Source organism: Carassius auratus, chromosome 23 (genome assembly GCF_003368295.1).
Source record: "Carassius auratus strain Wakin chromosome 23, ASM336829v1, whole genome shotgun sequence".
In the NCBI taxonomy this organism is placed as follows: Eukaryota; Metazoa; Chordata; class Actinopteri; order Cypriniformes; family Cyprinidae; genus Carassius; species Carassius auratus.
The window spans coordinates 7862994-8007172 of NC_039265.1; the positions used below are offsets into that span (position 1 = coordinate 7862994).

At 37.8% G+C, this 144179-nt stretch overlaps 6 protein-coding genes and 1 long non-coding RNA gene across 15 annotated transcripts in view; 4 read left to right on the top strand and 3 right to left on the bottom strand.

Annotated features, from left to right (window-relative positions):
• Positions 1-218: 218 nt before the first annotated feature.
• LOC113041162 (nucleolar protein 4-like) lies at positions 219-98899 on the top strand. 2 transcript variants are annotated; one of them, XM_026199538.1, is made up of 11 exons: positions 219-1313; positions 19526-19681; positions 22225-22336; positions 25350-25459; positions 47423-47570; positions 91093-91451; positions 92201-92380; positions 92542-92730; positions 93174-93296; positions 93399-93603; positions 93916-98899. In XM_026199538.1, exons 1-11 carry the CDS (start codon positions 978-980, stop codon positions 94131-94133), a joined length of 2136 nt encoding a protein of 711 aa, XP_026055323.1. In that variant the 5' UTR covers positions 219-977; the 3' UTR covers positions 94134-98899. The 2 variants fall into 2 exon arrangements, with proteins under 2 accessions (XP_026055323.1, XP_026055324.1); XM_026199539.1 differs by having other exon boundaries at positions 220-1313; positions 93177-93296.
• A 1506-nt stretch (positions 98900-100405) lies between these two features.
• Positions 100406-110568, top strand: LOC113041165 (tyrosine-protein kinase SRK3-like). The gene is made up of 8 exons (XM_026199541.1): positions 100406-101368; positions 103815-103936; positions 104609-104775; positions 105728-105875; positions 106801-106959; positions 108557-108738; positions 108824-108980; positions 109671-110568. Exons 1-8 carry the CDS (start codon positions 101022-101024, stop codon positions 109868-109870), a joined length of 1482 nt encoding a protein of 493 aa, XP_026055326.1. The 5' UTR covers positions 100406-101021; the 3' UTR covers positions 109871-110568.
• A 95-nt stretch (positions 110569-110663) lies between these two features.
• Positions 110664-118446, top strand: LOC113041163 (protein-tyrosine kinase 6-like). The gene is made up of 8 exons (XM_026199540.1): positions 110664-111227; positions 114757-114878; positions 115016-115176; positions 115470-115632; positions 116756-116914; positions 117046-117227; positions 117593-117746; positions 117917-118446. Exons 1-8 carry the CDS (start codon positions 110836-110838, stop codon positions 118093-118095), a joined length of 1512 nt encoding a protein of 503 aa, XP_026055325.1. The 5' UTR covers positions 110664-110835; the 3' UTR covers positions 118096-118446.
• Positions 118447-124910: 6464 nt separating this feature from the next.
• On the top strand, positions 124911-127075 carry LOC113041167 (uncharacterized). Its single transcript, XR_003275347.1, has 3 exons — positions 124911-125032; positions 125497-125604; positions 125698-127075. It is a non-coding gene; the product is annotated as an uncharacterized LOC113041167 (long non-coding RNA).
• A 618-nt stretch (positions 127076-127693) lies between these two features.
• Positions 127694-129716, bottom strand: LOC113041166 (pancreatic progenitor cell differentiation and proliferation factor B). Its single transcript, XM_026199542.1, has 5 exons — positions 129545-129716; positions 128925-129017; positions 128760-128837; positions 128296-128395; positions 127694-128117 (listed from the first exon to the last, which is right to left on the bottom strand). Exons 2-5 carry the CDS (start codon positions 128977-128979, stop codon positions 127994-127996), a joined length of 357 nt encoding a protein of 118 aa, XP_026055327.1. The 5' UTR covers positions 128980-129017; positions 129545-129716; the 3' UTR covers positions 127694-127993.
• A 1938-nt stretch (positions 129717-131654) lies between these two features.
• Positions 131655-141288, bottom strand: LOC113041168 (tumor protein D54-like). 8 transcript variants are annotated; one of them, XM_026199545.1, is made up of 9 exons: positions 141056-141288; positions 140141-140292; positions 139837-139985; positions 136224-136271; positions 135335-135436; positions 134121-134147; positions 133774-133815; positions 133422-133470; positions 131655-133199 (listed from the first exon to the last, which is right to left on the bottom strand). In XM_026199545.1, the coding sequence occupies exons 1-9, from the start codon at positions 141072-141074 to the stop codon at positions 133113-133115; spliced, it is 675 nt and encodes a 224-aa protein (XP_026055330.1). In that variant the 5' UTR covers positions 141075-141288; the 3' UTR covers positions 131655-133112. The 8 variants fall into 8 exon arrangements, with proteins under 8 accessions (XP_026055330.1, XP_026055329.1, XP_026055332.1 ...); XM_026199544.1 differs by having other exon boundaries at positions 133774-133818; XM_026199547.1 differs by lacking the exon at positions 136224-136271 and having other exon boundaries at positions 133774-133818.
• Positions 141289-142001: 713 nt separating this feature from the next.
• Positions 142002-144179, bottom strand: part of trim101 (tripartite motif containing 101) — a 4844-nt gene continuing 2666 nt past the window's right edge. Inside the window, exons 4-10 of the mRNA XM_026199552.1 lie at positions 144073-144168; positions 143752-143985; positions 143633-143655; positions 143422-143546; positions 143119-143342; positions 142833-142943; positions 142002-142714 (exon numbers count right to left, since the gene is read on the bottom strand). Of these exons, the coding sequence (XP_026055337.1) occupies positions 142857-142943; positions 143119-143342; positions 143422-143546; positions 143633-143655; positions 143752-143985; positions 144073-144168 (789 nt within the window). The 3' untranslated portion in view covers positions 142002-142714; positions 142833-142856. The remainder of the gene's footprint in view (positions 142715-142832; positions 142944-143118; positions 143343-143421; positions 143547-143632; positions 143656-143751; positions 143986-144072; positions 144169-144179) is intronic.

Consider the following 144179-nt stretch of genomic DNA (forward strand, 5'->3'; position numbering starts at 1 on the left):
TCAGATTGAAAATGATGTCCATCAAACATAGCACCGGATTAGACATAAACTGTATATATTTTCCATATTTATTCAAACGCTTATGATTTATATTTTAATTTGTGTATTTTATAATGTCATTTTTCATTCACCTTTTCACGTTTCTACTGTATATTCATTATTTAAAAATAAATCAGAATTCATTTCAACAAATGTACATGCACCTTAAATTTTGTTTAGCCCGGATACACTTAATAAATGACAGAAAACAAATACAAATGAATTAACTAAAAATGAAATGAATAAATAGCACGTTAACAAACAGTAACCTCCTGGTCTAAAACTGGTTTCTGTGGGACACGCATCTGCTTTGTGTTGATTTTGGCTATCTTAACGCAAGCACTTCCTGGATTTGGACTGTCCCACCGCGCATGGGACGCCGCTCAAAACCACCCATCCATCCTACCGCCTCGTGGGTCAGTTATATACCTCCTATCTCACGTTACACGCACGATCCCGTTGTCGTGGACAGGCGCGCGGAGCGTCGCGGCTCGAGCTCATTCTAACAGGTGGCGAGCGACTCCAGGTGCAGCAGCAGTTCATCACTGAGCGACGAACGCTCCTCGTTATGAGACATTCTTGGGCTCCTAGGAGTATTAACACTGCCTAATCATTGTATTTAGGGTATTTAGTCGTGGGACAGATTGGTTTAATTAGCCTCCATCTTACAGGTGGGCGAAAACCGTTTGTAGGACGGCCCCTCTTTCAGTTCCCCAACAGGAGACGCGGGACTGTCATTTGTTTGCCATCCTGTGGGACAGAAGAAACGGCTCCGTTAACAGGTGCGAGGATAGACGAATACACACACCGGGTTTCAGTCGCGTGTTTGTGCAGAACGCGAATATTTCAATTTGCGTGCGCGGTAAATTAGGAACTGTGTCTAGAAATCTAGCGTATCTTCAAAGCCTCTTTCGTGCCGGAGGAGGACCGACAAAGCCATGTCAACCAAAAAACGGGTGGATCTAACGAGAAGGAGCCGAAGCCCCGCGGTGTCCGAGGCGGAGATGTTGGGTGATTTTCAGGAGTGGTGCCTCCGCACTTATGGGGACTCCGGTAAAACAAAGACCGTCACCCGGCGAAAATACAACAAAATTCTGCAGACCCTCTTACACAGCGACGACTCGGAAGGCGTCTATATCGAGAACAACCACATCAACGCCAAATTTAAGTTCTGGGTCAAATCCAAAGGTTTCCAGGTGGGCAACACTGACGGCAAGCCGAACGAGAACGGGGCAGCTGACAGACCGGTCCTGTACGTCCCCATCAAGGCAACGGTTAGTACGGGTGCTCTTTTTTCCCTTCTGCTAATCAAACGCGTAATATTTGCCTATGCAAATTCTAAGCCACGCGCACAATGGCGCACAGGTCTACGCGTCTCGCGACTGGTCAATCTTGTTTTATCTGTATTTGAGCTCATGTCTCCCTCGGGTCTCCGGTAACCACTTGTTCGTGTGTCACTCCGCCCGGTATCCACGGGAACCGATTGTCCGGAAGCTCTTTTTGTTATCACTATCAGTCACTGACAATGAACGCTAGTTTCTGGATATTAGTGAAATGTAGCGCTAAGGAATCGAATGTATTTTGAAATGTGCATTTAAGGTAGTAGGCTATACTAGTTAATATATTAAATTGATTTCTATACAGGCAATAATTTGAATAGACCTTTTTTATAATGATGTTTTAATTTTTAAATGCTTTTCAATTAATGAAAGGTATATTTTGTGGGGCTTAAAGGAAAAACAAAAACAAATTCAGTCAGTAAAAAAAAAATATTTGAAAAACTCTGGCATAAATAGTTTGCCATAATATTTATTATATTGTCTTAATCTTTTTATTTTTAGTGTTAGTAGTGATAGTAGGAGTAGTAGTAGTAGTATCATTAGTATATATATATATATATATATATATATATATATATATATATATATATATATATATATATATATATAAATATAAATAGGGTTTTAAAAAGTCGGTGTACCAGTATGCAGGAAGACATTTTTGTTGTCATGTGACAAGAAAACCATACTGAGAGGCCACCTTTATCTTTAAAGACACTCATTAAGGGTCAAAACTTAATGAGTGTCTTTAAAAATATAACCTATATTCTAAGAGATGTATGTAGAAGTACATTCTGTTTGGGTCAAAGGGAGTTAACCGGAGTAAAAAATGTGTGTGTGTGTGTGTATATGTGTATATGTGTATATGTGTGTGTGTATATATATATATATATATATATATGTATATGTATATGTGTGTGTGTGTACATATGTACATATGTACATATATATTATTTTTACCTTGACCTTTGAACATTTCTATGAACTTGTCACATGTATTTAAAACTACATTTTTAAAATGCCTCCCTTATTGTAATTTCGGACATCCTTAGGTTTCAGTGATCCACATGTGTTTATTTGGGGTTAGTAGTACGGTCTCATAGCAGTTTGTAACTATTGGCAAATTGGTGGAAATCCCTAAAAATGTATACAATTCAAAAATTTTCGTCAAATCTGTGTATGCTGCCTCCATTTGTGCATTTCTCTCTCTTTTCCATTTCACCATTAGGAAAAGCGTCTAGTCAAGTAAAATGATATTTGCTTCAAACTTTGCTTTTCTACATTTATGTATCAAGACCAGGTTTACAGAAAGGATGCATGTCTTTTTTAAGAATGACTCATATAAATTATGCTTTCGTTATCTTTCTCAAATGATTAATTTTCATAATGTCTTTTTCTGTGCTGGAAAGTTCAGGTTTCCAAGCCGTTGACTTTAATATAATAATTGACTAAACCCAAACACACCTGCTGATTTAGTTCACCTGGGTAGCTTAGTGAGACAATATGGTATTATTGGTGAAAAAGTGAGTAGAAATGCGTGTTTGTATGAGAGCAATAGGGAGAGATAGAGAGGCAGAGACGAGGTGAGCAGGTCAGCTCTCAACAGAACAAATGGAATAATGAGGAGCCCAGATGAAGATTCATCTTCTGGCGGTTTCACTGATAAAGGAAAGGAAACTGGTATGATGATGGAAAAGTTAAGATGGATGCACCCTCTGTGCTCTGTGTACCCTCATAATGAAGAGGCTGCCCCAGATTTTTCCTATTCAAATACTATTTTCGCTCATGCTATGGGTATGTGTGTGTGTTCTGCTTTCTTTGAGACAAGCCTCCCATTCAGTTCACTCAGGGGGGCTAATTGACGGGAATAGGAAAAACGGAGAGAAAGTGATTCCCTCACCATTCGATTAGCGCAGGGTGCAGGGACTGTGTTGCAATGTACACAGGTAACACAAGATCTTGATTAGAATCTTTAACTTGTAATACAAATTCCAACCTAATAGAAATCATGTCAAAGGGTCAAGTGAATTCTATTGATTAAATTTTAAAGGACAACATTTAACTCAAAATGAAAATTCAGACATTTACTCCCACTCCCATGTTGTTCCATACCCATTTGCTGTTATTTTTTCACTCTCTGAAGTAATGTTATGGAGCTATTTTCCATTTTCCTTCCACAGCTTGCAATGACCAAGAAAAAAAAAACACCATTAAAAGTAGTCCATTTAAAAATCTTCTAAATCCTTATGGTTTCAACATAAATTCAGAAAATTAATGCATATTATCAGTGAATGTTGACTGCAATTAAATTTTTCTACTACTGTAGAAAAGTACAGTATATGGAAGAGGAAAATCTGAAACCTAGTATTCATGGACCAGTAAAACTATTAATCATTTTTAGTAAATGAAATAAATCTAATGTGATATGTAAATACTAGACATGAAACTTACTTTAAAAACTTAATTTAAAAATGTCACCTTGTTAATTAACTGAAATATGTTTAAGTACTTAAAGGCGCAATATGTAATTTTTCTGCTTTAAAAAAAGCAGAAATCACTATATCTATGTTATATATATTTTTTAGTTGTGTACTTACATCATCCCGACAGTTTCCACAAACTTTCAAATCCGGAGAAAATTATAGTTTAATTAGAAGACACGGCACGTTTCTTTATTTCCGTTTTGTCGCCTGTCTATGGCGTCATATAAACTTTGACCCCTCTAGTTTATCTAACTTCCTGCGGAACCGCCAAATACAAAGGTGAACAGAAACAAAGACGAGACGAAGAAGAAAAAGTTGTGGCCTTGATAAAGAGCCTTTATATTGTTTATATTCGTATTTAAACCTCGTTCTGTGAAGCACAAACGTACGGGTGAAATAAATGACCCGAGATGGTTTTGGGACAAGAGAAGCAACAAAACACGGGTAAATATTGGAGTTGCATTTCCAAGATAGAGAGAGCTTCGTGACAAGCTGAAACTACAGAGAGATGCCGAACTCCCTTGCATTCTGATAAACAGGTATGCATCCCATTCAGCTAACTTTATCTATCCGTATATTTTGTGAAACGATGATGTCTTGTGTAAAACGCAGACGGACTAGCTCTCATGTAAATCTACATTTGTTCTATATCTAGCTGAATAAAGTAGCTTCAAATGCAGTTCTCTAATTTGTTCGATATCATAGTATAACGTAATTGTAATTATTAACGAAAGGCGACCGTGTTTTTTAACATATATTACTACTAGCTAGATGGAATATTGATTTGATAGGGGTCTCATAATTCATATATCTCTCCGTTCGAAAAGACGTGATTGTCTTGTGAAAGTTAGAATGGGTGAGGAATGTGGGAAGCCACAGAGCACGTGTTCCAATGAACAACAACTCCCATGAGCCTTACGCTCTTTCCCAACGTCATCAAAGTACGTCTTATGTTATTATTTTGAATTAGTGACCCCTGGTGGCCAAAAATTCCATATTGTACGTTTAAATTGGCTAAAAACTTAAATAAATAAATAAAGCTAAACAGCTGTATTACAAAAAACAATAACAAAACTAATAATAATGTCAAATGCCCACAACAAAATGACTAAAAATGAAAATGAAAGATATAAAAAGACAAGCAAATTTAAAATATGAATGGATACTATAATATATCAATAATAGCGCTGGCATGGACTACTTTCACAATGCTTTTATGATTATTTTTGGTGTTTTTCTATGGTGCTTTTTTGTCCTTCTTGGTGCTTCACAGCCTCTAGCAATTGTAAATGTCTGAGATGAGGAAGAGCAGCTTCAAAAGTTCCTATGAAAGTTCCACCTTTGTGTTCCCTAGAGAAAAAAACCCCAAAAGCCCAGAGGTTTGAAACAATGTGAGGGTGAGTAAATAATGACACAATGTTACATTTTGGTTAAACTATCCCTTTAACATTCGTTTGTTCACATTACTGTATGTAAAATGTCCAATTTTAAGTGAAAACTATGTTTACCTCTCATTGATGTGCTTGTGTGTAATAGCAGTTTTGACACTAGAGTGGATTGATCCGCAGCTCAGTATGAAGATAATGATCAGTCTGTTGTTATGACTGGCAAACTGTTTTCTCTCAGACGCTTACTGTATTACTCATCAAAACACACAGCTTAAAATAGTGTGAATACAGCAATCACACATGTAAAGGGGTCACCTGACTCACCTCAAATGACCCGTAGCACTACTTTATAATCTATGAAAAGTGAAGGAGAGGATGACGTTCATGGGGATGAAGGCGAGAAGAACAAAAGATGGAGGGATTTTTTTTTTTTATACCAATGCAAGACAGAAACATGACAATGAGATGGAGCAAGGGAAAGCAGGAGGGGATTTCAAGAGAGGGAGAAATAAGAAATGATATTGAGAGAGGGAGAAAGAGGTGGCTGGAGGAAACAGTCACACAGCCATCACATGCAGTTGACACCAGCGTCTCTGGACACTATTAATAGCCCCTAACGTTCCTCTCTTTCCTCCCCTTTTTTTCTCTCTTTCTCTCTGAGCAACTGTTGCAGAAGAATACAGCTCTGTCTTTAGCCTATTTTGTCCGAAAGCTTCTATTTTGTGGGGTGGGGTAGAACAAGGAAGTGAGAATCTCAAGAGCACGATAAAACCGCCAAATACATTTGCCTTATTTCTAAATATTTGGACAGTTACACACAATGTTACATTTTTTAATCGAGTTTGAATCGATTGAATAGAGTTTGAATAGATTAAAAAAAAAACATTTTTTTGTAAATTAAACAGATTTTTTTTTTAAATGATTCAAATTCGATGTTCACATTGTTACATTGTATTTGATTCACTAAAAAACAGGCTCATAAAGGGCCGGTTCACTTTAAGTTTTGTTCTCTGCCACCTTAAATACTCAAGCTCTTTAAAGTCCAGTGGATTCCGATTGGCTGTTAGTGTTTATACTGTTCATCAGCTGGAAAATATTCTTCTGAAAGTGATTCCTCTGTGTCATTATTAACATCTTTGGTGTGAACAGTCCTTAAGGGTCTTTCATTTAGGGAACTAGGTTATTCACTTGTTATTCTGTATGATTCACTGAAAAGAACCAGCTCACACATATCGTAACAATATTAGTTGTGCTAGATATATGTGTATATGTTGCAGAAGAAACCGCTCAGTCACTTTCCACTAGGAATCTGGATACACTTGTTAGTTTGTATATTTTTGATTAACTAAAAATAACTGTCTCATAAGAGTCATTTGTTCATGAATCATGCTACACTTTTCATGAATGTTTTTTGTTTTTTTTATTAAATTTATTTAGAAATCATTGGTCTGAAGGCTGTATGGTTTTGATTCACTAAAAAGAATGAGCTCAGAACGAATCAGACTAGAGTTTATGCATGTACCTGTGAGGACTCAACAGAAATATATTTATTTTATTTGTATTTTTTTGCGGTTCACTGCAGTTTATTGCATCGGGTTCAGTAAAGACTGCAAACTCCCTAACTCAAATATGTGTAATATAGCTCACTCTGTCCTCAGTCGTATGAGTGTAGTCTCTGTGTGTAGGCCTAAGGGAACATTTCAACTGGGACGGCCTGTTTTATCAGTCCATTCATCTCAGTGCCCTAAAGGAGCACCAAACGCTGAGCTAAATTATCTGTATAACTGAAAGCCCCTCCCTTGGCACACACTGGGAGGAAGTGTTTGATGGTTGTTTGTGTTTGTGGTCAGCCATGTGCAGGTGTAGAGAAGTGAACATGTCGGGCCATACCCCTGCAGTTACAGTGTTTGCATGGACGGTCAGTGAGCTGTGACATGTTTGTCATTTCTGATTAGGGATGGGCTTTTTGGGTCTTTTAATTAAAAATTAATTTTAATAGTATTAATTTTAGTTAACAATAAAAACCCTGAGCACTCAACAAGCCTTAATTGTATTCCTTAGGATATGCATACTGTTCATTCATACTATATGTTATAATTTTGAGATGCCTAAATTCACTTGTAACATCTGCCATTACTGATTTTAGTTTTATTTTGAATTTATTTGTAGAAAATGATAACTTATCAGCCATACTGTAAAAATATTTATCGGCTTATCTCATTGGCCAAAATTTACATAAGAATTGAAGTCTGCTAGTTTGACAACCTTGAGTGTCTTTGTCAAAAATAAAGCAAACTGCATTGAAAAAGAAAAATGAAGCTCATTCTCTTTCATGTGGACACCAAAGATCTACCTTGCAACGCCCCCGACCCCCCAGTCGCTGTTACCTGGGGCTCAAATATCTCTTACACTTTCACACATACACACGGAAAAAGCAGGTGTAGGGGAGCAGCTGGTAAGATTAGTGGCTGTTTGTGTGTGTGTTGGTTGGTTTAGGTGTTGCATAAAGCCATTGATCTGAGTGGTTAATCATTCAGAGCAAGTAAAGAGCAAGAGTTTGTCACATCCACTGACTTCTCATCAAGGGCCTCTGTTATTCGGCTTCACAACAACGAGAGAAAACCTCTCCCTCTCGCCGTCCTCTCCTCTTATACTTCATATTACCCCTGGCACACACACACGGCGAGCAGCTGTAGATGTAGCTCCAGCGGTAATTGTGGCAGTGAGTGTTCAGGCTAACAGGAGCAGAGGAACAGGGAGGGGGATGAGAGGAGAGGGCAGAAGCTGATAAAAAGACGAATGCATTGAAACAGAGTGTTGTGCTGCTGCAGAGGGGGCCATACGGATATGTGCAGGGAAGCTAGTGGTTAGTGTGTTTTCAAGTGTACACACACTATGTCCTCTTCTCTGCGGGACTTCATTAAGCACTCCTACAGGTAACAGGATGTCACACAATTCAGCAAACTTGATTTGAAGAAAATGCCAGTGGTGTTTGCTCATGTGAAACTAAGACGCTAGGGCAGTGGTATAGCATTGCTATGCTGATTCTGAAGTGTTTAGGATGTCGATAGGGTAGTAAGGTAAATGGTAGCCTACAAATTCAAAAGGTATATCTTTGTATCCTATTTACCCCTAAAAGGTGCATATTAGTACCTTAAAGGGATAGTTTACCCCAAAATAAAAATTCTGTCATTAATTACACACCCTCATGTTGTTCCAACCCCATAACACCGTGTCCAAACTACACACAACGCAAAACGATTCCAGTGTCTAGCAGTTTGGGTGTCCACACCAGATGCAAAGCAACAGAATCAATCAAATATCACAGCCAATCAAAAGCATGTGTGGGCGGGTGCTTTCTTCGGAAGTGCACTGCATTTGTAGCGAAATGGATAGGTTTATAATCTAATTCATAAATAGTTAACCTTTTTAACATCTTTAAATTTACTTTGTGTCTGATTCCATCTTCGTTATGGAATGTGCTCGTTTGTTCGCATTGAGTTCAGAGTTTTAACATACTTGATTGTTTATTTTTAATATCTGAGGTAAACTATTTGTCGTTGCCTTCAGAATGGCTATAAGGTCACACAAAATGATATTATTACCCACATTAGACACATTTCACTTTGAATAAAGCACATAATCATCTGAGAATATCTACTGTCATATAGTTTGTGTGTTGTTGTTCCATCCGCGATGTCGTAGAAATAGAAACTGTTTCTAAAATAGAAATTTCATGTGTCGCCGTCATGGCTGGTTTTCCATGTTAACCTCTGATTAACATGGAAAAGATACCTTTTATTATATTTTGCGGTGTTGCGTGTAGTAAGGACACAGTGTAAGACCTTCGTTCATCATTGGAACACAAATTAAGGTATTTTTGATGAAATCCGGGAGCTTTTTGACCCTGCATAGAATGTAAGGATACTACCACATTCAAGATCCAGAAATGGCGTAAGGACATCATTAAAATAATACATGTAACATCAGTGGTTCAAATGTAATTCTGTGAAGAAAAATCAAATTTACAAAGAAAACAAAAATAACAATTTTATTCAACAGTTTCTAGAATAAAGAGAAGTAATTGCTGAATAAGTTATTATTTGTAGCCTGCCAAGCTGGTATTCAACTGGATTTAGCTGCTGATCTCCCAGTCTGACCAGATAAAGAAGTGCTCAAAACCAGCAATAACCAGGCTGGAAGATCACCAGCAGCTTCATCATGCACCGCTAATAAACCAATCTCATGACTTTGACACTAAGGCTGTGTGTGGAATGAGAGATTAGAAGAGAGCACTGCGTCACACTCTCTCATAGTGGAACTAATTGATTTTAATAAAGTTGGTGTGAAGCTTTTGATACCTGCAAACAGAGTGACTCGTCCTGAATATTCATGGGGTATTCACAATGTTCATGTCTTCACACAAAAGGAGGGCGGTCTATAATTTGGTATCCCCAGGAGGCCAGCCATAACTGTGTCTGTAGATTCAGCTGTGTAGCTGTGAGGACCGATATGAGACCGAGAGAGTGATTATTTATGAATTAAAGAAAAGAGGAAGTGTCGTTCCACCACCCTGGAAGTTCAACAGAAACACACACACACAGATACACACACAGCTGGAGGGAGCTAATGACAGGCCAAAATGATTAGTTTCATTTATCATCCGTGAACAGAGAAATGAAATAAGTCTAATTTTCCAGTTAACTAGAAGGAGATTAATATTATGTGGCTGAAACTACTGGAGGTACCAAGTTCAGAAATAACTGATGCAGTGATAATGTAGAGAACAGCGTGCACTTTTGTACGCTTATAGTAACTGATTTTCAGTGGCCAAACATTCGATTTCTTCAATGCTGATGTTTCAGATGTTTACAAAGTGCAGGATGATAAAAATGAAGCTGATTAAGCTGAAGGGTGTGCAGTTGATTTAGACATAAAATAATAACCAATTTCCACCTCAGAAAAAAGGTAATTGTTGTGTGAAATTTTAAAATAAAAAAAGAATACCACACTGTGATGTCACAGCATCAGTAAATAAATGAGAAATTTTATATCTCACAATGTGACAAAAAGTGGCATTATTTATTATATAGGAAGATATAGTCACATTTGTGAAGTCATATGTTTGTCTGTTTAGTGCAACGATGACATACTTAACATTTAAATATTTTTTTTATGTTGTTTCCCCAAAATTTTACAAATCTGAATCAAGTTATTTTCTTTGGCATCTCAAAGAGTCTAAAGGTAGTGGTAGTACTGTTTTTTTTTATTATTATTATTACTGTCATAATCTTTCATCTTATTCTTATCTTTTGGCTTTATTATTTTGGATTTTGCCTTTTATTGTTGTAGAACACCCTTTCTACAATTTATTGCATTAAATGTTTTAGTTTTTTTTTTTTTAATCATCCTTGTTTTTAAATTGCAGTTTTTCTTTTTGGAATTTACAGTGTGAACATGCTACTCACACTATTTCAGTTGAATAGTGCAAAAATACTCAATTTTATATGCATTTAATACACTGACATGGCTTTTTATAGTTTTTTTTTTTATGTTAATCAACAATAATAATCTACAACAGCTCAAAAGCTAGCTGCTTATCTGGCCTGGTTTCTGATTCACAGCCGCATCACTGCTGAGAATACAAGAGTAAATAGAATACAAGCTGTCACTCATCTTCATTTCCACCGTCAGCATCTCACTGCGTCTGCACACTGTAGTGACTGCAGGACAGTCTGTGAGGTGAGTGGATGCGTGTTCTGCCCTCCCTGCATTCCTGCGGTTGCCATGGTGAAGAGTCTCGCTGCTCTGGAGCAGGATGAATTAACAATGTTTTAATTGGCTCCGGGCTCTGAGTTACAGTGTGCCTTATCGCTACACTGTCATTTGCAGTGCATTATCATTCACTCTGCATATGCATTCACTCAGGTGTGTGCGTTTGAGGCCCCTAGAAGTCCTAATGGAGCAGTGTAACCCCAAGTGTGCATCCAATCTTATTCAACACACACACACACACACACACACACAGCTCATGCCCCGAGAGTTAATACGGCCAAAACATAAAACGTCAATGCACTTCACCAACAGAATACACAGCACTCCATAGAGCAAAATAATCATGCACTTTACCTGGTAGAAAGACAACATACTGTAGGCATAAGGATAGGAGAGAAAGGAGAGACAGAAAGCGGAACAAGGGAAAGAAAGTTGAGGGTATATAGGTGAAAAGCCTTATGGGACTGACAGAGGACAAATCAAGAGATAGTAGGTCTAAAGGCTAGAGGGATACCCCAGTGTCTATGGCCTACATATGCAGCTGTCTTCTAAAGGTCACATTTATCCATGGTTTGCCGAAATTTCATAAGAGAAATCCTGGCATTCCAAGGAGGATCCAAAAATTGGGGATTTTGGCATGAGGCTGAAAAAGTTCCCCATGCAGAAAGCTATTTGGTTTGAAATTTACTTCTGTGTTTGCTTTGATTTGTAGCTACAATTTTGACAATAGACAATGGACACTTTTGCTAATACAAACACACTTTAAGACAGCATCTGACAACTGATATTTGAACCTCACAAGTGGCACAAATAGCCACATAAATAGCACTCCTTATGAAAGGCTAGGAAAGGTGTATATCTGTTGATTTGTTTAAATTTAAAAAAAAATGTCTATATATAAAAAAAACTCATACACTTCTGTTAAAAACTTATTTATTCCTGTGATGACAAAGCTGACTTTTCAGCAGTCTCTGGTGTCACATGATCTTTCAGAAGTCATTCGAAGGGGGACTCCACATTTGCCTTTGTATGGTGAAATACTGCGGGCAAAATGCTGTTATCGCAATAGAAATCCAGCAGTTTGAAACATCTCGTGAGGAACACGAGGCGAAACATTCCCCAATGCAGATTCAAGTTTGTTGCACTTTGAATACAAAAATGTACAGTATCGACCTATGTGAAGCTGCAAACTCTGCAAACTCTTACTATCACTTTTGATCAATATAATGCATCTTTGATGAATAAAAGTTTGAATTTCTTAAAAAGAAAAATCTTATTGACCTTACACTTTTTTTTAATGGTAGTTTGGCATTAGTATATTACTAGGCAAATGGTGTAATGCTTTAATATCTATAACAAAGCAGCACACAAACATTGGGTAAACTGTTACTTTTTTTTCATTAGATTTATTTATTTTATTGGTACTTATATATTTCAATAAAATATATTTTATTTAAATCAACAAATATTTGGACTTTGCTGCAATACATTGCTTTCTCAGTAAAGGATACATGCTTCCTTAATATTCGGCTAAACGAAAGTATCTCAGGAGGCTGCATAATTAAGTTTGCTACTTTTTGGAACGGTCTTCATGTCAGGAGCTTGCCAACGATGCCTTAAAAAGTGCTGCCTCTCTGGGATGCTCACAAGGTTTTGGAACGAGCGAATACATGTGCGATCTTCCCCTCTTGCTCTCTTGTTAGTCTCGTGAGCACACACAGACTCCATCATTTAGCCATCAGTTTGTTTATCTAGGCGGCCGTTTGCCAAGATTAGCCCATAAACTGTGACCGCCTGTCACAATTAGCACTAACCCAGTCAAACTCATTTCACTCCCACTCGATTCTGTCCATCTCTCTGCGCAAGACAAAACCCTCTTCACAACCCTCATATCACACATTCCCTCTCTTTTCCGTAGTATTTATTTATATATTTTGTTAAAAATTCTCTGGCAAAAACATTGAAACATCGTTAAAACTATAGATTTACTTGAGAAGCAGTTCTGCCCTCTGGATGTGTGCAAAACATAAAGCACTCGTCCTGGAGAGGGTACAGACCCGTTATTGAAAATTAGGACAGACAGGTCCATCCAGCACCCCCCCCCCCCCATCTGCCATATTTCAGTACCTTAAATGTTTATGTCGCTATCAGCAGGTTTTCCGCCCTGAATTCGCCCTGCCGAGCTATGCATGTTGTGCAGGTGTGCAAGCTCTTTGTGAATTTTTGCAGTTTTTGTCTTTTATTGTTTGTTTGGATGTCTGTATGTCGGTGGGGGGTCGGTGTCTGTCTCTTCCTTTTGGCTGAGCACACATGTCTGAAGGGTTTCTCCCCTCCACTGAACTCTTCCACCATCCCTCCATCGCTCGTTTTCAGAGAGGCGGAGACGTGGGGGAGCTGCCGTCGCCACCGCTCCTGCTCCGACCCGGCTTGTCTCCTAGCAACAGGGCTGTTTGGTCCGGGACCTGGGAGTGGAAGCAAGAGAGAAACAGAGTAGCAGAAAGGAGAGAGTGTTGAGGGAGAGATTAAAAGCGAAAGAGGGAAAGCTGTAATTATCTGGTGCTGCTGGAAGCAACGAGGGGCCTGGAAGAGCAGAGGAGAGATGGAGTGAGGGAGACAGACAGTGAGGTTCTAGGTTAGAGGCGTTCAGAGAGGGGGTATGTGGGGGAGGTAGAAAAGTGTGAGGGTTTAAAAAAGGCACAAGCATCCTCTTATAGAGGTGGAGGTGGAGTAAAGGAATGATTCCCCTTGCTCATTTTGTTAATCTGCTCTTTTCGGGCAGTGTTGGAAATGGTGGCTCCTGCCTGGTCTGTTATTGGAAACGGAGTAATGTTCTAGCAACAAAAAGTGCACAAAAACAGCACAAAAATCATGGAAACATTAAAACTGCCTAATAGTATAAAAATTATGCTTTGCGGGGTAATATTTTTTTTATATAAATATATATTTTACAGTTTTGGTTGAACTGAAAATTCACCCTAAATTCACCTTTCTTTTTTTTAAATGCATGTCACTGATCTCATCATGAATGATTAATTTATGCATATCTTTTTATTTGTTTATTTGTTTTTGGACCTTGTAATTATACATTGAAATACCCACATGGAGATGATGCTCATAGAGTGCGGGAGTACTGAACGGATTTATTTTTGCCACTTTATAGGCCTTAAATGGTTAAATACAAACACTTATATTTGTCCAAATGCCCATCTTTGCAAGTGAAAGCAAACAGCTGAAAAAGAACAGTACATTAGATCTGGGCAGCTCTTAAAGTGACAGCAGTCTAATATTCCTGATGTCTGTCATTCATGTTAATCAAACAACAAAAGACAAAAATAAATTAATAATAATAATTCTCTCACTGCTCTTAATTAAATCTCTTTTGTAATTCACAAATTGAAGAATATACAGTGTTTTTATTCATTTGATTACTTTAAACAATGTATGTAGCAATCCCAATTTATTTGTTCTACTGTAGTTTTTGTCCTATTGATTATAAGTAGCTTCTCATTATTTAATCGCTGACTGTTCACTTGTCTTCAGGTGGACTTTAGTATCGTTTTGTTTATTTTTATGTTTTACGTTTTGTTTATATATATATATATATATATATATATATATATATAGATACTGGTGACAAATTATGAAATCAAAACTTTTATATCATAAAGCAAAAATAACTGTATTGTTATATCGTTACCGTGAAATAATGAAAATGATAATCATGAAATAATACTCGTATCATTATTCAAGACTTTGGTCATATCGCCTAACCCTACCATAAACTCGCATTCATATCCATCCTGTTGAATCAGTTCCCCTACTTATTATTATTATTATTATTATTATTATTATTATTATTATTATTATTATTATTATTATTATTATGATTATTATTATTATTTTGATATTTCGTTTCACTTGGATGTGTGTCACGATACTTGAAGAAATTTTCTGCAGCTACTTTCATTTCTTTTTACCAGTGTGGTCACATTAGTGAAATTTAAGCAGAATAAAAAATTACATTGCAGGCAAAACAAGTCTGTTGTCAATAGTGTAGAATATGTAGAAGATGTAAAGCATTTTTAAACCAAGCAGCTTTCTGTTGGTCACCAACAACAACTGAGTGAAATATGTGGGGGGAAAATTCATCTATACTCAAAACTCCCAATCAACCAGATTCCCATTGAAATGACTGGGCTTCACCCATGAAATTTGGTGGTGATAAATGGGACGCGACCTTATATTAAAGGGGTCATATGATGCTGCTAAAAAGAACAGTATTTGGTGTAATGCAATGTGTTTATGCGGTTTAAGGTTAAAAAAACTCCATATATTATTGTCCATATAATGCACATTATTATTTCTCCTCTAAGCCCCGCCTTCTGAAATGTGCCGATTTTTATAAAGCTCATTGTTCTGAAAAAGCGCGGTGTGCTCTGATTGGACATCAAAAAAAATGCACATCTTTAAACTAATTTACTATTTTCAACAATTCCATCAGATGCCATTTTTGTTCTTGCCACCAAACACTGCACATGATTGTGGGATATCAAAGACACAGTGAAGGATGCATTTATGCTGCCTTCAAAAAATCCACCAGATGAAGGCATCTCAGTACACAGAAACCAGAATTTGTACTAGGTATAATGTACTGCTCACTTAGATTTTGGGCAGCCATTATGTCTAAATTTTTGATGCAATAAAATTGCACTTGATTTTTATCAATACATGTAATGCCATGTTGCAGGGACACAAAGAAAATGCTAATATCGGGCTGTGAGCTTGTTGTGCAGGACAGCCTGCTTTTACCCTCTCAGGGTTCTGTGACTTTGACCCCTCTCAGGCGGTGGGGGAAGGGGGATCTTTCTCTGTCCTATACTCAATGCCTTGGGTGCACCCCGTGAGTTAGTAGAGGCATGCGCGAGTGTCCTGTCTGCTGCGCCTGAAGGTGCTGCGCTGACCCCCTCCCTCCCGTGTCCCACATTGGCGCGTGTGGTTGGGCAGCTGCTGTCACACGCACTATCGTCCCAGGCCGCTGATGTGCCCCGCAACGCTGGGAAAAGGGGGGTTGAAGGCCGGGCGGCATCATGCTACAGCAGCATGAATCTCTAACACACACACACACACACATTGTCAGAGCCTTGCACACGTGTCCTATCTCCTGAAGTTAATGTAGTGAAGTGGAATCCAGCAGTAAACATGTGTGAGCCCATGTCACATTACTGCAGAGGCTCGCCATCTGTCAGAGTTTCATGTTATACCATAATGTGATGATTTGAGGTTGGAATACAAGTTATGATTAACAGTAAAATGATGGGAGTCTTTTGAGATGTTTTTTTGCCGATACACCCTTGCTGCTATGGTAACCTCGTGGCCCTGTACTGGGTGGTGGAGGAGACTGAGAGGGGGATGTGGTGGAGGCGAAGAGCACCACTGCATGTGACACGGGCGATGAGAGGAATAGAAGATGCAGATGGTGATTTGAGTTAGCTAGTCCAACTTTGACTGGGAGGTTCTGTGTGTGTCACATGACCCCGCTGCCCCACACACCTACCCAAGAGGCCAGGAGCAGTTACCCTGGTAACGAGGCTGGCCCTCCAATGGGAACTGGATCCCCAAACTACCATTTACTGCTCCAAACCTGATGCTGTGCAAAACAAGCAGAATGTGTGAAATATATGTTATGTATAGAGAGAGAGAGAGAGATAGTCATACATAATACACAGAAGATATATGTCAATGATATGACCATAAATATAAAAGAACCTAATCATTACCATTAAAGTAAAATTACTGAACCTACACACCTTTCCCATCTGATACTGAGCTATGATGCTGTTTGATGATTACTGATTTGATATAAATTAATAATATATGTGTATATATATATATATATATATATATATATATATATATATATATATATATATATATATATATATATATATATATATATATATCTCACATAACATCATTGTTACTGTTTATCCATGAAAAACTCAGATGTTTGTTTTGTGGTTATTTTGAGTGTATGGTGTCTGTCAGACTCTATACTCTTGAGGAAAATATCTCGACTCTCCTTCACTGCTCCTCATAGGCTCCTTATTGGTCCAGAATTCCTCTTTCAGCACTCTTAAAAGTCCCTCTGAGAACCAGAGCTTGTGTAGTTTCTCTGTACTGCAGAATTGTTTTTAGCTAGCCTTTTTAATGGATTAGTTCGCTCCAGAATTAAAAAAATCCTGATAATTTACTAACTCCATCCAAGAGTTTGAATCCAAGATGTTCATGTCTTTTTATCGTAAGTCAAAAAGAAATGAAGGTTTCTGAGAAAAACATTTTCAGGATTTTTTTCAGTATAATGGAGTTCTGGGGACCAATGGGTTGAAGGTAAACATTTCAAAATTGTTTCAATGCTGCTTCAAAGACAAACATTTGTGGTTCAAACGTTTGTTTTTATTTTTTCATTTTTTTAAATTGCATATTATTTCGCTAGATAAGACTCTTCAGCTGGGATCATGTAGAGCCTTTTGAAGCTGCATTGAATCTGTAGTTTGGACCTTCAACCTGTTGGTCCCCATTGAAGTCCACTATATGGAGAAAAATCCTGGAATCTTAAAGCTGCAGTGCATACATTTTTTGCGTTTGTTAAAAATTATCCAAAATAAATTTGAGCAGGTACATAACCAGCCAAGAGACCCGGCTAGTAGGCTATATTGCATGTGATGATGATGCAGGTGGCAAATCATTAATAGTCTTTTCTCAAAGCAGCTGGAATAATTACATTTATCATTATCATACCGGATTGTGATCTAGAAAGGTCCATATGACAATCATAAGTTACAACTGGAGATTCAGCCATAAAAAGAGATTCAGAACAAAAGTGGCAGACAAGTTTTCTGGTGAATTTTTTTATTTGGGGCATACTTCCAAGACATTGAATCTGTGATTCCAAAGTATAGTATCCGCATCGGTGCAGTGACTGACAGCACTTACTTCTCATCATGCTGCACAAGCCACGTAAAGAAAATAATTCCGCAAATAACTGCAAATTGCAGGTTTCAGACAGAAATGTTGACAGAAGTAAAACGTAAGAACTGCAGCTTTAATTTCTTTAATTATATGTTAATAATTGGCATTGAAACTAATTAATAGTTAATAGTGATAAATAGCCCTTATACTAAAGTGTTACCAAAAATTTTGATTTCATTTTGGCTCATTTTGTAAAAACAACAACAACAAAAAAACAAAAAACAAATGTAACTACATGCAGCTATAAAAAAAGATGCAAATTATATTTTTGCCTCTAGCCCGTATAAGTTGACAGTAGTGTAGGGCTGGTTTCATAGAGTAGGTGATCTTTTGTGCTTCAATGATTATTAAATTCCACTTTGCAAATGTCCCATCCAAACTGAATTCATAAATAAATTAGCCATTAAGATCTTTCTATTATTTACTGCTAAACGAGTCTGGTATTGAACACACACACCTGTTCTGGCCCTGTAATTTCAACCAGTCAACACTGAACAGTATGAAAATGTCAACTTCTGTCATAAAACACTAGATGGTGCAGACTGATGGGTCCTTAATGCAAACTGATGATATTCACAGCGTTAAACTGCTTGGCACTGATTGGTGATTGGTTCATGTTACATATGCAGCCAATAAGCTTACTGCTTTGCATTTAAATGACTGGTCAGCATTCACTAGAGCAGTTCACAGCTGGCTTTCAGAGTTCCTCTGAAACCCTCCACCTCCCCTAGCTCCACCTGTATAGATCTGCTACAGTTTATGATATATGCTATTTGTGCAGTAGAAGTATGTCTCAAAGGGATAGTTCACCCAAAAATGAAAATTATGTCATTAATAACCCGTAAGACCTCCGTTCATCTTCGGAACACAGTTTAAGATATTTTAGATTTAGTCTGAGAGCTCTCAGTCCCTCCATTGAAACTGTGTGAACGGGATACGATCCATGTCCAGAAAGGTAAGAAAAACGTCATCAAAGTAGTCCATGTGACATCAGAGGGGCAGTTCGAATTTTCTGAAGCATCGAAAATACATTTTGGTCCAAAAATAGCAAAACCTACGGCTTTATTCAGCATTGTCTTCTCTTCCATGTCCAGCAATAACAAACAGCAGCAGCGTAGCAGATCTATTCCACCAAATACCAAATACTTTAACCTTGTCATATCCATTGCCATATTAAAATGTTCCAAGAGTTGTCATGTTGGAACTACTTTAACAAAGTAAAAATCATTTTTACAAAGGAAATATATTTCAAAAGATAAAATAGGCATCCCTAATCATATTACCAAATCACTGTTGTTTTACAGCACAGAATTATGTGCTGTGATAATCTCTGATCTATTTGACTTGAGAACGTGTCTGTCAGTCCTTTATGATGATACAATGGTGTAGTATAATAAAGTATAACATAATTTTTGCTTGTGTGACGTTAGTTAAGTCTATGAGATGAATGAACTTCTTTGTGTGATTTCAGTGTGTGGACGGGGGCTCTGGGCCGGAGAACTCCTTTCTCAAGAGGGTCGCTGTGGTGGAGGACTTCTATGACATCATCTATGCCATGCACGTGGAGATCAGCTCCGACCCGGCCAAAGCACCCAAACACGCCGGACAGAAGAAAACGTATAAAGCGGTGAGGAAAGCATGGAACTTCTTTCTCATAGTCTCTGATTAGACATGGAAGTGTTTATGGACTTCTATAGTTTAGATTTAATACCCCACCTGGCCCTTTTTTGACCGGCTGTATCTGTCTGTCACTTAAAGTGTCCCTTACTCTGTCAGTTTGATTTATTTCCTCTGTGATTCTCATAAACAGAAGCGAGCGGTCCCTGCTGTGTGTTGTCCTGGTGTGATTTGTAGCAGAGAATTGCTGGCCTCTGTGAATTTTGGGTGAATCAGTCAGAATATGCCAACATTACCTAGTAATTGAAAGCTACTGACTATGTAGAACTTATTTTCTTTTTTCCTCTCTTTTCTTTTCTTTCTCTCTGCATAGTTTTTCTAGTCTTTTGCATTTTTTTCTGAATTTAGTTTTTCTTTATTTCTTTGCTTTTTATATTGTTTCTGAATTTCATTTTATGTTTCTGTATTTTTTTCTTTCTACTTTAAAAAAGTCATTTTCATTCATTTTTATTTTGTCTTTCTAGCTTAGTTTTTTCTGCTTACACTATCTTTCTGTCTTTCTTACATTCTGCATTTCTTTCATTCTCTGCATTGTTGTAGGCAGAGATGAGGATCAGTTCATATTAAGAAGATATATTTAGGTCTGCGCTGAACATCTTTAGAACTCTGTATCTCACATGTGCTGTCATGGAAACATGGGAAGTGAGAGTGACATGGGCTGCTCTCACCTGGTCTGGTGGATGTGCTGAGGTCCACAGGTCCAGTGCTGCTGCCCTCTCTTGGACAGTTACAAATGTGCATGTTTGCTCTCACGTGCATTTACAGTCAGTATCTTTTACATGCAAGGTATTACCAATAAAAGCATAAATAAGTTTGTTTTTGGTTTTGTTATATTAATAATTTAAGTGATATGATTTATACGTGCACAGATATTGTACCCTCTGTTCCTTGTTCCTATCGTGCTTGACACGCTTTTGGCCTGAGGGGAGGGCAGGGCCTTGAGCATCAGAATTTGTGTGCCTGCTCCTCTTAGGATCTCCGGGAGGGATCAGGGTGCTGGAAAGGGGAAAGCTCAGGTTTTCAGGCTGTTTTATCACTGCAGCAGTGGGGTTTGTGTGTTTAGTTCAGCTTCTGTCTTCGTAATGCACACGCGTACATCCTATACCCTCCAGCTGTGGTTCCATGGCCGTCCATGCTTGTTAGTTAGAGCCTCATGGGAGATTAGAGAGGCATAAGGGACTTTCTATGTGGGGGTGTACTTTCTCTTTTTCTTTGTCCTGTTTAATGGCAGAAAGGTTTAGGAGGGATAAACTAAAAAGATGCAAAGAAAGCAGGTTAACGTAGAAAAATGATACATATATGAAATGTACAATTGAGGAAAAAAATGAATTTCAGATGGAAACAGCACTCTAGCTACATACGTTTGTGTACATGACATGATTTGAATCTCACTGTGTGTGTGTGTGTGGGACAGAGAAATGTTTTGACAAGGACAATTATAAGCACTCTCACACAGTTCATTATTTTATCCTTCATATTATAGGCATAGAGTAGAAAGTGAGAGGGAGGTGTGTGTGTGTGTGTGTGTGTTTAAATGTAAAGATACCAGTATGATAGTCTCCCAGGGATTAGGCTGGACTTGATGACAGTATTATAATAAATCATCTAAGCATTCACACCCTGTCTGCAAACTAATCGTCTTTTCTGTTTGCTGTTACTCTGCCTCACTTGCTCTCTGATAAGAATGGGAATAAATCACCTCTGATAGATATAAGGTGTCTCTCATAAGCAAAATGTGGGGGAAATGTTGATCATTTCACCTAAACAAGTAGGCTAATTAATAATGATGCATGTTAAAAGGACCAGTATGACACTTACATGGAGTTTAATGTTTGTTTTACTCTCTAACATTGCATCACCAGTAATTGTTTCACAACTTTTAACATGTCAAGTAATAGCAGCTGCACAAGATTATTCAAAGATTAAATAAAGGTCCCACTTTATATTAGGTGGCCTTAACTACTATGTACATACATAAAACAATGCACTTGTTGTGTTCATATTGTATTGCAAAACACTTTTGCTGCTACTGAGGTGGGATATGAGTAAGGTTAGGGACAGGTTTGGTGGTATGGGCAGGTTTAGGGAAAGAAATTAATTACAGCTGCAATTGCATGCAGGTATTGTTAAAAATGTAAGACAATGTAAAAACCCGTACTGTATGTTAGCTACACAATGAGTGCATTGTATCAAATGATAAACTTAAATGTATGTACATAACAGTTAAAGCCACTTAATTTAAAGTGGGACTGAAATAAATAAATAGTCCAATAATCCAAATTTAAGGGGTTTCTTTTTGCTTTCTTTCATAATCTTCCCTTTTTTTAATTTATGCTATAATTTCTTATCTGATTTTTTGTATTATTATTTATATAGTGCACAAAGGCATTTCTGAGCATGAACTCTATAACACTCAGAGTTTGGACTTGAATAATCAGTGAGTCTCAAAAAATGCTAAAGTGAAGTTTAATATGGTGTGTGTTCGTGTGTCAGATAGCGGAGACATATGCGTTCCTGCCCAGAGAGGCGGTGACCCGTTTCCTGATGAGCTGTGGAGAATGTCAGAAGAGGATGCACATCAGCCCCAGCGGAGCAGAGTTCAAAGGTATCACACACACACACACACACACACACACACACACACACACACAAACCAACCTGGATCACTTCAGATGAGTACGTTTTATTTACAGGGAGCTTTATGGTTTTATGTATAAATTCCAAGGGAACTCATTGACTCTAATCCAAAAAAAAAAAACAGCAAGCTAGAAACTATTCATTTCCATATATTAGTACATATTCAAACCCATAATGCTTCATTGGAAAACTTATTGTCTTTGTTGCGAGATCCCCCTCTCGTCCCTTTTGTCCCCTGCCCACCCTGTAATGATCTCCCCCCGTCGTGCCAGCCCGAAGCTAATGAACCCCCCCGACACACACATCTCAACACCCTCTGATTAGGCTGCAGTCACTGGAGTGTCCTGCTAGCCTCCCTACACACTGCAATTAGCCCAATTACAGGCCTTTTAACAAAGCAAATGCCTCTGAAACCAGATTATTTCTACAGAGAGAGAGAGAGAGGGATTGTGGGTGGAATCCATTGGGGGAGGGTTTTTGATTGGGACATTTTCACTAGTATGAAAAATATTATTATTTTTTGTCATTTTGGAGAAACTGCAATCCCAGTTAGTCCGACCCCAGCTGTGCGGGATGCCAATCAGAAGCACTGCCCTCATATATCCCGCTCGCTGCGATAAACAGAGGCAACACCTCCCAGGACTGAGCTGTCAAAGCACTGTGTCAATGCTGGGCTTAGGTTGGGTGTTGCTCATAAAGAGAACAACTAATTGGCTTCTTGCCCACTGGGGTGCACAGCCCTCCCCCCTCCAGCCAGCCGTACGAAAGTTCAGTGCTGAATTATTTAGAGTAATTAATTACTGTACACTCGCTTGTCTTTAATTGACACTCCGGCTGTGGTTGATATTGGCTCTTTTATCCACATATCTGCTGTTGCTGCCTTGCGGCTTCATGAGTAATTTATATATAGATACAGAAGAAGTGATATTAGTATAGCACATGCTGAGGATGTGGTGAAATCATGTCAACACACCTTTTTCCTAACTCTTTCTTCAGCTGACAGATGCACAGTATGATGGCTAAATATAAACTAATTATTGTTTTTTGTTTAGCTCAACATATACTTGCTTTGTACTTTGATTAATGTTAACATACTAAGGCATATTTAAAGTACTTATCATTTTTAACTGTAGTGTGTTATTTGAGATTTAATTTAAAGATAAAATATTGTAATACATTTTACGTTTTTAAATAAATCTTTACTAAATAGTTGATATACAATAAATACATGATATACAAGTTTCAATTACATTAATGCCATGTTTCAAAGACAGTGGATATAAGACTTCCTACATCTTTATATGTAATTTTATAAGTGAGTTATAAGTGAGTTAAAATTCTGCATTTTATATAAATTTAAACTAATACATTTTTGTTTAACTGTAAATAACATGCAGTTAAGTGTTTGAAAACATTACATTCAGTTCACACTATTACACACTATTACATACTTAAATACATTATTTCCATAGTAAGCATTCTTTTTAAAAGAATGCTTAAGTTCTTTTTCACAATGGGTGGCACTAACTATTAGCTTCAGTAATTCACGCGCTGACTTCATCAGCGTAATACACCTGTCTTTTTAGCAGCCTGACAAGACTGTAAATCATCTGAAAATAATTTTTGTCTTTAACCATTATTACCATTGTTGGTTTTAGCTGTGATTTTAAGATCCTGAATGTTTTTTGTAGTTTGTTGTGGTAAATCCATATGAAATGACAAATGAGAAAATGAAGTTGATCAATACAGCGCAAACCGCTCATCCATTACTCTGTGTGTATGTGTGCGTGAGATTATCAGGAGGTAATGACTTGCTTCATGGCTCTTTTAACTCAAAGCCGATAAAATCCATAAATGAGAAGGCTGTTTTATGACCAAAGAAGGCTCCACATTTATGAAATCTAAAGGAAATTGTTGGGCATTCCTTATGTTTTAAACCTTCTTCAGGAAACCGAGGAGCACCATATTGTCAGTGCACTTCTGTATGTGAGTGCACTTAAAGGGTTAGTTCACCCAAAAATGAAAATTCAGTCAGTAATTACTTACCTTAAGCTTTCTCATCCTCCATAAACAGCAACAGCTACCACAATCATGGCCAAGAAAGGTATTAAGAACATCATTAGAATAGTTCAACCATAATATTATGAACCTACAAGAATACTTTTTGTGTGCAAAGAACTTTAACATGGTGACTTTGATCCGCTGTTTCATCTCTGTTGTAAAGATCTCCTTATTACCTTTCTGGGACTTGAATGTCACGTTGCATTGCTGTCTTTACGGGGTCAGAAAGCTCTCAGATTTCCTCTAAATATCTTAATTTGTGTTCCAGAGATGAACAAATGACTTATGAGTTTGGAATGACATGAGGGTGAGTAATTAATGGCAGAATTTTTGGGTGAACTATCCCTTTAAAATTGTGTGTGTGTGTGTGTGTGTGTGCGCGCATAAACCCAAACAACACACACTAAACAAATCAGAAATGATTACTGTCAAAGTCAGAAGCATTATCATCATGATCTTTACACAAATATTCACAGTGGTTTTTCACACAAATCACAGGACATCATTACAGTGGCTTTGGATGAAAATATAAAAGCTGTAGGTGGAGGATGGATTTAAATATCTACACATTTTTCAATGAATATTAATGTAATTTTTATAATTAGGCTTTTGTTTGACACTGTAAATCTGAGGCAGAAGTGTGCCTGCAGGAATTACTGGGGCATATACTGACCTCTAGTGACAGTTTAGAGAAATAGCATTTACTGTTTTCACACACTGCCTGCTCCCTTCCCAAATTCTATGTGATATTAGCTATTTATTTTCAATACTATTTAAGTCAGCTAGACTGGATAGATTGCACATCGGGATGCAGAGTCTTTATATGATTCTGCCCTATAACAACAGAATTATTAACTTTTCCTGTTGTTATAATTATATTAGTATGGTCTAACCATTGCAAATCTCTCATGCTTTCTCAGAAAACAACCAACCAACTTCTCTGGCGGCCGAGCTCATAGACTTCAACATGCCCCTCACAACAACATACTTGAAACAGAAGAAACTACAGTGCATGAACAACAACGAGCAGGTACAGCAGTCTTCGATACACGTTTATTGGCCAAATGTTTACAGCATGTAAACAGCCAAGTCTCATCTCAGTCCATCCAGATGGCACAGAAATCATTGGGGCATTGTGCGGAGGTGTTTTAATTCAGTTTGCATTTATTTATTTTTATTAGAAGGTAAAAAAATGTCACTGTTCATTATTTTGAAGCCCTAACAGGTATTTCTGGCACTGTCAGAATGTGCTGCTTATAATATGCAGAAAGATGAACTCATTGGCCACCTGTGTGGGGAGGGTGGATGTGAGTTTGCGTGGTAGTATTTAGAAGGAATGGCAGTTAGTTCTCTTCTAATTAACAAGTGTTCTGAGCAGCTGGCTAATTAGCTGAGGTGTGAGAAAACCGGTGAAGTGCCAATCTAACGAAGAAAGGTAAACCCTTCTTACAGTCACGTACAGTACTCCTTAGTTTGTACACACACTGAAATGTGTTCATCTTAAAGTTTGCTCAGTAGAAACTTCGATCAGCATTGTTAGTCCAAAGTCCCATTCACACCAAGGACCATAGTTATAAAGATAAAGTTTTAAAAACCACTCTAATTCGATGAGAATAGTAATGCTCAGACCACAACTATAACAATAACGACACCGAGGAATGATTACATTGCAATCACAGACTTTATTTTTTGATAAGTGATAAAAACGTTGACCACAAACACAATAGAAAAACTTGAACAATTACATAACTGTGGCTAAAAGGAAACGCTCTCTCTTTGATTAACATTCTGGCAAAGTTATGAACGCACATTCTTCCAGTAAGGTTAATACAAAGTTAATTCATCTGGTCTTAAAAAAGGTTAGCACAAAAACTTTATTGTACACCGTTCATGGATGGTTTTATTTATGAAACATTTTGTTCTTTAAATTTCCCAAGAGATCATTCATAAGTAATGTTTCCTTACCTTTTTTTTTTTTTTTTTTTTTAGAAAATGATAAACTGAATGTTCCTTTAACATTTGCATAATGTGACAAATGGATGTTTTTAAAATAAAATAAAAAAATTGACATTTTGAACATTCAGGAAATACTCAGAAAAAATGTTTTCAGAACATTCTTAAAACATATTTTTGTTAGCTGGCCAGTCACATGCTTATAATAACCAGATCATTAACAGCAGCTGGTGAGGAGGACTATATTATAATATTTATATAGTTAATGTTTTTGGTGCAAATGGGTCTTAAAGGGATACCCCCCAACCCAAAATGAAAATTTCGTCATTAATCACTTACCTTCATGTTGTTCCAAACCCGTAAAAGCTTCATTCATCTTCGGAACACAATTTAAGATATTTTGGATGAAAACTGGGAGGCTTGTGACTGTCCCATAGACTGCCAAGTAAATTACACTACACTGTCAAGGTCCAGAAAAATATGAAAAGCATTTCAGAATACTCCATCATGGTTTCATCCAAAACGTTATAAAGTGACGAGAATACTTTTTGTATGCGAATGAAACAAAAATAATGACTTTATTCAACAATTTGGATACATTTTTTCTACATGTATTTACGCTGTGATTTGAAAGAAAACAGTGCATCCTTGTGGTGTGGCTGACACAGAAGAGCATAAGCTGCCTATGTTCAGCTCATATTCACCAAAATGACCCTACACTAATTTGGAAAGACACATATATTCGCGTACAAAAAGGACTTAAAATACTTCAGTATGTGGGAATTGAATTGACTTAATACACGAGTTTCACAATTTGAGTTGTATTACTGAAATGATTTTTTTCATGACATTCTGATTTATTGAGATTCACCTGTATTATGGAGACACTACACCAGGTTCCTGACCCATTTAACTGACTTAATTAGTCAACCAGCTTCTCCAAAATAACCAAGGTTGACTAGCTCTGACCATGGCTATGCTGTTCCTTTAACTAGTCCAGCACCCAACCTATACAGCACTAACCACTATAAACCAGTCTGGACCAGATTTCATACTGGTGTAGGCAGGTCTTTTCGATTTTAGTACACAGAAATATCTCTAACTCCAAATTATGTTTCCATTTTACTGTTTTTGTGTACCGAATGCCAGACAAGACGTGCCGCAGTGTGATTTCATTATTGTTATAGAATCTGCCTTTGCACTGCAGCTGTTTGCTTTCTATGCTGTGAAATTCTTCCGAGATTCTCTTATATAAAATCTCCTAATATAAAAGCTCACGATGCTCCGGAATCTGTGTATTGAATCCATACCTTGTTTTCAAGGATCACTGTATTCACTCTTTTTGTTAGTGCAGGGAGCAGACAGGAAGTGTTTGTGAAATGTCCTACTGCAGTTTTGGTCTCTGTGGGTGGGGCATGACAGGAGAAGTGGGCAGATGAAAGCACTAGAGGCACTATCAATAAATATAGGGTACAGTTCTATATGACAAATAACATTAACATAGAGAGCATGAGGCTAGCTTTAACCATATAAAAATTGTGATGATTTGTTTTAAGAAAAATATATATCCTGAATTAAAGGGAAATGCTGTATAAATTTATAAATGACTACAGTATATGTGACAACTACAGTAACTAAAAAAAAACCACATTAGTTCCGAGTTAACTTTAAAGATTCATTTAGGTTAAATTTACATTTTAGTTTTATTTCATTTTGATATTCATTTACCATTCATAGCTTAAAAAATTTTTTTTTATTAACATCACAAATCAGGTTTTTAAACATTTAGAAATGTTTAGGCAAAATATTAATAACAGGGTTGTAAAAATGGAAAACTTCATTCAAAATGAATGTACATTAAAGTTTCTTATGCTCACCAAGGCTGCATTTATTTGATCAAAAATACAGCAAATATAATAATATAGCGAAATATTTCTACAGTTTAAAATAATGCTTTTCTATTGTAATATATTTTGAAATGTAATTTATTCCTGTGATTTGTAAATTGATAAAAATGAGGAATATTCGAATCAGCATATTAGACCAGAGTCATTTCTGCTGAAAATTCAATGTTGAAAACAGTTGTGCTGCTTAATATTTCTGCGGAAACTATGATACAACCCCCCACCCCCCTCAATATTCTGACAAATAAAAGTTCAACAGAAAAGCATTTGCTTGAAATGTAAATCGTTGTTTCACCTTTGATCAGTTTAATGTGTTTACTGAATAAAAAGTCATAAAAAAAAAAAAAAAACATAATTCCAATAGTTAGTAGTGTAAAATTTAAAAAAACAGTATAATAAAGATTGAAAGCCTTAAGCCGGCGATGATGCTTTGAAGGTTAAGCTCCACCTTTTATTCTTAAAGGTCTTTATTTTGTACCCTATTTGCAGAAAGTATAAAGGCAGATGAAAAAAGGCCAAGTAAGATATTGGAGACTAAGTGCTGAGATACCGAAATGGCAAAAGAAAAGAGAGAGAAACCCAGAGAATTGCACAAATAGGCAGAATAATTAACAAAGAGGCCCTCGGATGAGCATCGGAGTGAGAGCAGAGGAGGCTGGTCGGCCCTGCAGGACGCATGTGTGTCCAGCTCAATTCAATAAAGAAGGAAATTAGCAGCATCCTTCCTGCAGGCTGCAGACTCCCGGCTCTCAGAGGGGGGATGGAGGAGATTACGGAGAGGGGGAATGTTCATTATCGTTTATGGACGCTTTTTTTCCCCATTTGCTGTATCTCCTCTTCAGGAAACTAATTTCATTCTCTCTCCTCCTTTAGCTCTCTTTCTCCCTCCCACTTTCTCTCCCTGGGGAAAGGTGTGAGATTCTCAAATATTCTAGCAAATTAGGCCTACTGTAGTCACATAGAAATCAGATGATAGATTTGATTCCATCTACATTCCTACATGCATCAAATGGATAATTCAGTGTTTTCTTTGTGATAGTCAGCTTTGCTGAAAAACAGCTGCTGTAATTTTAAGTCTTACATTTAGTTTGTAAAATTTGTCACACTGAAAAATTGGCAGTGTCACTACTAAATTGAATATTGCAGAGATGTCTAGCGGTGTATGTGAATGTGTCATATGTTCTTATAAAAGCTGTATTGTGCCATTTTGTCTGTAGGTGGCAGATTCACCAAGCAATTCATTCTACTAACTAACAATCCAACTAGCTGAACAAAGTTGCTTTGTAATCTGTTGGTGGTTTTAGTTCAGATACACTACAGTAGTCAATGGAAACCGGTGAAAAAAACTCAAAAATATTTTATTTTATTTTGTGCTGTTTTTGGTTTCTTAGAATTACATTTTAATGGCTATTTAACGGCAATGATTATTAAGTGTGCATTTGGGTCTTCTAAAAAAAAACAATACAGTAGCAGTTCACAACCACCTTAAAAGATAATGACTCACGTTGCTGTCCTGCATCGCTGTTGTTAATCTATTTGTTAAAGTCAGTCTTAATATAACACTGACTTCTGCTTCAAAACACTGGTATGTACAGTTTGCATTATGAGCCAGAATTGTATTTTCCAGTTCCTTTTGAATGTATGTGCTTCTCCTGAGGGCTCCATTAGTGACTCATAAATCAAAGTGTGTGTATGTGTATGTTCATGCACTTAGATGTTCACTGGGTAATTGAGGAATGTATCAGGATGGAGAGTTTACTGTATTGATGTATTGGAATATAAAAAACTAGGCTGATTCTTAGCCGTGTTCCTAGGTTTTTCTTATTTCTACCGTATAAGCCTTCAGTATTCTGAGACAGTGGGCATATGGAATAAATCTACAATTATTTTGGTTCTTTTTCAAATAAAAAGGCGATGTTGTCTTGGTTTATATGAATATGGATTTCTATAACAAATGTTGCATTTACAGTAGGGGAAGATGGAGGCAGCGAGAGAGAGGGGAGGGGACGTGAAGAAGTGCTCTAAAGTGGTTTTGGTGACTCTGTACCTCACTGTACTCCTAGCAGGGGCGTGACGTCAGCGCCCCGGCCCCGCCCCCGTCTTCAGGGCTGGAGAGGCTCTCGCGACCGCAGCGATATTGTTGCAATATTAAACGGATAGAGAGTGCAGAGGAGAGGGGCACTGCAACGAGGGGGATCTTAGAAGAATATTAAAAACAAATTGCGTCCACCAGTGAAGGTAAGGATTCAATTAGGCTGCCATGAATTCATTATCTTAAATAGCAGGTTATTATAGATTTCCCCTCAGCAGAATACGGCGTTTTTTTAACGAGTGCTGCAAAGAGCGAATGGGAAGGTCGTTATGTTTATTTATTATACCAGTTAGGAGTTATGTCATGTGGACGTTTAAAGTTGGACGTTTAAAACGACATTGCCGTTGTTTACCGTGGTATTTAACCTGTACAAACACGAGAGGCGTCTGCCGGTGAAGTTTAACACTATTGATATCGGAATGAAGTCGTGTTATTTGAACGTATTTGGTGAGTAGCAATCGCGAAACCTTGGCAACAGGATAGCGTCCATTTAGATTGTTATCATCATTCAGCATTTCTTTCTGAAGTATTTCATTCGTGACTGTCATATGCTGATAAATATGTGCTTTACACGCTTGATGTATTGTTGATAATGCATGCATGCTGACAGCAGTGTTATTACTTTTTGTTTAGTTTGTTTGTTCGTTAATTAGCACCGTGAGTATAAACACATCATAGCAGAAATATGTGTATGACTGTCAAATGGGTTTATTTAATAAATTATCATGCATGTAAGATCTGCATAAAGAAAAAAAGTAACTTACGTACAAATAACATCAGAAATAAAAAAATAGAAACGTGTAGCTTAGGTGTGTACGAGACCTATATGTTGAGGTTTCGAGGCACTTGATTAATCAGTGTGACCCTCAATCTGTGTGTGAACTTGTTTATAGATCATGACATTATTCTAGCTTTATGAAAATATAAATTATAGAGTTATGAATTGATGTAGTATGACAGTGGGTGTTGCAGGGCATCTGAGTCTCTACGTATGTTAGATGAAAGGATTTGGGCATTTAAGGAATCCGTTGATGGAATTTTGGAAGCTTGTGTGGAGAAATGCATGACTAAAGTACACCAAGAATAGTCAGTATAGTACAAGAATAGTAAGGACGTTTTTTTGCAATATGTGCTTATATACTGTCATTGCTAGATATTGTTAAATGATGAAATAATTTGTATTTAATGAATAACTATATATATATATTTTTTTAAATGTCCAGCATGTGCCTTTTTTTTTTTTTTCCAGATCTGGCAAAGCTGGTTCTGCAGGCTTTTATCGTTACTGTACGTTGCAGGAAGGCCTGAAATCAGAGAATGGCTTACTAACTTACAAATCCTACAAAGTGCTTTTTGTATCATTAAGATAAATAAGTTTCAGAGATTGCTGCCTTTGCTTTTGTAGTGCTTAGGGTTTTGATTGTTTGCACTGCCTCTTGTTCTTGGCCCACTGCCGTTGACACTTAGCTTCCAATGAGCATAAAAGTCCAAATAAAAGGTATTTATTTCTTTAATAAACATTCACACCCTATTATGCACAATTCACATGCGTAATGTGTAATGCGTAAAACATTATCGCAAGGAAGAAAGTTCAGCTTGCTCTGTAATTTTGTGTGAATTATGTTTTGTGCAATTAATAGACCGCTCAGCAGTTATTCCAGTGTTGTTTCTGTCTGTTCTGTTCTTCTGTGCCTCCGGCAGGTAGTTTTGTAGACTGATGTGGGCGTCTAAGAACTGAAGCAATGTGACACTGAGTCAAATGGCAAAATTCACATTTTTAACTTTTGAACATTTTCTAATCCTAATCCTGTCACTCTTTGCTCTGCATCTTTTTCCATATCACTCCATTTTTAGGAATGACACACTACCCCGTTTTTTCTATATATACCGAGTCATACATTTCATAGGGCTATTTAAACGTCTCTTTCTGGTTTTAAGTTTAATGGCTATGCAAATTAAAAGCAGGGATGAATGGCGAAGGGTTAAAGGCTTTAAAACCTCCTTTATCATCCTCTGCCTTCTGCCAGAGCTTCACAAGGATAAAGCCTATCAAAATAAAATCACTTTTTCTGACCCCCACGTCAGCCTGTCCAGCAGAAGGGAAGCTCCATGAGCCATAATCCCTCCCTAAAGCCAAGCTGTTCGGGCCGAGGATCTCCCTCGCTCCTTCTCTCCCTCCCCCCCCCGTGCACTAGCCATCTAAATAGTCGAACTCATCCTCTCCCATCCCTTTTTTTCACTCCCTTCCACTTGTGCTCCCTGTTTCTCTCCCCCTCTGTGTTTTCTCAGTTCTGGTTCTCTGAATCTATTGTTCTTTGTATTGTCCCTGTGGTATTCCTATGACTGTTTCTTTGCTCCGTCGTTTTCTGAGAGGGTCTGTACCATCCTCTGCTCTTCTCCAGCCATTAGAAGACACATCAAAATTCCCATCTGGAGTCTTGAGATGTGTCTCTCTCAGCACCACTGTTTCAGTGTCCCATGGGTCTGTACGGCCACTTGTTCTCACATCACTGCAGATGGGACGTGCCGTATCTTAAAGTCAACATGAAATTAAAATTGACACTATTATTAGCAAATGTTTGTCTTTTTAATTGCTAAACCACCATGTCACCAAGCCCATGTTTAAAAAACAGTGCTGTTCAAACATTTGGAGTCCGTATTTATTTATTTATTTATTTTAAATGATTTTTTTTTTTTTTTCAGAAAGAATGCATCAAGTTGTTTAAAAGTGAAAGTAAATATGTTTATAATGTTAAAAACTATTTTTATTTCAAACAAATGCTATTCTTTTGAAATGTCTATACATAAAAAAACCCTGAAAAAAAACATACTTACTCAATGTTTAGCAGCAAAAACTGCTTTCAACATTGATAATAAAAATAAATGTTTTTTGCTCACAAGATCAGCATATTAGAAGGATTTCTGAAAGGTCATGTTTATAATAGTTTTAATTGTAGTAATATTTATAAAAATAAATTCTTAGAATTACAGTTTTTTTTTTTTCATCAAATAAATGCAATCGTTGGTGAGGGACTCCTAAAACTTTTGAACATGGTATATGAAGAGACAATTTTTCACTCTCCAATAAATTCCTGGAGGATAAATCCATCCTGTCCAAAGTTTATTAGTATTATTTTCTTGGAAATCTTGTTTCACAAATATTTCAGGAATAAAATGGGTTGCACGTTGACATGTTACGTGTCAAATTAAAAGTTATTTTCTTTAGGCTGTTTTTAATTTGTCTCCGCATTACGATAGCCCAAGTAGCCGCAGCTGGTTTTAGCTTAATTATTTCTGAGCATCTCTGTGCATCTGTGCCACTGAGCAATCTATTGTTATTACATCCAAGTGCCTAAGCACAGTATGTTTTTGTTTAGAATGTTATTGTTGTTCTTTTACAGCCCATGTGAGCATGATGCTAACCAATGAGATGCTCTCCTGATGATGAGTCCCCCTCCGTGTAATTTCCTGTCTTTTCACGCCTCACATGTGCTTAGACCTAAGGGGGGACTTTAGGATGTGACATACAGGCTCCCCTGTGTCCTCTCTGCTGTTCTCTGTATGTAAGACTCATCCAGCAGAACGTCAGGCCTCCCTGCAGAGCTGTCTGTGCTTTACTGTTACTTACCTGAAGCTTAAAAGGGTGACTTTCCTGCTGAAGAGAATGCTTTCAGATTTGGCTGATTGACATCTGCATTCTAGCAATCATGTACAGTAGAGATGGATCAGGTAATATTTACCTGTGCTCTGCAAAATTCCACATTTGAAAATCCAGTCATTTGAAATGAAAATCAAAAATTTCCCCTCATATATTTCACAACAGTTTCAAGTTGGTTACACAAATGTTCTGTTTTGACCATCAGAAAGTGGCTTGGTTTTAAAGTGACTTCTGTGTGAGCTGTGCTTCATGTGTTCCTACACTATTGACAATAGACCATTTTTTTTGTAGGTGAAATTTCTCTGAGATTTCCCAATCTGGCTGCACATTCACTCTGACAGTGTTTCCTGCACTACCGAATCTACAGCACCACAGCTCTAGAAATGATGCTTTAGTTGAGTTTTAAGCTTGCAGTCTGAATAGAATGTGATGAGAATGCAATTTCTCTATACTATTACTACAATAAAAAAAAGTTTGCAGTGTTTGCGCAGTGTGCATGCTGCAAAAAGTATATATGATGTGACCAGTGTAGTCCAGTTTTTAATGAATTGGTCAAGCTGATTCGCAGGACCTGAGTCACAGACTAACTCATCAGTCTAAAATTGCTTAATCACTTGGTGAATCAGTCTGAAGAGTTACCAGATTAACATCTGACTCACTCACTGAAACAAAGTCATTTTTCTTGATCAAATCTAGCTTAATGTTATGTTGGAGCTATTTGGAATTTGTGAGAGTTCTTTAAATTAATGCAGTGTTATATTAGTATTATGTGTATACTATAATTGCATTTATATTTTTATGTTTTAATTTAATACTTTATGTGCTTTGTCATTTTTGTTAAAAACAATTCTATTTAACTGTAATTTATTTTATTACGTTTTTAGTAATTATTGTAATCGCCAAGGCAACGTTTTACACTTAAGTTTTTAGTTAGCATTATTGTCTAATATTTATATTTTATTTTAGCTCAGTTAACCAAAATACTTTAAAAACTTTTAGTTCAAGTTAAGTATAACAACGTTGAATTAATGACTCGTATAACAATGTGTAGGTATAGATACATATATAGGAGAAGTTTGGTAAAAGTGTGTTGTTGTGATTAGTGGTACTTTAAATGGTTTCTATTTAGTATTTTTGTTGAAAATAAATATTTCTATTAAAAAAAGCTACAGTTGTGTATAAGTTATGGTCATGTATTTGGTAATTCCTCAGGAGTACTAATAAATATTAATGAAATCGTTTAATAGTGTTAGAATTGTAATCAAAAATGTTAAATTCCTTTTTATTCCCATTTCTTACCAGCAATGCTGGTCTTTTCAGCAAGGTTTCTGGGATTTTAATCTGTCCTTTATTTGTGGGATTGTTTGTGGAGCAGGGAAAGGGGTTAATCGTGGAGCTAGATTTGTGACTGACTGGATTAGAGGAGAATAGCTGTAGTGGGGACCTACAGTAGTCCATGTGTCTGTTTAGTGCTGGGTTTGACCTCATGAGGCTTTGTGTGTCATCTGCTCTTGAATTCTGTTGGGTTGCTGCGTGCTTCCTACAAATCATCATGTGAAATGGGAAATCTTGATCATTGTCCCTTTTCTTTTCTTTCAGTTCTTCCACTAATGCTTAATCTGAATGTGTTGGTCTTCCTACAGCAGTCTTCATCCACAAACAAACTACACATGCTGAGCCTTGTTTATATGACAGACTAAACTGATCATGCCCCTTTTGTTCAAGCTTCCAGAAGGGATAGGACACTGCAGACAGAGATGACGGGATCAGTAGCAGAGGTCGTTTAGAGACAATAGCAGTCGGCTGCAGAAGCCGCATTGGAAGACATCTATTGGCCAGTGCATGCAGAAAGAGAGGGCTGAGATAGGTCACAAACTGCACAGCTATGCCAGTCGTCTCTGCTGACCTGGATAAAGCCATTGCTTCACGGTGTATCTTACAGGAAGTGAGGTCATCTCAGATATCAGCGTTCTTCGAATGGCATTTTTATGCAGCGTAATCTGGTTTATATATACTCCACCATTTCTTTACAGTCCTGATGGTCAGTTTAACAGTGCCAGAGAACATCAGGGTATCTTAGTATGTTTTTATTTCACTTCACAAGAACTGGCTTGTGATTCTGTGTGCTGGTCCTTGACAGATATTTTCCACCCATAGAAGATGATAAAACAAGCCTTTAATATCAACATGTGTCAAGAAATGACTCCCTTTAAATTTCCAGCAGGGCTGCATGTCTCAAAGAGTGAAACACTACTATGTCAAAGGAAAAAAGAAAAGAGTATGTTTTTGTTTTATCTCTGCAGGAGCAAGTATCAAAGGCTTATGCTTCACAGGAACATGAGACTTCATCGAATAGATAAAATGCCAGAATGTTTATTTAAAGGGCACCTATTATGCCCTTTTTTACAAGATGTTATATTGGTCCTGGGTCTCCCCAGATTGTGTCTTTGAACTTTCAGCCCAAAATACCAAACAGATCATTTATTATAACAGCTGGAAAATGTCATTTTTGGGGTGTGTCTTAAAAAATGAGCTGTTTTGGAGTGTATTGCTTTAAATGCAAATGAGCTGCATATTCCTGCCCCATCTATAGAAGAGGGCGTCACGTATTCGTCTCTCTGCATTGCATATCAGTGTTGCCAGACGTATGATAATTATTGTATTTGTACAATCATTTTGACTTCTGTACGATGTACGATCAATAATAATAAAAATCTTATGTAAGATGATGTCTAAATTTTATGACAATTAAAATGAAATGATGGTAGTTGTAGTCATAAGGCTTCTGTACTGATACACGAAATCAGCTCATTACAGACACTCTAAATGTGCTTGTGCGCACCTCCGAGTATGCTAAGAATGCAGGAGGGTCCCCTGGTTTAAATCCAGCGAGCACTATAGAGCACCTAAACATCTGACAACACGCAGACTTCCGATGACAGCAGCTCAGATGTGGAGTTAACACCGTTGCTCCACGCCGCAACAGCTAAAGTCTGTTTACACTGGACGCTACAAAGCGAGTGTTAAAAATAATTTTAATATGTCATAAATGGAGCAAGGCATCAGTTTACTGTCAGGGATGCCGTGTTGCGATGTGACGCATCCAGTGCAAACAGAGTCACTGATTATAATGGGTTCTATAGTATTTTGTTACGCCACTCGTGTCAAGTGTAGACACGGTTGTTGGGTACACCAAGTTATTTGTCTATTGTGGCAATTTGCAGTTTGTGTCAAAAAGTTGTTGGTTTAGATAAATAGCTGTATTCTGTACGTTTGAGTCGGGTGTGATAATTTTCTTTCAAATACGATAACTTCGAGCTTCCGGTATGATACTTGGACATTTCCAGTCTCGTAACACTGTTGCATATCTACAGCAATGAACAGCCTGTAGAAGCAACATGACTGATAGCCAGAGAAACATATGGGAAGCCAAATACAAGTGGAATGAAACAGCCCGGTGTTACAGAGCTTGCAACACACTGACCTGTCATTGGCGCAGATCACTGAACCAAGCTGTGCAACAGCGCTACCGAACGAATCAAACTAATCTGACAAGCGCGGCGCTGATCAGTTATAAATTACTTATCGTACACAAACACAAACATGGTTAAAATGCTAAGCACTATAACAACATGACCTTCATAAATGAGTCTGGAGTGATGCATGTTTTTAGGTAGATTTTGAGGTGCATTATCTTGAGAAATGAAAGTAATCCACAGCATCCTCAGCAGCTCAGATGTTGGGAGAAAATGAAGGCTCTTATGTTCAGTCTTCCATCCAAACACCGAGCATCAGGATTGTTTGCGAGACATTGTTGATGTTACATCTGCTCGAGCGCAGAGAAAATGGAGGACAGTGAACAACCGCTTAGGGCGGAAACTATAGCAATGCAAGCCTGTCAATCAACCCCCGTGGCCCCGCCCTATACAATGTGATGTCACACTGCATGAGAATCAAAAGGCAGGCCTTGTGAGACTGACAGGTGCCCTTTAATGGCTCTACTGATGTTCGGTTTTTAAAAAACCACTGACTGACATAAAAAAAAAAAAGGACTCAAAATCTGCCCAGAAATTGCTCTAGTAGAATATCCGTCAATCTGTACAAAAGCTGATTTTTTTTTTTTTTTACCTCAAAAACAATTTAGCATTGTGAAGAAAGACAAAAATGTCTCATGTGTTTCATTTAGCAATGCTGCAGGGAGCAATCATGCCTCCTGCAGAGAGGGGGAAGAGATCACGTGTTTGATTCAGGAAGCAGAGCAGGTATAGTAACCCCCATAAGATATTGATTTAAAGCTGTGGTTTTATCATAGATACAATGGACCACTCTGGGCATTTGGTTTTTGCCTCCAGAAGTAGTGAACTATGGCTAATTTAACCTGCCTGGGAAGCATTTGGATGTAATGTCATGTCATAGGTTTAAAAAAACACATATATTTTAATGGCTTTAATTAGCATGCTATGCTATTGAGACAGAAATCAGGAAACTTAAAGAGACGAGACGCCTGCATTTTGTTACATTCCACCGAGCTCCATCTGTTTGAAATACTTGAGCGTATCTAATGTAAAGCTCCCCGAAGACATCTAATCGAGGTTGGGTGAACCTAATACTAGTCTAATTTTACAAGAGTTCACTAAAGCCAATTAGTTGACTAGTCATTCAGGCAACACACCGAATAGTGGATTTTGAAAACTGATTTTGTTTTGTATGTAGCATGAGTCGCTTGTAACTTTAATTTAAGGTAGGTTAATATTGTAGGGAATGAATGTTGTGGATTGTACATATTCTGAAGCAAGAAAAAAATTATATTTTATATAATATAATATATAAAATTAATATAATATATATATATATATATATATATATATAATGTACTTTTATTTAGCGTAAGATGCATTAGATTGATTAAAAGTGACAGTATAGTCATTTCGAATGTTAGAAAAGTTCTCTATTTGATTAATACTATTCTTTTGTAACATCTCCTAAACTTTTGAATACATTCTGCATGTTAAATTACATGTATAGTGCATAATTAAACATAGAGCAAGCTATAATCTAGGAGAGAGAAAATAGATTTTTGTACAATTGTATGCAAACTTACAAGGGTGACAGTTGACTGAGAAACTACAGGATACAGATTTGATGAGCATCTTCAAGTGGTAATTGTGAATGCAGGTGCCATTACATTCATGCTGGTCACTGCTGGAACAACAATACTGTATTTCTACTCAAACAAACACAAAAGCTTGTGTGTTGTCCTCAAAAAAGTGGCCTTCATCTAGAAACCAGGTTCAGTTTTATACACACATCAGCTTGCAGTCTGGTACTTATGGTGAAAAACGTTATATTCCTTTCATGATGGCCATAATACTGTTCAGTTCATGGAGATTCAGGTCCGGCCAGTTATATTGATTTGTTAAGAAACGTGAATTTTAACAGAAGGTCTTGCAGTTGAAAGGTTTTGTGTGGAGATAAAGTGGACCTTTTGATGAAAGTTCCTTTTATGTTGTTTTATAGCATAAAGATTTTTTTCCCCCTGGAATTTTTAGTTGTTATTGTTTATAAGAAACTTTTCTTAAGGTATATTAGATATTTCAGGTTGACTTGATGTCATGGTTGTCATGTTTGTAACCAGATGGGTGTGATCAGCTGGAGAGGCACAGCTATAGTTGGAAGATATGTGAATTTAATGTAATTTCTAGAGTTTTTCATAATCCCAGTGATTTTGTACTGATGTCTATGCTTGTGCTCAGAGTGAACTAATCTGGAACGCCTACTGACAAATGTTCACATCGTTCAGTGGAATAGTGTTTGCTTCTTGTGATTTACTGTGAGTGGGAATAAACTTGTTACATTTTTACAACATTTTAAATGGTTAACATGTATGTATATGGAAAATGAAAATCTTCAATAAAATTACAAGGGAGAAATTTGCTCTAATGTTAAATATGTCGAAAAAAAAATCAATTTAACAGAAGCATCAATGCAAGTATTGCTATGTGTGGTGCTTGCTTTTATTCATAGTACTAGTTAATAAGATGGCATTGAACAAATACGTAAAATATACCAGCATCTTGATGTAGTTTCTACACTAATTTGGAGATTAGATGTGATAATATATTGATTTATTTTATTTACAGAAAAATTAGTGATTTATTAATTATTTAAATTTTTGACATTTTATCATTTTAATGTTAAATTATAAATAAAATAGAAGTATTTGTTTTAAATTAATTAAATATAATTTATTTGATTAAAGAAATGTAACAGTGCCCAAGTCATGAGGTATCCTTGTGTCTTTTTAAGCTTGACAGTCTGAGCCCTCATTCACTTTCTTTGTATTGAAATAAGTGTCCAGATATTCTTTTTGTGTTCCACAGAACAAAGGCAGTGATTTTACTAAACAACATGATTTAAACATCGAAGAAATGACACGCTTCACCTTTAAAGCTTTTGCGGACTGATAGATGAGTGACGCCTCAGAGAGACGGTCTTGTCTTTCCTCTTTTTGGCTTTTGTTTGGGGCCGTGTTTAGAATACTGGGCAGGGGAGGGAACCGAGCGTGCAGATTTGGCTTCACTGCTCTTCAGAGAGGGAAAGGGGGCATCAGCATTCAGAAATAGCTCCCCTCCCCTCGCCTCTGGATCAATGAAGGTCCAGTCAGAATCATTGATCATAGCCCGTCTTCATGTAACAGAATGCTTTATGTTTTTTTAGCCTGTGGCTGACTCTGGGGTGTAATATCACAAACAGACACTGATATCAAACTGTCTGTTTGTCCTTCCAGTGATTCGATCACATCCGCACACACACTTTTTTTTTTTTAATCTAGTCTTTCCTTTATAGCGTGCTTCCGATGTGTGCTCACCAAGTGTGTTTTTGCACAACTATGTATGAATACCTTTTAGGACTGCATGATAAATCGCATGCTATATTGAATGCGCATCTTGCAGTAAAGCTGGTTTTGTAATCAGCAGTAAATCTCCATTACCTGCACACTTTTACATGGAGCAGTATTTACTACACTGAGCCTTTTCACTGACAAGCTGCGCAAAACATGTGCAAAATATGATCGTAGTTTTGTGCAGCTTGTCAGTGAACAATGGCTCCGTGTAGTAAATACTGCTCCATGTGAAAGTGACAAGGCTTTACTGACAAGATGTGCATTAAATATCATATGAGATTTATCATGCAGCCTTAATACCTTGTGTGTCAGTGCTAGTATTTTCCCTTTTCATGGACTGTTTTCCCATTCGATCAATTTTCTGCAGTGGAAGCTCACAGTCATAAGATTGTAATCCTCATTGGACCTCACAAGGTGTGTTTTTGTGTGTGTTTGAGGGCAAATGGATCTCTGTATAAGCGTGCAGGCTTGCATGCCTTAGTAGAGTAACGGCACTCTTATCAATACACTCACCTTTCTGTGTTGAAATGATACAGTGTGCTTCCTTAGGAAGCTATTGATTGCAGCGGACGGAGAGAAGGCATGCAGTCAAAGACAGAAAGCTCATGTAACGTGCTCAGACATATGTTAGACGTGAGAAATACGGGCTTTGATGTGACGGACAGCTGGGCCCAGATAGTTCCTCTGAACTTGTGTGTGTGGTTGGTGTGTGAGAATTGGGCTCCTCAACTGAGTGTGCTATGATCTGAGAGAATGCTTCCTGTTGGTACCAGTATGTTAAATAGCATTTGAAAAAAAAAAATTATTGCTGTAATATGATATATTTCAGAGTAAAAAATTATATTCAATTAGAAAACGTCAGATGGGAGTCGAAATGATGGTAATTTGAAGGTGGAAAGTGGTATTTTTTTTTTTTTTTTTGACTGTAATGGCATGCACTGAAATGGCATGCACAATTGAATCTTTCAAGACAGAGATTTGTATAAAGAATTAAAAAGGATAAATGTTCAAAGTGAAACTGAATTATTGTTATTATTGTAAGACAAGAAAATTGTGTCTAGACTACAGTATTATGTTTTTTAGATAAGTTGTCATTTTATTATTATTATTATTATTATTATTATTATTTTAGAAGACACATAAATCCAGAAAGAAAAAATATGCTCTATGCTTTAAAAGAGAGAAATGTTTAGTCTTTTTAGAGCCAGTGTTCATTTCTCTCCAGACCAAAAATGTATATCTGCTTCCCTCTCTCTCTCTCTCTAAATCAGTATTAGTATTGCAGATCTTGATCAGTTTCCATGGCAGCATATTTTATATATATATATATCATATATGCTTTGCATTCATCCTTTTATTTATTTATTTATTTATTAAGTCTTCAAATTGATTTCTTTTTGCATTTGGAGCCATGTCGCTGTCCTGTCCTTGCTAAATATGGGAAGAAGGAGAAGTAAGATGAAAAAAAGAGGGGAACTAATTGCGGAATAGAATAAGATGAGACATAGAAAGCGATCACTCGTTCCAGCCGTACATGCGAAACAATCACATAGTCACATAATCAATCATTTATGCTCAAGAAAAACCAGGATCGTCTCACTTTTTTGTTTATGCTGCATTGACTTTTTCCCTTTGCTGAATGATTCTGTGTAGAAAAAGCACTGTGAAACATCCAAACCCAGCTACATTAATATTTAAGGCATTTTGCGTTTCATTGATTTTTTTTTTTTTTTTTAAGTTTCTACAATGCAAAAGCTGTTTATCAGGTTAATTATTTTGGACCTGCCAACATAAACCCAAGGGTTACATTTCCAAAGCATTCTTCTTACAAGGGCTTTCCGATATGAGAAGGAAAGGTTGAAGACTCGGTCAGGAAGGGTTGGCTTGCTAACTGGATTAGCTTTAAATGGCTCTGGTACCAAAAAACAGTGCAGGCAGCAGGGGCCAACCTCAGAAGCCTTACAGAAGCCTTTTTACAATGTTGCCCCAGCATTCTCATGCATGCTTTAAACTGTCTCAGAGAAAGACATTCATTTGTATTCATTTTTTAGTGCCTCAGTGCTTGACAAAACAACACGGCGTGCCTCTGAAGGTGGGCATCAATCATTGAAGGTACATTAGGCATGTGCGCTTGTGTATTTATGTGAGGAGCCCATATATTAATATTGCTATCTGTTTTTTTTTCTTCTTCCAAGACAATTCTGTGAACTTCAGACCTGAGTGCAGAAGAACGCCCAGCTAGTCCGATTCTTCTCGGCATGCCATTTAAAAATAGACTCGCATAGAGTTAATTATTTTTTTAAAGACTTTTCGTCCATGTCTCAATTTAGATAATTTACAGCTAGGTATACAGCGGGGCAGCTAACAGGCTAACCTCAGTAATAAAGTCACTCTACAAATGTCCTCTCTCCTGGCTCGGAAGTTCAAGTCGTGCGAACATAAATCAGTTAAAGCGATAAAAGGCTCCTTTCATTCTCACCCACCCAAAAGCGTATTATTATTAAAGCAAAGTTAATCAACTAAAGGTAACGCCCAGCTCTGGCTGAGAAGAGACCTCTCGTCCAAGGACGTCTGCTCTTTGTGTTTTGTGAAAGCACACACCGCTCTCAGACAAAAGAAACCCTGAAACACACATGCACAGCCCCCAGAGCCACTCAGACCCTCCGCAAATGAAAGAAACCAGGTGATTGGACTCATTTCTATCTGTTATTCTCCTTAAAGACACGGAGGAGCCAGGATGTTTCATGAAGGGGGAAAATGCCAGGCTGTCCCTGCTCTCTTTATCTGCACAGGCAGCAATTTGTCAGAGAGAGAGAGAGGGTGAGAGAGAGAGGGTGAGAGAGAGTTGAATGTCACCTGCATGCAGATGAGAGGAAGACCGTAAGCCTGATCATTAATAAACAATAAAAACGAATAAAAGACCATCAGAATTGAGCCGTAGGGGTGCTGCGAGATGGAGTCGGCGAGATTCGGCCGCTGATGACCTGCATTGTTCTAAATTGGATTAGCTGTGCGCCGCTGATCGTGGGTCTGAAGCGGTTAAATGTGATTTTATAAGATTATAATTGAAAAGGAGTTAAATGTCAGATTAATAGAGGCTCCTGTTTGATGTCCTATTGGACGATGATTAAGGAGGTACTTGATTGTCAGTTCTGAGACTTCTGCATGGGAATGAAAATGCGGCAGAATACATTACACAGGGTTTGGGGGGGTGGGACGGGTGTGTGGCCGCTTTAAGTGCGATCCTTTTTTGTCTAACTGATGGTTTGAGCTACAGTGCGTTTCCTTGTGACCTTTAAAGGGTGTATTTGACACCTCCCTCTGCTCTGTTCCTGTCAGTTGACCCTCCTGACTTCTGCTGACCCCTGGGCATGGTTCTTGATCTCTGGGGGCTTATTTATGAACAAACATGTATCCGATTGCTGTATTTGTAGGATGTATAATACAAAGGTTGATTATTAAAGTTAGTGTAGGGCTCGACAGTGAGGATGACCTGTTGGCTCGGAGTCAGTGTGAGAGAGTTTCAGGCAAGTCAACAACACTAACAACAACCACTTGAAAAAGAACAATCACTTGCCCTTTCAGCCAAGTGCTGCACTGACATTGAAAATCATATGTTGATCTTTCACATCCATTTTATGCCTTAACAGTTTAAAATGAGCTTTTCTGTGATGCAAATTCTGCTGATTTGTCAAAGATACTAGTATATAGATAGATAACTTGTAAAAGTCTTGAAAGCAGCAATAAAAATGCATTGAAAATGACCAATCAGTAAAATTTTGCATCTCATGTTACCATTTACCAAATGTGCGATTTATGAAGCTATGTCTATATCTTGTTGCAAATGTATATTAATGTAAAGTAAACACAGTAAATACAGTAACATTTTGTAAAGTAAACACAGTAACATTTTGAAATTATTGTTAGAATTTAAAATAACAGTTTTCTGTTTTAATAGCTATATTAAAATGTAATTTATTAATGATTTTTTATTAGCTATTACTTAAGTAATCTCAAGATCCTTCAAAAATCATTTTAACATGCTAATTTGAAAACCATGATAATTTTGTTTTCAGGATTCTTTTTGAATAGAAAGTAAAAAAAAAAACTAAAAACTATTTTTTTATTGAAATTGTAACACAATAATTGTTTTTAGTGTCACTTTTGATCATATCACTGAATAAATTTATTATATGTAATAAATTCTGATGACTTCAAACTTTTTGCCCCAGTACTATACAGTACCAGACAGTGTGGTCCCAAACTCACCTTTGCACATTAAACATGCACAGAAGAACAGCTAAAACTCCTTTAAGAGAGCAGCAGGGCGGAAGACTTTGTCCCATCAATAATCCACTGTCAAATTTGCATGTAAAGTGCCTTAACCAATCAGAGCTGGCGCTGGGCTGGTGGTGGGAGGTACTGTGTGATTGGCAGCTCTGGGGGGGGATGCGTCTGTTTAAATGGAGGTCGTGCCGTGCGGCAGTGTGGCAGGGTTTCCCTTCAACAACAGGCATGAGCAGATGGGTCCTCACCCGCTGTCCCTGGGGCGGCTTCTACTTTCGCCTGTCTAATAAATCATCCTCTTTTGTCCAGCACATTATGCCCAGGTATTTCATAGCTTTACTAACACAGCACAGCATGTACAGCCGATCGAGCCAGTTTGAGACGCTCATGTTGATAATGAACACATGTTCCAGACTGTAACTACTGAACAGAACCTCTTGAGCTCTTGAGATTGTTTAGAGACATTCCTTTGTGGATTTAGGTTGTTATGTGATTAAAATGGGATGATGGCTGTCCTCCAGAGGTGGAAGGGTTCGGCATGATGCTGTAAAACTGAACAAGTTTCTCAAATTGAGGAGCAATTTATTAAGTCAAGGGAACAAATTAGGTTTAATAGCCATCATTACATAGTCATTACTTTTACAATAATACATTTGTGTCCTTTAAGGTAATTTCTTTTCCTTTTTGGAAATGAAATTCTGAATAGGACAAGTTTAGCCTTGTTCTCTCTGAGAGATTCTTTGACAGTTTTTTATGAATTATCCATGCCATTAACATTACAAATATACTTGAAGTGTCATCCAAACTTGAGGAAATGATGCTATCAAATGTGGTGAAAAACAGAAAGCTGTGATTTATTTGATTCACATCCACTGACTGTGGTGAGTTTCATTTATTGAATGGAGAAAATGGATTTATTCAAGAAAACAATCATTCATTTGAAGAGACTTGTTATGAAACGGAACAAATTGCTTTTTTAGATGGAACAAAGTGTTGATTTTCAGAAAAAGATAAATTGAACAGGTAGACAATTAATTATGATTTTATACATAAACAGTTTTGAAAGGGTTGAAAGTCTTTTACATTAACCAAGGCTGCATTTATTTGATCAGAATCTTGTGGGATATTTTTACATTTGAAAAATAAGTGTTTTCTATTTTAATATGTTTAAATGTGTTTCTGTGATGCAAAGCTGAATTTTCAGCATCATTACTCCAGTCTTCAGTGTCACACCATCTTTCAGAAATCATTAATATGTTGATTTCCCTCTCAAAAAAAAAAAACCTAATTCCTATTATTATCATCAATGTTGAAATCTGTTGCACTGATTAATAGTTTTGTTGAAACTGTGATACAGGATTATTATTATTATTTATTTTTTGATGAATTGGGATTCCACCATTTATTTAAAATATAACGTTGTCCAACAATGTAAAATGTCTTTACGGTCACTTTTGATACATTTAATTGTAGCCTTGCTGAATAAAAGTAATTTTTTAAAGACCCCAAAAATGTTCTTAATTTGAACAACCTTTCATAACCTTGCTTTTTACTTTTAATTCATGTCCATGATAGGAATACTGTGAATACTGTTCATGACTGTAGTTCAACGTCTGCTTATAGAATATCATTTCATTTGAGATGCATTCCTTCGTTTGCGTGAAACATTTCAATGCATGTTTATCAGCAGGTAAATCATGTATTTATGTAACCTTATATACAGCAGTGCAAACCATTATTCACGCACGCAAAATGATTCATGTTCATTGATTGATTTTCATAGCACAAAAGCAAAACACTGTAATGCCTTAATTGAATCAGGTTTTAGGGAAGTCAGATTGTGCATTTTTCAATAATAAATATATTTTATTACACGTTTATACCTTCAGTAGAATAGATATACTGAAGCTGTATACTATAGTTTCTTCATCAACACTTCTGTACTGTGCTTCGGGGCCCAGTCGTAATTTTGGTGGTCTCGGTGGGCCGCTGTGTGTGTGAGTGATGCTGTCACTCAGCAGGGGGTGACTGCTCTCTCTGGCAGCCCTCCTCATGGGCCTGTTTGCCTGCCAACATCACGGCACAATCTGACTTTCACATCTATTCTAGTTTGCGCACACGCACAGACGTAGCGCCGATATGAGCAATCCTGCCTCAGCTGTCGGACTGACATCTCTCTGGCTCTCTCTCCACAGGATGACTGTTCAGTGAGTAGTGAGGAGTTTGATATGAGTGACCCCACATGGATATCAGCTGAACGTCACACCGCACTGCCTGACCTGAAGCACCCCTCCAGAGCAGATAGGATGCACAGCCCGCAAAACACTCACAAGGAAGAGGACGGTAAGAGACACTGTATGCTCATCTGTGTCTTAATAGAGGGTTTGAACTCTCTTATTACTCTAGAGTCTCAAATGAAATGCGTGTGCGCATGTTTTCAGCACAAGAAGTCATTTCCTTAATCAGTAGTTTTCTCATTTTCCAGTAATCAAATCTAAACATCCTTATGCAATTTTCCTTCACCACTAAATGCAAGGAAAATTCATAAATAAAAGGAATATTTGTCATTTATAAAATCTTAAATCTTGTTATAATTTTGTGGTGTTTTTATGTGTATATATAGAGCAATAAGAAAGATACAGTGACAACATAAAAAATAAAAAATGATATCTATATAGCTTTATACACTACTGTTCAAAGGTTTGGGCTCAGTATTTTTTTTACGTTGTCTTATGCTCACCAAGACTGTGTTTATTTTATTAATAATACTGTAAAACAGTAATATTGTATATTGCAGTTTAAAATAACTGTTTTCTATTTGAATATATTTTAAAGTGTAATTTATTCCTGTAATGGCAAAGCTGAAATTTCTGCCTCATTTCTTCAGTCTTCAGTGTCACATGATCCTTCAGAAATCCTTATAAAATGAAACCTTTCTTTTTATAATCAATGTTAAAAACAGTTGAGCTGCTAAATATTTTTACACTTTCTTCATGATCCTTTGAACAGACCTAAAAAAGAACTGAAATACAAATCCGTTGTAACAATATTAATGTCTTTTACTGTTACTTTCGATCAAATGTAATGCATTCCTTCTAAAAAAAATCATACTGATCCCAATTTTTTGAAATAATTTTTTAAAATGAAAAATAATAACATATTTTATATAGAAAATATATTTTAATAGAGGTAAGAAAGAAAATAAGGAAAACTATGATAATGATAAGTTAATGGCAGTGATGTTGAGAGAGGGAGAGAGAGCGAGAGAGAGAGTGTGTGTTTGTGTGTGTGTGTGTGTGCGTGCAAACAAGTACCTGAACCATGTTCTTTTACACACACGGTTTTTTGAGAGCGGTGGAATTGCCAGAATGAGGCGAGGAGAGATGTAGGTATCGATTGTGATCGAGTGGCCTCCTCCCTGCTGCTTTCAAGGAAAGAGAAGGATCTGGACAAAGAGAAAAATGTATAGACAGATGAAGATGAGATAAGGAGGAAAAGAGCGAAGGAAAGCGCTCTAAAGATACAGAGTGGTGTGGATGTTTTTTTTTTTTAGATGGTTGAAGGAAATAATTGATTCCAAATAAATAATTTTAGCTAAATAAATCATTATTTAGCTGAAATTTTTTTTATTCTTCATCATTTCTCTCATTCATATTGTTATTCTCTTCCATGAAAAACAAAAGAGGTATTCTGGAGACTGTACTGGTCTTTATTTTTCCATGCAGTTACAGTGAATGGGGACAGACTTTATTATTATTATTCAACGATGCAATTGAGCCTGTATAAATGAAGAATTAACATTTCTGGTTGAGCTGCAGGGAGGTCAGAGCAAGCTTCTCCGGGACTGTGTTCTCCAGCAGCTTCTCTGTCTGTGGGTGACATTAGCAACCCAGAGAGCTCTGCATTTAGATAATGATGAGAAAGCGGAGAGTGTTTTTTCCCTTCCTCCCTCTCTCTTCATCTATGGTAGAAGTATAGCTGTAATCTTTCTGCATTGAAGGGAATCTGAAATCTTCACAGAAAGCTTCTTTTGAAAAACATGCATGCAGTTTTCTTTTCAGATGCTTTTAATAAATATATGAAGGCGTCTGTGAAAACCCAGCTAAAGTCTTTTTTTTTTTTTTTTTTTTTTTTGTGATTTACTATTTTACATAAAATCATCCTTCATAATGTAAAGAACATTCTGTGAATCTTTAATATTGACTGAGTAAGGCCATGTCAAAGATTGGAATCATAGTGAAATTAACGGTTAAAATCAAACTTTGATTTGATTTTGAGACTTTGGCCTGGATTTCACAGACAGCTCCAGAAATGCAGGACTCACTTTTTTCTGTGGAACGCAAAAAGAAAATTTGTTGAAGAATGTTTGACTTTCATTTTTCAAAATATCGTCTTTTGTGTTTTGCAGAAGAAAGAAGGTCATGCAGGTTTGGAATGGCAAGGCAGCAGTGTCATTTTTTAATGAACTATAATAGATAAAGAATGCAATAATTATAAATGCATAAATGTGCAGTTTTTTTTCTGTACTATATTTTATATGAGCCCGAGTTTATTTGTATAACTTTAAATAAATTAGTTTAGGCTTGGTATTTATAATAAATGTTGATTATAATAAATGCCAGTGTAATTGTTTATTAATTCTGTTCTGCATACCATAATATTTAAAGGTATTGGAGTGAGGAGAAATAATAAAAACAAAAAATTATAGAGTTTATAATGTTTTAAAATATATAAATTTAAAAATAAGTAAAAAAATTTGAGACCGTAGAATACTGTAAAGCATCTTGCAACAGCATCTCCATGATTTTAAACTACACCTTGATGTAGCTCATTTAATCATGAAATGTATAACTTGAATGCAATGAAAGCTGCTTTGGATAAATGAGTATGCAAAAGGCATGAATGTAAAACTTTAGGCCAGGCGTAGGCACAGCACTTTCTGAGGGTCATCAGCTGAGAAAGCCCCCCTCAACCCCTTTATCAGCAGGACTCAGTATAGAGATGATGATGATGATGATGATGGAGGAGGGGAGATGGAAAAAGAGATAAAAAGAGAAAAAAGAGGTCAGGTAATCAAGACAGCTCTCTCTCTGACTGATTAGAGTCGCTCTTGAAAGTGAAATGTTCGGCCACAGAGAACAACCTTCGTCACCTCAAAGTGATTTCAGATTGCCTGAACATTAGGAGACACGGTCAAATGTGATCTCATGTATTTGCAGAAAGTTTCTTCTCGGAGGTGGCCGTGTATGAGGTGTAGCCGTCTCTCTCTTTTTTATTCGTACCCATTTGACCTCTTGTAAAAGTTAATCAGTGTCTAAATGTTACTCTCGCTGCTAATCTCAACCCATCTTGGCATATATGGGCCTAGTTCGTGAACTGTAAGTTTCCCATTTACATTTTAGATGTTAGTCTAGTGGCTAAAAGAAGACTTTACTCTGTATGTTCATACAGAAAATATCATAACCTGGTTTGTGTGTGATCAGGGATATGAGGTGTCAGTCGTGACACTGTGGCCATGACCTTGGTGCCACAGGACAAAGAGAGGAAGAGAAGACAGTCGGGGGGATGCTTGAGGTGTACATTAGGAACTGCAGGATGGAGAGAATTTACTTAACACCTCAGTATGAGGGAAAAACACACATGTAGTGCTAAACATGCTGCTCGAGATTATGGAGCTCAGAGTAATGGAGCCATGTTCTCCGAAGAGATGCTGTCAAGGTCACGGTCTGCCCCAAAGCACCGCGCTCCCCCTGTACATCACTGCACCCCGTGATTGGCCTGGAAAGGTTCATCAGATCCCTGCTGTGGTGCATAATAAAGCTGAGCCACTGCATTAGACCTGTACTTTACTACTGCATTAAAGCCCTGCAGTGTTGAATCATGTGCCTTTACTAGTATTTAATGAATGTGAACAAGTGATTCATATCCTTACCTAGCTAGTGTGCAATTGAAAGGCATTATTAGTCAGAGCCATTGCTTCTTGTTTAGTGTAAATGCAGCAGACATGGTCATGTGGGAAATGCAAGTTTAATTTATCATGCATTTTGTCTTGATAAAAAAAAAAGAAAAAAGGTCCAGGTCATTTTTCACCTCAAATTTTAAGTACTTTTTTTTTTTTTTTTTTTTACTTATTTGTTTTAGTTTAAAAAGTAGTAAAAATAAGAATTATTTTAAATGTATTGACTTATTATTTTCAGGACAGTTCAGACTCCCCCAAGTTTCCCCCTTGACATTGTAATTATTCCAAATAAAGATTTTTTGTTTTTATTGCACAAAAAAAAAAAAAAAAAAAAAAAAAAATCAGTGAAATGGCCATAATGCAATATTTGTATACTTTTTAAAGTCAGGCAGGATGTAACACCCAACCCCCCATAAAAAAATGAATTCTCAATGTATTTGGAAAGAGAGCTTTAATATAATAGGAATTGAACTCAATGGGAAAAGTGCTTAGTTGTCATGAAAATTTAATCTAATTTCTTGCTCCCTTTAAAATTGGGGAAACGTGACCTTAATAAGCTTTGGTTAATTCATGCATTTACTGTATCATTTACTAAAATGTGTCAGAAATGAAAAATCTGTACATTAATTTTTTGTGTATTTGAATGCATAACCAGGTGATAGTGCATCTTTGCGTGTAGTGACAGGTTTCTTGGATGTCATCAGAGGATGTGGTCATAAGCTGAAGCTCAGGAGAGCTAAAGCTCGAGTGATTCAGACCTGCTATTAGAGCTCCGATGGATTTGAATGACCTTTGTCATTACATGGGTGGATTTGTTTCAGCCCTAGTGGCAAAGTAACCCAAAGAACAAATGCAACTGCAGCCCAGAGCCTGTGCCGAGTGTGTAGTAGTAGGTAAAGTAGGCCATGTGAAAATGACAGTGTGACTTTCCCTCTGGAGGATAGTGATTGAAGTCAAGTGTAAAAATAAATAATTAGATAAGCGTGTGAAGCACCTACTTTTATTTAATGTTCAGCAAAGGTGTGATTATCCTGGGGGCTTTAGACATAGATATAACAATATTGCACCTGTAGCCAACACTTAACAAGTGCTCAGTATTCCATCCTGTTGCTGTCAGCTTCACTCTACTGTTTTCATGATTTGCCCAGTTGTCAACGTGTGAACATTGCTGTTCAAACATTTGAGGTTGGTATGAAACTGTCACCCATGCTGCATTTATTTAATCAAAATTAGTCAAAAACAGTAATATTGTGCAATATAATAATAATAATAATATAATAATAATAATTTTACCATTTATTTTAAAATAGTTTATTTGTGATGGCAAAACCAAATTTTCAGCAGGCACTACTCCTGTCTTTAGTGTTACAAGATCCTTCAGAAATCAGTCTAATATATTGATTTTCAGCTTAAGAGATATAATTTTATATTATTCCCAATGTTAAAAACAAACTTAATATTTGTATAAAAATCATGATACATTTTTTTTCAGACTTCTTTTTACACATTTTATTTGAAATAGAAATATTGAAAATGTATTTACTGCAAACTCTGATCAATTTAATGCATCCTTGCAGAATAAAAGTCTTAATTTGTTTGCATGGTTGTAAATATCTAAATAAAAATATATACAAAAATACATTATTACGGATGGTAAAAATGGTTAGTTTGTAGTATTTAGAATTAGCTTCATTTAAAAACAATAAAAGTCTACAGAAGAAGTCTTAAGTTCCCATTTTGGTAGCTGTGTGTGTGTGTGTGTGTGTTTGTGTGTACATGTGATAATTCCTCTGGCTGCACTGGAATGCGTGTCAACAGGAGATGTAGAACATCAGACACATGCTCTCACACATACAATAAACACACCTCGGCAGATCTGTCAGAGTTAAACACTGCATCACCCCTCTCTTTACCTTTTTGTTCTTACACTAACCTCCCTTCATCATCACAGCTCCTGTCACCTCTTCTCCGCTCCTCATCTCTCTTCTTTTCACACCAGTGCTCTCTGTGTTCACAGTATCTCTCTCCCCGTCCTTCAGACAGCAGACGTCTCTGATCTGCTCTGAACTGTCTCAGTGTTTACAGACAGACAGTTCAAAGATGCCCAACAACAACATCATCAGTAGCAAGTATGGTCATCAAAAGCAGAACAAGTAGTTGATCCATGTTTTCCAGCTGGAAACCCTCTTACTGATGCTTGAATGGGAAATCTGAAGCCCTCCATCAGAGTTGAGTTCTTTGTGTTCAGTTGGTTCTGCAGGTTTAGACCCAAAAGAACAATCTGAAAAGAGACTAGCTGGATGAGGGGGTGGATTTTGCTCTTAGGTTTGGACTAGTCGAGTGTTAAAACAGCCTTACCGCGCACTGTGTGTGACTCAGACAAGCAGCAGGCTGAAACATGACAGTGGACGCTTCACAAAAATAAGTGTTATGGTCGTCTAGTTGCTTTGTGAGAGAAGACGGTGATTATGTGTGTGTGTGGTACTGAATTTCAAAAGAGCTCTTTTTCTGAAGAGCCTAACAGTGACAGCCCACTTTCAGAGGCCTTGGTTCTGGAAGGATTTTTTGCCATTCAGTAGAAGTTTAAAAAGTACTTTAATAAGGTTCTTCAATGAAGAATTGAGCCCAACAAACCTGCTGTGGCATGAACAGTCATTGTAGTTTCAAATGATGTTATTTTAGTATTATCTACATACTATTATAGTATTAATGTTTTGAATCATCATTTATTTTTATATTTTCAGCTTTAGTTTTATTTTGTTTGTAATTCTGTTATGCTTTTGCCTTTTTTTGTAAAAATGTTTTATACAGTTTTAAGATTATTATTATTTTTTTTGTCTTTTTTGCCTCATTTTAGTACTTACATTTTTTTAGAACTTCTTTATTACAATTAGTTACCTTGGCAGCATTTATGATTTAATTTATGAAATCTTTCTATAAAATATTTATATTTAATTTTCTCCCTAGTGAAATATAAATTATATTTGCATGTATTTGAAATGCATTTATTTAATGCCAAGTAAACTACAATTACATTTGCATATTTATTAATATACTTAAAATACTGTGCAATTACACTTTTAGTATACTAAACTGGTATACTTAAAGCGGTTTAATGACATCTCTCTGTAACTGAAACACAGAGTGACAATTACATTAGATGTTCATTCATGATTATTTTGCAATAAAACTAGTAGTAAAGAGGAAGGGATGATCACACTCCACAATGCTGTTAGAACTGAGGCTTCTATACAGTGATCTGTCACACCCCATCAAAGAGCAACAAAACCGCATTTATGCTCTGAGTTTCCTGAAACAATTGAATAATTTGTTCCTTACACGTGTACCGAACTGAAAGACCCATACCAAACATTTTAGGTGCGAATGCATGTACCGTTACACCCCTATATATATATATATATATATATATATATAGAGCTCATGGCGGGTCTACTGTAGGTGGAAAGCTTTAGGCCTATGTTATCATTTTTTCCAGAACCTTTGCTTCTTTTTATAAATAACTTGACCTGATGTTCTCCTCACTTTTACTGTCAACATGGTTATCACACAGTAACATTCACACAATCCTGAAACCATAATAAAGCAGCGCTGTGTCTGTCAGCCGAGTTGACGGCAGTATGCAGCTGTGTTTGAATGACAGGCAGGAGAGGAGAAGGTTCATTAATGCTGTCAGGTCATTCTCTCTGGTTTCAGCAGGTCGCCGATTCTTATCTGATTCAACCATCCAACCGGGCAGCTATGGACAGATATCCCACCCATACTGAAGAGTGCAGCTATTCCCATTAAACCAGCCTGTCAGTCTTACGACATACCATATATATAGATAGGTAGACATGAAGTCATTTGAAACAGACACTCGTCCTCGTCTGCGTCCGAGGATTGAAAAGATGACTGTGTCTCCCCAACACGAGCCTACAAGGCAATAAAGAGACTGTGTGGGAGAGACCAAGGGCGATAATCACATGATCACCTAATGGAAATGTTATTAAAAATGCAAGGCCATTAACATATGACATTTCCCAGTGTGTGTTCTATTTGATTATGTGTATGTTTGCCAAGTTAATCTGGAGGACCCGGAGCGAGATAGCGAGGCATGGAGGGGAGAAATTGTGAAGGAGCCGGCCGATAAAATCTGAAGGCCTCTTCAGATGAATCATACAAAAGAAAGTGAGCATGAAGAACGGACCAGTGTTCTCCCCCCAACCCCCTTGAACACACATGATCAGGCATCCCCCTCTCCCATAATGACTGCACGAGTGCAGCCGACTGATAAAGATGCATTTGAAGATAAAAAAGATGAAGGGAATGTGAAGATTTTCTTAATATTGCTCCCTTTCCCTGTCAAGATGAATGTATACTCTTTTAAGAGTATAAATGTCCCCCTGGGATGGGTGTCATGTTTAGGTTGCATGCTACCATTCTACTCATACCATTTCAGCATTACGTAATATGTATACTGTATGGAGTATGTGCATTTTTTGTAAATGTAAAATACTAGATTGATTTACTATTATACATTTGATTAAAATATGCATTGTAGGCTATGCACATCATACAGTTTAGATACTTGAAAAAACATTTTATGTAAGGTGATAATTGGACTCGCTAATGAAATCATAGGACCAAAATCTAGCATACTGCTTTACAGTAGTATGTACTATGCACTTTAAAATATACATCTACCTTTTTTAACTTGAATGTGCGAGGCTTTCTGTGTCTTATGCTTCTAGTTATTTTACAGTCTGTTATGCTGTTTTTTTTATTGGAAACCGTTATTTTTCATATTATTTTAATTTATTATCATCATAAACACAATGGTTTGTAAATGGTAAATGTATTGCACTCCTTCTAGTTATTTACCTCTACCGGCTAATGAATCTAAAGAACAAAACAGCTTACTTTACTTCCACATTGCACAATAAGGTGAATACAGATTATACTCAGGTGTTTACAGTAGACAGTATGCTAGGATTTCAGTCTTGGCCTGTGTGTGTGTGTGTGTGTGTGTGTGTTGGGGTGCTCTACTGAAAGTCTCATTTGCTGTGAGAGAGGACGCTTTCCACTGAGCCAAGGCCAGAGGTTGCTTAATTATTAACTGCCACCCCTCAACGCTACCCTCAAATAACAAGGGTTTGAATTAATAATTACACTTATAGGTTTGTGCCAGTGACCGATGGCTAACACTGTGTTTTGTTTGTAGGAATGACAGCCTGCTGTGATTTTAGCACATGTGCATGTTCATTATCTCTGGGCAATTAAAGCGTAGACTCCTGATCATAAGGTTGCTTTACTTTTAATGAGTTGTCTGTGTGTGTGTGCTGTGGCCTCTTGGATACAATCAGAGATGATGAGGTGGCGCACTTCACCACGCAGAAAACACACACCGCCTGTTCCAGCATGCCCAATGTTTGTGTAATATCCTCTCGCAGGGGCCGTACACCTCTCCTTGATTGTTTTATGAGGAGTGGGTAGGGTGCATTTCAGAGAAGATGTGTAAAGGTTGCTCTATAAATCTCCAAAACGCCCCTGAAATTTGGACCTGGTGCTATCAGCTCCTTCTGCTTTTACTGGAGGGTGAATAAAACACCCTATTGGAGGAAGGAGATAAGATAAACTATTGTAAAAGGGGCACGCCGCCGTGCCTGTTTGCTCTTCTAAATTTAAAGCAGGTGTGTTCATGGCACCCAGTGACCTTGGTTCGATTTGCAGTCTGCAGAGAAAGGGAGACAAACATGGGTGTGACCTCGAGAGACTGAGTAATGTTACCCTTGCCTTAAAGGAACCGTTCACCCACAACTGAACATTTACTCCCCCGCCATGTAGTTCCAAACATGTTTGACTTTCTTTTTTTTTTTCAATAGAACACAAAAGAAGAAAAAATGCAGAATGTTCAGACTGTAGTGCTGTTTTAAATCATGTGTGGTGTTACTTTTAAGGGAAAAAAGGGAGCATTTCGCTGTCAAGTGGTCATGATTTAATTTGGCAATTTCTGTATTGCATTAGTTTTGATTATTTATCATGGACATTTAATAATTGTTGACTTTTCAGTGTGAGTTAAATCTCATTTTGTCAATAATTCTAGGGTCAATTATCCGTTACTTTTTTTGCTGTCAGAAATACTGTAAATGTCATAGATGACCAGAAGAAAAGATCATGCACTTGACACATTCAAACTTAGCAATGTCAAATAAAACTGTATTCTATTATTTAAAAGCTTAAAAATGTTTTATATGGTGTTTCCGGTCTATGTGAATTCTTTGTCATGACTGAAAGGTCATGGGACATGTATGTCAGCATATTTTGAGAATGAAAAATGACAGCCCCAGTCACCTTTATGGAAAAGAGCCTGCTGGAAATTCTTCGATAAATCATATTTTGTGTTCCATGAGAGAAAAAAACAAATTTTGGGTGAACTATAGCTTTAATATATGGTGTGCCACCAGCAGCAAGTGCTTTTGGAAAAAAAAAATGCTGGCCGTATTAAAAGTAGAATAAGCTAGAAAATGGAACTGAGAGTCGACCTTTGGCACATTTTCTGTGTTACCGTTGGTGTAATGTAGCTCTTGAGAGGGATCCATTAGAAAGAGTCGTAAAAGGCACAGATGTGAGATTGAGGAATAGAGGAGATGCAGGATAACATGGGATCACCCGGTGACCCATCTGTTGGTCACAAACAGATGTGAGTCGTGCACAGATTTATTTGAAGTAAGGCCCATCACACCCACCAACTATCCCATCCTAACCAGGCCAGAGGATCAGCCGTATGGGTCTGTACATTATACTCTCCCTCTCTGTATCTCTCCTCCACTGCTACTGAAAACCCTCTTATTAATGTTAATGAAGCCTGCGCCCAGGCTCTTACACTTTTTAACCCTCATCCGGTTCAATCAGTAATCTCATGGACGCTTAGCAAGGGTGAGAGGTTTTTTTTTCCTGCACAAGCAAGACTGATCTCTTATATTGAACGGTTTGTATTAGTTGATATACACACTGAAAAAACTAACATGTAGAATTTACTTAATAAAATCCTCGTAACAATTTGCACTAACACTTTTTAAGTAAAATTTACTGCTTCAATTTTAAGTAAAATACACTTACCAAAATCAAGTAAAATCTATGTATTAATTGACTTGACATTTGTTAAAATATTAAGTAAATATTACTAAATTATATTTAATGTAGGATTTATATTTATTATAAGCATTTAGATAAAGTCTATATATTTTTTTTTAATACAAACACACAGATGAGCTTAAAATATTAAGTAAATTTTATTTACTGTTATAAGGTAGGTTTTATTTAATATTTCAATTAATTTATTAAATGTATGTAATTAAATATTACTAAAAAATATAGTAATTTTGTCTGCATTTTAATAAACCACACAGCATAGATGCAATAAACATTTATTTTGTTCCAACATTAAACAATGACTCAGTCAAAATGTAACCTTTTGAAGTTACATAAAGCAAAAACTAAGTTTTAAATAACAACTGTTTCCTTAGGGATTTGAGTCCTGAAAACAATTTAATTTGTCAAGATCATAAAGTGTTTTAACCCCAAGAGGTATACAAAACATGGGATGAGGTTTAAACCTCATGGATATAATGCATGGATACAACATTACTATTTCAATAAAAGTAACAATCCTCTCAAACAGTGCAGTTTCAACATTCAACATAGCACTCTGTACTTACGCTCTAAACATTACAGCATTAAATGCATACAAACATTTTGTTTAACAGTTAAAGATGTCAATATTTCTATATAAAACAATTTTGCTAAATAATGTCAAAAATAATTTCTTAAAAGAGACTGCATCCTACTGATAATGAGTAGTGCTTTTACGAATTCTGTTAAATTTTAAAAAAGTGAATCAAGGTTGAGGGCATAAATGAGTCCCATAAGCAGGGCACAAGCTTTAGCAGTATTTTGGCATCCCGGCAATATCTCCTTGCCTTCAAGAATAATGGATACATCCACTGGATCCTTTCCATCAGCTCCATGTACAACCAGAATCTTGAGGGTGTGTTGCGCTGTGTCACTGTGGTTGTCCTCCTGCACAATTTAGACAAACTAAATAAACTGAATTTTACTGAAAAAGCTACACTAAAGTAATACAGTATATATTACGCTAAACTGAGTCAAGCCTATTTTACAGCGAGCCAGGTTTAGTAAAACATTAGTCAAACATAACATAAGAGCCACTACAGCCAAATAATGTTACCCTGAGCCATAAATTTACTACTGGACTGTGGCTCTTTTGGTCTTAAAGGGCAACACTCCTGCAGAGTTTGTCTCCAACCCAAATCAAACACGCCTAATTCTGCTCATTAATATTCTACTAGACGGACTAGAAACTTTTAGGCAAGTGCGTTGAGGCCAGTTAGAGCTAAATTCTGCACAACAGTGACCCCCCAGAACAGAATTTGGACACCTCTGCTTTAAGATTAACCTGTACATAAGGGGTGTGAACCCTGGTCCTGGAGTCAATGTCCTGCAGAGTTTAGCCCCAACCAGCTCCAACAAACATACTTTGAAGTCTCTAGTAGACCTGGATTTCCTGGATCAGTTGTATTTGATTAAAGAAACACTCCACATTTTTTGGAAATAGGCTCATTCTCCAACTCCCCCAGAGTTAAAAAGTTGAGTCTTATCGTTTTTGAATCCAATCAGCCGACCTCTGGGTCTGTTGATAGCACTTTTTAGCATAGCTTAATATAGATCATTGAATCCGATTAGACCAGAAGCATCTCGCTCAATTTAAAACGTGACTCTTCTGTAGTTACATCGTGTACTAAGACCGGCGGAAAATGAAAAGTTCAGATCTTCTAGGCCAAAATGACTAGGATCTATACTCTCATTCCGGCGTAATAATCAAGGAACTGTTCAGCTGTAACATGAACGCAGCAGGTACAGTGATATCATGCAGCACCTGAAACCAGCCAGACCCTCTTCCTTGCACAGGGAGCATGTCTTGCTAGCTGGGAACTATTTCCACAGTTGCTTTCATTTATCAATGCGCCTGCTATGTTCACGTTACAGCTGAACAGTTCCTTGATTATTACGCCGGAATGAGAGTATAGTTCCTAATCATATCGGTCTAGAAAATCACAGCTTTTCATTTTCCGCTGGTCTTAGTAAACTATATAACTACAGAAGAGTCAAGTTTTAAATTGGAAAAATATCAAAACTCTTTGGTCATTTCTGAGCAAGATGTTTCTGGTTTAATCAGATTTAATGATCTATGCTAAGCTATGCTAAAAGTGCTAGCGCCAGACCTAAATGGATTTGAAAATGGGAAAACTCAACTGTTTAACTCTGGGGGAGTTGGAGAATGAGAATGTTCCTTCAAGGTTGGATCTAATCTCAGCAGGACACAGGCTGTCCAGGAGCATATCCCACCCCTGGTGTACGTTACGGTAATACAATTGTAACATTTTTAACATGACATTGAACAAAAAATGCTTTACCTGGCAATCTTCAAACAGTTCCTCTTCTTTCTCGCCAATGTACAGTATGAGGCTCCGGATAACAGCTTCACGCCTCATCTCAATGTTTTGGTTCTGTGAATAGATAATTATTTTCAACACATAACCAATATCCATAGAAAACAAACTACCAAGTGATAATACAATGGCATACACATGCAAAGAGCAGTGATTTGACAGAAGACTACAAGAGAAAAGCCTGGAAAGATGGAGTCTGTCTGGTGGTTGCTTTTGTAGTCTGTTAAGCTTTTTTTCAAAATATTAACTTTGTTGCCATTCTTTGTCGTTTAAACTGCTAAATATATCTACACTACATATATTACAGGTCGCCGGGATTTTGCCAAGTAAGACATGTTCCTGGATCAACATCTTTTGTTGATCCTGGATCAACATTATGTCCAAAAATATAGACTTAACCCTATCTCTACCCCTAAACCTACCCATAATTTATTCCTAAAATCAGTGGGAAATGATACCTGATTTACAAGGATGTAGAAGTATCTAACCCTGATCATAAGGCTAAAACAAATATTTCCTGAAAAGTTATATCTCAATTCTGATTGGTTGATTGGAATATTGTGGTTGATTAAAATGTTGTTCCAGGATCAACAAGGATGTTGATTCAGGAACATGTTGTACTTGGTGAAATCACACTCACCTATATTACACATTATGTAGCAATTAAGATATGTCTGGATATTTCACATCACTAGGTTTAAATCTTAGACTTAAACAGTGTTTTCAGTGTTTACACATCTAAAGGTAATTGGTGCCAACATTTAAAGTTGCCTTTAACTGTTTCGCTCTCTTATCTTTAGGTTTAACCCAAGGTTTCTGATCTAGTCAGTCTGATCAAGTCTGGATCTAGGCCCAATTTTTGACTGCTGATGATATTTTGCAGACAGCCTTTAGAAGACCTAATAAATGACCTCTACAATCATTTACCACCTCATCTGTGCTGTGTAAAGTACTATATAAATAAAAGTGGTTAAAACTGACTATTGAGTGAGGACTGATACTGTATGAGTGTGTAGTGTGTGAGAAACAGATCACATTCCTCAAAAGAGTGAACAAGCACAATTTTTAACAAACACACCTGACTCAGTATGTCCATGTACGGCCTCAGCTTGGTGCCCACAACACCTCCCTTGAGCTTCATTAGGGTAATCATTTTTGGCGTGTAGGCGTCAAGCCTGTTCATGAAGCTCTGTTCCAAGGAAATTGTAGTTAGTCTCCAAAATTCTTCTTGTATCTGAAATGACAAGAGATCGATATCTAAATAATACTTTTAAATTGTTTCTGGCCAAACAAGAGGGCTTAATAAAGGGAATACATTTACATACCTCAGCTTCACAAAATAAGGCAGGCCATCTCTCCTTGAAGTCTTCAGCAGCTGGACTACCACTCACAACCTCCAGCCTTCGATAGGAGAATGTTTTTGCCATTTTTTCTTTTATCACTTTATGGTTGTTCTTTCTTTTTTTTTACCTCTTCGAGAAGCTCCTGCCTCTCCATTTCAAGGCTATCAACATTTTCTCCATTTGGATGTGGAGGTAGGAAGTTGACTTCCGCTCTCTTTGAAACATAAGATAAAAATTTACTGTTTATCCTTGATGACACACCAGGGTTGAAAACCATGCGTCTGAGAGATTTCCTAAATGCAGTCAAGCTGTAAATGAACAAACACAATTATATTAAAACAACAGAATTAATGAAAATACATTATATTTAAGGTAGAATATTACATGAGAACTAATCAATAAACAGAAGCTGAAATACAAGTTGTATTCTGACGTGATGCTGGTTAATAATCATAATGTCTAGGTAACAATTAAATAAGTTCATTTAAACACATAAGTCAATGTCAGAGCTTTTCAGACACTTTCTGGACTGAAAAAAATTATCACCCTATTGCAATAGTTCATGATAGAGTACAAAAAAAGTTTAATCTCCAGTTTCTAAATCTTAGATGGCTTATTATGGGTAAAATGATGCTGCTAAATTTCTAAATATTTGTTCTACACTATTAGTATTTGTAATGATATAACCAATATTTTTTAACATTGTTTAACCAAATCTTTTGTCTTTTTTATTCTCAGTTTTGTAATGTATCTGAGAAGAAACGCTTGTGTAATCCACAAAGATTAATGTAAACGGTAGAAGGTATGAACGTTATTGTGCTTTTCATCCAGAAATAAAACGCAGCTCCTTGTAAAATTATGCCTTCAGGGCAATTTTGGTTGGTCCAATAATTTCAAGGCAAATCTTGCTGTAGTCACGAAATTTATAGTTTATTGATTCGTTTTCACACATTTTTTTTTTCATGTTTTATTTCATGTAACGTTAATGTTTTGAAAGTTGTGGTTAAATGTAACCTGATCGCAGTTAAATGAGGAGGGTGGCAAATTAGGACTGAACTTTTCCTAATGCAAAATTCGAATCGGCGTGTTTTAACATAAATTCACTGACTAACACAAATTTCTCTGGTTTTAAACTGACTTCTGTATGAGACTACTGCTGCTTCACGGACTGCAGTGGAAAATGCAGGCCTAGGTTAATGTAACATCGAGTTAACGTTACCAGAGTTACACAACAAAGTCAATCGGACTTTTAAAATTCTCATGCACCTATACATTGTCATAAATTACTACAAAAAGGCAATAACTTACCGTACACATTAACTTTGCATCCACTTGTGACAATCCCAATCGCACGTGTGGCAATCGCAACCGTCTGTCTCGGATCCAAAACGTGGGCATGTGATTCGGTCACGCGGATGTGAGCGTACTAAGATTTTAGATTAAAATTTACTCAGTATTTTTAGATTTATGTGCAATGACTTTAAAACAGTTAAATAATATGAGAAAATATATAATAAAATTTACTATTCCCATACAGTACATTTTATACATGAATTAATTGTGTATTTATTTAAAAAATTACTTAGAAATTCTAGTTCTCAATGAATTGTAATATTACAATGTAAAAATTATGAAAGTAAATCTAGTATATTTTACTATACCTCAAAGTTTGTTTTTTCAGTGCACTACAGTTCAAAAGTTAGGTGCAAGTAAGTTTTCTTTTTTCTTTTTTAAAGAATTTGTTACTTTTATTCATTAAAATAATCTAAATACATCTGATAGTTAAATCCAGTAAAAAAAAACAATCAAATAAATGCTTTTAAATGCTTTTTTTCATTAAAAAAAAAAAAAAATCCTAGGAAAAGCATCACGTTTTTCACAAAAATATTAAGCAGCACAACTGTTTTCATTATTGATTATAAGAAATGTTTTTTTAGCAGCTAATTGGGATAATAAAATGATTTCTGAAGGATCATGTGACACTAGCTGGGTCTCCATCCAAAGTTGTGAATTTAACTTGTGTGCAAAATTAATGTTGCCTAAAACATTTAGGATAAAACACCATTTCCATTCAATGAGTCGAAGCGAACAAAATTGTCATTTGCTAAAAATCTGGCACTAAATATCACAAAGAAAAGTGTGAGAAGACACTGAATATAATCAGTGTGAATATATAATAAATGACTTGGTCCTCAGAGCTTTACGTTGATGTATGGTTTGTTAGGATCGGACAATATTTGGCCGAGATACAACCATTTGGAAACCTAGAATTTGAGGGTGCAAAAGTTTTTAAATATCGATCAAATTTCCTTTAAATACTGAACCCAAACATCTATCAATTCAAACATTTGATTTTAGTTTTTAGTTCTGTATTTTTACTGTATTCAGACAAAATTGTGTATAATATTGGCCATAACATTTAAATTATTATGACATTTTTGACCAGAACTTTAATCCCAAGAATTTCCTGAAGATTTTGTCATTTGAGGCTGTAGACAAACGAATCAACCTCACTTCAACCTTGTGCGTAGTGTGCTTGAATCAGTTAGCACCATTACCATCCGTGTTTGAAACTGACTACTGATAATGAGGTTATCATATCAGTAGGATATGCCAGGTGAAATCCTCTTTCAGATCCCCATCCGATGTAATGCCTCGTCATGCATCTGGTGAAACAGCAAACCTATTAGTCGTACAGGATTAATCCGGTGTCTGTTGGTAAACTTGCACCACACACGCTTTTTGCTGATACGCTTCAGTCAATAGCAGCCATCAGGATCCCTTCCTCTCTGCCAGAGAACTTCCTGGTGTTTTTTTTTTCTTTTTTTTTTTTTCTTTTTCAGAAGTGCTGCCTAAGTACTGATATCTTAGACCTTCTCTCTCAGCATTAGTGCAAGTGGGTTTGTGTGTAATTCTGCCCCCTACCCGCTGAGATGATTGGACGTTGTTTTGTGCTGAAGGGAAATTAGATCAGATAATGCTTTCCCACAATTTTGCTTGTGGCCCACAACTGATGCACACACAAGTGCAAGAGGTTCACAAGTCTGAAAAGATTGCAATGTCACCTGTAGATTTCATCCAATCAATGACATGAGCTTTTTATATTGAATATAAGCAACCAATTGAAGTTCCTTTCTTGTAGTTCATGTTTCCACTTTAACAGCTCCCCAGTTTATCTTTCACATGAAGACCTGCATCAGCACGCACCTCATGAACCGTCAGTCTTGCGGTTTCCCCAAGGTTTCATTTATAACGATTTGTGATGTCTCCTGCCCCAAGAAGAAAAACACTTGACTACCTTGAACATCTCCACTGATCCTCGATGATCAAAGCTGATGTTGAGGGAGATGTAGTTACCTGCATTAAAGCTGCTGTACATGCATAATTAACTGCATTAAAGCTATATCATGAAAGTCATTTATGATATAAGATGGCAGTTACCATAGCAAGTCTTTGGATGTCTCCTCTAGCAGGCCTCAAAGGGATTGTCCTCTTAAACCAACAGTGAGGGCTTAGCCTCAGAAACGAAATTGCCTAATGATATTAGCACTAATTATAAAACTGCTACTAAATTTACCCGCGGCTAGATGAAATGGGGTCACTCTTTCTTAACTAAAATATATATAAAAAAAAAAAAACTCTAGAAAACTCCAGAAAAACAATGGACAAGCTCCCATTTCTGCTGTACTTAATAATATTTTTTACATTTTTAATATTACTTTACTGTTATTGAAAAATACAAAACTGTAAATTGACACAAAAAAAATTAACCAGTTTCTCACTGGTAAATATGAATTTGCTTAATGTGTTATGCGCATAATATTCAAAAGTTTGTCAGTCATTTATTTTAATGTTTTTGAGAGACATCTCTTACAAAGCCTACTGCTTATTTGATCAAAAATACAGTAATATTGTAAGATAATATTATTATAATAAAAAGTCATTTGTTCCTGTGATGCAAAGCTGAGTTTTCTGCATCATTACTCCAGTCTTCAGTGTCACATGATTCTTCTGAAATTAATCTAATATGCTGATCTGCTGCTCAACAAACATTTATTATTATTATTATTATTATTATCAATGTTAAAAACAGTTGTTCTGCTTCATATTTTGAGGAAACCAGGATAATTGTTTTTAATTTCTGGATCCTTTGATGCATTGATTTTAAATAAAAATCTCTTTACTTTCACTTTTGATCAATTTAATTCATCTTTGTTGAATAAAAAAATCTTACTGACCCCAGACTTTTAAAATTACATTATTGAAAGCCATGTAAAATGGATTAGTGATGATTATTATTAGTATTACTTTGCAAATCTAAATGAAAATATTTACAGCAGAGCATTCATTTGCACCAGCAAATTAAAAAACTGGTAACTCCACATAGCCTGCATGGAGTCGTCATGTTTTTGGGCTCAACAGTAGATTGCACTTTGCAGAGCTGTGTGAAAACACAAAGCCGTCCAGTAAAAACACAAGGTCTCTGTAAACAGCAGCTCTCTGTTTATTGCTCTGTAGACTTTCTGTCCCTGACAATGTGAGGCCATTTTTTAATCTTCACCTTCACTGTTCCCCTCCCTTTCTCCCCTCTGTCCTGATTCCTCCACAGTTATCTCCCAAGCAGCCTTGAGGACGAGGTCAGTTGGAACGTGTGTCTGTGTGTGTGTTTAAGGGTTATGACTTGGTTTAATCCTCATCACACACAGATATCATTATTAATATGAGTACAAACTGTCTGTGTCAGCTTTATATCATTACATACTGTCATACCTGTAACTTGAACTTAAGTCACTGTATATAGAGGGCTGTAATCAGACTTTGGGGGGGTTTCATGACAGTCAATCAATAAGGTGTTTTCTTTGGTTGATTCGTATAAATTGAAAATTGTAGTTTTGTGCAAATTCATATCAAGACAAAAGCGGCAGGTTCTTGATTAAACATTACTAGAAAAGAAGCTAAATTATTTTCATAGCTTTTCTGCATTGTAAGAGACAAAATGCAGTGGGTCTAAACATATAGAAGCTCTTTAAAAATCAAGTGTTGCCAAGTCTTTGGTTGTTTTTCATGTTCAAGGGTCGAAGCGACAGTACCAGTAACGTGATATTTAGCCCCTAAAATGCGAATTTTACCAAGGCAACCCTGCCAAAAAACGTATATTTTAATCCTAGGAAGCAATTTTTATCGGGGAACCTCCTGGAAACTCGATTGGACTAGTTTTGAGAAGCAACTGGGCAGGATTTGTTGTGAAAACCTGGCAACCCTGATCTGAACGCACGTGCTGGAGATGTACTTCTAATTACAGGAGTGTCTTTACTGATGCGATGCACATCAGCGCACAGCCCTAATAAATAACCTTTATTTTTAGGAGAGAATAATTTATGCAACCAGAAAGGAAAAACAAGCAAACCGAAGTAAGGAACCATCTTGACAGCACCCTTTAGTTTTTCAAGAAACCCGTGAATAGTTTAGATGGTTTATATACCAGCTGTGCAGTCAAGTCCAAATAAAGGGCTCCTGCTTGTGTTCTCTTCTGTCCACCCAGCAGCACCCCTCCTCCTCCTGGTTTCGTCTCCTCCCCCATCACCATCCCTGGGATGCGGCTCTGCCCCATCAGCACGCCCACCCGGCGGCGGTGCCAATACCGCACACGCACAAAGCACAGCATCCTGTCTCAAAACCATCACTGTGGCCGGCCTGCCTCATTTCTTTTGTCTGTTTATCAAACATATGCAGCTCACACTTGTTGTCATTTATGTGCATGTCTATCTACTTTTGCACCTGTAATTCAATTCGATTTTGGCTTATTCCCATAAAGCACCTGTTCCACATATAATCGGCCCTCTATGAAAATCCACAGCGTGGTAATTTCCTGCCGAATGAATCAGCCGTGTCTGGACTCAAATTAAAGATGCATATGGAACGTCCTTTAGAAATGCATCTGGAGACGCAACCGTCTGCATTATTCTGCCCACTCACCGCGGCGAGTCAGACTGGGGCGTTCTCAGCCGACAGGCAGCGGTCTGGAGGGAGGGAGGCACAGCATATGGAGGTGTGGAGGAGTGTTTGTACGCCAAACAAAGAAAATGAGAAACTGTTGTCCACAATGGCGCACAGGCTCCAACCTGAGCAGAAGACAAAGACAGAAAGGAGGTGTGGGGTGTGTGTCTTGAGTCTATGAAAACGAGTCCTTGGTTTGGACAACGTTGTCTAGCACTGCCTCGGGCTGAAGCAAGATAGTGTTACAGTCAGAAAACAAAGGTCGCATACACAAACTCGGTGTTATTACATCCAAACTTTTCTTGGGTTCACCCTGTTTTGTGTGTAGGTAGGTTGTGGATAAGCTTCAGCACCTGTGTGAATGTAAATGCTCTAATAGATTCCAGAGGCCTTGACTGGCTGTCACAGGTCATAAAGACTTCATAATGACTGCTGGATTGCGGCGGGCTGCAGTAAAGGTGCTATCAGTGTGCTGTTGCTAATGGGCCGCGTGGACCCAAAATAACCAGGCTGTGCTGTTCCCACATCACTTCTGTTCTGACTCTCAATCACACGCTGAATAACAAAACGCCTCTTTATGCAAACCCCCCACCCCAACACACAGAGGGAATAGTCAGTCTATAGCACTGCTGTGTTTGCTCTGGCTTTCTTTCTGCCTTTCTTTCTAAATTTCTTTCTCTCTGCATTTCCTCTACATTTGAAATTATATTGCTTTATTTCGCCATTTCTTTCTGCTTCTTTCTTTCTGAATTAGATCTGCATTTTTTTCCCCTGTATTTCTTTCTTTCAGCATTTCTTTATAAAATTATTTCTCTATGCATTTTTTTCTACATTTCAGATTAGTTTTCTTTATTACTTTCTTATGGCATTTCTTTCTGCTTATTTCTTTCTAAGTTCTGCATTTCTTTTTTTCTGCATTTCTTCCCACATTTCTTTAATTTTCTCTCCATTTTTTCTACATTTCTGAATTTCTTTTTCTTTATTGCTTTCTTTCAGAATTTATTTCTATACTGCTTAATTTAATGCATTTGTGAATTTGTGTCTTCATTTCATTAAATGCAGAAACAAATTTAAGACTTTATGCACAAAAAGACAAATGAAAAATACAAAATTACCGAAATAAATGCAGAACTAAATAAATTCAGAAAGAAATTAATGCATTTCATTCTGCCTTTTTTCTGAATTTAAGATTTTTTTTTATTGAAAAAAATCATAAAGGGGAAAAAACTAATTTCTTTAGTTCAACAATTTCTTTTTTTCACCACATTTTTCTTTCTTATCTTCTTTCATTTCTTCCTAAAAAAAATCTTTCTGAATTTCTTTCTTTCTGAACTTCTTTCTGCATTTTTTTGTTTTCTTTATGCATTTCTGCATTTTATTGCCTTCTGTGTTTCTTTCTGCAGTTCTCTCCGTCTTCATTTCTTCAGCTTGAATTATAGAAATTATATTGATAGTGTTGAGGTTAGGTATGCTATCACTTTTCTTGCCAGTTAGGCTTAGAGTTGCACTGTATTCACCTGGTGGAGCAAGTTAAGCAGCCACCCAGATTTTCTTCCAAAAATGTAAAAGTCTAATTTCATCCCTTTTTTATGTCTGTGGAAATATGCTCATGCTTTAAGATGGGCAGGATTGTTATCAAAATAGAAGCACAGTGGTGGCTTTTTCATGTGGGGCATAATCTGTTTCACCTCCATGTGTCTGCAGACAGTGTTTGTGCACACACACACACACACACAAACACATATCCTCCTCCATTGCAATCCATTAAAATGAAAGGCTGTTAGTCATTAAGGAAAAGGGAGAGGAGAAGAGGCTTTGTGTCATATGGGTCCAAATAAAAGGCTGCTACCTCAGTCTGACTGAGCCTCCTCCTCCTCCTCCTCCTCCTCCTCCACGCTCTATATCCTCTCCTCCCCCATCACAATCTCTGGGATGCGGCACTGACCCATCAGCATCCAGCAGGAACTCAGGACAGCCTGCCTTGCTTTGGACTCTGCTTCAGCGGTATGCAGTCATTCTGGCACTCAAAAGATGTTGTGCATGTCTGTGCATGTAACTTTCGTTGTGAAAACCTGAGAATTTGAAACAATTTGTCAAGTACATGATTGCGGTAATTAGGATTCCACGGGAAGCTTGTTGATGTCACGGCCGGGTCTTCGGCAAGCGCGCACTGTTCGTTCCTCGCGCCGCAGGCTACAACGAGAGCGAGTGTGCGTGCTTGTGGGACAGATGGAGTGGGTGACACGGGGTGAGAGAAAAGGTGGAACGTGCCACTCCCACTCCTACGTATTCGCCTGCTTAATCGCTTCTTAGAATCAGAAAGACGAGAGGAGCCACAGGCTGCGTCTGCACTCTCATGTGACCTCAGAGTTATGTGGGCTGCTCTGACTGCAGCTCATCCACAGCTACTGGCAAACACACACAGTTGTGTGAATTTTAACAGGTGAGCGTGTGCACGGGGACGTCTTTCTGATGTGACATTTAACGAGTGTGCAAAGTAGTCACTGAGGTATCTAAAGTGCTTCTCCCAAGTGTGTGTTTGCTCCATTTCTGGCACCACCGCTTTGTTCCCATTAGAGCTGTCATGATTATGAAATCTTGTCTAATGGTAAATTGTTATAAAAAATAATTGCTCTTGATGATTTCCTGTTTTGTTAATGTCACTTAAAGTATAAACATAAAGTAGTAGTTTATTCACATTGTGGAAATGGAACTGGGGTAGAATGACAGGATTTATAACATTTTCAGTATTTAATTATTTGTGTTGTGTTATATTGTTATAGAGTATATTATTAGTGAGTTGATACAATTTAAAATGTTACTGATGTTTTTAAATATGGGTTCACTTTAGTCTGCAGACTGCTGTTTTTAAAACCCAGTCAACCTTAATGTCATAATTAATAATTAATCGTAAACAATATGATAAAATGTGCATTATAGTTACATATACACTACCATTCAAAGTTTTGGGGTCAGTAAGATTTATTTATTCATTTATTTGAAAGAAAGAAATACTTTTATTCAGTGAGGATGCATTAAGTTGATTTCTGAAGAATCATATTTCACTGGAAAATAGTATACATCAACTATTAGCATTCATTTTGATTTTCAAGTTTACATCAGTGTAAATGTTAAGTAGATTAAATGCACCAAAAACAACTAAACTATTATTGTTATAATGATTATTAGAAATTAAACAAATTTTAATTGTAATAATAATACATATTCTTTTATTTTCTAATGATAATAGCAACATGAAAATAAAAAATCATGTTTTTTTATCATGTTTTTTTATTGTAATTTTTGTTATTATTATTATTTAATCAAAACAAACAAATCTGCAGTTTCATTGATATTAATTGGAATGCTACACATATATATTTTTTTTATAATGAATAATGATCATATAATTATATAAGAAAATGTCAGTAATAATTATTAGTGTTAAAATGGACTGAGACCAAAGCAATTGTGTAAACTTTACACATTAACACTTGCGTGAGTCCACTTCATAATGTGTATTTCATTGTATTTCAAAGATTATTTTTGAAAGATATATGTTGCAGGAGGCACAATATGTGCGTTTTTTTTCGGATGATCCCTCTCAGATCAAATAATCTTCTCAGAAAATGTAAATGCATCTCAAAAGAGCTCAGGAAGAGGAGCGGTGCAGAGACGGGAGAGGTTTCTTTATGGCTCTCGGTGTGTCGTCTGTTGGCATGTGGGAGGCTGTGCTGGGGGAGCAGCTCTCACCCTTTCAAGGCCACAGAGAGAGACAGATAGAGATGGAGGGAGGGGAGTTAGAGTACTATACAACATGCCTACACTGCCCAAGGAGACGATGTCAAAAGGACAGCCGGGGATGGAGCAGGAGAAAAAGAGGGTTGTAGGTCATGTGGCATGAATAGGAAGGAGGGAAGAGGGGAATAGAGGACAGCGGTAATGGGAGATGATTGAGAAGATGGGCGATCGGAGTAACTAGAAAGGAGAGGACGGCGTTTAGCTAAGACAGATCTGGTGATTAGCATTTGTGTGTGTGTGCACTTAATGTCCTGGATCTCATTTGAAGAGGTTCAGACTAAGATTGAGGGATGTGTCAGAAAAAAATGTGCTTGTCTTTAGTATGTACTGTGATTATTTAGAATATAAAGTTTATAAAATATTTATACAATACCATTTAAACATTTGGGGTAATAAATATTTATATTTTAAATGAATACTGTTCTTTTAAACATTCTATCCATCAAAAAATCCTGAAAAAAAAAACGCTCCACAGAAATATTAATCTTCACAGAGTTAACACTGATTATAATAAGAAATGTTTATTGAGCAGCAAATCAGCATATTAGAATGATTTCTGAAGGATCGAGTGACACTGAAGACTGGAGTAATGATGCTGAAAATTCAGCTTTGCATCACAGGAATACATTTGTATTTGGTTATTTTAAAATGAAATAATATTTCACAATAATACTGTGTTACTGTGTTTCTGATCAAAGAAATGCAGCCTTGGTCAGCATACTTTTTCAACGTAATTTTGTCAACACAGTACGAGCTCATGTGCATGTGAGAGAGAGCGATCCTGCAGTGCGTAATGAGACGGAGAGGTGGAGGATTAAACATGATGAAAATTCTAATGGGGAACCGCCGCAGAATGCCAGTGACCCAGATTAAGATCACCTTTCTGCTAAATCTTTTATGAGGAACAAAAATGGGAGCAAATTTAATTTACAGTAGAGACAGAGGAAGGTTGACAGGAGATGCCAGTGCTGCTTTGGAGGACACTGCAGGATGCTTATCAATGAAAAGGATGTTTTGTGTGCCCATGTTTGTTTTTGAAGTGTGAGCAGTGCTCAATTTGTGATTTAATTAGTGAATTATGTGGTCGCAGAACAATGTTACTGAGACCTCTCACAGGTTTCGTGGGGTCACAGATGACAAGTGTAGCAGAATACACTTGACAAACATGACAAAACTTGCATCAAAATCTGTATATTACAGATGTTCACACTGGAAGTTGCTTTGGATACTTGCAGTGTAAACAGATTTGTTGAAGCAGCTGTTCACTGAGAAAAAATATATATCTATATATCAATTACAGTATCAAAAAAGAATATGGGGACACTTTAATGGGATCCCGATGAAAGGCTAGAAATGTCCCTGTTGCAAACTATTGATTGAATGATCCTTCATTTTTCAGTGCACATATGTACAGGTCATAGCATCCAATAAAATGGCTGCCAGATCAATTGCAGCCCTCATTAGAAAGCTGGGATATGTCTGGGGCTGGCAGGATTGATGGCGTGGTGCGAGGATTGAGTCACATTATCATCATGTTGCTGGATTAACACGGTCTGTAGTAATCCTGGGATTACATAGTGAAGTGAGATATCATAGTAAGACCACTCATGTCTTTAACCCACTGATGGAGTAGAACAGGATCGTGTCTCACTGCAGGAAGCACTTGTTCTCAAGCGAACATCTGAGCACAGCTGGATCGGTCTCGCTGATGCAGTCATATCATTAACAACAGCCATACAGATTTCTTCACATCTGCTTCAGACCTGGTGGTAATTGCAAGCCTCACTAACCAACCATCTCCTTTCAGGGTCTGGTTCTATGTGGAATGAACTTGTATACGTCTAAAGCAGAGATTTCCAAACTTTATTGTCAGCGTAGATTTAAATATTTATTTGATTGAATTAATAGTTTTTCATCAAAGCTCTGCAGTTCCCTCACAAACCCCCATTTGAGAAACCCTGCTCTAGAGTGCTGGTCCTCCTGTATCTGTCCAGGCTGTGTGGTTCTGTAAGTGGGTCATTTCTCCAAAACCTTGGTAGGAAACCACAGGTACTACCACAGATGTCAGTGTTTTAAGGGGGAGAGCTTTGACTGTTATTTTACTTCATATTGATTAATTTCCATCCAGTCTTTCACCTATGCTTTGTGTCAAGGTCCATGTCTGGCACCGGTTTTGATTAAGTTGGACTTGTTCAAGACTCCCCAACTTCCTCAAATATGTGGGCCGTTGTGTCGTACGTGTGTGAACTTAAGATGGGTTTAGTCAAGATCACGCAGCTCTCAGACAGAGGAATGATTGGCCCGTGCACCACGCATCAACAGAAAAAGCAAGAATACTCTCCAGGTGCTGACAGATCAAGGCCATTATTACAGCTCAGAAAATGCCAGACTACTGCTCACACCAAGCTGTTCACTTTTATTTAGTTCTGCCATACTTTCAGCCTCACACAGACTGCTCAGTGACTACCTCATTACATTGCAACCTATTACATACAATCCTATTACATTGCATTATGCACAATAAAAGGGGAAAAGCTGCTGAAAATCCACTGAAATGGGGTGCACTGTTTTTACAGAATTTTAGGGAAACCTGGTTTGTTTACAAGTGACCAACAGATACTTCTAGTCACAGGATTTTCCAATTGTTAAAAAAAAAATAACAGTTGCATTTTTTTGTTTAGTTTTTAAGTGAACTAATACTTTGTAAAAAAAAAAAAAAATCTTTGTAACAAATGCCTTTACTGTCCCTTCTAATCAATTAAACGACCCTCTGACCTTTGACGCATGTTTGACGTTCGTTGAGATACATATGTCTGTGTGAGTCTAATACTGCTACAATGAAGGTTTTGTTTGTCTCGGTCATACGGTTCTAGCTTTGTCAATTTCTCATCTGCTGTCTTGTTGCATGTAAACCGGATGATGTTTAGGTGCTCATAATTGAAGTCTGAGTGGACAACACGGTAACATGAATCTGTTACAGCCATCTTAAGATGCTAATGGACACATCCGGTCCTCCAGTGTATGTAGAGAGGAAGAGAATGAGAAGAAGAGGAGAATGTGAAAGAGGACAGATAGATGGGGAGATCTCTGAATAGACTGCTGAGTCACACACTTAAGAAGCATAAACCACAGGAAATCTGACCCTCACACACTTGCAATCAACCTTCACCACTAATATGCCAGTGTGTGTGTCTTAGGATGCAGGATTCGCAGTTGATTCGGCATTGTTCGCTGAAGAGAAAATGACTGAATTTGTGATTATCAGTGGTTGATCTATAGTAGAAACTACTCTCAGTGGTCTCTCTGCCATCTCTCTCTCTCTCTCTTTGTAATCCTCTCTGCTGGAAAGTGAAGAGGGGAGGGGTTAATATGTTGTGACAGAGGCATGTGACTGCCCACCCTAAATGGAGACTCGCTGCCCGCGGCCACACTCCCACTCCATCCCACTGTGTAATTAATTGTAACATTTTTGTAAGCTACAAAACAACTACATTCACTTTACTGCACATTTAAAGAGACATACTGTTGCAGTAGCATCTGTTCGGAGACAGTCAGGGTCGGTGGAGGATTCCAGTAAACTGCTGTTTAGCATTTTAAACCAGTACATTTCCACACGCATGACAAAAGAGAGCAGAACTGAATTACAAGAGAAAATGAGCCGACCGAAGACATTAACATTATTGCCGTCAATTATTAGAAGATATTAGCAGTTTTGTTAGCAAATATTTGTATTATTATTGTGTGTGTGTGTATGTATGTATATGTGTGTGTGTGTATATATATAAATCATTTACTGTATTAAATTTGTGTGTGTGTGTAATATGACTATCTAAGAATTGCATTTATGTATTCGGTATTGCTCGTTAGTAGTGCTTGTCTTTGTCCATGTCCACATGTGGGCTAAGATGCAATAATTCACTCTTCCCCCCACACTCCAATATTCCTCCTTTCTCCCTCAAGGCCGCTGCAGGAGGAAGATTGTTCCTTTAACACTGCAAATACTCCTCTCAAAATCCCCCACCCCTCCGCCAGCACCCTCTCTTCCTCTCAGAGTGGTGCATTGCTAAATACCCCCATCCCTTACTTTCCTTACCGTCTGCTTCCTGCATATCCCTTCCCTCTTTGTCTCATATGCCCTTATGTCATCTGCTCTTTCTCAGTCCATTTTTCCTCTTCATTTTGGCCCAGCGCCAGGACGTGCACCTGCATTCAGAGACAAACCGAAGGTGCTGATGGTTCGTATAGCTCCTATTGTGTCAGCTGAACTTGAGTTGGTGAACGTGCTTGTGTATATTTGTAGGTTAAGCGTGTCGGGGCGTTAATATGTATAGGGCTTCCTACCAAAAGCAATTTCAGAGCAAATTCGACCCACGTTTAGTATTGGATATCATTGCTTGTTTTGAGTAGCACTACAGACTTGTAAATGAGCATATGTGCGATGAGAAGGAGAGCTAGTAGAGGTTAGCAGCACCTTATTTTCTCGCTAAACTCCTCCTGTCTCTGGGATACAATATTCATTTGATATTAAGTGTGACGCTGTGAAGTAAGCTGCTCAACCTGTTGTACATCTGCTCTCCCTTGTGTATGTCTAAAATGGAGGAACACTTGTACACTGCCGAGCTGCAAAGAATTGTGGGTAATCACCAGGGGCGTAGGACCTATATGAAAAGTCGGGCCCACATTATAAAACCTTATCAGCCTGGATCATGAATATTAATAGGGTGATACAAGGTGAAGCCAGTAACAACAGATTTGCTGAAAAGCAGATAAGTGGGCGCCCGCAATTTAAGCCAATTGCATGTGCATTAGTTTAACAGTAAACAGTTGGCTTCTGTTTGGTCTTAAATTCGGCATGAAATGAAAATTAAATTCTTAATTGTTATTGAATGTTAATGATGCAGTTGCCGTTCACAGGGAGCTTGATTGACAGGCGATCTGACCAATCAGATTGCGGATATTATGTGCTGCCGTTGCTATCTGCCATCTTGTCCGACAGCTACCACAGTAACGGCTAAAATAATTCCTTTAAAGTACTTGTTTTGCAAACCAGAAAATCTGTCACGTCCGGCACTGTATGCATGGCTTGTACGTTTCATGTTATATTGTCGGCAAATCATTTATTATCCGATTCATTCAAATAAAGCAAGTGACTGTTTTTATGAATGGGTAATTGAATCACCCACTAGATTCGTTTAAAGAAGCATGTTCATTCATAACGAAACACTGCTGTGTTTGCTTGGAGATGTGCAGAGGCTTAGCTGCAACTTTTGTTTGAACTATTTTCATTTACGAAATCAAAGCAAAATCAGGCAGTACTGCTATAGTCAGACAACTTCAAAACACTTGATATTAACATCTTGTTTATTGAACTGTTAAATATCTAAATCAATATCACATTTGCAAACTTTAAAAGCCGTCCATAGTTCATTGATTCTAATCAACAAAGCGCTATACACTGTAATGCTATTATTTAGTCTATACCATGTGTGTCTACCCTTTTATAATGATAGGATTCATGAGCTTGCATAACTCAGCACTGAACAAGTAGTTTTCAGTTGAAAATGAGAGCAACACAGAGCAGAGTGTGGACACACGCAGTCGGTCGTTGATGAGCAGGAAAACCAACAGCATGGGATACAGTTAAAGGGGCTAACATGACTTAAAATTAGTAAATTGCAGACTTGCAAAATAACAAAACAACTGGGTATATGCAAACATTGATCCTTAGAAGTCATAATACGCAAACAGCCCTGGGCAAAAAGTAAGCATACGGCGTATACCTGCATATCGCACTGGACAACACCACTATTGTACACCAACCCGGACACTAAACAATAATGCAAAAATCATGCTATATTGATGTGCGCATGCCCAGTAGCTGCAACTGTATCCCTTCTATCCTTAAAGGGGGGGTGAAATGCTCATTTTCACTCAATCTCCTGTTAATCTTGAGTACCTATAGAGTAGTACTGCATCCTTCATATCTCCAAAAAGTCTTTAGTTTTATTATATTTATAAGAGAAAAATAGTCTGTGCCGATTTTTTTCGGAAAAACACGAGCGTCTGGAGGCGTGACGTGTGGGCGGAGCTAAAGAATCACGAGCGCGAGTAGGCTTTTGCATTGAGAGCGTTTGGAAGTTGTGACATTACCGTGAGGAAAATAACATGACATTACCGTGAGGAAAACAAACATCATCCAAAACAAACCATGGCTAACACTCAGATGAGTGCAAAATCTCATTCTTAACCATACACATACATAGAGCACATAACATATATCAAACATATAAGCTCAAGGGTCCAAGTTTAAGATGCCTTTATGACCGTTTTGGGTCTTCTAAGTTTTAAAAATAGCTTTGTGTTTCAAAGGTTCACCAAAGTCTTATGGATTTGAAATGACACGAGGTTGAGTGAATGATTTCAAATTGTAATTTCTGGGTGAACTATCCCTTTAAGCCCTGCATCAAACTTCCTCATTTCCAGTGTCATGTTATAACAGCCGTTTACACCATTGCATTTTTAACGTCGCCTGCCAGTCCGTGCATGCTGCAAAGAACAGACTGAGATCCACATGTAGCTTTGGACGACTGATAACCGAACAGACAAACAGTGGGTTGATTCTGGCACAAGACACTGTCTGTTGTTCTGGTTTTGTGTATGTGTGCGCACACACTTTGACTACTATTAGCAAGGCTACAGAGGTACACTGTACTGAGCTGAACAAGGGAGGAATGGTTCTTCATGGCATGTAATTTTGTCATTCCTTCAATCTCATGATAGACCCTCCTCTCCCCCCCAAGTTCTTTCCTCCATCCCCCTCTCTCTCTCCATCTCCTCCGCTGTCCTCCATGCTACGCTAAATGCTCTATTTGTTTCTGCCCCCAGCACAGTCATAACTATTCAGAGCAGAAAAATGGCTACACACACTAAAGAAACATACTCTGACACCTCCACACCTCCATATCTCGCTCATCCCGTCTCTCGCTCTCATTGTACCAATATGACACTCATGAAAGATGGAAAGAGGGGAACAAACTGTGGCAGAGAGAAAGTCACTGCTTTGGGCACTATCTGTCTTTATTTCTCTTATTCCATCTCTCGTTCTCTCTATCTCTGTCCCTTCCCCCTTCCCTGTCTTTTTCCTAGGGAATTGGGTGAAAGGCCGATGGAAAGGCTGGGCAGTGCTTTCACAGGCCTGTCTACTCGCATCCTATTACCAGCTGAACTGCTGCTCAGATTCAGCATCTCAGCTGACCGCAGCTTTACTGTACCTCTAGCCTGACCTCCTCTCATTTACAATGTGGCTCAGGTCGGCCTCTCAGACCGCAGGGTGATTTTTCTGTAGCACTTTCGACTTGTAAAGGCACGAAGACATCAACGTGACAATGAAATTGAAGTAGCAACAGATCTCTTTTTCCTGTTTTGTGACATACATTTGAGTGTAACTTGGTACACATTGTGTATTGGTTGATTAGATTTTGAGATGTGGCCGTTGCACTCTAACACGGGGTTGCAGGACATGGTTTAAAGCGACTAAATGAGTGGAAAATTCCTGCATATGTCACCAGAGAGAACTTTTATTTTTTTATGCGTTCAGCTGTATAAGTATATAAGTTTGCGTCAAAACTGAAGTTATATTGTGGGCTTTACAGTACATTCAATGCAATCTATTAGTATGTGTGTTTTTTAGGAACTAACCTTGTTGTTGCAAGCACTGTGGTCTTCAAGTTGAGCTACAGGAAATTAAAGAGCATAATTGTATTGTTTTAAGATTTTGCCTTAGTTACAATAACAAGAAACACTATGAACTTACATAAAGTGTTTGTGAACATTTTTATGTAAATTGTACATTTATGTCAAGATTGTTCATAAAACTATTAGTAAAAACTGTGTAAATAGTTCACAAACCTTGTTTTAAATACATTTCTGCTTGAAATAATCTGATGGTATTTTGGAAACTATGGTTAAAGATATTTATAAGAGATGTGGTAGAAAAACAAACCTTTCCTTTTTTTTTGTTGCTCTATTTAGGTATTATAGACCAACAGAACAACCCACTTATAACAACTCAGAAAACTCTCTGTTCAAATGAAGCAACAGCAGTCCTAAGAGAGAGACGAGGAGGAGAGGAAAGGGGAGGGTAGCAGAGATTAATAAATGATTTTCTTTATTAAATGTGAAAGGGGGTTTTGAGCCCCTCTCTAATTATCTCTGCTCAGTTTGGAGCCCAAACTAGGGAATTTCAGCCAGGCCTATTAAATCTACCTGATTACCGTCTCTCATCAGCTGTGCCATTAGGATTTACACACTGAGTGTGTGAGGGGCATAGTTAAACTTCTTAAAATCAAATCCTTCATTCCTGATGTAGCTGTGCATGGCCTTAAAGGGGTCATATGATGCGATTTTAATTTTTCCTTTCTCTTTGGAATGTTATAAGCTCTTGGTGCATAAAGAAGATCTGTAAAGTTGCAAAAAGTTGCTAAAGTCTCAAATCCAAAGAGATATTCTTTATAAAAGTTAACACTCGTCCACCCCCCCCTGACATGGCTTGTTCAAACACGCCCCCGCATGTCTACATCACTGTGTGGGAAGATTTGCATGATGCTGCCCAGATGTTCATGCAAAGAAAGAAGGTTTACCTTTTATTCTTGCTGTAGTATTGTTGTTGCCACCTCCACCATGTCGTGTAGACGTTGTGTGTTTCCTTTGTAGCATTCTCAAGCTGCCCTTCTCTGCTCACTCAAGGCCGCGGTGTGTGACACTGTGTCATTGAGAAAGGAAAACTAATTTTCGCCTTCCAAAAGAGGACACGACTAGAACTCCTGTTTATATCATGTTTATAATGGGCTTTATGTTTGTCTCATCGCTCCGGCCGGACAAGGCATCACAATATGTTAAGGGGCGCAACATTTACATCACACGCTTAAGGTATTCGGCCAATCACAACGCACTGGATAGCTGGCCAATCACAGCACACCTCACTTTTCAGACCGATAAGCCTTGCAAAAATCATCAGGTTTCAGAAGGTGGGGCATAGAGAAGAAACAATAATGTACAGTATGTGGAAAATAATGTGATTTTTGAACATTAAACCACATAAACACATTTATTGCACCAAATAATGTTCTTTTTAGCAGCATTATATGACCCCTTTAAATGAATAGGTCAACTAAAGATTTGAAAAAGTTTGAAAAAATAGTTTTGTCACCCTCATGTTTTTCCAGATCTGTACGACTATATGTCTTTATTCAGTGGAACACAAAAGGTGAATATTCTGGCCACACTTTTTTGGGGGGGTTTAAAGTCCATTCCCAAGAAGGCTTTAAATCTCCAGTCTCCATTCATCCTAACTAAAAATTGTACAACTGAAAATAGTGACCTAATTTATCTTTTAGGTTCCATAGACATAGAGTAAATGATGATAGAATTTACACTTTTTGGTGAAGAATATATTTAGGTTTCTGTTTCACAGAGCACAGAATATTTGAGAAGTCCATCATGTGTGAATGTTTGTGAGCACATGCTGAGTCTTGCTCAGGGACGCTGCTCTTCCCAGGTGTCTGAAGTGAAGATTATCTGCTGTGTCAGGGGCACCAAGACAGTAAAGGACAAACCCAATTAGATCAACCCCTCTCTCTCGCTTTCTTTTCTCCACCTTCTGTCATTCCAGCACAGACTTGCTTTTACCTCCATCTGTCTCTCTCGCCTCTCTGCATCTTCATTCTGTGTGTTTGCACATTCCCACCCATGTAAAACTTCCCTTTTTCCTCTCTCACTCTGCTGACCTGTTCCTTGCTCTCTTTTGGGTAGGGGACAGCTGTCACTGCTACAACGCTGGGGGTTTCGGTGGGGGTGGCGGGGGGTTGTTGCTATGGCAATGGCAGGCCTTGTGCCGGCATGGGGAGCAGCTCGTGCTGCGTCTTAGCAGGATAATCCATTGTAATCCCGCAGAGGGGAGTCCGACACACATACGCGTCCACGCACACACTCCCTGCAGGGTGGCTGGGGAGGTAGAAATGAAAGAATTAGCATCTGTTACTGCTTGTGCTCAGGTCAGCTCCGCTGAGGCTTGGAGAAAAAAATAAGCTACCAGGTCTCGTGTAGAAAAAAAAACAAAAAACACACACAACAAAAAACACACACCGGGTTCAAACCCACTGCATACACGAGAAGTGAAACAGTATGATCAGTCTGACTTTTCCTCTCAAGTTCTCAAACTGTCTTGTGAGTCATGTCACAATGATTGTATGTACAAGATGAACCGCAAAACAAAACTTCCAATAGCTGTGTTGCCATCCACCTATTTTTATTCACATTTTGGGATATCGGTTTAAAAAACGCTGAATAGAAACGCCAAGATGTGCATAAATGCGTATACGCTCTACTAAGAAGGATACATTTCTTATCCGGTAAGAAAACATGCGCGTTAACTATGATGGAAAAACTTTTACCGAATAAATTCCTTAATGCGCATCAAAAAAGGCGTGTGACTTTGTAATGGCATAGCATAAAACTGAACCAACCAATGGACCGATCTCATTGCACAGCGTCTGAAATGCTAGATTTGTCGTTTTAAAATGCTTGAGCAAAGTCTCGTCAAAGTGCTTCTTATAATTAACTCCCTGAACTGCGAAATTCTGAACTTTTTTTAAATGATGATAAAAAATAACATTATTTTGTATATTTGATGTAATGCAATTTATGTAGTTTAAGGTAAAAATAAACAACACATTATTTTTCACATACCATACATTATTGTTGCTCCTCTCTGCCCCACCTTTCTAAAACGTGTTGATTTTTACAAATCTCATTGTTCTGAAAAGTGAGGTGTGCACTGATTGGCCAGCTATCCAGTGCATTGTGATTGGCCAGTGTTACGCCCCTTACCATATTTGGAAACACACAACAGTACTACATAAAGAATAAAAGTTGGTCCTTCTTTTATTTGCGTAAACATTAGGGCGGTGATCAAATCTTCCAACACAGTGATGTAGATATGTGGGGCCGTGTTTAAATAAGGCATTTTAGGTGAAGACAAGTCTTAAGGCCTGGTTCACACGGGACGATTTTAAAATTGTCGGCCGATTTTCCAAACCTGAGAGACCCCACACACGGCGATAAAAAATCACGGGTCTAACAGTTTTGGTCATTCAGTGTGTGGTGTGCAGCCACACGGCAATATCAACACATCACACACGAACCGATTTGTCTCCCGACCATTCCCAGGTCAGACAGGAAATCTCGCAAAATCCCTCAAGATCAAACGTGACTTCAGAGTAAACAATCATGGCGGACGAAGAGGATGCAGTGGCCATAGTTTGTGCTTTGTTTTTTAACGAAAAAAAAAACATAAGAAAAACAAGAAAAGGCGATGGTCAAAGAGGTGGAGACAACGCGAGCATGGACTATACTTGCTATATCATAATATGGAGATAAGTTGTTGTTTTATCTCATAGAAATGTTGTTACGTACTACACAGATTAATAACCGTTTAAATAAACATTCATATATTTGTTTCCATGTAATCTGGTGGACTGCAGTTGTGGATGTAGTTATGCCCATCGACTTTATTTGTATTTGTTATATTTGTTTTATTATATACTCCGGCTGTTTTGATTTTGTTTCCCGGTACTTCCTCACCGCCTCGTCACCTCACTTTCTGATTGGCTACATGCCACAGTCCACAGGCTGCGTGATTGTTTGTCCTCGGGGGACACCACACACGAGAAGAAATCGGGCCAAATAAATCCAACATGTTGGATATCCCCGATTTGAGATCGGAGCGGTCCCGACGTTCTTCCGAGCAGAGGAGAGCAGTCTTAACACACCACACACGGCAGGAATATTTGATCAGATTATTTTCAGATAATCGGAGCATCCTAAGATTGTGGGAAGGGGTGAATCGGGACTAAAATCGGCTTAATTATCCTGCCGTGTGAACCAGCCTTAACTCTCATAATGAATATCTCTTTGACAGAGACATGACATACACTGGTGAATAAATGAGGAAACCACATTGTAAATTCTACCAAAAATAAGTGAAATGATGGCCTGCGCTTCCAAGTTGAGGGAATAAACACTTAAAATAATAATTTGAGACAAAAATATAAATTCTGCCATTGTTTATTTACCCTTATGTCACTCCAAACCCTGAAGTGTTTTTTTTTTCTCCATAGAGTGAATGTCAGTGGGGTCCGACTCCAGCATTATTTCGTACTCCACTGACTTTCATTGTATGGACAAAAAACAGCTGAAACATTCTTCAAAATGGGTTTTACACAGAAAATGAAAATCATACAGGTTTGAAATGGCATGAGGGTGAGTAAATGATGAGAATTTAAATAATGAGAGTGGTTTTACCTGAACAGAAAGTTGCATTTGAGAGTTTTAGCCTCCAAACTGTGGTCATATCACTATAACATCCATAATATATACACTCTTAATTGCACTTCTTTCTTATATGCTGGTATGCTGTATACATATGCATGCACATTCAGTATATTATTTGGAAAAACAGACATTCTTATGCATGAATATATACATGCATAAGCGTGCGCGGGTGTAAAGAGCTCTGTTCTTTGTCTGAGTGTGTGTGCGTGAATGAAACAGTGGATTATTTGTTTGTGGCAAGTCACGCCATGTGTAGTCTCATGGTCTCATAAATTGACCATTGAGTGAGTTGAGTGTATTGGTTTGTGTATGCATTTTGATTTGTTAAAATACAATGCCACTTTGGACACTTAAATGCCTGGACATCATAGCATTAGATCTTTATGCTTTTTTAAATACTTTTTTTTAAATGCATTTAAAAAAACATGTTTTTTAATTTTTTGTGCTTGATCCTGTGAATTTCTGTGCAAATTTTACCATGTGTGTTGAAGCATGTGTAAGTGTTTGCATGCTGTGAGTTTTGGCATGCTTAAGCATGCACGTGTGTGTGTGTGTGTGTGTGTGTGTGCGTGTGTGTGAAGGCCCACATGGTTAAGTTGTATTTTTAGCTCTATGATTCATGCTTTAGTTGTTCTGATGTTGTACAATCGAGCTTATTGAATGGTGAACTAGATTTCCCGGTGGTCCACTGTCCCCTACACACTGCGGGAGCTACAGGCTATGCTGCTTGCATGACATAGTTTAATTTAATTTATTGGCCCATTGCTGCATTAAAGAAACAATCCCCTTAATTAATGCCATGCTTTATCAGTAGCGTTTATTTAAATCAGTTTTCTCAAACCGGACTACAATGAAAACATTGATTTATACTGGCTCCTGTAAAATATTAAATCGCTGTTGTAGATTAAATCATATTGATTAAATTGTTTGTGCATAATCCTGAGAAGAATCAGTGTTTAAGTCAAGTAAAGTTTGAAGTATGGTTCATTTTAATTAACAAGTTATTACAAACAGTGTAGAGAAGTGCATATTTCTTTGATTTGATAAGAATGAGACTTGAGTTCACTGATTTGAGTGGCCAATCAGCTTTTCTAATGCCCACGGAGAGCTGAAAAACCTAACGGAATATACTGTACAAGCATGGTTTCAAAACTTAGCATGCAGCTCACTCAGACACCATCCTAACTGAATACAATGTTGCAAGGGAATGATTTGAAATGCTTTACAATGGCACGAACACTGCACAGCCTGTTCACCACAAAAAAATAATGCTATACTGGAAAAAAAATCATGTAGGATTTAATTTGAAACCATTTTTACTCTGAAATTGTTAGTAAATTTTGCAAATACTTACAGGACTAAGAAATGGCGGCCAATATGCCACGCAAGATTTTGAAGTAGGAAGTCTAAAATAATGTTTTCTTGAAAATCACATAGTCCAGTAGTCTTTGTTGTATTGACAACTTTGAAAAATCATTCAAAATTTTTTAACTAGATTGAACAAAATTATTGATATATTGTCCAGTATTGAATGAATTGTGTGAAGATTTTACAATTTGGTGTGACATTAATTGCTTCGGCCTTAACCTGTGATGCCTTAAAATGCGTTCTTGGTAAGTAGCTCACTTAATTTTGGAACACAGCCATAGTGCGTGTGTATAAATATAACTGGATGTCTCAAAGCGAGGGAGTATTGGTTATGTGCATTTGTGGTTTTGTATAGGTTTGTGTTAAGGAAGTATTTTATGATGAGGTTGTTGGCAGCTGGTGGCTGATGCAGCACTCTGCTCTTCCCGTCTGCCCTCTGCCCCCACACCCCAGGGGAATCATGGGTAAAGCATTGATTGACTGTCTGTGGACCATCCTCACAACCTGACAGCAACTCAACAAGCCTGGTTTCAATCAGCATGTTTGTGTGAGTGCCCTTGTGCCTGTTAGACCCTTGCCCTCTTAAACACACACACACACACACACACACACACACACACACACACTCCAGTGTTGTCTTGTCCCCAGTGCACTAAATGCCCCAATGAATCACTGTGACATTCAGCGCAGCTGGACCGCACTGTCAGCTCTCCCTCTTTCACTTCCAGTATCCAAGCTCTTTTTTTTTTTAGGAGAGCTGAGATTAGAGGAGGGGTGGTGCAAGCAGACAGGGTGGGTCTCTGTTGTGCAGAGGTGAGAGAAAGTGGTCGAGATGGATCGATGGGGATGGAAGGAGTGAATTTCCCTCCTTTGCATCAGTTGTACTTTAGATATACAAAAATATATTTAAATTGAAACTAAATATATATTCAAAATGTATATAGAAAATGTTATGTAAAAATGTGTATGTATATACATATCAGTAGCATGCGATGGTATTTTAAAATGAGGAGGCGGTTATATACATTATATATATATATATATATATATATATATATATATATATATATATATATATATATATATATATATATATATATATATATATATATATATATATATATATATATTCACTGGCCACTTTATTAGGTACACCTTGCTAGTACCGGGTTGGACTCCCTTTTGCCTTCAGAACTGACTTAATTATTTGTGTCATAGATTCAACAAGGTGTTGTAAACATTCCTCAGAGAGTTTGGTCCATATTGTCATGATAGCATCACGCAGTTGCTGCAGATTTGACGGCTGCACATACATGATGCGAATCTCCCATTCCACCACATCCCAAAGCTGATCTATTTGATTGAGATCTGGTGACTGTGGAGGACATTTGAGTAAAATTAACTCATTGTCATGTTCAAGAAACCAGACTGAGATGATTTGAGCTTTGTGACATGATGCATTATCCTGCTGGAAGCAGCCATCAGAAGATGGGTACACTTTAGTCATAAAGGGATGGACATGGTAAGCAACAATACTCAGGTAGGTCGTGGCATTTAAATGATTCTCAGTTGGTACTAAGAGGCCCAAAGTGTGCCAAAAAAATATCCCCCACACCATTACACCACCAGCAGCAGCCTGAACCTTTGAGAAGAGGACGGATGGATCCATGCCTTCATGTTCTCCCATCTGAATGTCGCAGCAGAAATTGAGACTCATCAGTCCAGGCAATGTTTTTCCAATCTTCTATTGTCCAATTTTGGTGAGCCTGTGTGAATTGTAGCCTTATGTTTCCTGTTCTTAGCTGACAGGAGCGGCACCCGGTGTGGTCTTCTGCTGCTGTAGTGTTTTTTTGAGTTATACATATATATTATAGATAGATGGATGGATGGATAGAGATAGATTAAAAAACTATGATTACAAAATTTGTGTGCATGTATATTATCATATGTATTTAAGGTAATTATTCACATTTTTTGTCTTCTAGCAAATAAGGAACATTGGAAGCAGTTTATCATTTTACATTCTGTAAAAAATTATAATTGTAGTTAATTTATGGTGTATTTATAAATAAGTGCTGAGTGCTATGCTTAGCCGTTAGACAGTTTTCACCATGAAAATCTGGTGTGTGATTTGTCATTGAAGCAACCCATCGACTTGTGCTGTTCTGAAGAGGTGAATAAGATTCTGTTAGACTGCAGTGGGGGGAGTTGACTGACGGGCTCAGGCTTATCAGAGGAGCACACTAATTGGAGGTCGTCCGCATGAATTAAAAAAAAACAGTCAATTACTGCGCAAGAAAAGAGCCGATCATCTTTCATTTAGATGCCTAGTATATATGTGTGGGGGGTTCGAAAAGTACACCGTCTGTCATCTCAGCCAATCAGCACATGGACAGCACCCCTTGATGAAATGTTTGCTTCATGGTGAGTCCTCACAGGCCCTGCTGTGTAGACTGGATCATTACGCCTGATTGGTCGTTACTGAGATTCTGAGACAGGAAGCACAGCGGTGTTATCGACTGTTGTGCCTGCACCCTTCTGCGTGTCTGTGTGTGTCACATGCAAACACACACACCTGCTAGAGTAATTGTGGCAATAAACATAGCGACAATCACTCGGACCACTGTTTTGTTTCCTTAAAAATGTATATATTTTTTTACAGCTAACATTGAATAGAAGTAGAATTAGTTTTTATAACATTACGTGAAATATATAACATGTTTTAAACTCACCCTTAACTATTGTATTTGTAGGATGGGCAGAATTTGAGTCTAAAAGCAGGATGGATGGATGGAGGATGTTCAGACGCAGACGGCTTGTCTGTATGGCTTTTACTCTGGATGATTAAAAGGGGAACTCTCTCTGCAGGAGTGAACTGGACTGGGGCCAGTTGACTGACATGAGCCAGGGCTAATCATATTTCACGCTTGTCACGCGGTTAAGTGGTTTTATTGGCTGTCATTATTCGCATTGAATGAGAAAGGAGAGCTCCAGGAAGCTGCCACCTGCTTTTAGGGATTCATATTGTGTTATAAGAGGTTATCAAACTCCCTTCCACTGGCCTTGCTAGAAAGCACAGGGGTCTTTGTGCCTGTTTTTCTGAACTGGTCTGAATATTACACTACTATGATAAAAGCAGCTCCCATCAGTCCAGTTATCACTGAGATTAATTCTGTGTGGACACACAGCTAATGCTCTAAAGTGGCACTGGCCAGCTGACTTTTTTCGATTTGAGCAATATTTTAACCTATTTTCATGCTTTTCTACTTGGTTATCAGGTTTCTAACATCTGGTCTACCGATCAATGTCAATTGCATACATTACTAAAATCATTTTCATGTTATGTATGATCAAAACATAAATAGAATGCTATAATATCATTAATTTAATTTTTAGTATTCATATTATTCATATTTATTATCGTATAATCTACTGTTTGGGGTCAGTAAGGATGCATGTATAGACCTCTATAATGTCTATTTCAAATAAATACTGTTCTTATGACATTGCTATTCATTAAATAATCCTGAAAAACAAAAAAATTGTTTCATAGTATCCACAATTAAAGAAGCACAGCGCTTTTCAACAGCTAGTGGATGCTGCACCCACTTTGTTTGCTGCGCACTGGTGGTGGTTGAGGAGAGAACCCCCCCCCCCCCCCATGTGATTTTAAAGCATTTTGGGTGTACTGCAAAAGTGTAGAAAAAAGTGAATACTGGAGCCTGTGTGCACAGGAAAAGAGTGAAGTGCCAGTGTAACTGCCAACCATTTGCAAGCTGGTCGAAACATACCCAAGAGAAACGCAGCGGCAGCCTCGGCCCAGTCTCTGCACTTCAAAAGCCTGACTGCTGCAGCTGTTTCCTGAGCAGAGGCAAGCAAATAGTGTATTCAGCACATCACGGCGCATAAGAGACACATCCACCGCAGCGCCCGTGTGCACACTCACACATTTTATGGACATTACACTTGGAGCTCTCTCATCTGTCATTCAAACACCTTTCCTGAAAGACCAGTGAAGGAGGGAATGGCAAGAAAAACTGTGAGAGTGTGTGCGCGTACGCTTTAGAGCTTTTTAGCAGAGCTGGCAGGCATTAGTCCGGCCTTCCTCTCCCTGCATGAATACTCTTTATACTCCAATAAATATGCGGCTGTCTCTGCCATGCTCACCCCTACACACATTCAATGTCTCTTTTCTGCCTCTCTCTCACTCTCTGGCTTATTCTTTCATCCCTCTTTCTTTCTGCCCCTCTCCCTCTCTGTAGCACCCAGCTTTCTTTTATCTTCCTCCCTCTCACGTCCTCTCTTCCAGTGTCCTCCACTGATAATTTCACCATCCCCCATCCTTCTCTCCCTTCCTCCATCGATGTTCAGTGCCCCTGACTCTGACCTGCTTCGCACTGCCCTCGTCCCCTAACTCACTTCGCATCACCCCCTCCCTCTTTTCATCCAATCTCTATCCCTCCTTCTCCATCCGGCCTGTGCCCTCTCCTCTACATCCAATCCATCCTGACTTCTCTTTTTCTTCCCTCTGTCTCTGTTTTTCCTGTTGGCACTGTACGCTGACCCCAATTCTGCCCTCGTTGTTGTTTCCCCCTTTAGCTTTACATGCATGTCTTTTTATTCTTCTTTCTTCTTTTCACAGTTCTTTATATCTAGATTTTCCATTAGTATGCTGAGGTATCTGTTTTGTATGTGCAAGATTATTTTTTGGTCAGTCAGTCATGTTTTTTATTATAGTTTGTAAATTTAAATTCAGAAAATATATATATATTCTAGCTTATATTCATATTAAATGCAGTTAATTCAACTTTACATTGATTTTTGACCCACTTAGGTTCAATTTAAGTACATATTTATGTAATTTCATAATTACTTCTATTGTCTTTGAAATAAGGTTAAATTGGACAAATGTACTGACAAGCATTTATAGTAAAATGTACTTTCATGTCATTTCTATTGAAACTTGCACTGCACGCCATGAATAGAAAAATATTTGTAATTTGTAACGCACTGGGGTGTATGCTTCCGTGTGTCTAAGTGTGTGTTGTGCTTTATTCAGCTCTGCTGTGGTATAGATCTCTTCATGAACTAATTTTCATACATCCGGCTCTTCGACCTGGAGAGTACAGAACACCACATACATCAATATAAAATCCTTTCTTCTGTTCCAGTATTACTATAAGTGAACTATTCATTGCTTCATTGCCCTACGCACTGTTGCTCTGTGGCACTTTCAACATTGTTTTGCTTGTTTGAGGACCAAAACTGATAACTTATAACTTATAAACTATGTTTTGGTGCATTACTGCCTGCTTTTCTGACCAGTAATCTGGGAATGTTTGAGAAATTATCATTATGTTTTAGAGCTATAAATTACATGCTGCACCTTTAAGAATACTCAAACTTTACGTTGTTGAATCAGTACGATGTGTTGTCTGTTGTTAAGCTTATTTTTCGCTGTCTTGTGTATGTTTTAGATGATTCATCTTCTGAAAGTGGGAGTGGCAATGGGATTCGCACTCTGACTCCTCCCTCGGTAGGTGTGGCCGGAGTGAATGACAGCACGGGGACAGGACCCAGATCGGGCTCGTACGCTGAGGTTAACGGCAACGGAAACGGTACCGCGGCGCCACTCGACTTCAGCACAACTTCCTCATCCTCATCTTTAGAGGACCAGCAACCAGTCAACCTCAGCGACAGACTGAGTCAGGCCCTGCCCAGTGCTGCCACCATGCTGGCGACCTTTAACCCTGAGCACGCAGAGGAGCTGCGCAGAAAATACCCCAAATCCTCAGAGCTACGCCTTGACCGAGATATCAGGGACTATAACAACAAGGTATATACAATCATTTAGGACCATAAAAATGCTGAATGCAACTTATAATTGTCTCAATACCAAAATTTGAGAAGTCAATGCCAGTAGCGATAAAATTTCTCTGGTATCGTTACTTCTTTTTTAGTTTAGTACTAACTTGAAAACGAAGTACCTAACTTTATAAGACACGTATTTGCTAATCTTGCTCCTGGCGATGCCTGTAGATTTTTCCTTCACCCTTGAACACAACAGATTCGTTTGGTTTGAGCGTTTTGAGTTGAATCCACAGATGCAAAGGTTCTCAATCAAACCTCATTCATGCAGTTAGCTAGCGTGACACAGGAGCGTTTTTCATTCTGACAGATGCAGAGAGGTTTGAACAATATGCCGAGCAAGGCTCCGGTCTGAATAGAAACTTTCATTTCATTCCTCTTTTCCATGGTCGGCCTCTGTTGCTTCCCATCCCCTTTTCAATTGTATTGTCTTTGTGAAAAGAAGAGCGTAAAACTATATTTCAAATCAACAGATTCACGATCTCAATTGCAGCCCAAGACTCTCTGTAGCAAGAATGTCTGAATAACACTGTTTAGACCTTGAAGATGTGGTTTTCATCAGCCGAAGCGCCGTCGGTGGCCATGAATGAATGGCCTTATTGGTAGAATTTTTGATACGTCTTTCAGTCCGTGTCCTCCTTTGAAAGTCTTTTCTGATCGTCAATACGCTCTTGCAGACTATAAGGCTTACCTTGGTTTCTTTGTGTGTTTTTGCAGTCTCCTCAATACAGTTCAGGCAGCTATGATTCAATAAAGATGGAGATATGCCCTGAAGATCTAACTGTTGGTCGGCCTCAGGCGGCTGATGATGATGATGATGACCACGACGACCACGACGATAGTGATAAGATCAATGATGTAGAAGGAGTGGATCCAGAGAGGTTGAAGGCTTTTAACGTGAGTATAAGAGCATTCAACTCATTATTTTCTACTTCATAAAAAGATTTAAAAAAATTATTTGCAAGTGAAACTAGAATTCCTCAATATGTGTTTTATGAGTGGATTTCACCCACACCTCATTCTTAGGTGAAGTAATAAATTTCTCTCTCTTTTTCTAGATGTTTGTGCGTCTCTTTGTGGATGAGAACCTTGACCGTATGGTGCCGATCTCTAAACAGCCTAAAGAGAAGATCCAGGCCATTATTGAGTCCTGCAGCCGTCAGTTCCCAGAGTTCCAGGAACGCGCTCGCAAACGCATTCGTACCTACCTCAAATCCTGCCGTCGTATGAAGAAGAACGGCATGGAGGTACACGCTGACACATTGAGCCCCTTCCGCTTTTTGTAATGGTTAGATGACTTATATTGCCCCCTTGTGGTCAACAGAGAACAGATACTGAGAAATACAGTTTTGTTTAGTGATAAGGGCAAAAATTCTAAATTAATATTGATGGAGTTGCAATTTTAATTAAATGTCCTAAGGATTATGTGACACTGAGTTATTCAGCTTTGACTTCACAGGAATAAATTACATTTTAAAATATGTTCAAATAGAAAATAGTTATTTTAATAATATTTGATTCAATAAATGGAGCCTTAGTGAGCATAAGAGACTTCTTTAAAAAAAAAATGAATGGTAGTGTATAACATGTTACATATAAAATGAGATTCTGAGAAATGAAGTGTTCTTTCACCATGACCCATAAAATGAGTCCGTAATAGGTAATATATTAAATGTACTGTGTGTATTAGCAGACCCGACCCACGCCGCCCCACCTGACCTCAGCCCTGGCTGAGAACATTCTAGCAGCCGCCTGTGAGAGTGAATCACGCAAAGCTGCCAAAAGAATGCGCATGGATGTCTACCAGGCACACGTAAGTAGCGTTGTATAAGTGTATGTGATGCTTGTGGAACCGTCTTGGTGTCTCTGTTTATTTTAAAACCGAACTAGCCTGATATATTCATCTCTCTCTCAGGATGAGCCGTTATCGCTGGATAAGGCGGTCTCTCGTGAGCCGGTCTCGCTGACCCACTCTGCGTACTCCCTTGCTGCCTCAGCCTACTCACAGGACCAGCTATACATCAATGGAGGCCTCAACTACAGTTACCGTGGTTTTGGTGGACTGTGTGCCAGCATGCAACACCCCACGTCCCTGACAACAGCTACCGCCCAGACCAACGGTGAGAGAGGGAGCTGGCAGCATCCTGACTGCAAATTTGTCTTAAAATGTGATTTACAAATAAATTACAACATATAAGGGCTAGAATGCATTAAAAAGTGGTTCTCGACCAAGCAACTAAAGGAGCATCAGATCATTTGGATTTAAAGAGACATGCTCTAATACAGCGTGTTTCTGCTTTCTCTCCAAATAAGCAAAATAAAAAAATGGTGTGGTATTTTGAGCTGAAACTTCACAGATGCATCTTGGGTTCTTCTTGAGTCTTCTTATCTGTTTTTATGTCTGTAATTATATTTTTGTCTTCTCCGTTCAGGGCCTACTGATCTCAGTATGAAGTCTCTGGCCTCAAATTCGTCCCCGTCAAGCTCCAGTAGCCTCGGCAGGAACGGAGGAGGAGGCGGGGCTTCAGCTCAGCTCAGCCATACAGAAGTGGCGGCAGTGCGTCAGCTGATCGCAGGATACCGTGAGTCCGCGGCCTTCCTGCTACGATCGGCAGATGAGCTGGAGAACCTCATACTACAACAGAACTGACCCGATTCTCAACACTCTGTCTAAACACATGCCCTCGTCCCTCACATGATCCTAACAAGAGGTTTTCCAATCATTGAGGAAAACCATCTGGCTCTTAAAGATGTTAGAAAAGAGAGAAAACACACAGCTTCATCAAGCTTTTGCTTTCATGTCATTTCAACGAGAGCGGCCTAGAGATGGAGATGAATGAATCTCTGAAGGACACTGCGGTGCAGAAGCGCACGGTTCGATGCGTCCTCCACACACTGCTCCCGCATTTCATGCCTTCTCCAAGGCCTCCCTCTGTTTAACCGCCATACGTTCCCCGCTGAGAGCCATCGATTTTTGATTTTCCTCGCTTTTAGCTACTTCAAGGGAGGAATTACGGCACGCCAATCCTCCAGACGAATGAAGACACTTTTGATTTGGAGGCGTAATGGAAAGAAAGAAGATAAAAAAAGCGAGAAGAAACTAATAGACCTTTGTATTTGCTGTAAATAAGCACTCGCAGTGTCCTGAAGCACTTTTCCATTCGCTCTGACCTCTGAATCATTAATTTATGCATATAGATACACAGGTGGAAGCTCACCTGGAAATACCTCAGCCTGTCCGTCCCGCTCTCTCTCTATCTCTCTCTCTCTCCCAGTGTTCCCCTCTCTGTGTGTGGGAGAAGAAAATGAACACCTGTCCGTCCTCGACTTCACAGTCCACTGATTTAGACATCGAAAGCAGAGAGTGGGAGTGAATTAGTGTCTGTGATTGAACTGTGGGTTTTCTTTTCCACCTCCTCCAAATGTGTTGTACTGTATATATTTCGATGCATTTCAAGGTATTGATGGCAAAAATACACTGGACTTGTTTTGGGAACGGACCTTTCCTGATGCATTTAACAGACGCCAACTCTTTGTTTCCTCTGTACGGGTCACCCTCTGTTCTCCTCTTCTCTTTGTGTCCTTCCATGTCTCCTGTACGTCCTCTCTCCTCCTCCACCTTATTATTCTGCTTTAGAGGGAGACGGAGAATGGAAGCTTGTTAGTCTTTTATCTGTTGACTTTTCTTAATGGCCATTAATCCACTCTGCTGCTATGGACTCCAACGTAACGCCACAAACCTGAAACCTCATGCCTCGCAAACACAACCAGAGCACCTCAAGGCAAAAAAAAAAAAAAGGCAAAAAAAAGTCAGACATGGAATATCCAAAAGAAAGATTAAAAAAAAAAGAAAAACTGCCGTTTTGCATTCTGGCCGAGAGCGTTTGATTTAATACTGAGGGCTGCTTGTGTTTGCTTTTGTTTGATTTGTTGTAAAAGCGCGGTGTGTGCCTAAATCTCAAGATCAACTGGGATCAAATCATCTTTGGCATACGAGCTTGGTGCACAGACATACACGAACACACGCACGACACGGACGGAGACACTGAAGGGTCTTTAGTGAACTGACTATTTAACAGGAGAGGTTTAAAAATGTGTAGATTTGTTTAGGGACGGACTGACAGTCATGTCACTGTAATTTTGCTCCATTTGCACACAGAGGCAGCGCTAATCTGTGATTGAGGAGCTCGGCGCCGGCTCCGTGTTGCACTGCTAGTGGGGGACGGAGAAAGAATATCGCAATGCAGAAGATAATCAAATGCATTTCTGGCCCTAAAGGAGACAGACTAATACAGAGAGGCTACCATGACATGACATTCATCATCACATGACCGGGACCTACTTACGATCGACAGCCATGATGATGTGTGCCCTTGTGCAATTTTGACACCCCCCCAAAAAAAAAACACAACAGTGGACATGTAGAAGTAATGATTTCTTGATGTGTTCTATTTATGGTAGGCCTTCACAGTCCAGCCTCCCACTTCAATATTGAGTTGTTGATTAGAATTTCTATAGACATGTAGACATGATATGCAAAATTTACAGAGTGAGGCCTCTCCTCTGTGTAACATTGATCACAAAAGGGTCCTTGACCTCTCTCATCTCGAACTGTCTTCACTATTTCTTTATTTCAGGAGAGGACTTAAAGTAATAAGGAAGTAGATAGGGAGATATATAATTGTTTAATAATATTTAAACTTTCAAATTGCTTAAATATTTGTACATATTTAAAAGTCTTACTTTCCTAAGTTTAACACCAAAATAAATCAAATAAGAAACCCTAATGCATGGTTAAATTAACTCTTTAGGTTCATTACAAATTCAGTCATTTAAAACGGTAATGATGTACTGTTTACAGTAAAAAAAAATACTGTAATGCATATTTATTACAGTATGAATAACACATAAATGTAATGCATTTATTTTAAATATTTTTTAAATCAATTGACAAATTACAAGTACAAACCACTGAGATGTTTAAACACTTATTTTCTTTTTATTTGCGTTACGCTAATTAAAATTGGGGATAAATGTTCTTAAGTCGTTTAACAAAAAATAATTAGAAAAAAAATGCAAAAAAAAAATGTAATTGTCCAAACAGTATTTTTCTCAAAATACAATTTCTGATTTTTGCAGTGAAATTTGACCTAGACAGGCTAATCTGGCTAATTTGACCTGCACGTTCATCGGTTTGATTAGAAAAGCAAGTCCTCTCTCCTCATTTTCTATGCTGTTGCCATTTCTGTTCATCTCTCTCTGTGTCACCTGCTTTTCTTTTCCACGTAGTGCACAGTAGACAGATGTTGAGAGGTCAGGTAATAGAGTCTCGGTCATCTGTCTTTCTCTCGCTGAGGTCTGATATGGGTCCCACTGCCGTCGAACGCTGCTGATTATACGCCAACCTCACATGCTACCGAGCTCTTCTATGGGTTTCTAAAACCATACAACGGAGATGCAAACAGCATCTGTGTGGAAAGAAGCCGAAAAAAGCGAAGCGTTCATCTGTTTCTTCTCTCCAGTTTGCTCAAGGACAGCTACTGAAAAACAAACTGTAAAACAAGGCAAACGACAATCTTGACAAAGGTGTAACTAGTTCACAGTTTTGTTTCCATGCTCTGTGTTCCGTGTGTGTCCCGGGAGAGTGAGGGGTATTTTAGCCATAATCAGAGCCCCTCTCACTCTCAGATCCGAGTTCTCACGCTAGCCGCCGAGGACGCCTTGTGGCCCACTGTCCAAAACCTTTTTATCTGATTCCTATTTTTATTATAATTATCTCGATTACTATTATTTTGTAATTCTTTTTGTACAGCAAGTGGTCTTTTCAGAACCGTTTTGTACCGACATCACATGTGAAGTTTGTCCTGTATGCCTATAACATTCCAAACGAGGATGTCAACATGCCAAGCAGCCAGCCAAACCACGGTCACATCGGATTGCAGATACACACACCGAGGGCGAAATCAGTCCCACGCCGCACAGGCTTTAAAGTGTTAATTACGTCGAGAGCCTGATGCCTGATTTCCCTTAGGCCACAAACCCCAAATAACTGTTATCTCTGTACTGTATGACTGAGTTGTTTGGGAAACTATGTTTTCTGATTAGTTTTGCGCCGTGCCTTTAAAGGGGCTTAACCGAACTGATTGTCATATATATACACGTATGTCCCTTTATTGTATTAGAAACCCCTTCAGCTCTCATATCTGCTCTGATTTGGTACCTCAATGCCCCTTCGAGGGGTCTTTTTGTTTTGTTGTTGTTCAATCAGCACCGCGATCTACTGTGATATGAACTAAACAGGCCACCTGTCATTAAGACATCACACACAAAGACACGGACGGATGGACATATACGGGTTCAGGCTTTGCATTCAGGTGTGACGCTGGTTATGGTTGCTGCTGAACTACACAACTTAAGAAAAATGCTCTGGTTTGATCAGATGTATAGCTCTGAAAAAAAAAAAGAAGAAAGAAATGAAAGACATGAAAAAAACAACTTGACTTTTATTTTTCTACCACAGTGGTGTACAGCTGCATTCAAGTTCATGTGGTTCCCCCGTTTTAGTCTGTCCTCTTTTCTAATTTGTCAGTGCTTTGGATCTTAACCATCCCGTCTCGGTTTCCTCCTGGTCTCTCCTGTATAAGGAGCTGCTGACGTCGGCTCTGGTTTTGATATGTACCGAATACCAATGTGAAACTGTCTCTTTCCTTCTCATTTTGGACTCAGTGGAAGTGTGATGTTTACATGTACAGATTTTTGAGATTCTCTTTCTTTTTTTGTTGTTGTTCTCATTTTTGTTGTTGTTTTTAATTCAAATGCTTTCCCTTCTTCTGTTCGGGCACTGCTTAATTTGATCTGATTCCTTTATAGTGAAGGGAAATGGGACTTGCAGCGATTTTCCATGCATTTACAGTAAGACAAGACAGTGTTTTTGTCTGGGAGACCCCCATTTCTGACCCCAATCACTTTCTGTAACTGCTGTCAACAGATACACAAAATGAAGAAGGCTTGTTGTAAATGAATCTTTTCCTCTGACCATTAGAGACAACATGGCTTTCTGTTCCTTAATGATTAAAAGCCATTATCACACCCTTGGTTGTGTGCAGACATCAAGTATTCGAGTACAAGAACAGCAGAGTGAAAACCTCAGGTAAATGATTGCTGTTTTATATTTGAAAAAGAAGTCCTATCGGCAACCCATTTCCCACTTTAATACCATAATATATACAAAATGAATCTTTTTTTTAATATTTATTGTGTTAAATATATATAACAGTGAATACTTTTTCAGTACATGTGGCTAAATATTTTAATTCTTTAGAAAAGTGTTGATGCATACATATGTGAAGAAACTGAAAGATTGAATGAAAATGAAAAAAAAAAACATTTTTTGTTGTTTAATGCAAACAGCATGGGCGGCTCCTAACATATCACTTTCATTAATGAAAACCAATGATTTGAGATGAAGCTTTCTCCAGTGGGATGTCACTGACATGACATTGTGACTTTTTTTCTCCCAAGCTGTACGTCACAAAGCTAAATATACTAATAAAACCGTGTGCTATATATCAAACAAAGCCGTATTTCTTTTCTTCTTCCTGAAGAAAAATTATTTTAAATCAGCATCAATGTATTTGTCTGTTAACTAAAACCTGAAACTTACATTGCTTTGTTCCTCATGATAAAAATGGGTTCATAAAATAATATCAGTAGCGCTCAGTCATGTTGATTCTTCATGGTCAATGACAATATTCAAATACTAAGCCATTTCCTCTTGTGTGTGGTTGTAAATTTATTTAGGAATCTTGATTTTTATTATTATGGCCCACTTGGAAGGCTTTTAATGCTTGTGTGGTTCAGAAATGCAGGGATAGGGTTAAGCACTGGCCTAGTTTGGAGGGGTTGAGTAAATTATATTGCATACGATAAAAGGTATTATTTACTGTTACTGGCCTGATATGAGGGTTGAGTAATTTATATTGCATATTGTAAAATATATTATTCACTTCACAATGTAATACAGTATATGTGATGTAGGCTATATGATTTCAATCTTTGACATGGCCTCACTCAGTCAATATTAAAGACATCAAGGTCACATTTTCACAGAATGTTCTTTAGCTTATACAGGATGACTTTATAGAAAACTGTAAAATACTTCAGCTGGGTTTTCACAGCCAGGGTCACAGCCTCTATATCCCACACTTTTAAACCAATATACATTGAAGCCATATAGGAGTCGCATCAAGGTGGCAATTTTAGTGTGTTTACTTTACAAAAAACTTTTTAATGTCGCTCAGAAAAGATTCGACCTAAATATATTTACACACCAATCACGGACGCGGGAAACAATGTATTACGCGGTGACGCACTCAAACGTTATTGGTTCCTGAGCATAAAGACAGTCTGACTGCTTTCCTGTCATGATAAAGTTTTTCGAACAGCTTTATTCTATAATCTCCTTATTTCATTTTATGCGACGCCAGAATACATGTATTGAATGATTTATATAGGCTGCAGTAGCCTAATCTCGTTACCTTATACATTCTAAATGACAGAAGCCTAGCTAGAAGTCATTCAGAAAATATAGCTCATAATACTCAAAATAAACAGAAAATCATTAAAAAGCTAAACTGCCCAATATAATATTAAACCGCAATATAAAGGTGCAGCGTATGACGTCACCGCTCATGGGCGGGTCCACAATATTGCTGTGCACCACTGGTTTAGTTACTATAATTAGCACAACAATTAAAAATAAATAAATAAATAAGGCTAAGTGGAAGTCCCCTTCGTGTATAGTAATAATAATAATAATAATAATAATAATAATAACGTGATTATGTGTGTGTGTGCGTTAAAAACTAATAGGCCAGAATAGTATTGCTTTCAACTGCTTATATTCGCACGACATGCACGCAAATGAGCGTGCACAAATTTTCATAAACGCAAATATTTGCGGAGATGTAAGAATGTTTAATGATTAAAGGGCGAATCTAAAAATGAACACAAACGCTTTCCAGCTCCAAGTGTGCGCTTGCCTAGTGAACAGATGATCGCTCCACGGGAGACACGGCTCGCTCGCGGCCAGCTGCACGCACTGCGAAGCGTTTTGCTCCGGAGCGGATAGAGGCACCGAGTGCTGCGGCGCACTGCACCCTCATTATAAGAGAAGAGGGGCGTCGTGGACGAGTAGAGCCGAGGTTTACATGAAAAGAGGATGTTCTTCATCTGTGGTACTTCAACAGCAACATCATCTCCTCGTCTAAATGTCTCAATGAACTATCCAACATGTCTTTCCCGCGTACCTTTGTGATCCATCCCGAGACGGAACCGGTTTCACCTGATCCTCCGCTATGATCGCGGCCAGCGCGTTGACTCAACAAAGGGGATCCCGGTACAGAATCGCTACGGACGGTCGGTCACCATCGGTGAGGGACCCACACGCCTCTTTTATTTTCAATTTCAACCGTTTCGCTTGGTGGACAGCTTCCAAATATTCTGGCTACCCTGGATTCCGCAGAAAGCGAGGGCTGGGATGGAGAAGTGTTGTCGCAGCTGTATGCCCTGTCTGAAGACGCTGTGGGACTGCATATGGCCCGAGTTTTACTATCCGAGCATGCCTCGACCGGCCGAGATCCGCACGGTTTCGGGTGATATCCGTGTCCCGGCTCCGAAGAAGAAACCTGCGCAGCTGTACGCGGCGCTCTTCGACTTCGAAGCCCGCAGTGAGGAAGAGCTGACGGTGAAAGAAGGGGACAAACTGTCTGTCATAGAAAAGAGGGGAGATTATGTACTTGCCAAGAAGCTGACGGGGTCTCTGGAGTCCGGACTGGTCCCTGCTAATTATGTGGCCCTAGTACAGGATGAATTCGCTAACTACAGGTGAGTCCTGACAGTCAATAGATCTATTTAGTTTCTGATAGCCTGTCCATTTTTAATTACCGAGATTAATCATTATATGTGACCTTGGACCATAAATCATAAGGGCCGATTTTTTTTTTTTAAATTGAGATTTATACATCATCTGAAAGCTGAATAAATAAGCTTTTCATTGATGTATATTTGGCTGAGATACAACTATTAGAATATTTGGAATCTGAGGGTGCAAAAAGAAAATCGCTTTTAAAGTTGTCCAAATTAAGTTCTTAGCAATGCATATAACTAATTAAAAATCATGTTTTGATATATTTACGGTACAAAATATCCTCATGGAACATGCCTTTTACTTAATATCTTATTTTTGGTATAAATATAAGTTAATAATTTTGAATTATATGCATGGTTTTGTGATCCAGGGTCTCTCTCACGCACACACACACACACACACAAATACATACATGCATATATATATATATATATATATATATATATATATATATATATATATATATATATATATATATATATATATATATATATATATATATATAATATGAATAAAGACCGTAATGTAAGGCTAGATACTTGCTCATTTGTTTTTCTGTAATAGTTAAACTTTCCATTGACTTTTATTGTTTTCTTGCTGGACTAATATTTTATACCTCTTCAGAGCACAAACATTGCATTTTAGATTTTCATCAACACTTGATTTCATTTGTTTATATAGGTAACCATAAAAGTATTTCAGGTTTAAGATATATCAGTTATAGGGTGTAAATATGGTGGTTTGGGGGAGTCAGAATCCCTAATTAACACTTGAACCTAATTGATTTTGAACAAAAGATTACTGTCTAATACACATATGTTTTGACAAAGATTTCAGTCTGCTACATCCATAATAAAGGACTTTATTATGCATTTAGTTATCTTTAATATATTTCCAAAACTCGTTTATTAAACTCAGTTGACTATTGGACCCAAAGGTAGCGCATGACAAACCCTGGCAGACTGTATTTTGAAAATTACCTTTAAATTTAGATTGAATGATTTTACAGACATTATTATATCTTTTTTTAAATAAATAGATCCTTAAAACCTTTGTATAATTCACACTGTAACAATACGGTGAAAAGGTCCACATCTGACCTTACTGTTTTGAAATCACAGAAGCAGTGAGCATAGTTTTGGTTGTTCATGAGCTCAACCAAGGAATGTTCATGTATACCTGCACTGTCTCGTTTAATTCACAATGGGGTTTATCATTGTCCATCTGAACAATGGGCTGTTTCCCTTTCTTTCTGTTTGGTTGCTGTAACGGGGTCAGTCAATTGTCCTGGCTATAAAGACCTCCTAAATAGTGTTGACAGGTAACGGGTTGTTATGTCAGAGTAATGTGTGTTCGGCCTCTGGTGCACCTGTCATCTGCCAGAGTTTCACTGAAACTGAGGCACCATGGGATTGTGCTAAACAAGCAGGTGCACCTGCCGCACCCATATTTAACATGGCAACACTTTGCATGACGCCACAGTGTTTACTGTCAGAAGCTGGACGTGGTTAATGCGGGCAAAATATGAGGTGTTTCTTTCTCTCCCTGTAATAAATATCAGCAAAAAAAAAACACTAAAATAAGTGAACGGCAGGCTATAAAATCCCAGGATATTAGACTAATTGGTCTAATATTCTTGCTGTATATGGCTAATTAGGGTTTCTACATAACTCATAACATATTGATTAACCATTTATAGAATTTGGAGGAGCTTATTTAATTGTACCTTATTTCATGTGGAGTATCTCAGTCTATTTGTCAATATAAAATATTACTGGTAAAAAGAAATGGCAGGTGTAGATTTTCATACAACAATTTCAGGCATTTTACACTACACTACTCATATAAATACTGACATAAGACTAACAATAATAATGTGTCAGCCAATAATTACAATGAAATACATATCGTTCAGTCCTCAATACTTCGTGATGCCATCCAATTACTGTAATGTAAAAAAAAAAGACAAATTACAGTTTTAAACATGCATTACTGATTATATTATTAATATTTTAGCCGATAGTTCAAACTTTAGTATAGAAATGTATGTGCAGTAGACAGTAAATGTGCTGTGTTTGTTTTTATCTATCAACATGGAAATATTCATATTTCAGAATAATATCATAAAGATTCATTTTCTGATATTATGCACATTTCTCCTGGTTTTATTTATATTATATATGTTGATGTATTATCAGCATTAATTAAAGGCTAAACACTTAATATAATAAATAAATATTCTTTGAAAATGACTATTTTTACACATTACAGTAATGAAGAATGGAAAAAAAAATAGTTATTTTCTTTGGATTTTTCTGGTGAAATATGACCTGGACATGCATGGTCTTGACAGGTTATGAAGTGTTCATTCATTCAGCTGTGCTCTCTGCATCTGTTTTACAGATGGTACTATGGGAACATAAACAGACAAAAGGCTGAGAAGCTGCTTCTGAGTTCACAGAACAAAACCGGCTCCTTCCTGGTGAGGATCAGTGAGAGCCACAGCGATGAATATACTATCTCCGGTTCGTTCCCTTGTTTCTTCTCCCTCCCTCTCTCTCTCACACTCTTTCATTTGAATGCCTGGAGACCTCCAGTACTTCCCTTTCTCATCTTCTTTCTTTCTCATCTGCGTGACAACGTAGCCTCCCCTTCATCAATCTTATCATTTTCTGCCTAAGATATCCACTATCATGTTATCCTTTACCCTTTCAGACCCGCATCTCTCTCTCTATCTCTCTCTCTTTCCACCCCACAGCTTGTAACACCATATTGCTCTTCCACGTGCAGCTGACTAAGCGTTTTTCTGTCTCCACCCAAGAGTAGTAGCGGGCATTATTTTAAGGTCTCAGAAACCACAAAGCCATTCAATAATTTGTGTTAACCTTGTCCAAATTGATTATGATTAACATTCTTTTCAAGTCTTCCACTAAAGATGTTTTATTTCTTATATTTAAAGGTCTCAAATATAAAATACTATTATATGTAATGATTATTATTATTTGAATTACATTTATGAAAAGTCCATATCTACTGATTCAGTCAGAATTTTTTTTTGTATTAACTTTATTATTATTTTATTTTATTCTCTTTATATATACATTCACTGGCACTACTGGGACCAAATATGTCATCTCAACAAAAAAATCATGGTTAAAAAGTGCTAATGTTGGAAAATTTTATTCTCTCCTTCACAGCCAGAAGTGAAAATAGTGTCTTCCATTTCCGTATTCATCGCTCAGCGATTGGTGCTTACTTTGTATCTGACAAGATCTCTTTTGGTACTCTGGATGAGCTCATCAGATACTACCAGCAGAACTCCAGAAGTCTGGGATGCCCCTTAGACCAGCCATGTGAACAGCAAGTATGACACTCTTAATATTTAATACACACCAGAGAGCGAAATCATGAGACTAAGGCTCATGAGTGTTTTCATGAGACTAAGGCTCATAAATAGGCATCCTTTTTATGGGTATCAGTTCTGCATTAGAGATCCAATTAGTGTTGTAGGGAAACAGTCTGTTTTTGGAGAAGTGGCCCTGGGTGATGGCACCAGTCGGCCTGCAGTGGTTTCTAATCACCTTCATCTTAATCAACAGCTCTGCACAGAAAAGCATTTTCTTGCGCTCCGTCTGGTTTTGGCCTCATGGTTATCATCTGCTCTTCTCTCCTGGTTTTCAGTAATGAATCCGAGGCTGAATATGAAAACACAAGCTTGCTTCCTAAATCAATAGCACAACAAACTTGTTACACATTTTACTTTATGCATTTCGTGTTTTCACTTGGACAGCTTTACCATCTTTCAGATTTTTATTTTGTGACTAAGAGCACTTGATATGAACACTTCATTCTGTTTTACAGTTATTTCTGTGAAAAACATGTTAAGGTCTTTGAACCATTTCATGCTGAATTTATCAAGAAGGACATGTTCATGGATCAATATATTGCATTGTTTATTGTATTTATTATATATTTCTATCAAATAACAGTGGGCAATTCCTAATCAAATCAGGAAAAAATAGTATAGGTAGATTTTTCATCACAAAGCTTATTTTTTCCCTTCTAAACACACCATAATCCTCTGATGATTTGTTTTCCCAGTGAAATTTCCTAAAAATGCAAATAGCCTCCATTCCTTCTCTCTTGTCTTCTCTCCTGCCTCATGTTTATGCTGTTAACAAAATATAACCACCACTCTCTAGCCTCTGGTTTTATGATCAATACTGCACACTGTGTTTAGAGCAACTTGTCATATATAGAAGAGATTCTTGGAAGAGCTTTTTTGAGAGCTTTGTTTCGTGTGTGTCCACATGAAGAGGGAGCTATTTGACATGGAGCCATGGGAGCGGCCGAGGGAGGAGTTTCAGCTGCTCAAGAAGCTGGGGGAGGGCCATTTTGGGGAAGTCTGGGAAGCTGTCTGGATCACAAAGACACAGAAAGTGGCCATCAAGATGCTCAAACAAGGTGAGGCACCATACAAGATGAAACAACAACCCAACTAATAACAGAAAACATCACCGGATTCATTCAATCAAGTCTCTAATAATGATGGTTGTGCATGCTGTTGTATTTAGCACCAAAAATGATGTCACTTCCTGGTGGTTTTTACTGCTAAAAGGAACTGGCTTTTATAGAGGGATATGACAAAAGACTGAAAGTCCAATTTAGGACATACAGAAATCCTAAAGAATTGATATTTTAAGAAGTTGGAAAATTATAAATTTTTTAAGCATTTCGATAACAGAATCATAAAATATTACTATATTAAAATATACTACAGATATATTGGTTAGTTAATTTTAAGTACCTAAGGTTAATTTATCATTTTAACCACATGAGTGCCTAAGATTTTGGGGATTATTTTCTAGATGAACACTAATAATCAATAAGAATGTTTCTTAATAAACTGCCCGTAATGTCATAAGAAATTAGTGCATAGTACCTGCACAAAACTGCAACATAAGGACATAACTGAATTCACATTCAACTTTTTCTGATATTCTGATAAAGGAAAAATTATTTCCATTTTTAAAATGAATTAACATTATAATATACTAAGGATATATATATAATAGGATGTGAAACCCTAAAAAGCTTTAATTGAAATTTTCCCATACAAAAAGTCTGTTTATGTAATTCAGCACTGAAGGAATGAAACAGCACTCACAAAGATTTTAATGTTGTTTGCTCTTTGAAATGTATCATTTTGTTCTTACCCACAAATTATTTTAGTAAAAATCTTGGGGTTTTGATTCAAAGTCAGTTGGATCTGCATTATATCTTGAGAAAAGGACCACTGTTAAATGAACAAATTATTATTATTTTTTCATAAAAATATAAATGAATAAAGGTGATTCTTGATGTGTTGTTCTCTTACCCTGCCCTGCAGAGGACACTAAATTGGATGAGTTTGTGAAGGAGGTCCATGCACTGAAAAACCTGCACCATCCTAAACTGATTGAGCTGTTGGCCCTGTGCACACGAGGGGAGCCGGTCTACATTGTCACTGAGCTCATGAGTAAAGGAAGTCTCAAACTGTATCTTGCTTGTAAGTGTCAATGCACTCTAATTCTTTGTTCACTTCTTGCTTATATACTTCACCTGCATGTTTGAATAGCTTAGTATTATACAGTATTGCACGAGACATTACATTTAGTTTTCTTACCCCACAATCACGTCCGCACTGACAAACATTTATTGCTTTATGTGACACCAGTGTTATGGTTAAAATTCAAATGTCATCATTTCATTTCCTTCAGTCTGTGAAGCAAATTCTGTACCTAAATATGGCCTGTTGTTTCCCACACATAAAAGTGTTTCATTTTCATCTCTGTGAATTAATATGTCACTTCTTATACTGAAATTATATTTTGAGCATAACGGTTTCACTGAAAAGTTGAATTGAAAATGGTTACCTTCCCCTTCAGCTTTGACGACCAAAGCCGCATGAAATCCTCAGCGCAGATCATTTTGTCCTTCAGTATGATTCGAGATAATCTAAAGATTTTGAGCTCCAGATGGAAGAACATATGAACATATGTACAAAGACTCACACAATCAGTGCCATTAATACTTCTTTTGATTACTGACACAAAAATTACTCTAAATCATTAAACTTTTTAAGGCAAGTTTATTTATATAGCACATTTCGTACACAATGGTAATTCAAAGTGGTTTACATAAAAGAAAGTAAAATAATCATGAAGAAAAATAATAACAAAAATAAAACAATTTTAAAACTTTTGAAATTATTTAAAAATTGATTCCAACTACGGTCAGCATAGTAACTATAGGGGGACTCCCCTTGTTTTGTGTGAACCCTTGGTATTTCTAACTGACTTGATCCTAGTAATCGGAGTGCTCTGTTGGGTTAATATTCAGTAAACAAATCTGCAATATATTTTGGTCCTAGGTCATTGAGTGATTTATAGACCAGTAAAAGTACTTTAAAATCACTCCTAACTGGAAGCCAGTGTAAGGACCTGAGGACTGGTGTGATATGCTCAGATTTTCTGGTTCTAGTCAGAATCCTGGAAGCAGTGTTTTGGATGAGCTGCAGCTGTCTAATGGTCTTTTTGGGAAGGCCGGTGAGGAGCCCATTACAATAGTCCACCCTGCTGGTGATGAAGACATGAACAAGTTTCTACAAGTCTTGACTGGAAACAAAACATCTAATTCTTGCAATGTTTTTTAAATGATAGTATGCTGATTTAGTAACTGCTTTGACATGACTACTGAAACTAAGGTCTGTCTCCAGAATCACACCAAGATTCCTGACTTGATTTTTAATTGTTAGATCCCAACTAAAGTCAAGGTATGCATTCACCTTGAAAACTTCATCTTTGTTTCCAAATGTAATAACTTCAGTTTTTTTCTTGTTTAAATTAAGAAAGTTCTGGCACATCCAACTCTTAATTTCATCAATACATTGGCAGAGGGAGTCAATGAGGCTGTAGTCATTTGGTGATAAGGCTACGTAAATCTGTGCATCATAAGCATAGCTGTGATAGGCAATTTGGTTCTTTCTCATTATTTGACTTAGTGGAGCATATACAGGCTAAACAAGAGCGGTGCAAGAATTGAGCCTTGTGGGACTCCGCAATGAGCGACTCTTTCCATCTCTTTTTTCTCATCTCTTCCTGCAGCACCCGAGGGTCAGGTGTTGACCTCTGCTCATCTGATCTACATGGCTGGTCAGATAGCAGAAGGAATGGCGTATCTGGAAGATCGACACATTGTCCACAGAGACCTTGCAGCTCGAAACATCCTGGTTGGGGAAGACCTGGTGTGTAAAGTGGCTGATTTCGGTTTGGCTCGCATCATTAAGGTAATATTGGCTGGATGTCAAAGATGACAATGAAAATCTGCAGATAAACTGAATCTTAGTGTGTAATTTTTTTGTTTGTGTGTAGGATAGTGTGTATACCGCTAGTAGAAACACTAAGATTCCTGTGCGGTGGACGGCTCCAGAAGCTGCTCTCTACCAGCGGTTCTCAGTCAAATCTGACGTCTGGTCCTTTGGAGTGCTGCTGTATGAGATAATGTCACGTGGAAAGATGCCATATGATGGTATGAGTCTCTTTCTCATATACACTACCATTTTTATTTTTTGAAAGAAGACTGTTATTCTCCTTAAGGCTGCGATTGATCAAAAATACAGTACAAAATAGTAATACTGTGAAATACTATTGCAATATTTTTATGTATTTTTAAATTCAATTTATTCCTGTGATGTCACAGCTGTATTTTTAGCATCATTACCCCAGTCTTCAGTGCCACATGCTCCTTCAGAAATCATTCTAATATGCTGATTTGCAGTGCAAGAAACATTTTTATTAATATGAGTGTTGAAATACATTTATGCTTAATATTTTTGCAGAAAGAACAACATTTGATATAAATAAAAAAATTGTAGTATTAAAAATATATTTACCTTTACTTTTGATCAATTTAAAGCAGGGTTATTCAAATTTTGTCCTGGAGGGCCAATGCATTAGAGTTTAGCTTCAACCCTGATCAAACTAACCTACCTGTGATTTTCTAATGAGCCTGAAGACACTGATTAGCATGCTCATGTGTGTTTGATCAGGGTTGGAGCTAAACTCTGCAACGCATTGGCCCTCCAGGACAAGATTTGAATAACCCTGATTTAAAGCATCCTTGCTAAACAAAATCATCCATTTATTAAAAAAAGATTGCAAACCTTTGAGCAGTAGAGTATATATATCATATGTATGTGCCACCCTCTGTGTCCCACAGGGAAGAATAATAAGGAGGTGTTGGAGATCCTGTCATCGGGGTACAGGTTACCGTGTCCAAATCGCTGCCCTCCAAACATCTACCGCATTATGTTGGAATGCTGGCAGGCGGAGGCTTCAAAACGGCCCTCGTTCCATGCCCTTCACAGTCAGCTGGAAAATATCTACTCCAGAATCTACTTCAAAACCATTGAGGTGTAGAAGAGGTGGACTGAAACAGAAGATTCTGTGTGGACAGAAAGGAGAATGAAGAAAAGACTTGCATGGACAAAGTGCACATACAATGGACTCTTTTTGACTGCTTATGCTAATTAAGTTATGTGCAATAATAAATGCTTGTTTACGGATTTTAAAGAGGATAAAAGATTAATTGAGTTTGGAGGAGAGAAACATGCATCTTTTCTTACAATGACCAGGCCAGATTATCTGTAGCACGTCAGCGAATCTTTATCATGAGTGGATCAAGATGCCAAGCACTGTTATTTACTGTCATAATATCCGTATTTTAGACTGCAGTTGAGTTGATCTGGCTAATTCAGATTCTGTAGTAATAGGAACAGGAGATTATTTGATCTGATGTTTTCAGGTCAGAGTTTATGTTTACAAAAGACTGACCTGCCAGTACGGACAGGTGTCTTGACGGTGAAATCTACGGCGATTTTTAAGTTGGATCTGTTGAGTGTCTTTAGCCTGTGTGAAGGCAGGCTGCACAAATAACTGTACTAGGTACACGATATTGAAATTAACACAGGAGCCATATGACAAAACTACCTGGGTAGGTGTCCTCATGATCGGTTTCGTAGAAATCACATCCATGTCAGAAGTCAATTGTCTTCCAATGAATTATACAAGATGAATTCTTAAGATAACTCTTGTAAATAAAATATTTTTTCAGTATATATATGTTTCTGCAGTTTATTTATCATTTATTTGCAGATTGATCATAATGTAACCTGACTTGAAGTTTGACCGGAAGCATGCTGCTAGTCTGTAAAGCAATTAACCTCAAATAATAAAGTATGTTTGTTTAGCCTACTCAACTTGTGTCATTGTCGTCCACAGGCGTGGTTCAAATGCGGAAGGTTTCATTTTAATGTCAGTTCCCTAAAACAACAGACTCGTATGGGAATCCGCTAGCAGGTGTCTCTCTGGGACCGTTGTATCTCATGGGGGAGTGTTTGGGGACAATTTGCCCATGTCTTAAGACATTATGGGACAGAATATACGGACCATCACCGACCGACAGAGAAACCAGGATGAAAACTGACCGCGACTCTACCAGCGACGGGCTCGGTAATACCGAATCTGACCGTTACGGACAACCGGCGAGCGAGCCGCCGCCAGCCCGGAAGACAGCCACCGCACTTTATACGGCTCTGTGGGACTTTGAGGCTCGCGACTTCCAGGAGTTGTCGTTCAAAGCTGGTGATATGTTAGAGGTTGTCAGCAGTTCCGGTGACTGGTGGAGTGCGAAGAAAATCGCCTCACATGGACGCGTGGCCACCGGTTTTGTACCGTTCAATTATCTGGCGCGTGTGGAGTCCGTGGAGTCTCAACCGTGAGTGTCCAAGCTATTTGTGGAAAGTAACGTAGGTCTGCTAGTTTGCTCATCACTTTTCTAATGTCTAGAGCAGGGCTATAAAAAACAATACCTATTAATAATTCTGCAAGTTTCAGTCTCTAAATTAGATTATCAGCAACGTCACTATGTTGTAGTATATGAAATAATTTAAATAATTTATATATAAAAACAATTTAGTTTACCCAAGACTGTGATTTGAATCCTGTTCATACCCTATGCCTCTTTACTTTTCACTTTTGTCATTACTAAGTGTCGCGTTCAGAGAAGATTTAAAGGGGTCTTATGATGCTACATGCATTTTAACAATTTGTTTGAGCTGAAATGTGTGTTTGCAGTGTGTGTACACTACCACCCCAAAATTATAAAAATCCACCCAGTGTTAGTTTTTTCTCAAATCATTACCTGTTTCTCAAATCCAGCTGACCTCCGATGCCTGTCTGTGTGACGTCTCAACAACAGGCTCCTCCCACGATTGTTTGATTGACAGTAGTGTTTCATCACAGACTGGTCTAGTCTTACCTTAGACCCGCCCTGAGTGAACGGTCATCAGTGTTGCCAAGTCCGTGGTTTTCCCTGTGAAATTGTGTTACTTTAACACCAATGCCATGGATTGTTTTTCATTTCTGCGGATTGTAGTGACCCCAATAACGTGATATTTAGGCCCTGGAATGCAAATTTTACTGGGATCCCTAACAAAAAAATGTTTATTTTACCCCATAGAATGTGATTTTTTTTTTTACCGTACCCCCCTCGAACGCGATTGGGCTAGTTTGGAAAAGCAATTGTGCTGGTTTTGTTGCGAAAAACTGGCAACCCTGACTATCATCAGCCAGCCATTGTTTCACCGCCAGAACAGATGTAGACAAGAATGTCTTGAGGTGTTTTGTTGTTGGATGTAATAATGAACATAGCAGTCGTAATTTACTCCTGACATCTGAGCCACTGAAGACGCAGAGGATTAAGTTTGTTTTTGAAGAGATTGAGTCCCTGATCTACCTAAATGTTTCTATAGCCCCTTTCACACTGCACGTCGGACCCGCAATATTCCCGTAACATTGCCTGGTCGCCTTCTGTGTGAAAGCAACCACGTCCCGGAATTGATTACCGAATCGAACCCGGGTTGGGGACATAGTAACATTGTGGTAATCGATCCGGAACGAGCGCTGTGTGAACAAAAGCCAGATCTAATTCCGTATCGAAGTGATGACGCGCGTTATTGCGCAACTCTTTTACCGTCTGTTTTGAAGGAAGATCAACATTCGCGACGAAAACATATGTGCAAACTGTAATGAAGCAGAGATCAGTTAGTTCCTCACTTTCCGCGCTGACACTGAGATCGTTTGCTTGCTTCAGTTAAAGTATAACGTGCCAAGCCTTGTCGACTCGTACATTACACGTCACGCGCTTATGTCACATGTCGTTACGGGATCTTCAAGGGTTGTGTGTGAAAGCACGCACATATACCGGGTCATCACTGGCAGTGTGAAAGTGCCAAATCGAGCGACCAGGGAACAATTACAGGAACACTTTACCCCTGTATTTGCCGGAATGGCAGTGTGAAAGGGGCTTATGTTTGCGCGAATCATTTATGATCCAGCTTCACGTTCATATTTTTTATTAATCTTTGCAAATTGCCTTTCCTAATAATGTGCTAATTAGCTAGTTTCACGATGAATATAGCTAAAGTAAACAGTCCCTCAGAGAGCAGTTAGGAAGAGAGAGGCGGAGTCAGCAGAGCTCATTAACATTTAAAGAAAAATGCTACAAAATGGCATGATCTGAAAAGAGAGTAAAAAAGGTGTTTTTTTTACACTACCACTGAGAAATTTTAACCAAACTATGTTACAGACTTTTCATTAAGACCCTAAAGAAACATATCAACTTGTGGAAAATGGGCATCCTATGACCCCTTTAAAGGTATAGTTCACTTCTCTCTATCTTTATCTCGCTCTCTTTCTCTCTCGTTGTGGAACAGTACCATTCCTAAATGCGGTCCAAAGACGTCAAGGTTAAAAAAGGACGCAATAGTAGGCCCACTAAAAACATAAAAACACTGGTTTATGCATGCTAAAGCAAATCTTCTGAAGCTCAGGATAACGAAAATACCAATATTTTTGTTGTTGTCTTATAATGTACCTGTCCAGTGAATTGGTAAAAAAGTTTTGAACCTATTAAAGCCAATTCACAGACCTAAGTGAATAAAAGGACCAGCCTCAAATACCTGGATTAGCAGTGTGTTATTAGGCTATGTTGATGATGAGAGTTGTTTTTGGGGAACAACACCCTTGGGACCAATCAGAATCAAGTATTCCAGAGAGCAGTGTAATAAAGCTCATTATAATCAGTGATGCTGTCTATGTGACACGACAAACCCCTAAAAGGAAACAGTTCTGAAATAAACACTACTTCTGACAGAAAGGACAAATGAATTGGCAACAGTCACTTTGCCACATAGAGAGCTTACCTAAAAATAAACAGGTTAGCATCAATTACTCACCCTCATGTTTTTACAAACCTGTATGAAGTTCTGAATACAAAGTTTTTCTGTACATTGAAGATGTTTTGAAGAATGTCGTCAATCAAACAGTTGCTGGTAACCATTGATTTCCATAGTATTTTTTTCATCCTATGGAACTGTTTGTTTACTAGAGGCGTTTTTAGCCTTTCCACACTCCCCCATTAAAAAGTGTGCCCATACTTTAATACTCTTTTAATGCTGTTTTGGACATAAATCATCTCTACCTGACATTTACAAACTGCATGCACAATAAAGAGCTGCTCTGTCATTGACGACCTATAGAAGACATTTGCAAGTTTTGTTTTGGACTAATTTCCACCTCATCCAGTGCTTATTTTGTTTAGCTAACAAGTTCCACATTTTTGCCTGTTTAAACAATTAGATCATAATAGAGATTCAGTCAGGGTTCTTGCATTGCTAGCTCCGATTATAAACTGCTTACAGAAATCACACGACTTGATTGCTGAAATATTATCAGAGAAAATCATTTAGAGGTTGATATACATCAATCCCTTTGACACATAAGGATTTATCAACAGCATTTGAATAAGGCCCTAGTAAAAAAGGTCTAGCGACGCTATCATTGTAGCGGTGATGTGGACTTCCCCATTCTCACAGATTTTGAATGATTTAGGGTTATGGTAATACTAATCATCCTTGATGTGAACTGAAACAGAGCTGACAGGAAGAAACAGATTGGTCCATCAACAAATCATTCTGTGAATCGATCTGGTCAATATTTCTTTTTAACAAATATGATTCAAAGGAACAATCCATTCACAAATTGAACAACACCATACTGTAAAGCTTAAAAAAAGTGGTTCCTTTTTTTTATTTTATGGTGTTTTTACAATATTTTGAAGCTTTCAGCAGATCGAATAAATGTAAATTAAATAGTGGATGATCACCAATTAATGCTTCATTATTAACTACCCATGCTGTTACCCCAAAGGAAATCATATGACCCTGGTGTTTCTGTTCTTTTAGGTGGTTTTTTGGAAAGTTGAGCCGGGTTGAGGCATTGAGTCTCCTCATGTCAGCAGAAAATGTTAATGGATCCTTTCTTGTGCGAATCAGTGAGACTGACAGCATGAGCTTCGTACTCTCAGGTGTGTTTGTGTGTGTGTTTGTGTGTGTGTTTGTGTGTGTGTGTTTTTTCGACAGCCATTAGGGTGTTTGTTACAGCACACATTGGTATCTCTAAAAGGTACAATTTTAGACTGAAGTTCTGAATCTTGTCTCTTAGTGAAATCACAGGCCAAAGCAAAGCACTTCAAGATTTACCACACTAGTGGTCACTTCCATGTGAATCCAGCTCCTCAGTTTGCCAGTGTATTAGAGTTGGTGGAATATTATCAAACTCACCCACTCTCCACTTCGGATTTACTTAGAAAACCCTGCGTTCGGGTAAGATTCTCCTCTACTCTGCTTGTTTTTATAAGTATATCTCTCTTATGGTCCTCTTCTCTTTCAGTTTGGTCAAATGAGGAAGTGCTTTAAATAGTTCCTTTACTGTTATGAGAATGTCAACTTCATCGACATCAAGAAGCTCATTTTTTTCATTATCCTCCAATAAATATATATGCTGACAGTGTCTGATTGAAAAGCATCTAACCCAGTGAATATGTGAGGACAGTTCTCATAAAACTAAATGTGTTTGTAGACTTCCTCCCTGACTCAACTGACTCATGTTTCTGTAGAAAATGCCGCGGGTTCTTCCACCCCCCTTAGTCGATGAGTGGGAGCTGCCTAAAGAACAATTTACTCTTGAGAAGATGCTCGGCGGGGGCCACTTTGCTGATGTTTACAGCGGCAGGTGGAAAAATCACACTAAAGTGGCCATCAAAATCCTCAAGAACAATGGTGAGCTCACAGCTAGAGTCTCCACAGAGCAGAGCCGAACACTAATTTATGCATTTACCAGACCCTTTAATCCAAAGCGACTTGAAGGGTGCATTCAGGCTAACATTTTTTAACTAACGTGTTCCCTGGGAATCGAACCCACAGCCTTGCGCTGCTAATGCAATGCAGTGCTCTCCCACTTGAGCCACAGGAACACTCGAATGCAAAAGTTGCACAGCAAAATCATATAGGATCTAGCAGCATAAATTTACACACTGCATGATTTTCAAAGTCACAAATTTTTTTCGATGTAACCTTCTGATCTAAGCAAAAGACTGTAGATGTACAGTCCCATTGACAACACAGGTTAATGCAGTGGATCAGAACCAGAGTCTCTGCAATCTACATGAGAGTTAATAAACATTCATGAAGACTATGCATTTCATAAATCTATGTCAGAAACAGAACAGACACTACCTTTTCTCAAGAGTTGTCATTCGATTAAAACCAGTTCAAAAAGTGCACAATACTCCAGACTGAACCTCCGGATCTGGAGTGCTCAGGAATTTCCCTCGGGGAAGGAACTGGACAAGCATGACATGGATGGGCAGTATGACAAAATTCATATTCAGATTTCATGCAAAAACCTGCCCCCGGGACATGAATACCCTACAGTTTTTACAACCACCATTTCACACACATTGCACACATTACAGTGTATTAATGTGCCGAGGCTGGACACGATGTAGGTCATGCTGAATGGCAGTGATCCTAAACATTACACTGGTTAATCTACAAACCAATACCTCAAGCAGAAAAACGGCATTTCAATCGCAATTCAGACCCTGACTTGCAATAATGTGGAATAAACACAACAGATACACTGCAATATACAAGTTTGTCTTGCTTGTCCATAAGAATCTCAAATTTAAATAGCACAAATGAACTCAGATATTACATACTATATAACGACATCCTTCTCACTCCATTTATAGATATGTTTAAAACAAGAAATTTTGCTGTGCAACTGTGAGAGCTTACTCTAATAAAACGAAGTATATTTTTAGAAATAGTAATAGAACAATACTTTTTTTTTTTATAAATGCATCCATCTAATGTTTTTCTCTATCTTTATATAACGCAGATGCTCTTGTGCAGAAGGACTTTCAGATGGAGGTGCAGATCATGAAGCGCTTCCGTCACAGACACCTGATTTCTCTCTTCGCCGTCTGTACCTCCTCTGTCCCGTTTTACATCATCACCGAACTAATAGAGAAGGGAGACCTGCTGAATTTCCTAAAAAGTCAGTCACTGTCCCTTAGATACGTATGACTGAAGTCTCTTCACATCTTAATATTCTTCAAATGCATATGTTTTTCTTGTGAGTGTAATTATGCTCTCTCACTTCTTGATTTGCTCTGCCTCCTCCATCAGATCCAGAGGGTATGGCACTGGAAATGGAGTCTCTGATCGACATGGCAGCTCAAGTGGCAGATGGGATGGCATATTTAGAGGCACATAACAGTATTCATAGAGACCTTGCAGCAAGAAATGTTCTAGTTGGAGAGAGATATGTCTGCAAAATTGCTGATTTTGGCCTAGCTCGAATCATTAAGGTGAGCTAAAATGAAATGCTTTTATTGTGCAACACATGCTGCATGAAAATACATGCAGCAAGTTCCACATGTAATGCACATTATTTGCCGATGCAGTATGCAAACAAAGTAAAGTAGTATCTACAGCACCAGTAGATAACAGTGGTAACAGTATTCACCTGATCCTGTGATATGAAATCATATTTTTGTTTACTATATATTATGATTCAGAACAATAATACATTTTACATCATTTAAATGTGCTCTTCATAACCAGAGAGGAAGTTGTCTTTTAACTCCTGCTTCTGAAGCTCTGTCCGTTTTATAGCCTTAGGTAGTGCAAAGTCATCCAGTAATGAAATAAAATAGTCTTCATTCATATCTAGGAACCTATTTATATATCTGATGACAAGAAAATCCCATATAAATGGACTGCGCCGGAGGCTATAGGTTATGGTCGTTACTCAAGCAAATCTGATGTCTGGTCATTTGGGATTCTCCTTTATGAGATTGTCACATATGGAGCTGCACCATATCCAGGTCAGTTTCAAGATTTGAGATCGAGTTCTTATCATTTATACTATTGATCAATTAATAAATATTGAATTACTAAAGTATTTGATACTGTACAAAATATTTATGGTTCACAAATGTATCTTAGTCGTTATCATTTGAATCTGTCTATTGAAGCCTTGTGCCGTGTTTTATAGGTGTCCGTAATTGTGATGTGTATGATCTGGTCACACGAGACAACTACAGAATGCCTTCGCCGCTTCACTGTCCGCAGGTCATTTATAGCATCATGCGATCTTGCTGGAAAGCAGAGCCAGAGGACCGTCCAACATTTAAGATTCTGAGGCATGAACTAGAAAACTATCAAGGCAACTGACCTTGAACATTTCATAAAGACAGATGTATCATACAATCAACTTGGATTAGTCCACCACATCAGGTTTCAGATAAAGAGGAAGATGCACGTGTAAAGCACTTTTTTTTTAAAGATTTATTTATGTTTAGAGCAATTATTGACTGAATTTATACAGAGTTATGCTACTGTTAATATGTTTTGTAATAAACGTTCTCAGGTATTGAAGTGCACCTTATAAATCTGTAATTGACAGTGTAGGGGCAAGTTAAAATGTCTGTTTTATTATTAATATGATTTTGGAAAAAAATGTGTTGGATGCATGTTTACTTTTTGTATATTCCTATATTTTTTTATATGTTTTATATATGTTTATATATTTCATAAACTTCAGATGCAAATATGAAAGCAATATAGTGGAATATTTCATCATACAAGTGGAATTATAATTTTCAATAAGAAACTAGAATAATGTGTCAAAAGAACATATGTAAAATGCTATAAATCAACACAAAAACTTTATGCGATACTGAACAATACCATACAACACAGTCTGCTGAATGCATATTGTAATGCATAGTTATTGTTTGTTTTCCTCATGCCAATCTTGATTGACAAATAATAAAAATAATAATAATACTTACTTTTTAACATTTTTATCCAAAGTAAAGATCGCTATATCTGCAAACTCAAAGTGCTTGGGAATTATTTATATAACAGTGTTTATTTGTTTTGGCAAGTGTCACATTCATAAAAATATTCATATAAAATAATTAATGGAGCTGGTAATGAGCTGATACATAGGGTCAAAATTGTTGAACATAGTAACTAAACCAATGAATCAGGCTTGTTCAATATGAAATGTCACCAGCAGATGGCGCCATTATAACAGTGCTGCGCTGTATCACGCAACCAAGATTAATGGTTTACAGTTTTTTTCAGTCGCTAACAAGCATTTGTCCAAGCAGTTGTCACATTTTCAAAACTCTAAACACAATTAGCACAGCATCTGTCTATTGTGGCCATACCATTCACACATTTCATGTCGTTTTCACACAATATGGGGTCATTAAATACATTTCCACAATGCTTACATTTTCTGAACAGACAAGCTATACCTTCCAACAAAATTATGGATCGTTTTTGTAGTATTTACAAATGTTAACACACAACATCCCACAATAGCAAAAACAATGTTCCAAACCTTATATACAGTATAAAAACCTCTGCTTCTGCAATGATATCAGTTAAAAAACAATTTATCTTAGCTGATTTATGTTGTGTAAATTAGGCCAACCACAACTGATTCCAATCTGGCTTAGACTCAATGGCAGGGGTTATTTTTTAGACAATAAACTTATACAATAAAAGGAGGACTTTGAAGAGTGATGTTTTTGGAAACAGAAACAGAAAAAGAGAAACACTGTAATGTATGGACGAGGAAGAGTAAGAGCAAGTGGCCAATGAGAGGAGCAGGAGCAGTGAGAGGAGCAGTGAGAGGAGCAGGAGCAGTGAGAGATGCAGTGAGAGGAGCAGGAGCAGTGAGAGGAGCAGGAGCAGTGAGAGGAGCAGTGAGAGATGCAGTGAGAGGAGCAGGAGAAGTGAGAGGAGCAGGAGCAGTGAGAGGAGCAGGAGCAGTGAGAGGAGCAGGAGCAGTGAGAGGAGCAGTGAGAGGAGCAGGAGCAGTGAGAGGAGCAGGAGCAGTGAGCAGTGAGAGGAGCAGGAGCAGTGAGAGGAGCAGGAGAAGTGAGAGGAGCAGGAGCAGTGAGAGGAGCAGGAGCAGTGAGAGGAGCAGGAGCAGTGAGAGGAGCAGTGAGAGGAGCAGGAGCAGTGAGAGGAGCAGGAGCAGTGAGAGGAGCAGGAGAAGTGAGAGGAGCAGTGAGAGGAGCAGTGAGAGGAGCAGGAGCAGTGAGAGGAGCAGGAGCAGTGAGAGAAGCAGGAGCAGTGAGAGGAGCAGGAGCAGTGAGAGGAGCAGGAACAGTGAGAGGAGCAGTGAGAGGAGCAGGTGCAGTGAGAGGTGCAGGAGCAGTGAGAGATGCAGTGAGAGGAGCAGGAGAAGTGAGAAATGCAGTGAGAGGAGCAGGAGCAGTGAGAGGAGCAGTGAGAGATGCAGGAGCAGTGAGATATGCAGTGAGAGATGCAGTGAGAGGAGCAGTGAGAGATGCAGTGAGAGGAGCAGGAGCAGTGAGAGGAGCAGTGAGAGATGCAGTGAGAGGAGCAGGAGCAGTGAGAGGAGCAGTGAGAGGAGCAGTGAGAGATGCAGTTAGAGGAGCAGGAGCAGTGAGAGATGCTGTGAGAGGAGCAGGAGCAGTGAGAGGAGCAGTGAGAGATGCAGTGAGAGGAGCAGGAGCAGTGAGAGGAGCAGTGAGAGATGCAGTGAGAGGAGCAGGAGCAGTGAGAGGAGCAGTAAGAGGAGCAGTGAGAGATGCAGTGAGTGGAGCAGGAGCAGTGAGAGGAGCAGGAGCAGTGAGAGGAGCAGTGAGAGGAGCAGTGAGAGATGCAGTGAGAGGAGCAGGAGCAGTGAGAGGAGCAGGAGCAGTGAGAGATTGTTTTTATTTTAAACCCCCCCCCCCCCTTTTTTTATCTGGGCTTTTTGCTGTTGTTGTTTTATGTTCAGAATGCTCTTATGTGTTTCATTGATATTTTGTTCACTGTAAGCAATACTGTCGAACCTGTTCTGTTCTATCATACCGTGTTTCTACTGTACTGCCTCCTGCAGTAAACAGTAAAGGGAAAAATTGCTTTTTACTGGAATGCTTTTGAATGTGAACATTACTGTACATTTGGACATACAGTTCCAAACCAAGAAATTTAGTGTAAAACAGTGAATTGCATGTTTTGCATGCAAATACCTGAAAAACTGAAACATAAAAGTCTATGCAGTTTTAGTAATGTCAACAATAGCCAGTATTTTGAAACCTGGTGTACTTTGATTGACTGTATGTACCTTGTGAGATGAAAACAAGTGTTATTCTTTGACAGAATAATTTAATTTTGAGTCAGATTTCCAGTGTTTTGGTAAAGTTGGTGTGTGCAGAGAAAGATGTGTTCTATTTTGAAATGAAGATTTAGTATATATTTAACAAAATGTGTTTTTGAGAAGAAAATTATCCATTTGGCCAATTGTGTTTTGTAGGTGTGAGTCTGTGTTAAGAGTTTAGAAAAAATATCTGAAGTATGGTTAAGCACTTGTTAGCGATTGAAAAAAACTGTAATACGGTTTTATTTAACTGCATGTCATTTACTTATAGCACGGATATAATTAAGCATGAAATAGCATAATTATTTCAGAGCATGTTAATCAAATGTATATGCTTATGTCATGAGGGAAAGTAGTATAATGGACAAGGCGTATCAACACTGACACCTTCATGCTTTCAGTTCAACAACAAACACCATGCACCTCTATGAGGGCTTTTCTATGACTCTGTTCTTAAGTTTAACGTATAAATAAGTTGTTCTCTCACATGCTAAAGTTTCAACAGTAATAATAACGACAAGAACTGCTAATGTTGGTTGTTTATCATTATTAGCAACATGATCCTGTTATTCCTTTTATCATAGTTATACATTTTAAGCATATGGTATTTCTTTATGGCAATACTATCAGAATGAAATGTACATAGCGTGATTAATAACTACTTAAGCTACTTTGGTTTACTATGATCTTTCCATTTTTAGCATAAGCAATATTCAAAACTGCCAATTTATTAAAATACATTACTGGTGAAATATTTCAATTTATTTTATTTTATTTTTTTATATATTTTTTGGTCTCTAATCTGTTATAGGTTTGAATTTCCACCCTGTGTTTAATTTAACTAAAAATCCAGTTCCTTATGGCATCATCCTCCAGAAAGTGATTAATTTAACTTTGGTTGGGAAACAACTGTATATAGATAGACATCAGTAAATATCATCCATGGATTAAATAAATATTTATGTTTTTACATTGGACGTTATGCTGACATGCACATGTCCGTCATGTATAGCTTTTTCCATTAAGTTCGGTTCTTTCCTGTTTGGCATCTTGCCATTGTCTAAATAGTGACTAAATTTTCTGAAGAAATTACATGTTTGCATAAAAAAATCTAATAAAGGCTTTGTTGTATAGGCTACCTTAACAAACAGTTAAAAACTTAATGCAACAGGTATTCAGCTTTGCTGTGATGCTGGGTTTACGGTGACATGATCTCTTCAGGGAAAGCTGCTCTAGTTCTCGGTGTGAGTGATTTATGGTCAGCCATGCAGCAGGAGGATGTCCACACAGCTGCTCATGCGGTCCGAGCGTGATCAGCACTGGACACCCCAATAGCTCCTCCTATTCAAGACTCTTTTGCAGGCATGTCACATGACTTTCTGAAGTAGTCCTGTTTTTCTTACTAGAAGAATATAGGTCAAAGTGGAATAATGGCATGCAGGGGTTTTCTATAACCTCAAAAAGTTGGAACTTTGCAGAGACTGTTATTATTGAAATAATCAGAACACATAAAGGCAAAAAAGCAATTTAACAGATTTACAGACAGTAGAGTGTACTTCAATAAAGTGCATTTAAGAACAGTAGCATCCATGTGCAAGCTTGTCTCTTATGCAATGAATCTCTACTGGTATTTGTGAGGGCTGGAAAATATGTGTAGCAGCGCATAAGCGTCCCGACCTTTCCTTCATCCCAGTGTCTTTCTCAAATGGTCAGGAAAGCATATGGGTGTTCCTCAGGGTGGGACCTTCGACTCCTTAGCGAATAGTTTGTCAGTCCTCGAGCCTGAAGCAAAGGAGGGGTTTGATATAAAGCTGTCTCATCTGTGTTTGGACATGCATTATGATTCCAGGCTTTCCCTTCTTCACAAGATTTAAAAACATTTCTGGAACATTTACACTGCCATTGGACTTTAAGGAGTTTTACACATGACAGACAGCCTACAAAAAGGCAAGGTCTACTTAAAGATAAAATCAAGACATATTGCATGGACTTTAAAACAACATTTCTAATCATAGGAATATAAACAGCAGCATTATTGTTTTTATATTTGAAGAAATGTAAAACAAAACTTTAAGCAGACTTCTCACACTTCTCTGTGTGTCTAATATGTTGGCTTGATACTAACCGAACAGGTCTCATTAATGGGTTGTTTTTCATAAATGTACTTTGTAGCTTGTTTCTGTGTTTTGTTTTTTTACTGTGGATGAAGTTTAGCAGGGAAATATTCACAACTGTGATGACTGTTTTCCTCTTCTTTTTTGATTCTCTTTATCTTTGGCAAGCTTTCTATCTCTTCTGCTTCTATTCTTATGTCTCTTTTTTTTCTGTCTAATACACCACACCCACCATATACATCAATTCACAAAGAAACTCTTCTGTATTTTTGTCTTTGAAAAACGCCTGGAGGAGTGATATGGATCTGTTTAAAAGAATGACACCCTTGTCCATTAGCTTTTCTGTTTTCTGTTGTATCTGTATTCAATTCCAGACGTCTCTGTTCACATACTAACCTTTCAAACGGGATCAAACGACAAGTTTTTCCTTCAATCCCTTGCTGTTTCACTCTTTAACATCATCAGAGTCTGCTGATGAAGCATAGTTCTCCCTGCTGTTATGCCATTGCAGATTAAACCTCCTTTACACAAAGGCTTTTGTGTTCAAGATCAATTTCGTGTTTCGTGGGGGATTAGTGATCATGAACAGTCTTGCGCTTAAAGGAGCCTTTACAAAAAAGCCTGTAATGTTTCTAAGAAAAGAAAGAGTAATGCAGGAGACTGCAGAGCTGTTGAGAATCATTGTATTCTGCATCAAAACAAGAGGACCAATATAGAGATCAAACTATGCACTTCTGGCTGGCTATATAGAGCAAAGTTCACTTCCATAATTAGCACCAGCCAGCTATGATCGCACATAGCTATGAAGCTATATATATGAGTGTTAGTGTGGAGGAAGTGGTTTTATTTTTAGAGATGGAACAATATTTTGGTAGAGATCCTCTAACGCACCCTTAAGATTCAGAATGTGACAGAGATATGTCAGTCTAACAGTATTGCTGAATCAACAGACACCATTACAGTTTCAATTAAAACCAGTACAATTCCCAGTATAACCAGTAAAACCATTACAAATTCTGTGATGGTTTCTGTTGGGTTTTTTTTAATTATGCCAAGTAACACAAAGATGACCTCATTATTAGGCCTAGTGAATTCCCATCAAGCACACAACAAACTAACAAAACAAACGTTTACTCTCTTTCTGCAACTTACACTGATATCCTAGTACTGTACATGGTGACAAGTGACCGTCTATGTGTATGTCGCTGAATTATTCACTCGACCGATTCATTCAGGAATGATACAAGTGACTCCCTTTATGAGTGAGTCATTGAATTATTCACTCAACTGCTTTGTTTGAAAAACTGACTCATTCAGAAATGATTACTAGAGCCGAATCAGTCGTATTTAGAAAGACATAAAAGACACTCGACTAGAACGTTTCATCTTTGTCTTTATGCTATTTCATTGTCACTATTAAAATAATAGTTTAAACTTCTAATTCCCTCTGTTCCCTACTCTTTTGACTGTGCTAGCAAAAACTGAAGTCTACTTTGGGCTTTTTATTACTGGCTTCCGTGACCCTACGGAGGACAAGCATATTGTGTTTACAATTTGAGCAAAACTGGGACAAAAGTCCTTTCTTTGACTTTTGACACACACGTGATTCATCTATAATCAACATGTTTTTTTTGTTTTTTTTTGTTTTTTTTGTGGAGTCAACAAGTTTTTAAAGCATGATAAGAGTTTGTGTTTGTGGCTCATTCAGCACTGACCTTAACTCCTCCTTCTTTGCTGTATGTTTCCAGGTTCCAAAGAACACCCCACTTTCCAAGCATTTGGTTCTGTCATATTTAAAGGTAAAAGCTGACCATGACCACCGTAAATGCCCCCGTCTGTCTCCTTGCTCGGAATGAGTTTTATCGGAGTAAGTGCAGCACTATTTTTAGCTCTCCTCTGTTTAACCAGCTACAGGAAACGTGTTATTCTGACTATCTGCTAAAGCTCTGTTTGTGTCTCTTGAATGAACTTTTACCTGAATTTGCAGCACAAATTGTTTCAGTTTTAGCCTTATCAACCAATGTAGTGATTGACTAATTTGTTGACCTAATAAAAATATAAGTCCCATTTCCAGAAATACACCTAGTCTGATTGCTTATACCATACTGAGTACTAAAAACATGTAAAGAAATGCCAAATATATTTACTGTAAATAACTAAAAATGTTTCATATTACATTTAAAAGATCTCGTTATCTTGACTAAAGTTACAGAAGCGATTACACATTATGTATTTATTTATTTTTAAACACAACGCATGCCTAAGAGGATTTTCTCCGAGGGGCTTTGGTCAATTTAAGCTGTTTCTGTGTGTGATTGTTTTTGTTTGCAGGCATCTGCCCGACAGACAAAATGAAGGCAGTCAGCAGTCTTTCTGATAACTTAATGGAACCAAAGCAAAGACAAGTGACTGTCTGGGTGACCAAATCCAAGCACAACGGTATAGTATGAGTTAAACTGAGATCTGCCAATCTATACAGGTGTACATTTAGCCCTATTGACAACAAAACCATGAATTTCTGTCTTAATACAGGTTTAGGGCCTAAGAGTGATGGCTGGACAGTAAATGTGGTTTTAAAGAGTCCAGCATCCAGCGGAAGCTCTTCCAATCGACAAAGTCCTGCTGATCGTGTGGTGAAGTAGACAGAATAACATACAGAGCTCTGGAAAAAAAAACAAAAAAAAAAAACATGAATGTGCTTCTTATAAGTGCTGCTCCAATCATTATTCTATTCTTTTTCTTTCCTTTTTTTTTCATGCTAGAGAATAATCCTTTTTAGTTTATACGCTATTGTTCAGACTCTTGGATTTATTAAGTCTCTTAAGCAATTTAAAAGAAGTGTATTCTATTTGAATAGAATTTCAAGTGTAAACTGTGATGCAAAGCTGAATGTTCAGCATCATTACTCCAGTCATTAGTGTCACATGATCTTCAGAAATCATTTGAATCAATTTTTGCTGATTTGCTCCTCAAGAAACATTTATTATCCGTGTTGAAAACACTTGTGCTGCTTAATATTTTTGTGGACACAAGGAGCAGCATTTGTTTGAAAAGTAATTTGTTTTTTGTAACTTTACAAATCAGTCATTCATCCCTTTATGAAAAGTAATTCATTTAGAAAAATTATTTTATACAAGAAAATTGTTACTGACCCCAAAATTTTGAACAGTACTCTATAAATATCCATATAGCAATATGCTGCATTTATTTTGCCTTACTTTAAGCGAGGCCTGTCCCCACACCAGTATGAGACAAAGTACTCCTAAAGGAGCAAATTGGAGAAATTGCAGCTAACAATATGTTGGCTTACTTTGCTGTTAAAATATCCAAACTTTAAAGAGAGCAATCGTTTATTTGCTTTTTTTCACGCACATCAGACGGACCAACCTAATCTGTAATATGTGTTTTGACATATAATACTATTAGATTTAATTGCCGAGGTTAACTTGGCATGGCACTGAAAGTTTTGAAAAGCTTTTGCCTATCAAATACGTAGAAACATTTTCTATTGCCTGCGTAGCTAATATGGCAACAGATTAGTCATTTACAGATTTTGATATCTTTCAATTCTGTCAATAAAAAGTACATTTCTTTTCTTTTGGGATGCGTTGCTGCAATAAAGGGGAAGTGATGTCTGAAAAAGAACAGAGTCAGCATGCCACAAAGAGGCCTTTTCATGTATCTAGCCAACCATCAGAACTTAGTGACCTGGAAAATCCATGTACACACAGGAACAAAGCTGTACAACATCATCTAGCAAGCAATGACTCATATGGACTGTTTCCCATATTCACTGTTTCTGTGTTTGGAACAAGAGCACTTCAGACCTGTATTTATGCTTGCATCTGCTGTTCACCCTGTTCAAAGCTCAAAGTATTTATTTGAATTAAAAATACAATTCTTAAAAAAACCGATAATTGAAAACGGTTGCTTTCTTTGATTATCTCTGTATGAGGAGAACTGACATTTCACTCAAGAGCAGTTGTCATGACACTCTGTCTGCCTCAGTTACCATCCAAGAGTCCTGTTTGTCTCAATGCCAAAGTCCACTTTTAAACTGAGCTTCAGCATGCTTGTTATATAATCAAATCATTCTTTTTATGAAATAAATAAATGCCTTTCCTTCTCTACACACTTTGAACACAGACAAATTAGTACATGATGTTATACACAATTTTTCATAATAATGTCATACAGTACATCAACATATCTATGTGCAGATCAGCTGGAAATAGCATCTCTCTCATTGGCGCCAGTAACCTCATGGGCAGTGCACTTATATATAGCACCATTTTGTATGATATATTTGCTTTAAGGCAGCTCAAGTTCGAGTCCTGGTTCATGGACCTTTCCAGATTCAGTTTTTTTTTTAAACACAGCTTCTAATACTCTATTATACGTGAAGCTAATATGCATTATATGTATAGGGTCTTTTCTCTTGATTGTAAAGGGGAGATTGTGGTGTATGGTTTCTTTATAATACAGAAACAAAATATGATATAAATAAATAGATGTCAAATAGCAGTAGTGGGCTGTTTAAGACCATTTATTGTGTTGAAAAACACAGGATAAGACAACAACAAGTAACAAAAACAGGTCATCAGTGTTAGAGAGGTGTAAAAATGTACAAATGTTTTTTTTTGCAAGTTTCAGCTCTTTCATTTATTACATGATATATATTTATAAAACAATGCATACAAAAAATGAAAAAAAAAAGTGTTATATAATATATATACTAAAACAGCCCATATGGATGGGAAATTAAGAGGAAAAGAAAAGGGGAGCCGATTCCGTCCCCTAGCGTTGATGTCCTGATCTGGTGTCCGATTCAGGAATGAGGAGAACTCCCCGCCTCCGACTTGCCTCCATCGCTACTTTCACTCATTTGCCTCATCACCATCTCCCGAGCGATACATGTCACCTGCCCATTGGTCACACTCACCCCCCCTGACCTGCAGAGAGCCAGTCAGATGAAGGGATTTAGAATTTAAAAACTGCTGTCAAACTAAAACCCCTTGTCATGAAATCTAAAATTTGCAACTGCATCTGCAATTTAAAAGTGCATCAGCACTTGACAAGGTATTCGTGTTACATGCACCAACTCGGGTGAAACTCAATCCAGTGACTCACTTCTGCTGAGCCTCCTCAGTAAGAGTTCCCATCCCAGGCTGGTTCTGCTTCCCAAAGAAGAAACTGGACCACCAATGACCAGAATCCTGTTTGGGCAGACCTAAAGCACAGTTAAACAACAGGTCAGAACAAGCAAAGCACCACCAGTCCAATCTTCTAATGGATTTAATATACAATGATGTAGGCACTAACTGTTAAAGGGTCTCTAAACAAAGACATGTGGGCTGGTGTATGCATGTAAGCAACAGTTCTGTTTGTAAATCACAAAAGTGATTTCCGCGACAGTTGATTACTCAGAAGCAATCAGACGGGTGTCCATTTCAACAGAGCTGTGATGTGTGTGCAAACTGTGCAAATTGCATAACGTGTAAATGTCTTAATGTCGTGTCAAAAGTGTTGCAATGAAGTATTGATTGAGATGGGGGGGGGGGGTGAAAAGACACGTGAAATGACACGTAACTCACCTGGGTGATGTGGAATAACCTCCCCACTGTACTCTGAACTGCCACATGAGCTGCTACTGGACGTAGAGCCAATGCGCCCTGAAAAGGGAGTCTTATAAGGCAAATTCTCTTTATGACATGGTTGCAATTAACTATAACTGCAAATCACTCTCAAAGGCAACTTACTTCTGTAGTAGTCGTGAGTAGCAACAAGGGAACCACTAGATGGGATGGCTGCCATTTTACGGACTTGTGTCAATAGTGACTTAGATGGAAACCCTGTGAAGAGATTAAGACATTAATTTAATGTGAATAAAACAAACTAGATCGTAAGTTCTCATCTTAACCCTGAAAATGGATTTTAATGAATCCAGACAGACTCGGGGAAGTCATTTAAAAGCTTTTATCTCTCAAATGTGGTTTGAAACATTGTGCTGTATACACATTTGTCTTGTAATTGCAATTGTCTTGTATATTTTCATTCTCATTATTACACAGTTTAGTGCCAAACCTCAAGCCTAACCAAACTGACGTTTATGCGGCATGGGACATTCATTAAACAAGCTTCATTCTGCAGTTTTTCAGAAGGCTTCACGAGGAAGTTAACCTTACAGTGATCCAATGGGAATTACAACAGTTGAGATCACAAAGGAAACATTTTTGTCTCAAACGTGAGAATACACCCCATTATAGCAAAATACACAACACTTATAGTGTTAAGAGTAGATATAACGTTACCCTCTTTAAATTCTCTGACCCAAACAATGACCAGCCTTTAAAATATGAAGCGCAGACCACCATCTCACCTTCTTCTGCCGCTCTTGCAGATGTTATTAGAGCACCCTACTCAATTCAGTCGGAGGCTTCGGGGAGAAAACGCTAGGCGACGGGGCCCATTTGAAAAGGTTTGGATGGATAAGATCCTCCACGTCAGAAAATATCTACCGCAATGCTGTCTAACAAAAACAACTCGTTCGTCTGATTTATACAGAGAGATGACGTCGACGACTAGCAGTGGCGAGTGGGGGCGTGGCCTTCCTCTGCTCTATATAAAGCCCCCAGCGCGGAACCGGATCAAACCAGCAGAAGCAGGGCTGGAGCAGCTCGTGCTCTGTTCTCTGGAAACGGTCAGAAACTACAAAGACATTGGACTCACAATAAATTGTATCCATAATACCTCAAAAGGTTATCAATAAGTAAGCATACACAATTGAATCTCGAAATAGTTTAGAGAATTACCTTAATAATATCGGATATCGGTGAGGGGTTCGAGTCCCGGTCAGGGAATTAATGCTTTTGTGGTATTTCTCCGTTTAACACTCATGAATTAAAGCAAAGAAAGTGCTATTCACAGCTGTTCAGAATTCAACATTAAAAATGAATGTATAAGTGTAATATTCCGAATTAGTCGTTAATCAGAACACACACACACACAGGGATGGCATCCCCTGGTTGAAAAAAAATGACAAAAAAAGCCTCCCCTCAGTAAAACCACCATTCCCCCTTACCATCCATCCATGTATGAGTTTTTATGTTTTTATATTTTTTTGCAGAAGCAATGCACTTTTCTGAATATTAGTAGGCCTACACGCACGATTTTATACAACAGTGCATAGTAACAGTGTTTTGTTCCTTGAATGAAACTGCTTTTGATCGAAGGGTTGAAGTGTCCATTCAGATGGACACTTTCCCTACGTCCCGATGTGAATACTATCCAGCCTGTCTGCCCTAAATAGTATTGAAAAAAGACTAATATCACATATAATTTAAGGATGGATGTTATGCATATTGAGACGCAGGCTTGTTACGTTTCTAATTGAATCAGCCGTTTTGAATGAGTCATTTGATTTGAAAGATTCAATAAATAATTTAACAAAACAAGGGCTTGCTGCCAGCTACTGGTGGTTTTACTTTCATTAGTATATATCCATGACAGGCTTTAAAATAGCAAAAGTACCAAATAGCAGCAAAAGTTTCAGCACATTTAGCAAAATATTGTTTAATTATCAATATTGACCCAAATTCCTCAATTTCATTTAATAAAGCAAATTTTAAATTAATAAAAACCTTTTTAAAATGTAGAAAAATTTTGTAATCATTATGTCAGGACCCTACCCACACCTACCCCCCAAAAAAGAAAGATATTGACCACACCATTACCCCTGGTTTTATATATATATATATATATATATATATATATATATATATATATATATATATATAAATGAGGACTGGTGTTTGCTCTTTAGCCATAAAATACAATTTTGGGAAAATGGATTAATAAATATAAACGATAAAGAACAAAAATAAATCAGATGAATAGCTTTATTTAATGTATTATAATTGTAAGTTTACTGCTTGTCACCGTTTTGAACTTGGGTCCGTAAAGAATACGACATAAAATTTAATTTAAACCATTTTTAATACAATTTCTTACCATTAGCCGATTAATTTTGGTAACAAATCATCTGAAAAAAAATATATACATTACATAATAGTAATTAATATAAGAAAGCTATAAAGTCTTAATAGCTTCTTTTTATACCAGGAATACCAGGGCTGTCTGAAAGGCTGAGTGTGAATCAATCCTCTAGTCTGGAAAGCAGAGGTGCTCAAACGTTTTACTATGAAGGGCCACATATCAAACTTGATTGAAGGCCTTGGATTAAAAGTAAATGTTACATTTTATCCAACTCTATAATATTTACATTTCTAGTCAAATTTAAATCTTTATTTCAATGCAACAACAAAACGGATGCTAAAACACAAAGATAAGTTGAGAAGATATCCTCCAAAGGCATGTTTGTGTAAAATGTGAAGTCTGCAGAAGCACATGGTCTCTTCAGTACGTGCTTTACTGCCACCTCCTGACATATGTATGTCACTAACATTATAAAAAATAAGATCAAACCGAACGCCATTTGAACGAATGCTTTATTGATATACAGACAGCTGACAAAAATAAACGAAGCATTACACCACTGTTGTTCTAAAAGAAAACGATCTGAAACTTTAAATCTGAATAGCTAGGCTGAGGTCTCTAATTTAAAGCTATACTGTGCCTGTCACCTAAACAAAAAACAAACTCCCGAAAATGGCTACTCAAAATAATAATAAAAAAAGAAGTCCTTTCCCTCTCATGTTCACCATTTGCAGAACGACAGGTGCATCCACACAATTCTATGGCACCACGTGGATCCCAGTGGAAAATCACGTGATGCTGGCGTCTCATCATCTGCACCAGTGTGTCAAATGTATGTAATCCCTTGCATTTCACCCAATGAGGCATGTACTTGTGTGTAATATACTGAAACAAGGCCACCTAATGACACCCATATAAGTGAATGAAATATCAGAATAAAGGAAAAATAAAAGATTACACTTGCTAATAATGAAATATACGCCAATAACTTTCAGGTAAAAAATTACTGTGCTGCCATACAGACAACACTAGTGTTCATGTCTGTTGGGAAAAATCAACAAATGCCACTTACAAAAGAAATTCGACTTACTTTCAACTGCACATGAAAATAACTGCGTGTTGTGATAATTTGTGTGTGTGTAACATTCGGACAACAAAAGGTCTATGGCATTTACTAACTGGCACACACAGCATGGCACAAAGCAAAGACAAGAGCGATTTCCAATGTCAACAGCATAAATAAAACATTCCCATCATTGAAAAGAAGAAGAAAACTGAATGAGCAAGAAAAAGCAAAGGTAAAAAAAAAAACAAAAAACAAAAAAAAAAAGATAAAGCAAAAAACAACTTTCTGTAACATGTATTTTATTTATTTTTTTACCAGTAACAGACTAATAAAGCAGTAGAGAGTGCGAGTGTAAGGCCGACTGAGAAGGTCAGACATTCACCAGGTGTACAGCAAAGCATCGCTTCACATTGTACTGAGAGTAAAAAAACTACTCAACTGAATGCTCAGCAGCAAGTTTCTTTTCTTTATCGGTCTAAAATCCTCCCCCCTTGAGATTGAAATGTTTCTTCTTTGTGTATTTTGTACCCCTCTGCCGCCTGATGAATGCTGCTTGGCAGTTTTGTTTAAATATAGTTATTTGTATTCCTTTATAGTCATATATAGATAAAAGTTATGTAAAAACATTATGCAAAGCAGTGTAAAATAGTTTCTAATACAAAATGATTAATCATTTGTCTTCTTTTGTACAACCTGTGATTATTTCATGGCACAGAATCTGTACTACAGGTGTGTTTTCAGTGAGATGAGCAAGCACATGCTAGCAGTAGGTGGGGGGGCATCAAAGGAGACAGAGGAAGGAGGGATGAAAGAATTCAGAGAGAACTGGGAGAACGGAAGTGTGGGTGTAGTTAGGATTCACAGAGAATGAGATGAGCGTTTAATCTCAGAACGGAGCGTTGTCCTGCACCGGGTTTGACTCGTTCGGAGAGTGAGCACTTTCACCATTGGCTTTGCCTCCAACCACCTTGTACTGAGACACACAAACAGAAAACCAGTTAGAAACATGCAGGACACAGTGTTCCCAGGATAAAGGAAAAAAATGTGTCAAGTTCCGAGACATGCTCAACTACACACAACATTCACAAAAGTCTTTGTCAGTACTTTAAATATATGAATGTGTTTTAGAAAAAAATAATAGATCTGACAAAAATTAGCATCATGTCACTGACCCAGTTTCAAAAGTTTGCCTTACCTTGATGTTTTCAACTTTGTCCTCAAATGATTTGAAGGTTGGAGAGTTCCTATTTAATGAAACATGCATTAATCCCAGAATTCATAGCAGAAGAAACATTGAAATTAATTAGACATGAGCAAGTGGGCTCAGTAACGTAACTGGCAGATAACAGGTTAATCACCACAAGCATGCAAAGAAATACTTTTATCCAGCTGTATGAGAATATTCAATCCAGCAGTTTTGTATTATTTGTTTTGATTTAAAACGGTTTTATTTATTTTTTTCACACTAATGACTATTTCACATTTTAATGTCTAATGAATCAGAAACCATTAGAATTGAGGGGCAGTGGTTTACATTAGTACTTTACCTCATAGCTGGCATACTTATTGATTGGCGAATGGAGTAGTTGCTACTTTCGGAAGCATTAAAAGGAGAAAAAGTTGTGTGTATTAGCAAGCAAGCAGCACAGCATGTGAGAGATCAGCTGGGTTACACCACACACACAGAGTGCTAGATCTTTAACAATCACTTCTGTTCACACAGAAAATAGAGCTGGAATCATGCATAATCAAAACTAGCTGGGTTTTTCAGCATTAAAATCAACAGTACATTCAAATGATAATTAAATACATTTGTAAAAATTAAATGGGCTTGGTATTACAAACAGAGCTCTGTGTTAAGCATTCACTTTTTGATGACATTAATCAGTCTTACCCAAAGGAGTTAGAGAACGGAAGAGCTCTGTAGACCAAGCAAGGGCAGCGTTTAAAAAGAAAAAATACAAAAGCAATCGAGTTGGCCAAAGCAAGCAGGTAGAACAAATTATGAGAACGATTGTTCTGATTTTGAGGGAATATGGAGAACAAAAAACAATCAAACCATTACATGGGGGTGAATAAGATGGATAGATGTTAACGACACAAACAATCATGAAAGTGGATAATAATTTTGAGTTATAAAATGATTTGTTTAATGAACGAAAGATGACATTTGGATTGACAGAGCAGCGGATTTAATTCATAAAACATTACAAGTTTTTGATCTGTTGAATGAAGCTATTAGCTTCTCTTTATCGCACACTAGAGACTGATCTATTGAGCAGCTAATGATTTAGATACTTGTAACTAAGTCTCATGTCCTCTGCATGTCAGAACACGGAGTATCTACTACCAACAGGTCATATTTCAGCCTTTCATAAAACTCCTTCTCTTCTGCCTTCTGTTTGTGATAGGAGTGGTGAGGGAAGTTAAATAAATGTGTGCAAATAATGGTAAGAACAGAGAGAGCCTATGCAGTGAGTACGTGAATCAGGAGCCAGGAAAACAAGTTCATCTTATGAGGAGTAAAACAGCTGTTGCAGTTGAAGTGGCTCTGCTGACTGTGGCTGCACTGCATTTACACTCATTATGGATAATAATGGCTTCACAGTGATGATGAATGGAAGCAGGATGTGACACAAATGCAAAAGCGTGGATCAATAACCAAAGAGAGCAGGGACAGAGGAAACACAGGCATGAAGGCTTTGTTCACACTGTATGCAAATCCAATTCAGTTTCTAATCCAATCTTTTGTCTGCACTGTTATTTCATTAGACTTCAATGCACATGGATGTTGTTAGGATTGTAATTTCTTCCTTTTTTTGGTATTCAGAATCAATGAATTTTGGGTGGATTCTTGTTACATGTCTAAACAAAGCCAAAGACAGAATGTGATGGAGATCCAATATAAGTCCATGAAATGCCATACACACACACACATTAACCAGGAACCATGTGTTAGTCTTAATTCATATTACCCAAGAAAAACTAAATTAAATAAAAACATGCAAATTAAGATAAAAGATGCTAATCTAAGTGATTTGTGACTGGAATAAGACTACTAGAGAACCACAGGAAGCACAAGGGTGGGTACTTTGACTTGTGCCATACCTCATGTCACCCAGTTTCCTGCTGATGGCCGTGCCAACAGTGGAGAGGGCAGCTGAGGTCTTCTGTCCAGCCTGAGACAGTGTTTCCTGAGTCTTTTTATACCTGTTAGAGGCAGAACACAAAGAGAAAAGGATGTGGGGGAGAGAGAGAGCGAGAGCGAGAGAGGGAGAGAATACAAAAATCATGTGAAACTCTTCAGTATCCATGAACCTCTCTACTTCTCAGGAGTTACCACAACTTTCAGACGACAAAAACAGTCAGAACCCTTAAAGTCATCCAAGAAACATTAGTTGGTCATACACTACCATTCAAAGGTTTGGGGTAAGATTCTGTTTTTAAGAAACTGATACCTTTTTTTTCAGAAAGGACACATTACATTAATCAAAAGTGACAAATGTTATGGCAAAAAAGTTACAAAGTGTTTCTATTTCAAATAAATGCTGCTCCGTTTTATTCATCAACGAATCCTGAAAAATATTTTAGCACATTTTCCATGAATATATATAGCAGCAAAAATGGTTTCAAATGTGTTCCATAGGACCATGATTTCTACATCAAACTGAAGAGACTGGATTTTGTAATAATATTACGGTTTTACTATATTTTTGATCAAATAAATGCAGCATTGGTAAGAATAAAAGAAAAAATCTTACAGATCTCAAACTTAAATGGTAATGCACATCTTACAGAGTAATCACATTTGCAATTGCAATTCACACTACTTAGAAACGCTCTAGAAGGTTGTATTATCTAATAACCCAGCAACAAAATATCCATGAAGCATAGCAAGCCACCTTAAATCAATCTTTTAACCATCCATGACCTCAATGAGACCAGAAAACATCCTTTAAATCACAAAAAAACTAACGTAAAGAATGAAGTAACTCACACTTCAGAGCTGGCAATGTCATCCAGAGTGGCAGAAGCTGAAAGATATCTACAGTACAAACGAACAGGGGAATACATTCAGATCTCCACTCTCTTAATCACAACGTGCTATAAACACACACACACATACAACATTTCATTTCAAACATGATGATTATACAGTTATGTTGCCTCACAAACAAAACAAGCACTGCTAAACTGCACAACCAGAGAAAAACAGCAGCAGGTTATTTGACATCCTAACTCCTGCTGTTTAATTTGTGTGCTCAAAATGATGTGTGCGTATACTGGAGCTTTCGGTTTCAAGCACAAAAAGTCACAAACTGCAAATCTTGAGCATTGCACACTACCTTGGCTACTGGGAAACAAGCAGCATGTTTGCAAAGAGGATATTGCAAAGTGGATCCTGATGTAATATTCATGACTACAGCAAGTGCACAAATGAATGCAGAATAGACTCAGGAAGCATTCATTGGCATTTACTGCTACAGACGTGGCATTCATTCATCTGACCATGACAAGACTTTCCTTACACAAACACTGCTCTCTGCGCAGACGTCTCTGTCTGAATGTGATTCAAACTGTGTGTGTAAAGAGAGAAGTGAGAGATCTCTCACACACTCGTGATAACGTAGCCTGTCTGACAGGTTCAGCTAAACCTCAAATTACATCAGGACCGCCACTAAAAGTCATGAGACCTGTGGAAAACTACAGAGCCCCGCACATGTACTAAAACGTGCACACAATTACTATAGAGTTCCCTTGATGTACTATTGCGTTCACTCGATTTATAAATTGTGCGCACGATTTACTAATTCGTTCCCTCAATGTACTAAAACGTGCACACGATTACTATTGCGTCCGCCCGATTTGCTAAATCGTGCGCACAATTTATAAATCGATATGAATGCAATAGTAAATTGAGGGAATGCAATAGTAATTGTGTGCACGTTTTAGTACATTGAGGGAATGAATCGTGCACACAATTTATAAATCGAGTGAACGCAATAGTAAATCGAGGGAACGCTATAATAATCATGTGCACGTTTTAGTAAATCGTGCACACAATTTAGAAATCAAGTGAACGCAATAGTAAATCCAGGGAATGCTATAGTAATCGTGTGCACGTTTTAGTACATTGAGGGAACAAATTAGTAAATCGTGCAGGGCTCCTTAGAAATCCATAGAGGACCTTAGTCTAATTTCTAGAGTATCCCTCTCATGACAGCCCTTAATGTTTTGTAAAAGTAAACAGTACCATTCAAAAGTTTGAGGTCAGTACAATCTTTTTTTTTTAGGATATTTATTAAGCAAGGACACATTAAATTGTTTAAAGGGAGACTTCTATTCAAACAATCCTGAAAATACATGAAAACAGAAATATTAAGCAGCATAGCTGCGTTTAATATTGATAATAGTCAAGCATATTAGAATGATTTCTGAAAGATTATGTGACTCAAAAGACTGGAGTAATTATGCTGAAAAATCAGCTTGGTTTTCACATAAATTACATTTTAAAGTATATTCATATGGAAAACAGTTGTTTTAACTGTAATAATATTTCACAATATTACTCTTTTTAAATCACCCTTGTTCACATAAATGCAGCCTTGTCGGTCTCAGGTAGCATATTTCAAAAACATTTTTAAAAAATTGTATATCAACCCCAATCTTCTATTGAACTTTTGAACAGTAGTGTATATACAGTATAGAGATTAATTAATGTAGCGATTAATTATTTGAAGACATAAAGCACTGCCATAGAGACAAATAATTTCAACAAGCAAGGATGTGAACAGCTGATTTGAATTTCAGCGGCTGATAATTCAGGCACGATACATGAATGCAGCAGAACTTCTAAAGCAGCAAACAGTTGGAGGATCCTGAGCATTTCAGAGACGGAATAATATTCATAGGTGGACAAAGAGACTGAAGGGAAAAAAAAAAAGAAGAGTCAAAAATATGTGAGACATGATTCAGTGTTTCAGACGCCCACTTCAACTACAAAAGCAAAAATAACTCTGGTATTTTTAAAAGTTTCAGTTAGTCGAGTGGAGCATTTATGGGGCTGATAAATATGTACTTTGTACAGCGTGATACAAGAGATCAGATCATAGCATCTCTGTTTGAGAGACATTTGTGTTGGGCTTTGTGATGGTTTTATTTAACCCATCAAGGGCTGGAGCATTTGAACACCTGAATCCAGTTGATGCATTGTATCCATTGATTTGTGAACACCAGTGCAGAAAAACCCTTAAGGCAGCAGTTAGGCCTATATCGGCTCCTAAAACACACTGGCTTCAGGTGTTCAAATGCTCAATTCTCACAGACAGGTTGAGAGTAGGTGAGAGGAGTTCATGCATTCACTGCAAATATGTGTCCCGATGCGGTCAAACACTCACATATTACACCTTGCAACCTTCTCATTCCACTGGCCCAGCTTCTCTGACATCACCACATAGCTAAAAAACACAGGCGTTGTTATGTGCTGCCTGCAGCGGAGCTCAACGGCACAGCACTAAAGCAAAATATGGTGTTACTGATAACTACCTCTGACTGAATACAAACCAATAACCTCCATGGTTTGAAGTTCTGGCAGACTGAAATACTGGCTAGACAAATTATTCTGCTGATATTTGCCCATTTGGGGTTGCCAGTGGCTAATCTGTATATATTTGAATAGATACTGTGCAAAATAAATGCTTACTTTGGTGTATGCATTTTATGAACAATGAGCAGGCTGATATAACAGGCACTTTATCCTAAACTACCCACAGGGTGATTACGCTATAACAAAAATGAAATCACATGTTTTGGTAGGCTAACATTAGACTACCAAAATAGTAGTCAAATTGCACATCAAGGTAGTCTTGGCCCACACAACCTGAGGCTATTAAGGGCCCAAGGTACTGACCAGGACCATCACCTCAGTAATGTCCTGTAAAATACTACACATACCCATAAAACCACCAAAGTTTTTTCAACCTACAGGATCAAAAACAGCAAACATCTGTTGTTTGTCTAAGATCTTGAGAGTCACACTCAAACCGATGACCATGAGCTCCAGCTTGGAACACAATAAATGGTGGTGATTCATTTCTGAGTCGACTACAATCCTCCTACAGAGCACTTTGAAACCGGACAGCCATTTTTCAACTGATAAAATAATTACACTGAAGGACTTTCAGCTGACGGCATATAATATACACAGAAAACAATGGTCATCTCCTCCGTCTGAACAGGCACTCAAGAGCTTTTTCTAATGCTTTCAGTTGATAATGTACAATCCTGCAGAAAATGCAACTGGACACCTACGACTCTTTATTTTTAGGCTGATTTCCAGCAGCATAAAGCGAGAGGAATGTGTGTGTGCTGGAAGAGAACGCATTGAAGTTGGATTAGTTAGATTAGCTTCAGGTCTTCCATGAATTCCTCCACTGACAGAACCAGCTACCAGCTTGCATATGCCATCACGCAGAGTCGTTACCCATTTGCCACCGCAGGGTCTGTGAAAGAGGTTTAGGTTTCGACTCTGCATATGGCAACCCAGAAGAATGTATCTGTTACCTCCGGGGTTTGAGTAAGCAGGACTTGTAGAAGCAATGCATTCTTACGCGTTTGAGGTCTGGACGTCCTGCCAGCTTTTGGTGATGTTCTGTTTGAACTCAGTCAGGGGGCTCAGGCCCAGTTTACGCTTCAGCTCCGACGCGTGGTGCTCTTTAGCCGACAGCACCTGCCGCAAGGTTTGGATCTCCTCCTCAACCTAACAGGGTGTCACAGTTTGTTCAAAGACGTAAACAATTAATTACTTCTATTTATAATGAATCACTTTGAATTAAAAGCCCTAATTTTGAGATATACTGGAGAAGATGAGCACATCATCAAATTCCTGGTCACGAAGTGGCTGTTGGCGTTTACCTTGGTGAGCTCCAGTCTCAGTTCCTCGGCCTCCTCCTCTGTCAGACCCGGAGGGAGAGTGCCAGGACTCACAGCGGCCGCCCCCGTCTCTTCAGGCATGTCTGAGAGAGAGTCAGAGCCCAGGCCTTTATGTGGAGAGTTCAGATTGATGTCTGTGGGATTGAAAGAGAATGACATATGTTAAAGATGAAGTGCATAATATATGTTACACAAAACAATAGTAAAATAAATTTATCCTGTCAGCATGAACCTATAATCACTCTTCACACAAGCATTTGATCTAACTCACATTCAGACGCAAAGGCATAAACAGCATAAGTTTCAGTACCATAAAAGTGAGTGAAAACACATTTATATTACTACATTTACCATATGGTGGATTGTTCATCTATTATGGTTTATCTTTTTTTTCAGCCGTTCAATAAACACGTGTGCACAGTTCAAATGTTTGATCAAACAGTCAATTTAGGTCAGTCTATTAAAGAGATGTCGCGTGGGTCTGAGCTATAATAATAAACTGAACATAAACTGTCAATTTAAATAGCATCACATAATATGGCACAACAGATAACGGAGTGGTGTTGTCTTTACTAATATTTTAATAATAATATCCCAAATCCAAGCTGAAAATCGCCACACTACAAGCGCACACGTCAAACAACAGAGAAACGGAACCATAATTTCGCTTAATCATCTGTGATTTCATGATTGTAACGTCTCGATGTGTTTTTGTTATGCATTAGTAACCTGATCGCCTGCCCTGCCCTGATCTCCCCTTCAACAGGACACATTCACAACGCTGGGATCCAGAGATAAGACTACAGCTAACGTTACTCTACATTACGCCATAAACGCATAAGCGGTTGTATCAATCTAATGTTTGTGTTTGTGTTGAACTGCTTTGTTTTCGTTTACCTTGATTGGCGGAATCCATATCGTAGGTTGAGATCTTAAAAACGCTGTCTCGACAGTTACGCAATTCAGAGGGGAAAATCTCTGGGAGGCGTAAATACGTGTCTTTCCTCTATTACCAAAACATCCAAAAGCGCTTGACAAGTCAACACAGGATCCCGAGCGAGTCGACCAGCCAACTCAGCTCAGCTTGAAGAGCTGCCCAAGTGCGCGTGCCTTCCGGCGCCCTGAGATGACGTCGTCCACTGCGTCCTGAGATCAACGAGAAAAACATGTTTGCCCCAGACCGTTATTTCGTTTTGGGAAATTCTAGCAGTCCAGTGCTTAAGAAAAGCATGTAATTAACAATGAGCAAACTGAATACTAGAAACTGAACGCATTAAGCTGTTGTAATAAGAAAACGAAGGAAAAGTTTTTCTACAAATACCATGATGGTTAAACTATGGTTGGTTTTGCTAAACCAATGTTTATTTGTGGTCACCGTGGTTTAAATACAGTTAACCTTGTTTCCTTGGGTTTTATTTGTAGTAAAGCCATGATTAATTTTTCATGAGAGACTTTGTGTCAAGCCATGCGCAGACTTTGATTTATTCACCAATACCTACGACTAGACAATTATTGAAATGATTTCTTATAGCATTGACGAGGTGCGATTAGTACATTGACGTTTTTATTATACTTTTTTTTAAATCCGTGCACGTTATTATTTTATAATATTGCAGTGTTTATAAACGATTTATTCATGCACATAGGCTAATTATTTTTACATTTATGTGACTTTAATCAAAACAACTTCCCTGCAACGTCACTGTTTATAATATTCCACTCTGAGTCAAAACAACAATCAAATTCATTCCAGATGGACAAAATCCCATCCTACATTTTATTCATTTGAGAAGCAAATATGTCACAATTGGGAAGAAAAGACAGCTGAAACTTTCCTTTCATGTGAACTTTCAATTAGATGTTAATCATACAAAGCCCCGCAAGACATGTGGAATTAAAAAAATAAATGTTGTGCCAGTAACAAATTGAACAAATTCTTAATTCATGGCCACAGTGTTTATCCTTTGCATGTCCTGTTCTGCTCTGTAACCAAAAATAAACTCATTTGTATTACTCTGACACAATGAGGAAAACACACATTTATGACAATAATTCACAATTTCTCAAAATTGTATATAATGCATTGCACAAACCATTAAACAGTCAATGCTGACACAATGAGAAAAAAATAAAACCAGTATGTTAGTTCAAGCCAACTCTTAAGATTACACCCATAACAAATCCATCAGTTATAAACAATATTAATCTCATTACAACCAAATCTGTATGTTTCAAATGATACAGTCTTGGAGCACTCATCTAACAAATGGCAAGAGCTTTCAATGACTATTACAGCAAGAGCAGTCAATGTTATTGGGCAAACAAAAAACAGATCCCAAAATAAGTGTATACAGTGTTTTATTTTTTTGCACAAACACAAAGAAGATTTCAAGAAGGGAAGAGAACCCATTCTGACCAGTTGCAAGTCACCATTCTTTCTTTGAGCTTCTGGTTTTGTTTTGGAGGCTTGAGCCAGTAGAAACAGAAACAAATCATCTCACTTGTGTCCACTAGAGGGCTCTCTCCTTCTAGTGCTGAGCTGACAGCTCTGCCAATCTGCAGAAAACTTGGTGAGTGAATTTACTTTTATGCAAGAACATCTTAAAACCTTCCTCCCATTTAAACAAAAAGCTTTGGCTTTGTTTTTATTCAAAAACATGAGCATTTTTAGTACCTGCAGACTGTCTCTTCATCTCTGCTATATACAAATAAGGCACTGAATGTTTCCCCATATTCGCTGGAGGATGACCAGAAAGCCCAGGAAATAAAAGACTAGAGTGACAATCTAAAGGAAAAATAGAAAAGAAGCAATTACTAATGTATATTTAAATAAACCTTAAATACCACAAACAATTCTATCTAATAAGTCTCATGTTAGGGGTTCTTATTTAAGTGTGCAGAAAATCTTGTTGAAAACTTGGACCGAGACTACAGATGCACACATTAGTAGATGAATGTACCTGTGAAGTGCTTAAGCCATTCTTCTCACACACAGCCACTTTTCTGATGTCTGTACAACTGTCTGCTTGTCCACGAGTGTCGTCTGTTGTCTCCGGTGTGGGATTCATCATCTCAGAAGCCTCTGATTTCAGTTCAGGGTCAGGTTCTGGAGTCAGCACCGGTTCATGTTCAGACTCTGGTTCTGACTCTGGTTCATCAGGTGTTTCCTCCACTTCTTCTTCAGCTGGAAAGTCAGCAGCGTTAACCAGAGGATTTGTGAAAATAAATGATTAAAGTTAATCTATTGGGTCTCTGATGCTCACTCTCCATGAAATCCAGCTGGTACAGAGCTCTCTCCTCTGCATCAAAATCAACTCTGTAGTGATCCATCTTCTCATAGTCAGGATCTAGTGTCTCCTGTGTGAAGCAGTTAGATGCTTCACCAACCCTTCAGAGAAAAGAAAAGATACTGTTTTTATTTGATTTGAGTGAACATTATTTAAAAAGTCTTGCTAAATTTGCTAATAAACTTACTTTTCAATAAGATCTTGTGAGGTCTATAAAGCAGAGATAAAAATGTATATTAAACACTGCATACCTTTGGCATTCAAAATGTAAGATTACTGAGGAGCCCCACACAAAAGTTATAGTACCTGCACAAAAGAAGCCATCTCTGGGTCCTCTATGGCATTCTGGGCTGCCTGGATCAACTTTGAGTTTGTGTCTACATGCTCATTGTAGATATCCAGTAAAGACTGGGTCCAGCCAGTCTTTTCTTCCTGCTCAGAGGTGATTTGTTGGGTCATGATCTTACGACGTTCCTCCAGAATGGCAGATAATTGATCAAACTTCTCGCACAAAATCTGTTTCTGGATTCTGCTGTTTTCCTGTCGGAGTGGAATTGTGTGCATTAACAGATCCAGGGCTTTTATTTTATATTTCATTGCATGACTTTGTAAAAGATCCTGACGAACCTCTATGTTCCTGTGGAGTGCCTCTAGTTCATTAACAAATGACTGAACGCGTTCATTTGTAGAAACCAAAGTAGCAAGTCTGTCGCTGAGTTCAGCCTATAAGAATT

Coding starts and splice junctions, on each gene's coding strand:
- LOC113041162 (XM_026199538.1), top strand. CDS start 978: ATGTCAACCAAAAAACGGGTGGATCTAACGAGAAGGAGCCGAAGCCCC. Junction 22,337..25,349: donor CAGCGGAGCAGAGTTCAAAG/GTATCACACACA, acceptor ATGCTTTCTCAG/AAAACAACCAACCAACTTCT. Junction 92,731..93,173: donor TGAAGAAGAACGGCATGGAG/GTACACGCTGAC, acceptor TGTGTGTATTAG/CAGACCCGACCCACGCCGCC.
- LOC113041165 (XM_026199541.1), top strand. CDS start 101,022: ATGGAGAAGTGTTGTCGCAGCTGTATGCCCTGTCTGAAGACGCTGTGG. Junction 101,369..103,814: donor GATGAATTCGCTAACTACAG/GTGAGTCCTGAC, acceptor TCTGTTTTACAG/ATGGTACTATGGGAACATAA. Junction 108,739..108,823: donor GTTTGGCTCGCATCATTAAG/GTAATATTGGCT, acceptor GTTTGTGTGTAG/GATAGTGTGTATACCGCTAG.
- LOC113041163 (XM_026199540.1), top strand. CDS start 110,836: ATGGGGGAGTGTTTGGGGACAATTTGCCCATGTCTTAAGACATTATGG. Junction 115,177..115,469: donor TTAGAAAACCCTGCGTTCGG/GTAAGATTCTCC, acceptor ATGTTTCTGTAG/AAAATGCCGCGGGTTCTTCC. Junction 117,747..117,916: donor TGGAGCTGCACCATATCCAG/GTCAGTTTCAAG, acceptor CGTGTTTTATAG/GTGTCCGTAATTGTGATGTG.
- LOC113041166 (XM_026199542.1), bottom strand. CDS start 128,979: ATGGCAGCCATCCCATCTAGTGGTTCCCTTGTTGCTACTCACGACTAC. Junction 128,838..128,924: donor TACTCACGACTACTACAGAA/GTAAGTTGCCTT, acceptor CTCCCTTTTCAG/GGCGCATTGGCTCTACGTCC. Junction 128,118..128,295: donor ACTGAGGAGGCTCAGCAGAA/GTGAGTCACTGG, acceptor GGCTCTCTGCAG/GTCAGGGGGGGTGAGTGTGA.
- LOC113041168 (XM_026199544.1), bottom strand. Junction 139,986..140,140: donor TGAGACTGGAGCTCACCAAG/GTAAACGCCAAC, acceptor ACACCCTGTTAG/GTTGAGGAGGAGATCCAAAC. Junction 133,200..133,421: donor ACAAAGTTGAAAACATCAAG/GTAAGGCAAACT, acceptor TGTGTGTCTCAG/TACAAGGTGGTTGGAGGCAA.